General features: G+C 44.9%; 6 protein-coding genes and 1 pseudogene across 6 annotated transcripts; all 7 read right to left on the bottom strand.

The window, feature by feature from the left end:
* Positions 1–3484: 3484 nt before the first annotated feature.
* Positions 3485–11594, bottom strand: KRT84 (keratin 84). Its single transcript, XM_006870009.1, has 9 exons — positions 11079–11594; positions 9231–9439; positions 8551–8611; positions 8013–8108; positions 6821–6985; positions 6542–6667; positions 5821–6041; positions 5182–5213; positions 3485–3852 (listed from the first exon to the last, which is right to left on the bottom strand). Exons 1-9 carry the CDS (start codon positions 11592–11594, stop codon positions 3485–3487), a joined length of 1794 nt encoding a protein of 597 aa, XP_006870071.1.
* A 10260-nt stretch (positions 11595–21854) lies between these two features.
* KRT82 (keratin 82) lies at positions 21855–33930 on the bottom strand. The gene is made up of 9 exons (XM_006870007.1): positions 33416–33930; positions 31508–31716; positions 28342–28402; positions 27560–27655; positions 27046–27210; positions 24284–24409; positions 23411–23631; positions 22570–22601; positions 21855–22096 (listed from the first exon to the last, which is right to left on the bottom strand). Exons 1-9 carry the CDS (start codon positions 33818–33820, stop codon positions 21855–21857), a joined length of 1557 nt encoding a protein of 518 aa, XP_006870069.1. The 5' UTR covers positions 33821–33930.
* Positions 33931–37827: 3897 nt separating this feature from the next.
* On the bottom strand, positions 37828–53077 carry LOC102840247 (keratin, type II cytoskeletal 5-like). Its single transcript, XM_006870008.1, has 9 exons — positions 52601–53077; positions 50545–50753; positions 45025–45085; positions 43950–44045; positions 42619–42783; positions 41279–41404; positions 40584–40804; positions 39949–39983; positions 37828–38030 (listed from the first exon to the last, which is right to left on the bottom strand). Exons 1-9 carry the CDS (start codon positions 53075–53077, stop codon positions 37828–37830), a joined length of 1593 nt encoding a protein of 530 aa, XP_006870070.1.
* On the bottom strand, positions 45803–46977 carry LOC102812328 (annotated as a pseudogene).
* Positions 53078–55808: 2731 nt separating the features above from the next.
* KRT75 (keratin 75) lies at positions 55809–65567 on the bottom strand. Its single transcript, XM_006870006.1, has 9 exons — positions 65058–65567; positions 64245–64459; positions 62837–62897; positions 62410–62505; positions 61451–61615; positions 59506–59631; positions 59133–59353; positions 57575–57609; positions 55809–56047 (listed from the first exon to the last, which is right to left on the bottom strand). Exons 1-9 carry the CDS (start codon positions 65565–65567, stop codon positions 55809–55811), a joined length of 1668 nt encoding a protein of 555 aa, XP_006870068.1.
* Positions 65568–77118: 11551 nt separating this feature from the next.
* Positions 77119–82320, bottom strand: KRT6A (keratin 6A). The gene is made up of 9 exons (XM_006870005.1): positions 81595–82320; positions 80287–80501; positions 79881–79941; positions 79667–79762; positions 79378–79542; positions 78765–78890; positions 77699–77919; positions 77453–77487; positions 77119–77342 (listed from the first exon to the last, which is right to left on the bottom strand). The coding sequence occupies exons 1-9, from the start codon at positions 82117–82119 to the stop codon at positions 77119–77121; spliced, it is 1668 nt and encodes a 555-aa protein (XP_006870067.1). The 5' UTR covers positions 82120–82320.
* Positions 82321–93265: 10945 nt separating this feature from the next.
* Positions 93266–98347, bottom strand: LOC102838754 (keratin, type II cytoskeletal 6A-like). The gene is made up of 9 exons (XM_006870004.1): positions 97778–98347; positions 96470–96684; positions 96064–96124; positions 95850–95945; positions 95561–95725; positions 94948–95073; positions 93882–94102; positions 93636–93670; positions 93266–93525 (listed from the first exon to the last, which is right to left on the bottom strand). The coding sequence occupies exons 1-9, from the start codon at positions 98300–98302 to the stop codon at positions 93302–93304; spliced, it is 1668 nt and encodes a 555-aa protein (XP_006870066.1). The 5' UTR covers positions 98303–98347; the 3' UTR covers positions 93266–93301.
* Between the last annotated feature and the right edge of the window lie 5032 nt (positions 98348–103379).

The raw sequence follows: 103379 nt of genomic DNA, 5'->3' as shown, positions 1-103379 counted from the left end.
CCTTCTAAGTATTCCTTTATATGTGGTTCAGAGTTCTGGGACCATCCCCTGAACCTGCTTGGTTGGGTATTCTGTGTTGTTGTTGGTGGAGCTCTCTGTTATACGTCTACCCGATCCGCCATCTTGTTTGTTCTCCTATCAATGGTTTTGAGTTATGGTATTGGAGGAGAATATTGAAAGTGCCATGGGCTGCCAAAAAACCCAATAGATCTGTTTTGGAAGAAGTGCAGCCAGAGTGCACCTTGGAGGCCAATATGGCCAAACTTTGTCTCTCATACTTTGGACATATTGTCAGAAGGGACCAGTCGCTGGAGAAGGATATCATGTTTGCCAAGGTGGAGGGTCAGAGAAAGAGAGGAGGACCTCCAACAAGATAGATTGGCCAAGTGGCAGCATTGATGGACTCAAATGTGGCAATAGTAGTGAGGTTGACCCAGGATCGGGCAGTGTTTTGTTCTGCTGTGCATAAGGTCACTATGAGTCGGTACCAACTTGATGGCACCTAACAACAACAACCACCTTTCTTTTGATTATTGTTTTCATGGCATATCTGTTTTCTATCCTTTTAGTTTTGACCTATCGGTGTCTTTCATATTTAAAGTGGTTATCTGCTCTGGTAGCGTAGTGGTTATGAGTTGGGCTGCTAACCTCAAGGTCAGCAGTTTAAAACTACCAGCTTTTATGTGGGAGAAAGGTAAGGCTTTCTGCTCCTGTAAAGATTTAAAGTCTTGGAAACCCTATACAAGGTCACTATGAGTCAGAACCAACTCCATGGTACGTAACTAACCAATCTTGTGGGCAGCATTTATTTGAATCTTTTTGTGAAAATCCAGTATGTCTATCTCTGTCCTTTAATTGCTGACAACTAATTATACAATTAAGAATTTACATGTTATTATTAATATGTGTTATTTAAGTCTATCATTTTATTATTAATTTTGTGTTTAATCTCTTTGATTTATGTTTCTCTGTAATGTCTCTCCAAGGTACATTCTAATATCTACTGATATAGCTTAACAGTATTCTGGCTGGCAAAGGAAACATGCTTAAAGGGAGCATATTCATTTCCATAGAGCCAGCAATGAATTTGAGTCGAGATAAGGGACACAGGGTGAATGAGGAATGGCATCAAGACCAAGTTGTTCCTGCTGTCCAAGGTGTATGTGTGACTTGAGAAATGAGGTGGGAGGTCAGGAGCCCCTGGAAACAGGAAATCAGGTAGGCTGATGACCCCAGGGTCTTGCAAGCATGCCTCAGGCAACCTGAATGTTCTTAGGGTGCTGGCTGAGGTCTGGCAAGGCAGAGTATCAAAGATGAAAGATGTGCTTCCTGCTCTCTAAGAAAGAGGGCTCTATTGAGGTGAGGCCAACCAGCAGACAATTCCTATTATAAAATATATGCCCAGGGTTCTAGTCATGACTATGCCGTGGCTGGCTCCTGTGCCCAGCTTGTGCAAATACTTGTACTGTGGCACTGTAGGATAAGCACTGGACTGCTAACCACAAGGTCAGTGGTTCAAATCTACCAGCCATGAGTAACTTTACACAGGGTCACTATGAGTCAGAACCAACTCAATGGCACTTAACAAGAACAACACAATGCTTTAGTCATACTCAGCTCCAGGCAAGTCCTAAAACTTGCCATGTTCTCTCTAACCTCTTGGTTTTGTACATGTTGTTATCTCTGCTTATGCGGAAGGCTGACTTCTCATTCACATCACATCCTCTGGAAGTGCTCAATGATGGCCGAGTCTGGGTTAGGCTTCTCCTCTTTGCATTGTAGCCATGGCTCTATTCTAACATAGCACTTAGCACACTGATTCATAATGGATGGTTTTCCAGCCATCATGACTGCATCATAAGCTCTTCAAGAGCAAGAACCGACCTTTGTTCACTAGTGTTTTCCCATTATCAATGTAGTAGGCACTTATCACATGTGTTGTTGAATGAATAATAAAAGTGGGATAAATGAAGAAGATGACAGAAGTGAAAATGCAAATGCAGATCACAAAGTGCTTGATGCCATCTTAAGGATTTTGAGTTATTTCTGGAAAGTAATAGAGAGTCACTGAGGGCCATGAGCAGGGGAGACCCATTATCAGGTTTCAATGTGAGAGAGATCTGTCGAGCAGCATGGTGACCCCAATGTTGCAGAGTAGAACTCAGCTCCATTTTTATGGAAGCAGATCACTAGACCTGTCTTCCATGGCACTGCTGGGTGGTTTTGAACGGTCAGCCTTTCAGTTAGCAGTGAAGCATAAGCTATCCAGGGATCTTCAGCATCATGGTAAATGGATTAAAAGGAGATGAGAATGGAAGCAGAAAGCGGAGGACATCCCTGCAAGAATCCCAGAGGAACTGGGTGGGTTGGGACTTGGGGAACACATGGTAGGGCTTGTCTTGGTCGGGAGGAAAAACTTGTGGTGTGAAGCATTCCTGGAGAGAAGCAGGATGCATGGCCCTTGGTTTCAAAGCCTTTGCTACATGTCTCAACCTTCCCTTGCCGGATTGTGAGCCACCTTAGGGAAGGTCCTGACTCTTCTTTCCACAGTGTCTCTCCTGTGCCCAGAACCCCAGACTCCGCCCTTGGCTGGACCTCAGTAGGGTGGGTTGTTTGCTGGCTGGAGTCTTAGAAGCAACAGTCCCCAGCCCCAGTGTGATCCACAAGGAGAGGCCAGACAGAGTCTTGGTGAAGTTAGCTTGGCGAGTTTATTGAAAATGCAGGAACACAAAAGAGCAGTACATACAGGCACCCCACCCTCACTCCCAGACCTCTCTGGAGCTTGCAGGCACAAACCTTCCTGCAGTGGACAGTGCTGGGCCTCACACTAAACTGGGGCAGGGGCACCTGGATTGTTTCAGAGCCCACCTCTCCACTTGTACCCCACCCACAGACCTGAGTTACAGCAACAACCTAGGAAGAGAAACAGCTAGGACATGTACCACTGAGAGAAGAACTGTCTCAGGAGATTTGGGGCTCCCACCAAGGGCTTTGAATCCTTGTGGGTGGTGAGGAGAAGGAAAAAACCTTCTCCTTCTAAGGAAAGGAAGAGGAAGGACACAAAGAATGGTGGACTGAAGATACTTGCATATGGACCATAACTCTCCATTCCCCAATTGAGTCCAAAGCCATGACAGCAGGGACAATGATGAAGATGCCTAAATGCTTTCTTTTTGGCTTTGAACTGTTCCTTTTCTCCCCTGCAGACTGATTTTGATAATACTATTGTCTATTCAATTTACATTTCTGGAGGCTGTTCAGTTGGATGATCCAAAGGAAGGAAATGGGAAATCAAGAGCTGTGGATGGAGTATCCATATGGAGACAAATCTTGGCCAGACAGAACAGCCACTGGGGAGAGTCAAGCGGCAGCTGCCTGGCAGGAGGGGTTTCTGGAAATCCTCAGGCACCGAATCTGTGCGCCTCAGGGGACAGAAGCAGGGGATGGTGAGCTGGTTCTTCTCTCAGCAGTGACTGTCTGGCTCTCAGTACTTGGTCCGACGAGAGGTGGTGGTGGAGACGAAGCGGACGCTGGAGCCACGGCTTGCACGGCCACCGCTGCAGCTGCTGAAGCCCCCCTCGGTGGGCAGGGGACAGGGAACACTGGGGGCACAGGCCTCACCCAGGTACATAGAACCCACTCTGCTGCCGGCACACATCAGATCCCCTCCAGTCGTGAAGACCCGGGACCCGCCAAAGCTGGAGCCGCAGGTGCCGCTCGAAGTCAGGACCCCGCCCATGGTGCGGAGGCTGCTGCTGCCACTGGAGAAGCCGACCCCGCCGCGGGAGACCACGGAGCTGGTGACGAAGGGCTCAGGGCCACACACCACACCACCTCGGGAGCTGCTCACAGCTACGGAAGAAAGGAGCAGTCAGAAAGGTAGTTCATTCCAGAATGTTCCCAATTGGTTCAAGGGCCCAGGTCTCCACGTTCCCTCGTTGGGCTGCACCAGTGGAGGAGTAGGGGAGGTCTGGTGGCTGGGAAAGGTGGTCTGAAGGTGTCATCTGGGGAAGTGGTCTTAATAGAAGTGGCCCTTACTATCCACACAGTCAGTACCCACTTTTCCCTTCTCTTGTCTGTCTAGGAGCAGAATTATTCTGGTAGATGTGTCGTTGGCCTTCATAAAGCCATGAGTTAGCCCTTTTAATTAGAGTATTTTAATGCCCATCGTGGCCCTTACATGCCCACCTAGATAGCACACAAGAACCGTCTTCAACACAAACCCCTATCCACACTCTTTGGACCTAGCAACAGCAGCTCTGCTCTGTAGCCTTCTGGTCTCCTTGACTAAACCTTGTTTAGACCAGCCCGTATCTTCTGCCTTCCTGCCATCTGTGATGTCCAGGCAAGCCTAACTTTCTGAAGAAAGCCATTCCCACTGGCTCCCCTCTATGTGGGTGCTCTTTTCTGAGCACAAGGAGCTCTGGCACTCCGTCCTCCTCACTTTAGCCCTTGGTTCCACCACATCCTAATGTACATTTGTGATTTTGGTGTTGGAAAGCTGAGTTGGAATTCTTACTGCCACTGACCAGCTTAGGGACTTGGGCAAATTGTGTATTGTCTTTGGGTGGGCAGGGATGCCAATGTCTACTCCTTCCTCCAAGGATCCTGTAAAGATTCAGTTTGATGGTGGCTAGGCCTCAACTGTATACACGAGGACTATATAGCTGTAGAGATCAGGGGCTGGCTCTTGCACTTCTTTGTGCTCCCACCCCAGTGCCCAGCATAGGACCCTGCATGTGTGGGAACATCCAGTGCTTTGATTGGCATAAGCAGCAGGTGGAACTTCTGTTGAGCTTTAGTCCCTTCCTGCCATCAGCGGTAAGATAATTCCCTGACACGGGCTTTTCCATTCTTTCCTTGGCCTTTGTCATTGAAGGACAGGGCCACTCAAAGCAAGAAAGACTGACTTCCTCCTGGAACCTTCTTCCTCCTTTGTAGCTCCTGCAAACCTTTATAAATGCTTCACTTTGGAAAAGTCTGGCTTTTGGCAGATCTCAGGCCTTGCCTAGGAGTGTGCTCCCAGGCCAAGGGTCACATGATTCCTCCTCCCCTTATTCTCAGGGCTAGGATGACTCTGTGTCATCCTTTTAGCAGGCTCCTGACTCCATGGAGGGCCTGAGTTTAAAGGCAATTGGAGAGCTAGATTTCTCTATCAGAGAAAAGACATAAGTTTCTTACATATATTCACTGGTCCAACACCTTCACAGATCCTGAAGAGAGAAAGAAACAAGTCAATTCATAAGCACTGCTGCTCCCCCCAAACCTCATTGCTATGAAAAGGGCAGTCTTGGCTGAGGGATCAAGTGGAGCAGCACCTGTCACCCCTGGCTATGCAAGCATCCAGGCTTTGAAAAACTATGTGATTCCAGACTCCAAAACTATCGAATCAAAATATTTGAGAAAATTATTATTATTATTTAAAATAAATTGACTAACCAGGCACAATACCTTGTGGTTCTGGGGCCACCTGTCTACGAACTTGTGTCTGTTCGTTTTGTTTGTTAAGTGACATTGAGTCAGTTCCTATCCATTGTGATCCTGTATAGGGTTTCCAAGGAGCAGCTGGTGAGCTTGAACCACTGACTTTGAGGTTCAAACTGACTTTGCAGTCCAACGCATTAACCCACAGCGCCACACGTAGGGGACACTTATCTGGAACCTGCCTCTAATTCCTTGTCAAGGGCACCCTCAGACTAATGTTTGCAGAAAAGTCATCATGACCTCTAGAGACTGCTCATTTCATCAGTTCCCCACCTCCTCCTTAGCCAATCCTTCTAGATGTCTAAATCACACAGCATGTTAAGTGAGAGCACTCACCGGCTCTCCTCGCCCTCCAGCAGCTGTTTGTAGGTGGCAATCTCGATGTCCAGGGCTAGCTTGACGTTCATCAGCTCCTGGTACTCTCGCAGCTGCCGTGCCATGTCCTGCTTGGCCTGCTGTAGAGCAGCCTCCAGATCGGCCAGCTTGCACTTGGCATCGTTGAGGGCAGCCTCACCCTGCTGCTCTGCCTCAGCCACTGCAGCCTCCAGCTTGGCACGCTGCAGGGAGGGCAGAATGTAGCTGGGTTTTGGTAGGGGTCCAGGGATCCCCAGGTGGGATTAGAAACCCTGCTCCCTGATGGTAGGAACATAGCCTAGTACCAAGCTGTGGATGAAGCCTGCTATGGCTACCTTCCCCGAGATTGATGATTATGATTTGATGTCATCGGGGACAAGGATTCTTTTTCTTTTTTCAGTTTTGCCTTTTCTGATTGTATACTTCCTAGTTTCTGCTGCCTCAAGACCATGGGGTCCAGAGAGCAAACTTAGTTTGTCTACCTTGCTTTTCTCACTGAGTCTGCTCCCAGTCTTTCCTTTCATGTGACAGGGTCCCCCTTCCTTCTACATTGTCCTCCTCCAGAAAGTCTTCTCAGACTAATCCCTCCATCCCTCTGGTTTTAAGTCTTGCTAGTCTCCTCTATGTCATCAGACTTGGTGCTCCCCAAGCTTAGAGCCTGTCCCTCCTCCCTCCGGAACTTCCTCTCAGCTGCTATTCCCACCTGAGCCTTGGCGTGTTCAATCTCTGCCTTCAGCCTCTGGATCAGGCGGGTCAGCTCGTTGATCTCATTCCGTGTGTTACGCAGGTTATCAGAGTGCTGCCCAGCGGTCATCCGCATCTCTTCATACTGTGGATGGCAGTGTGCCAAGAGTTCAAATGTAAGGTCAAGCACCACTGAGTTGGAGACCTTAAACCTTCTCTGGGTCCCCTCTGTTGTATATGAATCTTGCTCCCCTACTCCCGGGCCTCCTCCAACCCTTGGCAAATCTCCCCTGCCCACCTTGGTCTGGTACCAGGCCTCAGCATCTGCCCGACTGCGTCTGGCGATCTCCTCATACTGGGTCTTGATATCAGCAATGATCCCATTGAGGTCCAGATCCCGGCTGTTGTCCATCTTCACGATGACTGATGTCTCTGAGATGTGTGATTGTAGCAACTGGATCTCCTGTGTTGGAGGACCAGAGAGACAGGTGGGCTCAGAGCCCCTTTTAGTGTCCTAGACTGAGTGCTAGGGGCTCCAAAGGGTCAAGCGAGCATTCAGCTCACTCTTACTCTTTGGTTCGGAGCACAGCAAAGCAGCAGATATTCCAGATAGGACCTTGGAAAAATAGATCTGAGAACCAATTCAGTTTGACATTTGGAACCTTGTTACACATTTTGGAAATATCTCTATATCATCCTCACCTAACACTCACCTAGCATTGCTTTTTTTTTTTTTTTTTAATTGTTGCTGTTGTTAAGTGCCATTGAGTCAGTTCTGATTTTGAACCACTAATCTTGCAGTTTGCAGTGTGGTACTTATCCTACAATGCCACACTAGGACCTTAGGTGAACATCAAACTCATGAACCCTAGGAACTTGGTGAAGGGGAGAGGGAGCCATGCTAGGATTTAAACTTTTTTTTTTTATCCACAAAGTAACTGTGCTAGCCATCAAATGTTGATATCTGACAATATTATAGGACTTCATGGTCTAGGAATTCCTATATCTCAACTCCTTAATAAAACCAGGGACCTTGGAACTGGCCTGCAAAATAAGGACATTTTCTTGAGCCTTTCTACTCGGTGCTAGAAATTCAGCTTTGTGTCTACAGCAGACCATATGGACCATTTATAAAGCAAAAGATAGCACATTGGTCTGGCTAACTGGATCAAACTTCTAGTGCTTCATTTATACCTGGCAATTCTGTTTTCTAGAGCTTTTAATCGGTAAATGGATGAGGCTCCTAGACTGTAGCCTTTAGATTGCCACTAAGGATTTAGATCCTATTGATCCAAAGAGTTTATTAAAAGTCCTGACTCAGGCATCTGAGATGTCTGCTTACCTTATCTTTCAACACATAGAGTATAAGGAATTGAGTGGGAGAAATGATGTGGATGCTAGATGTTTGAAAAACATACCACCCCAGACTAAGTCCTTCAAGAGTCCAAGAGCTGGTCTCCATGAACAGCCCAGAAAGCACAGGTTCTCACCTCCATGTACAGGGTTCTCAGGAATTCAATCTCGTTACGAAGAATATCCACATTGGTTTCTAGGTCAGACTTATTCAAGAAAGCTGAATCCACATCCTGTATAAAGGAGAGAAGGATGCCATTCTCATTACCCCTGTGCTTGTTTCACATTCCCTCTGGGGCAGGTCCAGAGGGAAGGTCAGACCAATTCCAGCAGGGCTTTCAGGATCAGTGGTAACATCACCGGGTGGAAATGAAGCTCAATGACTATTGCTCTTCCACCCAATAGAGTGTGAAAACTCCCCCAGAGACTGCTGGATGCTTGCCCTAAATCCAGTCTCAGTTCTGATGCTAATTTAGAGGCAAGGAGAAATCTGGATACTCCAAAGATCTTTAAAAGGTCGTCTCTTCAGACCTCTGCTCTTGTGAAGACTTTAGCCAAATAATCTTGGCCAAATCCAACCATTGGAGGGAAATCATTTTGATCTCAGGGGTTCTAGTCCCAGATACCATAAGGCTGCATGACAGTTTACATCTCAAGAACATGTGCTCCCCTTACCTTCTTCAGAGCCACAAATTCATTCTCAGCATTGGCCCGGAAGCTCACCTCCTCTTCATACCTGGAGTGACAAGTGTTAAGGGGGTGAGTTATCACTCTGAACTGAAAGTCAATCACTTTCTGCTCCACCCAGAACTGTGGCTCTCTTGCCATCCACATGCTATCATCCTTTCTTTTCTATCTTTATTGCCTTTTATGGGCCAGTAACTCTCAGTTTTCCAAATCCCCCTTTCTTTAATCAAATTGGGATTTGGTACCTGGAAATCTGGACCACTGTTACACTCCTCAGTTAGAATAGATTTATGGTCACTGCACTTGACCATGAGGATGGAGCACCAAACTCAGTGTTGAACCTGATTACTATTTTCAACACCAGAGGTCACCTATTTCTGGAGTCAACTTACCTGTTTCCATAGATATAATTATGGACCAAAACAAAATAAAACAAAAACCTGTTGCTGTCAAGTCAATTCCAACTCATAGCAAGGGCCAACCACACCCAATTCTGAATCTTCTTATCTCTTATAAGAATTGGAGAAGGACCCTCCCCCTTTCACCTTACCTATCACTGTCCCCTATCCCTGCAATCAACATTTAACCCTTATCCTTCTAGTTACTCTCATTTGAGTGTGGCTGCAACCCACTACCATCCTCAAATGTGCTTTCCAGATGACACTTACTTCTTCTTGAAGCCTTCAAGGACATCCTGCATATGGTTCCTCTCTGCCTCTAACCGGGCCCGGTCACTGGCAGCTGTGTCCAACTGTCTCCGTAGGTTGCTGATGTAGTTCTCAAAGAGGGGCTCCAGGTTGCTCCTGGTGTGTTTCTGCTCTTGGAGGAAGCTCCACTTGGTCTCTAGCAACTTATTCTGTTGCTCCAGGAACCGAACCTAAATCCACAGGGGTAGAGAAATGGCAATTGAAGTGTTCATTAGGACAACTCCTATGTCAATCAGTTCTTCAGGTGGTTAGAGAGGAGTCCAAACCACATGTTGACATTGTTCTCTCCTCTATTGACTGTCACTTGTCCTCTGTCTTAATAGAAGCTGCAAGTGCTGGTCTGCCATCCCTTCTTCATACTCAGTCAAGCTCAACTACAGGTAGAGGCTTTTGAATGCAAACAACTGAGTATACTTCTCCTTCTACCGTCTTAGAAAGTCATAGGCCAATCTATGAAGAAGTTAAAAAGATTGAAGCTTTGCCTATGTCTAAACAAATTATGCCATTCATTACAGCAGAGAATGAGAAGCAGGGTGAAATATATTCAGGATGGGATGGGGTTTCATTACATGGCAATAGAGGTTGGAATTGCCAGGTTATAAACCATAACCTCTATCCCAGATATTCCATTGACTGAGACTCATAGAGCTGTAGGAAAACTTAAAGACCGTTTACTCCAACACTTTCATTTTAAAGATGAGAAAAATGAAGCTCACAGGTTAATTTCCCTTCTCAGACACAAGCTAAGCATTCTAGCTCCTTACAGACCTCATTTGTGAGATGTCAGTTCTTAAAATAGTGATTCTCCACATCACTGTTCCTCATCAACTTGAAGATCAGTGATCACCAGTGGTGGTTACGAGTCAGGCTGCTAATCTCACGGTCAGCAGTTTGAAACTACTAGTTATTATGCTAGAGAAAAGATGAGGCCTTCTGCTCCAGTAAAGATATACAGCTTTGGAAACTCTATACAGGGTTGCTATGAGTCAGAACTGACTCCACAGTATATAAACACCACCACCACCATTCTCTACTGCTTCTCCTAATCTAGGTAACTTGGCTTGAATGTTGATACTCCACATGGGTGGGTTATGAGTTCTTTTCTTTATGGACTCTTGAGTGAGTTTAATTTAATCTTAAAATAAAAGCTTTTTCCCATGGTTCCATATGATACGGTTTACCTGACTACATACTTTGAGTGAGCAAGCACGTTGCCTGTTGGAAGAGTCTAAACTCAGGTCATATCTACAAAACTGTGCATGGACTATCAGAAGTAATAATCTAACAACAACAACAGCAACAGATGTTTCATTATAAAACAATCCAGATTATTGGATAAATTACTTTTTAAATGCAAAATCTCTCAGTTTCATATGTCACCTTCCTAGATCTGTGAAGATGTTGTTCCCCAGCCTCCAAAGTTATGAAAGTATTAAAAAGAACATATTCCCGCCAGCATCTGACTGGAGTCCTAAGTTTTCAGCCTGTCTGGGAGCTATTTTTAAGTGATCAGATGGTAGATCTTCATTTTCTCAAATGCTCCCATCTTTGGTTGGTTGGTCCACCTTCCTCTTGAAGACACAACCACTGTCAGAGTCTACCCCATTCTGCAGCATTTCCTCAAGATTCTCCTGATTCTGAAGCTGAGTGACCCAGAAATCCCACCTCTATGCTTTTTCTTGACATCTGAAAGATCTGGAGTGCAAGTCGATGCTCTAGACCTGGGGAAACTATTCTTAAGGTAAAAAGGACCACAATACATTTCAGCACTCTTCATCCCAGACCCAGATATTCAGCTATCATAGGTACCTTGTCAATGAAGGAAGCAAACTTGTTATTGAGGGTCTTGATTTGCTCCTTCTCATCCTTCTTCACCCTCTGGGCATTGGGGTCGATCTCCAGGTTGAGAGGGGTCAGCAGACTCTGGTTAACAGTCACAGCAGTGATAGAGGGAGCTGTCGGGAGTCCAACTCCTCCAGCTCGGTAGCCAAAACCAGGACCACCGAAGCCATAGCCAAGGCCACTCCCAGCTCCACACCCCAGACCAACACCACTGCCGGCACCAAAACCAAAACCACTGCCAACACCGAAACCAATTCCACAGCGGATGGGACGAGGGCCTACAGCTGCTATTCGGGGTGAGTATGATCCAAAGGTGGTTACGCTCCGACTACCAAAGCCCCCCTGGCTGCAGAATCCAGGCCCACTCCTGCAGGACACAGAGCTGGCTCGGAAGCGGTTGAGATTCTGGGATGTCATTGCTGAGCAGGAGCTGAAGTTGCCCACCCGGCGACCAGAGCTGACTCTATAGGAACGGCAAGACATGATGGTTTCTTGGGTTGGAGCAAAGAAACAAGTGTAGAATGGAGCAAGCTGGAGCTAAGAGGCCCTCTGAGACTAGTGGATCCCTCTTACCCTTTTTATGTGTATGGGGATCTAAGGACTGGCCCCATAAAACTGAAAAAAGCCATTTGGAGGCATTTATGAGCTTGGGTAGTTAGCAGAAACTCTTCATGCCTATAACCTCCTTAACAATGAGCTAATCTCAGACACACCTCTTCTCCTCAGGATCAGGACTATAACATAAAACCTATAAACATTAAAAACATATAAACACATAGACATTATAGCCCCATTTCCCCCCATCAGTCCACCACAATTGCCATTATGAGGACATTAATTTGCTTTGATCATAAATCCAGTAGACTTTTTCACTGTGAATGTGGCTAACCACCAGAAAGTTAGGATGGTAACAGCTCCAGCAAGAGGCTGCCAAAGGAGGCAGCTATACAGATCCAACCCCCTACCAAGATGCAGGAAGGGACAGAAGAGAGGCAGGGTCTACCTAACTCCAAGGAAGAAATTACATGGCAAGATTAAGTTTATTGCATGTCTGTGGATGGAAAAACAGTCAGAAAACCTTTTACTGTGTTTTATCTATTCTCTATGATCTGATTTGTCTGTTTACACAAGAGTTGAATCTTCATTACAACTCAGCTGGCCTAGAGTCGACACATCTCTAATTTGAGACACTCAGAGAATATTCATCAGTCATTCAATGATTTTTATGGGTTAAGCATTGGGCTACTAGCTGTGAGGTTGGCAATTCAAATCTACCAGTCACTGCATAGGAGAAAGATGAGGCTTTCTGTTCCCATAAAAGATTTATAGTCTTGGAAATCCTACATAGGGTCACTATGAGCCAGAATCAATAACCTCATATGCATGTGAAAGTTGGACAGTGAATAAGGAAGACCATAGAAGAATTGATGCTTTTGAGTTAAGGTGTTGGATGAAAATATTGAAAGTGCCGTGGGCTGCCAAAAGAACCAACAGATCTGTGTTGGAAGAAGTCCAGCAAGAGTGCTCCTTGGAGGTCATGATGGCCAAACTTCGTCTCTCATACTTCAGACATATTGTCAGGACGGACCAGTCACTGGAGAAGGATATCGTGTTTGGTAAGGTGGAGGGTCAGAGAAAAAGAGGAAGACCCCCAGCGAGATGGACTGGCAAAGTGGCAGCATTAATGGGCTCAAGTGTGGCAACAATTGTGAGGTGGGCCCAGGACCGGGCAGTGTCTTGGTCTGTTGTATATAGGGTCGCTATAAGTCAGTACTGACTTGATGGCACCTAACAGCAAAAACAAATGAGCCAGAATTTATTTGGTACCAGTGGATTTGTTTGTTTAGACTTGATACCATGTCGTGTGCTTGGTTCTGGAGATGCAAAAATGAAAAAGGCAGTTTCTGTCCTCATGGTGGCAAAGGGGGATTTACCTTGAGGACTTCCACCAGTCAACAGTTTTGTAGCCTAAGTTAAAGGCAAAGTTTGCCAATGATTTGGCCATGGATCTGTGTGGAAAGTGAACTACACCATGTACCCCAAATATACCATGGACTGAATGAATAATTCCTTGAATTGTTGATGAATCCTTGATTTGTATGTAGAGACATAAAGCATTATGCATCTGGATAGAAAGGAGAAGTTCTAAAGTGACAGGATATTGTTATCATGTAGGAGCCAGAAACAGGCTGGGTTTTCCTTTTCTGTTTGCATGTGCGACATGGCTCCTCCTATCTATCCTGTATTTGGGGTAACTGCTATCGAACTGAAGGCTGGGATTCTACTTGGAAGAGAATGTGTGCTTTTGACCTGAGCTGTTCAGCTTGGCTTTACATTAGTTTCCCTGGGCCCAGCTATTGGGTGTATGTCTAAGAGGGAGAAGAAGCAGAGCAATTAGAACAAGAGAATACCTAGACCTCTAGTCAAGGTCACCAGTGTGACCTTCACATCACCAAATCCAGAGCTCTATTCTCTGCCCTTATTTGACTTGACTTACCAGTTGTATTTGACACACTTCATCAGACTCTTTTCCTTGAAACATTCTTCTTTTAATTTCCAGAACACCACAATACACATTGGAGTGCATTTTGTTCTGGTGTGGTGCAGTAGGATAAGCACTGGACCACAGGGTCGGTTTGAACCAGAAGATTGGTGGTTCAAATTCATCAGCCACTCCTCAGAAACCCTATACAGGATCACTATGGGTCTCTACCAACTGAAAGATACTTAACAACAACAACAACACTCACCTCTTTTGATGCTCTCTTTCCATCTTACTAACTGCTTCTTTCCATTCCGCCCTCATCTCTTCATCCTCTAAACACTGAAATGTCTCTGGGCTCAGTCCTTGTACCTTTTCTTACCTTTATTTACACTCACTCTATCGGTGATGTCATACTGGTTCATGACTTTAAATCGTATCTACCCTCTGATGTCTGTCAAAGCATATCTCTATCTAGACTGCCCTCTTCATTCCATACATATATTCTGCTCAGCAGCTCTATTTGAATATTAAATGGACATCTCAAACTCACAATATCCAAAACTGTATTCCTGATTGTTCTTCCTAAAGACTAGCAAGAACTAGTCTCCCTATTCATGATGTAACTCTGGGGAAAACAATCTTGGAATCATTCTTTACTTCATTCTTTCACTCTATTTTTCCATATCCCACATTCAGTCCATTGACAAACTGTACCTTCAAAATACATCTAGACTCCTACTTCTTCTCACCACTCCCACAGGTGGCCCCTTCTTACACTACCATTCAGTCCCTCAGATCCCTCCTTTGCCAATTCATTCTTAACATCACAGTTGAAGTGATCCTTTAAAACCATGTTGGGCCATGTTAGGTCATTTCTATGTTCAAACTCCAGCAAAGGCTTCTCCTCACACTCAGAGTTAATACTATACAAGACCCTATACAGTCTGCCTCCTCCCCTCTACCTAGCCTCCTGCTCACCCTGCTCCAGCCTTTCTGGTCTCCTGGTTGTTCATTAAACTTCTGCCTCAGGGACTTTCTCATTTGCTCTTTCCTCTGCTGGGAATGTCTTTCCTCAAAAAGCTGCATGGTTGGCCTTGTAACTTTTTCAGGTCTTTGTATGTTATCTTCCTACTCCCTAATTGAAATTTCTTTCCTCCTGTTTTCCTAATCCCCCTTCTCTGACACCCTTCTCGCCATATAATTCATCATCATCTCATGTTCTCTCTGCATGGATCTGCCTGTTTACCATGTGTGTTTCCTGACTGGAGGCAGGCCTTGTAGTGTGTTTTGTTCTATTCGGTACCACTAATGCTTGGTGAGGTGGGGCACATGTTAGACATACTGTATCATTTTGTTGAATGATGAATATATAATAGATTAAAGGCAGGAGGAGAAAAGGAGAAAGGAACAGAGTATAAAAGCAAGAGGAGAGGAATTTAGGCATTTGGTTTTCAAATATTTCAGAAGAGGGGACCCCAGGCTCCAACATGGACAGGAACGTCCCTTGAGATGACGATGTAGAAGCTAAAGAGCTCCCAGGGCAACATACACACTTAGCCATCTCCAGTTTTTTGAGGTTTAAGTCATCCCATTCCTCCTAGGTCATGTGAGGGGCATACAGGAGACTGAGAAGAGAGCCCAAGGTGAAAGGGCTAAAGGAAGAGGCTATGGGAGAAGGAGGGATGGCGTAGAGAAAGACTAGTAAGTGTGTCAAGCTTCTATAGGCTGAGGAGCCAGATGGTCCTGAGTTCAGCTGCAGCTTTGCCACTTATCAGCAGTGTGACCTGGGACCTTGGTCTTGCATGGAAGGCAGGGTGGTAGGAGGGTTCTGCCCTGATTTCAGGCAATAAGGGGGTGCTTACTTGTACAGAGGAGCCTGGTTGGGCTGTGGGTTTCACATCGGGCTGATAACTGCAAGCAGTTCAAACCCACCAGCTATTCCATGACAGAAAGATGACGCTTTCTGCTCCTTCCAAGATTTACAGCCTTGGAAACCCTATGTAGGGTTAAGTCTGAATTGACTCAATGGCAGTGGATTTTGGGATTTGGGTTTGTCTGTGCAGAATTTAAAATCAATGGTAACCTAAAAGTTGGTATGCTTTTTATCATCACTGTGCACAATGTAAGCAATCAAAGAGCACCCTACTCCCTACCACAGTATGCTAATGACACTGAGAAAATGGTGTAACCTCTCTGAGCCTCAGTTTCCTCATCTGTAACAATAGACCACTGCCCATTTGACAGTACTATTGTGAGGATTAGCTATGAAGTGTTTGGGATATGCACTGCATAGTGTGTGGCAGTTCTTACGGCTGTTTTTATCCATTTATTTCCTTTACTCTCTTTCTTTCCCTCTCCCCCCTCCTCACTCTTACAGAATCTTCTCTTCATTTCTAAGTAGGCATCTCTGTTCCAGTCCAGCACCCACCTCCTTCCTGCCTCAGTGGAAATAGCTTTCATTCATTACCCCATTATCGTTTCGTGGGGCTTTCCTTTCTCAGCTTCCTCAGCTCTGACTGGGTGGGTGGAGTGGGGGTAATTGGGCCGTCAAGCATAACCCCTGTTCTGGGATGAGCTTTTCCCATCAGCATTTTATAGTTCTGAGACATCATTTCTTCAGACCATGCATAATGCCACCCTCAGCTAATTTTTTTTTTTTTTTTTTAATGTAGAGAGAAGGGTGGGGAGTTGCCCTGGCAACTCTGGCTGGAGGTTTTGCTGCTGTGACAGTTTCTTCTGACTGTTGTCAGTCAGCCTGATTGTAATCCAGAGATCTGTTGGCTGAATCCAGCTCAGCGCCTCAAGTTGTGTGTGATGACTGCTGAGTCATCATGATGCTATCTGGGGATCAGGGAGGAGGGAAAATGCTGAGTGAGTAGGTAGGAGAGAGAGACCCTTCCTTGACTGGTTTAGAAGGTCTGGGAACCCTGACTCCCTCTCCCTCCCTCTCTTTCTGCCTCTGGTATGAGAGAAAGGGAGAGAGAAGTGGCAGAGAGACAGAAACACACAGAAAAGAGGGACGGGGAGTCCAGAAGAAGAAGGCTAAACACAGCCTTCAGAGTACTTCTGTTTTGCCTTGGGATGAGTTTGTGCTGTAGAGAGGCACTGGTGGGTGAGGTTTTCATGCTAAGACATGCCCCTACTGGGAAAGGAAGCTCGGGGAGTCCCCTAGTAGGAGGAGACACCAGGGGTGGTAAGTCCACTCTTGTCCACTACACCCATCTCTCTGCCCTCTTAGACTAATGAATGCTCTGTGGCATTTAAACACCTTCCCATGAGAGACAAGGCATTCATTCTTCTTTTGTTTGGTCCCACACTCCTCCCAGGCAGGCAGGATGACTTTTCTAGGTTTAATCCAAGTTTCTCACATCACCAGCACAGGTATCACCTGTCCATAGTGAAAATGCTGCTCCTTGTAAGATTAAAGTCCATGTTGCTTCACCAAGCATTAACTGGGGCTCAGCTGCTAAATGGAAGGTTGTAGATTCAAACACACCCAGAGAGACCTGGGGAGAAAGCCCTGACAATTGACTTCTGAAAGGTCAAAGCCATTAAATACTTTGATGCATGAGGGTTCACCATGAGTCAAAATCAACCCAAGGGTGGTTGCTATGTGCCCAGCACTGCATCTAGGTGCTGAGTGGCTGGGATGCAGTCCTCTTTCTTCTGTGGACTCAGTGGTCCTACGTTTTCCTTCCTCTGCTCACAGGGCTTTTTCTGAAGTCATATCCCCCGACTCCTTGCCCTCTCCAGAATTCTTCCTGAGCACTTGGTAACCCCTGGGTGAAGAGTGGAAGTAGTGGGTAGACTTCCTGTGTTCACTCATGTGGTGGAACAAGGACCATTGAAGCCAGAGGCAGAGGGCATTGCGGGAGGACAATGGCCCAATGCAGAGCTGTATGGGGTGAGCCCTTGGGAACGGTGGGAGGAAATAGCAGAAAGGGACAAGGTTCTGAGGAGACCAGCGCATTGACAAGGAGCCTCTTTCCTCATCATCTATCCTTCTCATGAATTTTGGGGCATCCACATCTTGTCCTTACTGGGGTGCTCTTGAAAAACCCAGAATATGGATACCCAAGTCAAGTCAAATACAATGAGGCTCTAGCTTCAAGTACGCAGCTCTCCTTCCCTGGCCCAACTCTTTCTTCCACAAGGGCAGGGGGCCTGGCCATCCCTGTATCTTTAGCAGCCAGTGAGGGGTGGACCCTGAGGAGAAGCTGAGACAAGTGGAATGTGAACTGGCCAGGCCACCACCAGGAGGAGGCACTTTTGTCATGCCTGTCCTGAGTCTGGAAGGCGGGGAAGGTGGAAAGGAATGGGAGAATGGGAAAAGCCCTGAAGAGCCCTGAGGAGAATTTTCTGGAGGATGTTCTGTAGGACTGTAATCTGAGTCCAGAATTGGGATGGGGTGCCTCCCACAGCTGACTTAGTGGATGCTTCCAAACAGCCTCTCCTCCCAGCCTGTACTCATTACAGACTCAGGTGCTCTGGAACATGAAGTCTACAAGGAATGGCTGTCAGACCTGGAGCCCACCTCAGAGGGAAATGGCAAGAATCTCCCTTCCCTGTCCAGTTTGACTCCTAAGTCCATCCAAAACCCCAGTGGGGCATAGAGGTGGGCATCTCCTTGAAATCTCCTTGTCTGCAAACCTTGAAGTTTTTAACTGGCAGGGAGCTTAGCTGGCTTTAAGGCCAGGTCTAGAGTGGTGTGGCTTCCAGGAGCACAGAGTGTCTGCAATCCTATGCTTCCTTCTCCCTGCCCCCAGTGGAGACCTGTGCTCCCTTCAGTTATAGACACCCGCCACGTTGCACACAGCTCTGGGCTCTGGCTCATAGTGGCTGCCCCTCACCCAGGACAAGTATCCTGATTCCCATGACTAAAGTGGTCCCTGAACTATGCCAACATGGCATTTCACCCTGCTTTTTCACAAGCACCCTCACGCCTGTGGCCTCAGGTTCCACATCTGTATTCCCTGCTGGGTTGGGGGCCTCATGAGGCATGGGTTGGGACCAGGGCTCTAGTTTGTCTTCCGTGGCCCCCCTCCTTCATAACAAACATTAAAAACGATATTTACAACTGCTTTGACATAAAGACAAATATAATCCAGGCTGGATTTGTTATTCTATAGAATTTATCATTTATATTCGTTATTCTATATCATTTTTCTTCTGATTTTGAAAGAAATTTAAAATTAGAATGTTTTGTGGGCCTTGAAAGGTATAGATTGGCCCAGAGGAGAAGCCCAAGTGTTTGCTGAGAAGAGTGAACTGGTCAGACCACCACCAGGAGGCACTTTAGTCAAGCCTGCCCTGAATCAGGAAGGCGAGGAAGGTGGGAAGAAAGGGGAGAATGGGAAAAGCCCTGAATAACCCTGAGACAAACTCTCTGGGGGATGGTCTGTTTTAGGCCCTAAGTATTGTGTTTGCTGTACCTTCTGGATTCCCCTATCTGGAACTGTCTTGTCCAATGTGTGGCCAGCCTCTGAGTGACCTGATCAATATAGTAGGTGCTCAATTAAATATATATCGAATGAATGAAGAACTAGATGTGTGGTTCTTCTGAATGCTGCCCTGAGTCTGTAACTCTAGGTTTCCTTTCAGATTTGTTCTTACAATCTTCTCTGTGAACTCTCTGACCCCCTCCCCCAAGCTTAATCATCAGTGGTGTTTCCTGGTTGCTCCAGGCTCTGCAGCACTCATGTATATGAGAGTAGGTTAACAGTGCCTTAGTCACCCCAGGCTGTCTCACCAGCCTCTAATGCTGGGGTGGCACAGAGTAGAGGCTCAGCATGAGGTTCTGAGGGATGAGAGGCACCCACAAAGGGAAGAAAGACCCCAAGAAAGAGTTGTGATGGGGGCAAGAGGGGAGAGGGTATCAGGGCATCACAGAAAGTGGTTGCTGCTGACCAGGTCTGGTCTCCAGTTCTTGGGGCTTCCTAAGAGGAGATTAAGAGAAGATTGGAGTGTTCTGGTCCTTATCCCTTACCAGCTGCTGCCCACCTGACTACTTCCTCAAGGCAAGGCACTGATAATGGACTAGGGATGGGGAGGCAGAGCCCAGGGTTTGGGACACTCTAAGAGGAGAGAGAGTTCCTGAGGGAGTAAATGGTTACGTGTTCAATTACTAACTCAAAGGTTGGTGGTTGAAACCCACCCACTGTCGCCTCGAGAGACAGGCCTAGTGGTCAGCTTCTGGACAGTCACAGCCTTGTAAACCCTATGCAGCAGTGTACTCTGCAAACATGGGTCTCCAGGAGTCAGAACTGGCCAATTGGCAACAAGAGTCCTCCTCTCTCACCAGCTGCTTCCCATCCTGTTGCTTTTCCCAGCCAGGGCTTTAAGACACTGAGATGTACAGGGATTGGGAGGCAGAGTCTAGGATTTGAGCCTTGTACACCCTATGCAGCAGTGTACTCTGCAAACATGGGTCTCCAGGAGTCAGAACTGGCCAATTGGCAACAAGGTGGACCTCCTCTCTCACCAGCTGCTTCCCATCCTGTTGCTTTTCCCAGCCAGGGCTTTAAGACACTGAGATGTACAGGGATTGGGAGGCAGAGTCTAGGATTTGAGGGCTGCTGAGGATCAACCTGGTATGGCGCTGTGGGTTAATGCACCAGACTGCAAAGCCATTTGAACTGCAAGGTCGATGGTTCAAGCTCACCAGCTGCTCCTCGGAAACCCTATACAGGGTTACTGTGGGTCATAACTGACTTGACAGCACTTAACAACAACAAGGATCAACCTGAGCCCCTAGGTTGTGCAAAACACCTGCTAACTGAAAGGTTGTGCAAAACACGTGCTTCCAAAAAACCAGCTGTGAAAACTCAATGGACATGTGCTCCTCTGCACATGTGGGGCCTCTAGGAGTTGGAGCCAATCCCATGACAACTGGTGTTTTAAGCACATACAAGAGAGGGATGCCCCCAGGATTTTCTCTAGGATACACAAGGAGGCCTCTGTGCAATAGGTGTGTGATTTTTATGTGACAAATGACTTGGGTGTTCAGTGCAGGTTTTAAGTGTGATTTTGATGGATCCATATTTACTCCACAGGCCACTTGCAAATCATTCATATGCAGTTTTCCCATTTCTATGATGATCTTTATTTCTACTCCCAAGTCCCCTCATCCACCCTCAGCCTTGCCGCACTCACAAAGTAGGCTGAATAATTTTGATGCCTGTATCCTGTGACCAAGAGTCAGTTTATTGAAACAGAAAAACCCAGAAGCTTATCAGGGCAAAGACCTTGGATCCCTGGAGGGAGGGGCCTAGTAGGAGGGGTTTCTGCATGATGCAAATTAAGGGTGGGGCCTCTGGGAAGGTGGAGTCAACTCAGCACAGTCAGGTGAAGTCCCCCAGCCCAGGAGCCAGAACCTCCAAAATGGCTGGTGCAGCCTCACATCACTGAAGTGAGGAAAACACATTTATATCAGACCCAAAGCAAGAGAAACTGGGGGTGGGGGGAAGGGAGAAGGGAGGGGCAGGAACCAGGTGACTATTTACAAAAGGAAGGGAAAAGGCTTGCTTCTGTTAAACAAATTGTTTCACCTCTCGATCATCAGTCTCTCCAGTACATATTCCCCTTGACCTTTGTTTTATGCATTTTCCTGAGAGCCTCCCTCCAGCAAATGCTGTGGGCTCAAAAAAAGGACTCCTCCTTATTTTAGTGAATGTAACTGACCAGAGAAGTTCCCTCTACTGAGAGGGCCATTGGCAGACCAAGTGATCCCGAATCCTGGCAGTTAGCTGTGGGATTCGACATGGGATTTGGAGTGTATCTTTTTGAAGTTTGCAGTAATGTATGTTTCAGGTGGTCGTTAAAAGAAATTCACTTTTCTTAAGCTGCAAGATATCTGGAGGGAAAGTGGGGTGGGGACCCTCCTGGGTCAGGGAAGGCTGGCCTCTTGGGGAAAATCAGATAGTGGTAAAGCACGTCTTCTCATCCTGCACAGAAGTGATTGGGAGGTAGCCATTGTCTTGGTCACATTAGCTGGACTATTACCATCCAGGAAACATGGGCTATGCTTTGTCTTTCTCAGCATCTGCCCCCACCCCACCCCCACCTCCAGAGCCTAATTAAGGGTCTGCACATAGCTAAGACATGGGTGGACTTGAAGAGCCGTTCCCAGTGGAAACCAAGGGAAATCTTGAGTTAATACAGGGTGATGGGGATTTTGAAACATTCTTGTCTTCAGCTTCAAGGGGGCCAGGGTGGTGGGACCCTGCTCCCTGGGCTGCCAGCCTCTGGGGAGGGGCTAACTAACACTTGTGGCTGGAGGAGCCACCCCCAGCCCCTAGCTTCATGCTGGAGCCCCGCCCACTTGCACAGCTCAGTACCCCCTGGGGCTCGCAGGGGATATAGAGTTCTCCAGTGCCCACTACACTGCAGCTCCCACTGCTGCGCAATACGCTGGTGCTCCCTGAGCAGTACTCGGTCCTCAGCACGGGTGTGCTGACCATGCAGGGTTCATACAGGACAGCACCTTTCGAGCTGCTCACGGCTGTGGGAACAGAAAGGGGTGCTCAGTTAGGACCCAGGAATGCTTTAACCTGGGACTGTCCCAACTCTAGTTACCAACATGTTTCTCCTCACTGCAGACTACACAAAGTGTTCAGAAGTTCCCCATATGTCTTTCCCCAGAACTTGGCAAAGCCAGTCCTGATATCTGGATCACCCTCTTGGTTTACTCTTGACTTGTCCCTTTTTCCTGAGCCTGTTTAAAATCTCCTTCTCCAGAGAAGTGACCCTTTGCTAGTATGATTCCTTGCAGTTGGCCTGGAAACACTAAAACCATGCTGTGTATCTATTCCTAGTTCTGATCTTCAGAAAGGTAGCTCTCTGTCAGACCAGAAGCTCCTGGAATATAGGGTTAGGGGGAATGCAGAGGCCCTGGCACGAATGGTGTGGGCTGTCTGTGTTGGACTAACCAACTCTTACGACCCAAGTTCTTTGGAGCATGACTCATATACTCACAAATATTCACAGGCCCAATACCTTCACACAGCCTGTGATAAGAGAAAAAAGGAGACATAAAGTAACTACATCAAAGAAAACAAGGCAGATTTGTGTTTGCAACTACCCTTTTCCTGCCATCATCATATCCATTGCCATCAATTCAATCCCAACTCTTAGCAACACTACAGAACAGTGTAGAGCTGCCCATTTGTTGTTGTTGTTGTTGTTAGGTGCTATCGAGTCAATACTGACTCATAGCGACCTTATGCACAGCAGAATGAAACACTGCCTGATCCTGGGCCAACCTCACAATTGTTGCCACATTTGAGCCCATTGATGCTGCCACTTTGCCAATCCATTTGCCAATCTGGGGGTCTTCCTCTTTTTCTCTGACCCTCCACCTTACCAAACAATATGTCTGAAGTATGAAAGACAAAGTTTGGCCATCTTGGCCTTCAAGGAGCACTCTGGCTGCACTTCTTCCAACACAGATCTGTTGGTTCTTTTGGCAGCCTATGGCGCTTTCAATATTCTCCTCCAACACCATAATTCAAAGGCATCAGTTCTTCTATGATCTTTCTTATTCACTTTACAACATTTGCATGCCCATAGGGTTTTCAAAACCGTCATCGTTACAGAAGTGGACTGCCTCATCTTTCTTCCACAGAGTGGCTGGTGGGTTTGAACTGTCAGCCTTTGAGTTAGCAGCTGAGTGCTTGTCCACCAGGGCTGTGCCACCAGGGCTCCTTGGGTGTCCTCACATAGACCATGACAATTATGAGGACTGTGGACTCTAAGCAGGTTAGGGTAGCAGCCAGGCAGTACCCATCCTTACCTAATCTGCTCTCACTGAACCCACCTGTGCTCCTCGCCTTCCAGCAGGCGCCGGTAGGTGGCAATCTCGATGTCCAGGCCCAGCTTGGAGTTCATCACCTCCTGGTACTCCTTGAGCAGGCAGGCCATGTCCTGCTTGGCCTTCTGCAGGGCCTCCTCCAGCCCGGCCAGCTTGCACTTGGCATCACTGAGGGCTGCCTCACCCTGCTGCTCTGCCTCAGTTATGGCACTCTCAAGTTTGCAACGCTAGGGGAAAGGGCACAGAAAAGCATTATGGGAGTTCCTGGAGTCCTGAGCAGGCTCTCAGAAGAGCAGAGAGGACATGGTTACATGCCAGACTCAAATCTACTGTGTGTTTCATCCTAGGATTGTGACACATAGTTCTTCCAGGGAACTGAGACTAGCTCTCTTGTCTATAAAACGTCAAGGGGACTTGAGCTTTCCTTCCTGGATATGCTGAGAATTTTACGGGGGGTTAGTAGGTTTTAAGCATCTGGTTGGTATTCACTAGCCTTGGAGAGTAGAGTGGGTCTGGTTTTCTTAACTTCTCTGAGTCATCTTGCATTTCCGGATCAGACAATTACTGAGCCTTTGGGTTGGAAAGGACTAGGGAAGCCATCTTTCCTATACTCACATCACAAGAAGCGTCCTTGCTATTTCAGCTTTGACAGCGAGTCACCTAACCTCTGCTGGGGACCTCATTCCTTCCTGAAGCTGCTCATCCTGATGCAGTGCAGCTCTTCTGCAGAAAGGGGCCCCTTCCTCTTAAGCTAGGCATACCAAGTCTGTTCCCTCTTCCACCGCACTCCCAAGGGGTATTGGACCTGCTCTTCATGGTCTAGATGGGTGGTCAGTCTCTGATGGGTTCTCAATGCAACACTGTCTCCCCCAGCCTCACCTGGGCTTTGACGTTCTCAATTTCTTGCTGCAATCTTTGGACCAACTTGTTCATTTCCAGGATTTCATTTTTGCGGTTGCGGAGGTTGTCACAATGATTCCCGGCTGTCGTCCTCAGCTCCTCGTACTGCCAGGACAGAGGAGATCAGAACCATAGGACTATACGTGTTAGACAATCCTGGCTCCCTCTCTCACTGCCCTTAGTCCCTTCTCCAGTGATCCTAGCTCAGGTACTCCTGTGTCCTCTAGATATCTGTCCAATTCTTACATGAGCTGCTCTGTGTTCTCCCTTCTCACCTTGTATTCCTGCATCTTCAGGTTTGTTAAGATCTCCTCCAACCCTTAAGATCTCTCTTCTCTACTTAGTTTTTCTGTGTCTCATGCTTTTCACAATGTCTCACAATTTCACAATGACCCAGAGTACAACAATCTCCCTTTTATATGTTCCTCTCAAACTTGAAAGAAGTTTTTGAGCTTAGCTTGGGATATCTAACTAATCAAGGATTGAGGTCAAACCATATATTTATTGAGGTGAGTACATTTTTTGTTCTCTTTCAAAATAATTGGAAAAAAAATGGAACGTATGTCTTATCTTGGCTTAACCCTTTTTTTTTTTTTTTTAACCTTTGCACCCCGAAAACAATTTTGGTATAGCCTGTGTTACAGCTTACATTTATAGATTTTGCAAAGTTGGTCAAATCTAGATTTTATGCATACAATGGATGGGAGCATATTTCACAGAAAATCCCAAACAAGAGATAGACACAAAGTCACTCACTTTGACTCTTATTTTCTTTGGTTACTCTGGGAGACACTGTAAATGCTTAACCCATATCTGCTCTCAATTTCTTCTTTAAGAAGAATACTGCTTTTGCGTGGGGTGGCATTAAGCTCAGATAAGAGAATAAATTTTCAGCCTTCCTTGCACCAGTGAGAACTATAGACCTTGATGGGTCAGGCTTCCAGGAAAGCTCTTTAAAATGGAAGGTGATTTAGCTAGTATGTTTCTTCTGCCCTCTCTTCTCCTCCTTCCTGCCTGGAATGAGAATGTGAGATTGGAGGTGTTACAGTCATTGGAGATACCAGGCAGCCACGAAGATGAACACATATGTTAAGGGTGATGGGAATCTAGAAAGAGCTTAGATCCCTAACAGCGTCAGAGAACCACATTCTATTTCTGTGAAAACCTAATTTGTTTTAACTATTGTTTCATTTCTGACCTTCACAGTTAAATGCAATCCTTAATTAATAGAGTTGTCTTTCTGATTCTGTTTGACTTAGTAAGATGAGAAGATGAGATTGTATTTCCTAAGACTACCTGACTCATGGTGGCCCAGGAAAGCAACCTAGGAAGGGCCTGCTAAGGAGAAGCCTGGCTGTGGATGGGCTATGAGCTTACTACTTCTGATCACCATGCTTCTCTAGAAAATGATTAGAACATCACTTAGGGTTCTCCTTGGACAGTGAGACCCAATGCCTTTAGCAAAAAGTCCACAGCACAAGTACTTGGCATAGATCTACAGACCTTCTGTGCCCCAATCCCCAGATGTTTTAGCCTGATCTTCTTCATAGAATATCACTCTCTGAGCTCCTGAGCCATGCACTTCCATAAACCCTCACCCTGGCTGGTGTTGCTTCTCAGCCTGACCACCTAACCTCTGTTTTCTGCTTACTGAAATCTGACTTGTCCTTCAACATCCAGATCGAATAGCAATGCCTCTCTGTCTCTCCAGATACAACTTGTTGTCTTCAGCCTGCTGCTTGCTGCTCACTTTAGCAATCATTTTGTGCTACTTTGTATTTTGGTCTGGTGGTTTACTCATCTCTTTTCTTCTCTACCTACTCTGCCACTCCTTGGGGACAGGGATGATCTGACTCTTCATATCCTCTTAGAGACACATTCCTCAGCTAGGTGGTTTCCCAGACCTCCTTATTTAAAATCACATTCCACACCACTCCAACCCTTTGTCCACTTAGTATTTGCCAGTGTCTAACACACATCCATTGCATTTGCTGATTTGGTGTTTGTCTGTTCTGCTTCAAGAATACAAGAGACACTAGGCGTGGACTGTGTCTTGCTGAGGAAGCTGACTCTTCAGCTTCTGGAACTGCACTTGACACTTGATGGATGCTCTATAAACAGTTGCTGAATGAATGATCGAATGAATGAATGAGCATATGAGGGACCTTCAAAAAGTTCATGGAAAAATGGAATGAAAAGGTAAGGGAATTTTTCCAGGAACTTTTTGAAGTCCTCCCACATACATTTTACCTTTCATAGGCAGGGCAGGGGAGACTGGGATGATAATATTGTTAAGTTGAATTGCCTTTAGGGCACCCCTGTCCTCCCAGAAAGCCTCTAATTACCTAAGTCTGGGTCACCTTAATCACAGTTTCTGCTCCACCATTAGTAACCACACGATGCCACCAGCTACCTCCTACGCCTTGAAGCCCAACAACGCCTTCTTTCCCCTCATCACCAATTAGTATTATTGACTGTTGCTTAGAGGCCAGACCTGAAGCCCATACTTCCGGTGAGTCTGCAGTAAATAAATCTGGGTGTCCGTGGCAACCTGGTGACAGGCCTGGGTTATCTGTGGTGTCCCCTCCTACACTCAGCAGGAACCTGGCCTGGAGCCCAGCAGCAATGACAGGCCCAGGGTTTATGGAGTGCTCTGTCACTGTGGCTTGGCACGGCCTTCATTAGCTCCTCATTCGCTTTCTGGGGGGAAGCGGATCTGGGGTCACCTTCCCAAGCCTCACCCGGCACTGGTACCAGGCCTCTGCTTCAGCTTTGCTGCGGCTGGCGATGTCATCATACTGGGTCTTGATCTCCGCAATGATTCCATCCACATCCAGGTCTCGGCTATTGTCCATCTTCACAATGACGGAGGTCTCCGAAATCTGAGACTGGAGCAGGCAGATCTCCTGGTAGAGGGCCCAGGGGGAGAATGAGTGAGATCTTCGAGGATAAAGGGGGAGGGAATTGTGGGAAATGAGGGGAGAACATGCTCTGTTGTTCCTTGGGGTCAGGAATTTGTATGGGACTTTACCATAGAGCTTCTGGGCCCTCAGTCATAGACCTGCTTCTCCTCCCACCCTCTAGTTACATCTGAGAGTGCAGCTTTGAAAGATCCACCTTCTTAGGGTGAGAACCTCTGATGGCTCATTTTTATGTCTGTTAGTCTGAAAACATGCCCATGGACAGAAGCCTTCCTGCCCCATTGCTCCCTTGGGACTGACTTGTACCACTGGTAGGCATGCTGACTGCAGGTACCTCTTCATACAGGCCTTTCAGGAAGTCGATCTCCTGGAGCAAAGCCTCCACATTCGTCTCCAGGTCAGCCTTCATCAAGAATGCCGTGTCCACATCCTGAGGAAAAGCAGTGAAGACCGTTATGGGACTGGGACACTGGCTTTGGTCAGGAACTTCTCTCTTCAGACAGCCACCTTCCACTGTCCAGGGTCCTCCTCCCAGGGCAGCTGGAGGCAGGTGGCAGGTTCAAGTCCCTCTTTTCCTTATTTAGATCTATGTACAAATGAAAGTTTGGTGGAGCCAAGGCAAGAGGGGTGTCCCCAAGCTGAGGACCCCAGGCTGTGGCTTAGAGCCCTTGTAAAGAAGGCTCTGAAGGGAGCAGGGATTTATAGAAGCTTTGATGGTAGCTCCTCAGAGCTCACTTTGTGTAGTTGAGGCTAAAAAACATCTAGCTATCTGTCTGAGGAATCATCACAATCATTTTCATCTTGGGGTGCTCCTGATAGAGTTTTTGTTTTGATTTGGAATTAGCCACCTCTTTAACATCTCAGAAGGTGTAGACACCACCCAAGTAAGCGGAAGGTTAAGGCCGGGTCAGTCACTGCCCCTTTGCAAGGGGTTGCAGGAGATTGACCTCCCCTTCCAGGGGCAGTGGGGCTAGTACTGGAATCTGAGCAGGGAAAGACTGCTTTTCAGGGTAGGCAGGCAGCAAACACTTTTGGACACAGTCCAGGGGCTGGGTGTCCTAGGTAAGTTGTATCAGTTCAGAGAGTCTTCTCCCATTTGGCCCACCCATCCCTCACCTTCTTCAAGGCGACAAACTCATTCTCAGCACAGGGTCTTAGGGAGAGCTCCTCTTCATACCTGGATAGGTGAGCAGAAAGAAATGTTTTTGTCATGTTCATGGAGTTTAGAAAAGGCCTTGGGTTCAGGCCTGAAGGAAAAGGCCTTTAGGTTCCACATGTACCTCTCTCTGAGTGAGTGCCCTGATGAGTCACCAGGTCTAGTAACCTGTCTCTGGGTACCTCAAGCCCCTCCCACCATTCAAGACAAATGATTATTACCATAACCTCTCATTAGCCTGTCTTCAGTTTACCCTCATCCCCCAGTAGCCTGTACAACCCCTTGGTAAATCTTTCTTAAAGCTACCTCCATTCATCATCCTGCTAAGGAAGTCTACTTCACCTAGCTCTGTCCTCTGAGCAGGTGGAGGGAGGTTGGCTGGCTGTTCAGAGTTGTTCTCATAGTTGGCTGTCATCGCCAAATTTCCAGCAGATCCTATGGCTCCTCCTCACAAGGAGATTCTGAGCCTGGCTTCAACCAGTATTTCAATTGCAAAGGTAGCAATTACCCTGCTTTGCCATGCCTGTAGAGGCAGCCCAAGTATTTCCTTGGTTCCTAGAGCACTCCCCCAGGTGAAGAAATCAGGCTCACGGGTTTCAGAATAACTCAGGTTGATGAGTGAGTTCGATCCATTAAAAGCTTCACTGCGCTTCCTGACGCCCATCTTTCATTTTCCCCACAGATACCTGCTGAGTCTTTGGCAGTGGACACTGGATGGCCTGGGTTTGAATCTCAGTTCTGCCACTTACTAGATTTGCAATGTAGGCAGGTCACCTCAACTCTCTGTCCCATTTCATCAGTGTACCTGGTGATAGAGTACCTACCTCTTAGGTCAGCTGCGAGGTAATTTATCATAGGAGTTAATATTTGCCAAGCACCAGAATAGTGCCTGGCAGGGAGTAAGTACGGTATGCTTGCTACTACTTGTTCAAGTACCATTTTGAGTTCACTCTTGTCCTATTGAACTGCTTTAAAATCTAAAGCTTTCAACTGGAGCAGCAAATGATGTCTCCTAACCGTCTTTTGTCTGGTCTTGCTACTTATTCTTTAGAAAGATACTTCTCAAGAGAGAGGCCAGTCTCCCACCCACTTCCTCCAATGGCCTTGCTGTATCTTGTCTCTGTCACAGCCTTTGCCTCAGCTGTCCTCTCTTACTTGGTATTCTCTTGTCATCTACTTCTGCCCCTCTCCCTTCCTAGGATCTCCTCTGAGCTCCCCTCTTATTAAGAAGTCCATCCCAAGCAAATGGAACCCTATCCATTTCAATCTTCTTGGGCCCCTTCTGCTCTCTCCCTCCCTGGGGCTTCCTCTCTCCTCCTGTTCTTTACCACACTGTAGCTATCCCTATGCATGCATAAGTGGTCTGCGCCTACTGGACCAGAGCATCTTGTAGGAAGGAGCCAACATTTTCCCTCTCTGAAACATCCGTGCCTCCCATCACAGGGTCTGGCACCTGGAAGGCACACAGTTGACATCTGCTACACTGAAGTACCCCACTTGTCTCCCTCCATGGACCCACATTCTTATCAACCATCACTCTCAATATATATGCATTTGTTTCTCTTCACTGGAAGTGTGTTTGACTCATCCCATCCCTAACAGAATAAGATAGTGATTTATTTGGGTTCCAATCTCTAAGACAGACATTGAACTCAGCTTGCCTGAACACCCTTAATTAATATAATGCTTATCAACTACCACTCTGGGCTGTGAATCAGACCCAAGAGCTTGCCCTCAGGGAGGGCTGGTCTAAAAGGATGCATAACATGTCACTATGAAAAGCTGAGAGGGGAGATCAAGGGAGATCAAGACCTGATCGTGTTGTGGGAACTGAAAGCAAAAGATGGTTCTTTCCAGCTGTGATAGCGAGGGATTTGGGAAGCAGGAAGTCAAGGGTTGGGAGAAAATGGGAGTTACACCAGCCTGCAGAAGTCTCTGGGTGTGCAGATGGTTGAGCACTTGACTACTAGTAGAAAAGCTGGTGGTTCAAACTCACCCAGAAGTCCCTGGCAATCTACTTCTGAAAGATCACAGCCTTGACAACCCACAGTTCTGCACACATGAGTCAGAATCAACTCAAGGACCACTAGCAACAACAGCATATTAGCCTGCAAGTGGTATGAAGAAATGCTTACTAGAGAGACGGATTATCAGGCAGGTGGAAGGGACAGCAAGAACACAAGTTTGGAGGAAGGGCCAACTGCAAGGAATCATACTAGCAAGGGGTCACTTCTCTGGAGAAGGAGATTTTAAACAGGTTCAGGAAAAAGGGACAAGACAACACTAAACCAAGAGGGTGACCCAGATAGCAGGACTGGTTTTGCCAAGTTCTGGGGAAAAACACATGGGGAACTTCTGAACACTTTATGTAGTCTGCAGTGAGGAGAAACATGTTGGTAACTAGAGTTGGGACAGTCCCAGGTTGAAGCATTCCAGGGCCCTAAATAGTTTTGAATCTGTGAAAGGAGTGATGTAAGGTAGGACAGAGAAGGTGTTCTGCAGCAGAAGTCTGCAGTGGCAAAATGTTATGTCAAAGAATCTGACTTAACAATCTGAGAAAGAGAATGGGGGCCTTATTTAGAGAGAGAATGCGGTAGGGTTGTGAGAAGAGAGATAAAGATAGAACTATATCATTTTAGAGTTCAAGGCATCTCAAGTACAGCTACCATTCCTCTGTTAGTAGAGACCTGCATGTTGCTATGTTGGTGAACATATTTCAGCATAATTTCCATACTGAGACGTTCTAAGAAGAAAAGCCTGGTGATGTACTTCTGAAAACCAATCAGTGAGAACCTGTGGATGGCAACCGTCTGACCTGCAACCTACCATGGGATAGCATAGGACAAGGCAGTGTTTCGTTTCGCTGTGCACGGGGTTACCATGAGTTGAAAACCAACTTCTAGGCAGCCAACAATAACACCGCCATAGAGCAAATGGCCAGTCCTGTGTTATCCCACGTAGTTGTTCTACCACTTAATGTGCTAAGTTATAGGCTTCCCACTTTATAGTTGGGGAAACTAAGGCCCAGATAGTTAAACAGCCCCCGCTGGCCTCTCATGGTATCTGTCAGGTTCCAAACTCCATGTTCATGTCACTCCTAGTGAGGTGAACATGAGGCAGACTCACTTTTTCTTGTAGCTCTCCAGCACGTCCTGGAGGCTACAGAGCTCCGACTCCAGCTTCGCTCGGTCCCCAGCCACACAGTCTAGCTGCCTCCGGAGGGCACAGATGTAGCTCTCGAAGATGGGCTCGATGTTGCTCTGGCAGCACCTCTGCTGCTGCAGGAAGTTCCATTTGGTCTCCAGTAGCTTGTTCTGCTGCTCCAAGAACCGCACCTGCAACCAAGAATGTGACGTCACTGGACAGCAGGGAGAACTGAGGCTTGGAGAGAGCCAATAAATGGTGGTGGGGCCAGTGGAATGGGGTTGTGCCCTTTCTTCTAACACACCACTGCCAATGTGCTAGAATTTGCAGAGATTAAGGTATCCTGGCCCCTGAGACTATTTACCTCTGTGTCTCCCCTGCCTGAGACGATAGGATCCCCACTTTCCATTCAAGGGGTGCATGTTGTAATAGAAAGAATATAGTTCTAATACACTCAAGGCAGGTCCATATTCCAGTCTTTCCTCCCTATCTGTCATGAGCCTTGTGACTCTGACCAAGCCATTCCATCCCTTCAAGTCTTACTTTTCTACCTACAACTCCTATTAGAGAGCACATGTGATAAGGTACCTTGTCCATCTCCATGCTTACCGTAAGATGGTGACATTACACTTGGGAGCAGGGGTTTGCATTTATTCCAGAGCAGAGATGCTCAAGGGTCGAAGGCCAGATCAAGGATTGGGCCTAGTCTGCCACACCCTACATGGTTGTGTCCAAAAAGATGCCAAAGTCACAGTAACATGGAAGTTGCTTGCCCATTCCCTCCATTTTTTGTGGACTGGACACAGATTAGCCAAAGTTGAGTAGTTGGCCATGGCCATTGGTAAAGGGAACACAGTTTCCAGTCCTTCTCCTGGGATTTTCCATATTGTGCATTGTCTCACAAGAAAACTGCAGAAGAACTAATGTTGTCCTGCTTCTCGCCAACAGTCACCTCTCCTGGAGACTTCCACGCTTACAGAAGGTGTTTGTGACATTGTTGACCATCAGGGCCCATGTTGTGGAATAAGTTTGCAACAATAATGAACTTTAAAAAATAAAACTGCAAGTGGAACAGTTCCCAGGTGATTAAAATGAGTTCTTTTTAGAAACACTTTTGCATATATTACCTCCTATGGTCCACCTCTCCCCATCCACAGTAGGGTCACTAAGACTGAGAGAAGGTAGGCTTGCTTGCATCATGAGGACTTCAGGGTGACAGGAGAGAGCCAGCACCAGGGCTCAGGTCTTTGCTTTAAACCTTGGAGAAACTTGGCTCAACCCTTGGCATGTATCCTGATCACAAGCTTCCCTGGGGACATGGAGATAGGCCCAGGGACAGTCCAAGAGTGATATGCCAGTCTGGTGCCTTCTAATGGTAGTATCCTGCCCTGCCCGGGGTTGACAGGCCTGCCTGGTGGTCACGTTGTATCTCAAGCTCAGGAGACCTCGCTTCTGTTCATCCAAGGCCTAACCTGATGGAAAATTCTAGCATCACAGTACCCATCCCTAACCTCCAAGCCCAAAGGTCTCAACTCAGCTCAGGCACACAGAATGTAGCTCTACTTTCAGACCTCTTCAGGAAAAACAACTCTCTTCCTCTTGGGTAATTCCCTTTCCTTGTTTTGGAAATTCTTTTTGTAGTCTAACCTCACACAACTCTGGTGATTTTATCCTGAAAGAGATGACATACTTACTAAAAGGACAAGGTCACAAAAATGTTTTATATTGAGCCTGGTCTAACCAGCTTTCAACAATTAATGGACTATAGAAGCAGCCAATGAATAAACCATGGCTTCTCAGTTGTCAATGTCTTCCTGCTCCCCCTAGACGAGACACCATGTTCCCTGTAATGGTTCTCATCTTATGGTCCTGAACCACTTGGTCTCTTACCTTGTTGATGAAGGATGCAAAGCGGTTGTTGAGACACTTGATCTGTTCCTTCTCATCCCTCTTCACTTTCTGCACACTTGGGTCAATCTCCAGCTCGAGTGGTACCAGCAGGCTCTCATTGACGGTGACAGGGGCAATGCAGGGAGGAGTTCCACAGGGAATCCCCACTCGGTACCCGAAACCAGGCAGGCTGCACCTAGAAGCAACCCGGGGCCTTCCAAAGCTCACATTACACAGGCTCCGTGAGCTCAGGCAGCCCAGGGCTCGGAGGCCCCCACCGCCCCCAGGCCGGCAGGGCCCCTTGCTCACTGCATAGTGGGTCACCATCCGGGGGATGACAGCTGTGAACGAACTAAAGCTCCGACTGCCACATCTAGAGCCTGGCTGGAAGGAACGGCAAGACATAGCAGAAGAGAGAGGAGGAGGTGGGAGCCCTGCAGGGGAGAATGGGAGGCACGAATTATCAAGCCACAGCTCAGCTTTTCCCCTTTTATCTCCCTGGAGGATGGAGGGCTGAGCTGGGTCAAACCCCAAATCACCATTAAATCAGGTTTATAAGCTTGGGATATTGGCAGTTGCTAAGTACCAACGTGGATAATTAGGGTAGCAAAGAGTAAAGAGGAGGAGCCAATGGCCAGAGCTGACTGGTCCTGTAAGAATCCTATTTGTCCCCCTTCCTTGTTTATAGGGGTGCTGAAAGGGGTCAGTGGCTCAGCCTCAAGGAACGGGAAAGTTGGGGCTTTGTGTTGTTTCATGGGAGGGGAGGAGGCAGGAGTATGAATTATATACCTTGACCATCCTGGGATTAGAGGGCGAATTAGTTTGGCGTGAGGATGCTCTATTTTCCCAAGCTGTTTTTATGTTTTTTTCTGAGCATGCTCCAGTTCCAACTGCCCTCCATGGGATCCGAGGTGATCCTAGAGGTTCCTAGGGGGGAGAGCTTTGTGGGTGGAAAAAGCCTTCCTTGGATCCTTCCTGAGGAGGGGCAGGGGAGTCCTGGCTCTTACTGAACTCTCCTATTTCCCTTCAAGACTCTGAGGGCAGCCAGACTCCAGGCATTGACTCTTCTCTCTGGGGACCATTGAGTAAAAAAGAGATGAAGGAACTCATGAGAAGATGCCTTGTACTTGAGGGGAGAAAAGAAAGGGGCGCTCTTCCTTTCCAAAGCTCTTTGGGACCATCCAAAGTATGCATTAACTTCAGCCTTAGCTCTGGAGTTCCATGCCCCAGCCCTTTCCCTTTCTCCTCAGCCTGAGGACATCTCTGGGGATCGCCAATGCTCTCAGGAATTTTTCAGGTGGATGTGAGATAGAGGCCTTCTCCCCAGTTCCCAGGTCACAGACACAGCTCTGTGGAGGTGTCTGAAGTCCCTTCCCACTTCTCTTTACATCTCCTCTTGTTCAGTCCAGTCAGTGGCCTCTCTGCTGTGGCAGGCTGGTTTTTTTCTTCCACAGTGATTTTTTTTTTTTTTTTTTTCAGGTCAAAATCAAACTAATAAAATAACAAGACCAAGACAACACTTATTGGATGCTTTCTATGTGCTGGGAACACACTCAGCCCTTTATATCCATCATCTTATTTAATTCTTATGGCAACACCATGCTATTGTTACTATTACTGAGGAGCAAAGTGGTAACAGAACTTCCTAAAGACACACAGCTTGTATGGGATAAGGCTGGGAGTCAGTTCTATCCTTTCAGACTTCACTGTACTTTGCTGTTCTGGGGAGGTGTGTGTGTCGGGGGAGCTTGGGTTAAGAATTGGAATGGACCATCAGTATATATTTTGACACCTCTGTCCCTCAGCTTTCTCTCCGATAAATTAAGAGGCCCTTCTTGTACCTCTGGAATTCTCAGTTGTGTGCTGCTATGTTGCTGCTCAGGTTTCAGTGAGCTTTCTATTAAGACAGACTAGAAAGAAAGACCTGGTGATATCCTTCTGAATATCAGCCCATGAATACCTTATGGATCATGCCATTCTGACTCACCACTGATCATGGAAACTGGCAGTATTGTGTTCTGTGGTGCACAGGGTCACCATGGGCTGGGGAATGATTCAATGGCACCTCACAGCAATAGCCTGTTTACTAGTCTTGACTTTGGGTGCTAGAGTAGTGGGAGGGTTTTAGGAAAGTGTTTTAGGAAAGTGAGGGGTATAACAAGAGACCAAGGGGGTTTATGTGTGTGTGTTGGTGAGAGGTGTCCTGTTGCCCAATGCCAGGAAAGGGAATTCTCATTCTGCCTTGGAGTTAGTGTCACAGAGGTGGGCCCAGTAAACAGTGTTCAATGTGCTGGATGCTAATGTTGCAAGACCAGACCAGGCACCAGAGGGAATGAACGTAATAGTGGGAAGAACTAGGAGGGCAGGTTTTTTGGAGAGCTCTGGACACGTGAGAGCATCTCCTGCCCCATCTAGGCCAACAGATGGTCTCAGTGGTCATGTTGGGCTTCCTGGAGCCCAGGACCCAAGCTCAAGAGCACAGGGTAGCACAGTTCATAGGATTGCCCATGAGAGGAAGCCACCACTTCCCAGAGCCCATCAGCGTCAAGGCTTTCCTCTGAGTGTGAGACAAGATACAGACTCAGTCAACACCTTGAGAGCTCAGTGACATTTATTGAAGCGATTTCAGGAAGTAGGCATGCATAAGGGAGCAGGCTGCCTCGTCAGCAGGGAGGGGCTGAGACGATCAAGCATGTGCGACTTTTCCTCTGAAATCGCTGACGCTCTTGTCTTCACATCTGTGGTATGGCAGATGTCTTCTAGTTATTATCAGAATGCATTTGGTCTTGACTAAATGGCAGGTGTTTTGAGGGTTTCGAACTGGCCAGACTATATAGAGAAACCATGAAGGCCAACCTGGGCTTATCTCACTCCTTCCCTATCCCACCCCATCCTATCTCTGCCTTCTCAAGGAAGAAAGAACTGCCTCTCTCCTCCAAGTTTCTGTCTTGGGTCTTCCCTATAGCACAGGGAGTTAGAAGTTCTAACATAGAGAGCTTCTGTTCTAGCGAGGTCTAGGTACAGGCAATTTGGCACAGAAAAGTGCCATTTTAGAGACAGAAACTAGAAAAAGAGAGGTCAGAGGAGGAAAACAGCAAGAACTATATATGCAAATATATTGGGAGAAGAATTAAAAAAGAGAAACAAAGTTAGGAGAAGAAAGAAGGGAGGCTGAGAAAAAGTTGACATAAGAGTGTATTGGGGTGAAGGTGGCCAGGGCAAGGAAAGTCCACTTTCAGGAGGAGAGAAATGGCACAAAGCAAAGGTGAATTGCTCTGAGACTAGAGGATTCTTTTGTAGGAGGAGTCTCACAAAGCAATTCTTAATATGGGCTAATTGGAGTCCTTTTTCCAAAGCACGGATTGCAAGCGTTTAACGTTGACCTACCATCCCCACACCTTAGGAGGAGCTTGTCTCCTTCTCCCTCCTCATCAGAACATTTCTGTTTAGGGGCAGCAATTTTAATATTTCCTAAAATAAGGCAGATTTGGAAGAAAGTTGGCTATGAGATATTGTTGAATGCAGTCACAAGTCATAGAGAACTTTGGGATTCTTGATAAAATTATTTCATCCTCATGTGAATAATTAAGAGTTGGCAATACTTTAGAGGCTATTGATTTCACATTCCAGTACTCTGCTGTGGGCGTTCTCAGGGGAGGTGGCTGGGGACCTGGGCTGGGACAGGAAAGCAGGAGGAGAGGAGGCAATCCAGGTGGCACTATTTACAAAGACATTTTGTCCCTGCCGTTAGAAATGGCACACAGGAAAAGTCTGGCCTAGGCTGCATTGAATTACTTTGGGGTACCAAAGTAATTAATAAACCCTCCCATGAAGTACTGGGACTTCTGATGTGGTGCTGTAGATCAGCAAAGGACTGTGAACCACAAGGTTGACAGTTTAAACCCACCATCTGCTCCTTGGAAACTTTATACAGGGTCACTATGAGTCAGAATCGACTCGATGACATGTAACAACAACAACAACATGAAGTGCTGAGCAAGATAAATCATCTCCTTGTCATAGTGGATTTGGGTTAGACAGGAGGAAAAGGGCCAACTGCACCTCTACTCTGGAAGCTTCTTAAGGGCAAAGTCTGCTCTTATCTCTGAATCCCTACAGATCCTAGCCTAACATGAAGCATTTGAGTTAGTGCTGGTTGGAACAAATACCTTTAGACACTGGGGGGCTATGAGATCGGGAGCAAATAGCATAACTCTGTGAGGGCCTGTCTGGCTGAAGGCAGAGGGATGGGCGTGGTGATCTTCAAACTCCTAGGTCTTGTCCCTGCTCCCTGTACCTAGTGCTGTTGGTTTTGTGAATGTATTTTATCTGCAGAGCATCAAGTCAGGATTGGAAAGCATTGGGGCATTAGCAGAAGGCAGCTGAGGCAGGTGGGGTGTGGGTGGGGTGCTTTAACTCCTGTAACTCTTCTTGGTGGATGAGGTCTTGGAGATGATGCGCATGCTGGAGCTGCTGCCACCAATGCTGCGGCTGCTGGTGGAGCTGAACCCACTGTTCCCACCGCTGTAGCAGGGGCCACTGCTGTATCCACTGCTGATCCCACAGAGACCTCCGCCCCCACTGTAGCTTGTGCCCCCGGAGGAGGAGACCACCGCTGCGGAGAGAAGTCACAGGGCACATTGGCAGGTTCTTCCAGATTTCCCAAGATGCACCTCCCCTGCTGAATGCCCTTCATTGCCATGTCTGTTCGCTTCTCAAGGGGCCTTGCTTCAGGCCAGCCCTCTCTTCTCTCAGGACCACAGAGACCAGGAATCTCCATTGAGAGCCACAGGGTCAAGGAAGGAGACCTGGACTCACTGCTTTCATATGTGCCTCTATACAGGGCATCACAACTTTCAAAACCTGTTCACAGCTGTGACCATGCTGATTTCTACAACAGCCCTCCAAGTATCCCCCCAGACAATGGAGGCACAAAAAGACCAAGTAGCATGTTCAAGATCACACAAGCCAGAAACCCAGTCTTTAAGCTCCAATGCTGATACAGAATCCTAGACTCCCATCTTGAAAGAAGCCCCATAACCACCCAGATCTTCTCCTATATCACCTAGGTGGAATTCCTCTTCTGCTATCACCAAGAGGCAGTCACTCACTTCCTGCTCTAATACTTGCAGCAACATAGAGTTCCTCACCTCAAGGTGCCACTCTTCACAGCCTGTCAAACATTGGAAGATGTTTCCCTGACTCCCCCCTCAGGGCCCTTCTCTCCAGGTGATTATTCCTGTCTCTTTTATTAGCTGGTTTCAAGTTCTTCCACCACCCTGGCATGTTGGCTTCCCTAATGTTGTCTGATCCATTTGGAGCCCACAGGGATTCTACTTCTCTTGTCCATGACTTCATGCTCCTGTTAATGCTGCCTGAGTGCTGAGCTATTTCACAGGCCCCTGAGTCCTGTGGTGTCATTCTGTGAGATGATTCCTCCCAGAGTCCTCCTTGGGAGTTGAGGCCAAGCAAGGCCATTCACTGCTCTACCTGCTCAATTAATGTGTTTAAAATCTAAATGTAGGCCTTTCCATTTAACCACTCTAGTAGATTCTTGTGACTTGTGTTCGTTTGAATTCCTGCTAGATCTCAGCTGAGAAAGGCATTTAGATCGGAGATGTACTGCTCCCTGAGTGGTCCTGGTCCAAAGCTGTGATACTTTGGTGACAGGTTCTAGACCTGAGACCCCACTGGGACCACCCCTGGGCATGAGGGAACGTCTGCACTCTCTAGACAGATTGTCCTATACAGAGGGGAAAAGTCATTGAGCTGCATTCTGACTTCTCTTTTAGTGACATGGAATGTCCCACTTCTGAGAAATTCTCTTGGCCTCACTGGGAGGAGGGGCAAAAATAGAGGAGGGGGATCTCCACAGAGGCCTTTGTTGTTGACTGCCATTGCATTGGCCCCTGACTCGTGGTGATCCTACACACAAGGGAACAAAATGTTGCCTGTTTTGCACCATCCCCATGATCGCTTGTGGACTGGACTGTGGTGATCCATAAGGTTTACACTGGCTAATTTTCAGAAGAAGCTCACCAGGTCTTCCTAGTCGGCCTCAGTCTGGGTTCCCCTCTGAAACCTACTCAGCATCAAGACAATATGCATGTCCCCCTTGACAGATGGATGGGGAGTATACCTGAACTGCATTGACCGAAATTTGAACCTGGGCCTCCCTCATGGGAGGCAAAAAGTCACCACTGTATGCTCAGCTCACCAAAAGGCTGATAATTTGATCCACCCACAGGTGCCTCAGAAGAAAGACTAGTGATTTACTTCCAAAACTGTGTCACTGAAAGTCTCTGGAGCATAGTTCTACTCTGACATATATGTGATCACTCTGGATCACATGGTTCAGCTCCAAGAGCGCCATCTTGGTGGTGAGTAGGAATTGAGTCGACAGCAACTGGTTACAGAGGGTCTTAACGACATCGGTGTTGCAACTTAGTGTTTCTCTAGCCAGTGAATCCTAATTAGCTATATTATTATGCCATTGTACCCTCCTTTTCTATCACCCCAAGACATTTACTCACAGATATTCACAGGTCCAACACCTTCTCCGGTGAGTCTGTTGTAACGGGGGAGAGAAAGAGACATTTCAGTGCAGAGAAGTTATAGAGCCCTGAGTTCTTCCTGTCAAAACCCTATCAGCCCAGAGTGCTTACTGCAACTAAGTGCTTAGTACACTTTTCAGTCACCTCACTAGCTTAGAAAACTCATGGGAATATGTGGCAGAAAATCTAGAAGAAATCAAGTTAAAATAATAGAAATAAATGGGTTGAAGGTTGCTAGAAAAGTAGAGTGAACCTGTCAGTTTACAGAGCATCTGTACTAATCATGAGGCCCTGGGACTCATCCCTATGATGGTGCCTTTTGTTATAGGGTGGGACAGAAATGGCCTTGTTTATGGTCTTCCAGGCTGCCATGGGTACCACTCCCCAATCCTTGGCCCCAACCCCTTACCCTGGGTCCAACATGATGGAAAGTAGCTGGGAGAGGGGCTGCAACTGAAAGTCACTGCTGTAGGAGCAGCTGCATTGGAACCCAGTCTTTGGAATTCCTATCCAGTGGCCTGACATCATGGGGCCCACGAGGCCTCTAGGCACTGCTATAGTGGTGCTCCTGTGGCCTCTGTGGAAGCCAGGGGAGGGAGGACCAAGTAGCGCACCTGCACTCTTCCCCTTCCAACAGCTTGCGGTAGGTGGCGATCTCGATGTCCAGGGCCAGCTTGACGTTCATGAGCTCCTGGTACTCGCGTACCATCCGCGCCATGTCCTGCTTGGCCTTTTGCAGTGCGTCCTCCAGCTCGGCCAGCTTGTGCTTGGCATCCTTGAGGGCCAGTTCTCCACGTTGTTCAGCATCAGCAATGGCCGCCTGGAGTGCAGCACACTGCCAGGAAGAGAGGAATGTGTGAACTCATTTAAAGGATGCAATGCACTGTGGGCTTTAGGGACACCCCTGAGGAATCTCTTTAAATGGATTTAATCCAGAGGAGGTTGGGGGATCATCATCTTTAAAAGTAAGCTTGATTACTATCTACCTTGGACAGTTTGAGACGTAACTAGGATGGAGAAATTAAAAAAAAAAAAAAATTTAAGGCCTTTATCATTGCTGAACTTCTGTGGATTCTGGGTAAATAAACAAGTCAAGGTTTTGCCACCTATGCCTCCAGCACCTCTCCTAAAGGCGCTGAGGTTAGACAGACCTCAGAAAGAACATCCTATTACCCCTGACAATACAGTTACAATCCTGAGAGGTCCCTGTTTGGGGACGGCTTCTTTCTGCATGGATGGACTTAGGGTCAGGCACAGATTTTGCGGCAGCAGGTGCATGGTTAGGATGACCCTATGAGCTCAGCTCTACCTGCTTCTTGAGGTTCTCAATCTCAGCGCGCAGCCTCTGGATCACACGGTTCAGCTCCGAGATCTCCATCTTGGTGGTGCGCAGGTCATCACCATGCTGGCCGGCTGAGCGCTGCAGCTCCTCATACTGCGGGGAGAAGCAGGCCTGGTGTGAGGGACCCATGCAGAAGTGGGGTTGCCCAGGATAGAAGGCGGGGCCTTCCGGGGCCCAATAGACTTCTTTGTTTGGGATGTGAAGCTAACTTTCCTTGAAGGTTTGAGAGAAATGATGGAAACTTTCTATCAAAGAAAGTCTGTTTGACCTTCTTTGGTCGCGAAATCCATGGTTCAAACTCACCCGCACTCTTCAGAAACCCTATACAGCCTCGCTCTGGGTTGGAACCGACTGTACAGCACTTAACAACAACAACAATCTACCTTATTCCTTAAATTTGCTGGCCCTTTCCATTTTGTTGTTTATGCATCTTACTTCTTTTCTTTCTCTTCTGCTCCCTCTATTCCAGGAGATTAAAAACATCCCTATCATATTTTGGAGAACAGTTATGCTATCTCCATCACCTACCCCAAAACTCAGCTGCAACCACATTCCAACAGGCTTTTAAAGTGGGATTGAAGACTACTTCTTCGCCCTGACTCCCCCACCCCCACCCCCCAAAAATAATAATGCCGAGGTCAGAGATGCCATTCTCTGCATTGTCTCTTGGCTCTGACCCTGGTTCTCCATGTTCAAGATCATGAAGTATGCAGCTTTCTTCCTGTGTCCAGTCTGTCCTCCCTGTCCAGTCTGTCCTCAGCATCATTCAGGGTGCTCACTGCCCATCACTGTCTTCCTTGGTACCACCTCTCACCATTTCCAGTGACTCCTCAGAGCGAAGTGTTTGCTCTGTCTTGGAAAATCTCATTCTGTAATCTATGCTACACTTTGCCCCTGTTTTCTGGTCAAATAGGAAGTCCCCTTGCTCCTCACCTGGCAGCCAGATCCACCTCTCTTCTCTGACCACTCTAGCTCTTCCCATTTCCTCTCTGTCTCTCCCTGCGGGTTAGGATGGCCACTGCTGTCTAGCTGCCCCTGGTCATTCTCCTATAGGTGTTGGAGGTTTGTCTTCGTCCTGGAAGAGGGTCTGACCACTTCCCATTTTCCTTTGGATATTTCTTCAGGTGCTGATGGTGCTGCCTCAAGGAGGTGCTCAGACAGAGGGTAAACTCCAATCTCAACTCACATCTCTTTAACCCCACCAGACCAAGGGGTTGGAGAGGACAAGAACTGTGTCTTGTTAATCTTTGTAACTCTGTTCTTGCTCAGACTTAGTGCTCTGGGCCTGTTGAGTTGACTTGACTCACCTTGGTCTGGTACCACGACTCAGCCTCAGCCCGGCTGCGGTTGGCAATGTCCTCATACTGAGCTTTGACCTCAGAGATGATACTGTCCAGGTCCAGGCAGCGGTTGTTGTCCATAGACAGAACCACAGAGGTCTCAGAGATCTGAGCCTGAAGCTGAGCCAGCTCCTGTAATTGGGCACAATGGGAGAGTGAGCAGAGGGTGTGGGGGTGTGGATGCTGGGAGACTGTGCCCTGACCTCCGGGCAGATCCTGACATGGAGGGCTTACTTGCACTGCCTTGGTCAAAAAAGACATTAGGGAGATCACTGAGTTTATGCCTGTTCTGTTTCATTCATTCATTTCCTCACAGGGAGTTGCAGCACAGGTAATGCCAGAATTATCCAGAATTATCCAGAATTCTCCTGTTGTCAAGGGAAGGCACTTTGTTGTGACCTGTCAGTACTGCGATGTTTCATGTTCTGGGAATCTACAGCTTTTCCCACCAAATAAAGAAATCATCTTGTGAAAGACAACTGAGTCAGAAGGAGCTCAAAAGATCCGCCTCTTCCCACTACTGCTTCCCAATGTGATGTCTCCCTGCTTCTTGGGCATGGGAAATGAAAATCAGCTCAAAACTGTAAAGCAGAAAGGGCGCCAGCCTGAAAAATTCAAGTCATGAATCTGCCAGGCAAGTTGCATAACACCTCTGAGTCTTAGAGGGGGTAATCACAATACTGGTCTGTTAGGCTCTTTGTGAGGATTAATTAAATCAATGCTGTATAAGATTATTTTTGAAACAGTAACCCATAATTAATTTGTTAATGATTACTTTTCAGAATCATCTAAAATAAAGGTTCTCAAAATGTGATCCTTGGACCAGTTACATCAGCACCTCTTAGGAACTTGCTAGAAATGCAAAATTTGTGTACAACCCAGACCCACGCAATTGAGTTGTATATTTCTAGAGCTACCCGAGGGCTCACTAATTACTATTGAATTTATGTATTTGCATCCTGCTACAGCTGTAGAAAGAGCCACAAGTAAATTGGGCTGAGTCAGAGGAGTCAAGTTCCAGATAGTCCTCTGGAGAACAGCATATTTCAGTGAAAACAAGCTCTTCTTTTGTCTGACAACAGAACAATCGTGGTCCAAGTAGTCAAGGGCTGAATATCACCCCTGCCCCAGGGAACCTCATTTTCTCCTTTGGCAAGGGAGCAACATCTCCCCCTTGAGTTCCAATGCAGGTCTGGGTTAAGGAGCAGAGAGATCAGGGAAGGATCCACTGGTCTCTGTGCCCATCTGAGGCACACCAGCCACCAGACTTCCTGGGAGTAAGTCCAAGCATTTCTCACCGCTTCATAGAAGGCCCGCAGGAAGTTGATCTCATCAGTCAGGGCATCCACCTTGGCCTCCAGCTCCACCTTGTTCATGTAGGCAGCATCCACATCCTGGGGTACAGAACACACTGTCACCCTGAGCTTCACCCTTCCTTATCAGTCCCCTTAGATAGTGAGTTACATGGAAGAACCTTTAATCGTGGCGACAAGGGGTTATCTTTATTCTAGGCTATGGAATGAGCCTTAAGGAGCCCTGATACTAGAGTGGATTACAAGCTGAACTGCTAATCACAAAGTCAGTAGTTTGATTCTACCAGTCGGAATCGATTCTGTGGCACACAACCACCAACACCAACACCAACACCAAAGAGTGGAGCTTGGTGGGAGGTCTAAATTGTGTGAGGCCCCGGGCTCCAAGGGAATGCCCATTTTGCTCATCAGTTGGTCCCAGGGATGAAAGTCTCCTATGCCACCTCTGGAAGATGAGGCCAATTTCTGTCTTAGACCTTGATTCTCCACTGTCTCTGGGCTCTTCAACCTCTCCCTAAAGCTTGCTCTGGCTTCCTCTTTTCCTCCTACTCCCTACCACTCCCTCTCCTTCATACCCTGTTCCTCCATTCTCCTCCTTCAACTTAGCTTTTTCTGCTTTTCCCCACTAAGCTGGGAGATCCAGAACTCTGTGAAATGGATCCTGTCCTCCTAAAACCTCTGCTCAAAACAAGGCCTGTTTCTCTCCCCATTTCTCTGCCTAGGGCTTCAGAGGGGTCAGGAGTTGGTATAATGATTTCTTGGGCAACTTACTTAACCATCCTGAGCCTCAGTTTTCTCACTTTTAAACCAAAACTTGCTTTCAAGGTCAACTATATAAATAAATAAGGCCATTGGCGTTGTTGTTGTTAAGTGCTGTCAAATTGGTTCCGAATCGTAGTGACCCTATGAAGGGTGGGCTTGAACTGTTGCTCAGGTGGTTCATAGTCCAGTGCTGACCCTAGGCCACTGGCATAGTGGCAGTTATTACTACTTAAGGAACAGCTTAGGCCTGGGAGTCAGGGGAGTGCCTTCTTGAGCACCACAAACTCAAACACCTCACCTTCTTGAGCACCACAAACTCATTCTCCGCTGCTGTGCGTCTGTTGATTTCTTCTTCGTATCTGTTGGCAGAACCAAGAGTCAGTTGGTGTTCTGGGAGTGAGGCAGGACAGTGAGGGTTGTAGATGGGCAGGCAATGGGCTTCTCCAGAGCAGATCTGGAAAATGCTTTACTATAGCATAGCTTTTGGGTTACAAATATGCTCCCCCTCAGCCCCCAATTCCAAATATAACCACCCTTCTCAAAACAAAGTAAGCAGCAATCAAATAGAACCAACTTTCTCCTTCTGCAACTTCTTTTCTCACAGCTTTGGTCCTAGAGGACTTGGGCTCCATGAAGGCACCTGTATGCATGCTTCCCCTCTGAGGTGTAAAAGATATTTTATTCTTTTAATTGTTTTCATGGTTTTGTCCTAGCGCAAACAGGCAGTGAGGAGGGTGGCTTCTAGGCTCTGGCCTGACTCCTGCTCCCCAAGAATCTCTCATGTTCTATTCATCTCAGCCATGCTTGACTGTGGTCTAAAAAGTTGTCTTCAGGTTGATTGGACATGGATTTCTCATTCTTCAGTTATCCCCTGGGCAGCATTCTCCTCTCCTTCTGCTTCCCAGGGGCTCGTGCAAGTGTTGCCCTCTTAATTCAACTCTGGGAAAGAAGTTTCACTTCTATTCTTTTTTTTTTTTTTTTCCATCGTTGTCTGTTTTATTCAGATAACAGTCTTATCATATATGGTCCAAGAACAAATAGCAAACCAAATATAATCAGAGGATAAAGATTGGTCTTCAAACATCATAGCCAATGATGCCCATGCTTGCCTATGATCTCGCCTATATAAAACCACATCCACACCTCAGTGACTACCAAACCACTCAGCAGAGCTTCCTTAACTGTGAGCTGTTTGAAGCGACCAGTTTTAGCACTATCGACTAATTTTTTTTTCAGGCTCTGAATAACTGTAGGGATCTCTGCAGGGGTTGGAGGAACCAGCTCTACCTTGGCATAATGCCAAAACGTGGTCAATTAAGGCTCTTAGTAAGTCACAGCAGTGTTTACCATCGCCGAAGCCTTCTCCACCTGGTTACGGATAAACTGGGATTTGATCCTAGGATGAAAAGCCCATTTCCCACAACCTCACTTCTGTTCTTGCATCCATTGTCCACACAGTCCTTCTAAGCATCAGCAATACCCACCCTTTCAGCATTACTGTTTCTAGGTGGTACAAACAGTTACCACAGTTGGACGTTAACCCCAAAATTGGAGGCTCAAGTCTACCAGAGGTGCTTCAAAAGAAAGGCTCAACAACCTACTTTTACAAAATCAGCCACTGAAAGTCCTATGGAACACAGTTCTACTCTGACACACATGGGGTTGTCATGAGTCAGAGTTGACCTGGGAGCAACTGGTTTGGCATTGCTAGTTAGGGCCTTAGTTCTTTTGCCTAGCAGCTGAGTAAACTTGGGAAGGTTACTTAATCTCCCTGAGGCTATGTTGCAGCTACGAGATGGTGTGTACATCTTTTAAAACCACAAAATACTGTCACAGCTCACATACGTGACCAGAATCTCCCCTGCTTTCATTTTGCCATTGTTGTCTAGTGGCATCTGAGAAAAGTTTTTCCTGTCATCGATTTTCCAGCACTGTGCCTTCTTCCACCTTCTAGGGGAGAATTGAGTTAGGTTTCTTTATTGTTTCCATGAGTTACCTTTTTATGAAATCTGGACATTTGTTTCTTCACCTAGCTTTACACACCTGTCCTCATGTATATTTCCAAGCTCATAGTCCTTCTATGGCAACTCCTTGACACCTGTCACTGGAACATCACGTGTCCATTAATCAGGGAACAGTCTTCAACTGAGTTCCCTCCTTATCATTCTTCTGCCCCTCCCTTCTTTTCAACCTTGAGATTTAGTCTCCTCCAACAGAAAGTCTTCTTTGGTCAAAAACACTCTTACTCCATGTTTGGATATATATTATAAATTGTCCATCTGAATTTACTTCTGTTTTCTGTTTCATTACATATGGGAGTGCAATGGCTCCATACAATAAGCACTGGACTGTGAATCACAAGGTCTGTAATTCGAGTCCACCAGCTGCTCCACAGGAGAAAGATGAGGCTTTCTGCTCCTGTGAAGATGTAAAGCCTCAGAAATACTATATATACAGGGCCATTATGAGTTGCAACTGCCTCAACAACACAACACAGGCATACAGAGTGCTGATGTGGTGCTGGAGAATAAGCACTGTAATGCTAACCGAAAAGTTGTCAGTTCAAACCTACCAGCTCGCTCCTAGGAAGCCCTATACCAAGTTGCTATGAGTTGGAATCAACTCACTGGCACTTAACTACAATAACAACAACACATATGCCTAATCATGAATACAATAAAAGTTGTTGTTGTTAAGTGCCATCTAGTCTGTTCCAACTCATAGCGACCCTGTATAAGGTTTCCAAGGAGTGGCTGGTGAGTTTGAATCCATGACCTTGTGGTTCAAACCAAGCTGTGGTTCAAACAAAACTTGAGGTCCAGTACTTTATCCTACTCTGCCACACCAGGGCTCCTTACCTAACACTTACTAAGAACTTTATGTGCAAGTTTTGATTTAATGCTTACAACCCCTCTATGAGGTAAGTACTATTGTTGTTATTGTTAAGTTCCATCGAGAGAGTTCTGATTCATAATGACCCAGTATAGGGTTTCTGAGGAGTGACTGGTGGGTTTTAACTGCAACCTTTCAGTTTAACCCAACCTTGTGGTCCAGTGCTTGTGCCACACCAGAACTCCAAGTACTATTAACAACCCATTTTACTGGAAGGAGATTAGAGAAGTTGAATAGTTTTCTTGAAGTCACTGGTTAGTTGAACCAAGAGTCTGAAGCAACTGCTTTGGACTCCACAGCACTGCCCACATTTCCTATGATAATGAAAATTCTCTGTACCTGTGATGTCCGATACAAAACCTACTGGCCACATGCGGTGACTGAGCATTTGAAATATGGCTAGTGTGACGGATGAGCTTGAGTTTTCCTTTAATTTTATCAGTATTACCACTCCTGCTCATTTTTTATTGCAATTAGATTGGTATATTTTTTCCATCCTTAAACTTAATCTGTTTTTGTCTTTGTGTGTAAGGTGTGTCTCTTGCAGACAACACATAGTAAGATCTTGTTTCCTTATCCACTCTCTGTCTCTTAACTTGTGCATTTAGTCCATTGACATTCAGTGTAATTATCGGTAAGTATGAATTAATTGCTGTCATTATGTTTGTTTTCTGTGGTGCTGTTGTTTTCTTTGTTCTGCATGCCTTCCTGTGCTGAGTTTATGGGTTTTGTGCTCTTTCTTGTCAGTTTCTTCATAGTTTTAATGTTTCCATGTTCTTCTTGGGTTTTCATTTTCTTGATATGTTGTGAAATAGTAATTTTCTTTGAGGTTACCCTCTATTCTATTAATTTTTCCTCCATTTAAAATAGTCTATTTTATCCTGCAATCTACCTGACCTCCTCACCACCTGGATCTCTGTTCCTGTATTTTTCCCTTCTTTCACATTATAATTGTTTTGATCATAGACTGACCTCCCAGGTCCTCTGAATTCGTTCTTGTAGTTTTATTCTGTTCTGGACTTTTCTATCTGTCGACTGAGTTCCAGGTGGTGTTGTTACGTATGTCAATATTTGGTTGTTGTCTGTTCTTGTTGATTCTCAGTCCAAAGAACTTCTTTTAGGATGTTTCCAAGAACTGAGTTGGATTTGACAAAGTCCCTTAGCTTCTGTTTATCCTGGAATGTTTTTATTATACCGACATATTTGATTGATAGCTTTGTTGGGTAAACGATTCTTGGTTGGCAGTTTTTTCTTTCAGGGTTTTATATATATCTCCTCATTGCCTTCTTGCTTGCATGATTCCTGCTGAAAGATCAGAGCTCAATCTTATTTGCTTGCCTTGGTAACAAACAATCCTCTTTTCCCTAGCTGCTTTCAGGTTTCTCTCCTTGTCTTTGATTTTGGAGAGCTAGATTATTGTATGTCTTGGTAATTTTCTTTTGGCATCTATTCTTCGGTTCATTCAGCTTCTCGAATGCTTATCTTCCATCTTTCCAGATGTTAGGGACGTTTTCTTCCAGCAGCTCTTCAACTATCTCCTCTGTGGTATTCTGAGATCCCTCCTGTTCTGGGACTCCAATAACTGTCAGATTATTCCTCTTCATATTGTCCCACATGAATCTTAGTCTTGCTTCAGATTTTTATACTTTTTTTTCTGCTTGCTTTTCTCTCTTAGCAGTGTTGATTTATTTGTCTTCAAGCTTGCTAGTTCTGGCTTCTATCTCTTCAGTTCTACTTCTTTTCCCTTTCAGTGTATTGTCCATTTCTGATGTTTTATTATTAATCATTTGGACCTCTTTTTGCAGATTTTGGATTGTTATGAGTTTTCATTTCATTTTAATTAACTTAAATTTTAGTAGCTACATGTGTACGTGTTAGATAATGTAACTCTAAAATCTGATCGTTTACTATTATCTATAAACAATTGTTGTTGTTAAGTGTCTTCGAGTCAGTTCCAAGTCACAGTGACCCTGTATAGGATTTCTGAAGCATGACTGATGGTTTTGTACTGCCAACCTTTCTGTTAACAGTATAGTGCTTATCCTACAGAGTTACACCATGATAATAGCTAAAGCTTATTAATGAGTTGGAGTCCTGATGTGGTACTGTGGGATAATGTGTTGGACTGCATAGTTGGTTTGAATTGCAAAGTCAGTGGTACAAGCTCACCAGCCACTCCTCAGAAACCCTACACAAGGTCGCTATGGGTCGGAACAGACTCAACAACACTTAACAACAAATAACATTATTGAGTTACTTATTTTTTTTTTTTTAGATCAAGAAAATTGAAGATAAAAATAAATTACTCGTATCTATATGTGTGGGTTAGTATGAGACTGCAAAGTCAATTTGAACTGCAAGGTCGGCGGTTCAAGCTCACCAGTTACCCCTCAGAAACCTTATGCAGGGTCACTATGAGTAGGAACCTACTTGAAGGCATTTAACAGTAGCAACAACAATATGCCGGAGCATACCATTATGTTTAATGGTATGTGTTCCTGGGAGAAGGCAGCAAATGTTTCTTTCCTCTTTAGTCTCCCTGCCCCTTGGTCAAGGTTGGAGTGGATGCATAATGATCAGCTAGCAATGGTTGAACAAATATGAAAATAATATTCTGTGGGTTTAATTCTTAACTTATGAGTTGTTATTTGTGTCATGTCAATTCCTTTACTAATCTGTATCTTGAAGGATTCTTGTGTATTAAGCTCTTGGTATCAATGTGATTATCATCTATGGCCTCAACTCCTCCCAAAGACTCCACATTCTTGAGCCCGGGGTCACAGTTCTCTTTTCACTTTGACTATTTCAGATTCTAAGTACATGTGGGTATTTCAGGAGAGCAGAGCCTGCTTCTCCTGCTCCCCTGGCCTCCCAAGGGGCTCTGGGGCCTGGCTCTGGCTCAGGAGCTGGATGAGCATCCACTTACTTGTTCTTGAAGTCCTCCACCACGTCCTGCATGCTCTTTAGCTCTGTCTCCAGCCTTCCCCGTTCCCCACCCAGGCCTTCCAGCTGACGTCTCAGATTGTTGATGTAGGCTTCAAACATGGGCTCTATATTGATCTTGGTGGTTTTCTGATCTTGCAGGAGGCTCCATTTGGTTTCCAGGACTTTGTTCTGCTGCTCAAGGAACCGTACCTGTACCAGTCAGAGATAAGAAAATGTGAGGGCTTCTGTGTAGCAACCTGTGGAAGACTCTGGGGTATGGGACCTCCATCAATGCAGGGAGCTCCTGCAAGCTCAAAGCCAAATGGCAGACTCCTCTTCTTCCTCAACCTGGAAGAAGCCTGGACTGTAGAAAGCAAGCAAATGTTGGTGCAATGGTCTTGGGAGACAAGAAGTGGCTAGGTTTAGAAGGGGAAGAGGCACCAAGGATACAAGGGTCTGGAAATCATCTGAAAACACTAAACCATGCTGAATACCATAGCTTAAGAAAAGAAGACAATTATATTGCTGGGCAAGGTTTATAATCTTATTAAACGGTCAGGAAGTTCATGGGAGAAGATCCAATATGCTCATTTCTTTCTTACATGGTTTTTCAGCCATGCTGTATGCGTTCAGTCCAATTCTAGAATCTGGACTCAGTTGCTCACACTTTGAGGAATGCTAGAATGGGTCACTGCGGAGTTTCATTCAGAGAATCTAGGCACAATCCCAGCCATGTCCCTTACTAGCTGTGTGGCCTTGGACAATTCTCTCCCTTTCTCTACTTTTTCAAGTCCCTTCTAATCATATGCTACTAATTTGAGTTATACTAATCTGCTCCTCAGCCTGGAAGATTGTCTTAAGGAATATGTATAAACTTTCCCTTAAACAAAGTCTTTGCACTGGGTGGAGGTGGAATGATATCCAGTCTGTAGGAACCTTCATGTCTTTGGAGGTGGTAGCATGATGATAGAGGATCTTTAACAAATGAACCTCCTGGCCCAGGTCTCTGCTTATCAGCATAGAATTGGAAACTCTTGACACCAAGTTCCCCCTAGTCATACATATCCCCTCAATCTCCACATCCCATCCAGATGAACCAAAGAAAATCAGGGCCATAGTATTTCCTTCATCCTCTGTTGGAATCTCAACTCTGTTGGTGCAGGTGTTGAGTAGGGTTAACGCACTGGACTGCCAAGTCGGTTTGAACCGCAAAGTCAGCAATTCAAGCTCACCAATCACTCCTCAGAAACCCTATACAGGGTCACTATGGGTCGGAACCAACTCTACAGCATTTAACAACAACAAGAGTGACATATATAATCAAATTTAGGAACCACTACCTCAGCAGTCTCTTTGGTTAGGTCTAAATAGTCAGTGACTTGGGTCCACATATCATAGCCTGATAAACTTGCCAAAGGATCTTAGAATTCATCTGTCCAACCTAAATGAGGCTTGAGAAGTTGGTTGACTCTCCCAGCAATCAAACTGGTTGCCTCTTAGTTTACCATTCTTTCTCTAATGCTAGGCATGGAGCCTGAATTAGCCAGATCCTTACATTGCTTCTTCCCAGATAAAAACAGCCAGTTCAGGTATGTGGCAGTGGTAATGCAAAATAGAGTGTTTCATGGAGGTTGTCTCTTCCAGAGCTGAGGAAATCTCTAAGGTTCCAGGCCACAAGGCAGTGGGGTGGGGTAAAGGGCTGAAGTCATAACTTTCCTCTTATAGCAAGAAAGGTGAAAAATGGTTTAAATACACCCCTCACTGATTACTCAGCTCCCAAGCATACCCAAATCACTTGGAAAATACCTATGCCTTAGGAAGAAACCTGCTTCAATTATACAGGGCAATAAAAAGTGACCCCAGATCACATCCATGAATTTAGCTTTTAACATTTCCTTCCTTCACCCCCCTTTCTCCAAACTCATCCCCTTCCTCTGTTTAATTTTTAGCCACTCCTCACTCTTCATTAAAAGAGTGGTGTCCTTGTGGTGGGTCAGATCTTTTCCTACTCAAACCCTCCACTCCATTGGCAAGCTTTCCAGTTCCCAGGATCTCACCTTGTCGATGAAGGAGGCGAATTTATTGTTGAGAGTCTTAATCTGCTCTTTCTCTTCCTTCCGTACTCTCTGAAGAGAGGGATCAAACTCCAGGTGGAGGGGGGTCAGGAGACTCTGGTTGACTGTAACCTCATGGATGCCCCCAGCTCCAGATGACATCCCACCTCCAAATCCATATCCACTGCAGGCTCCCCCCATTCTGTACCCAACGCTTCCAAGACCCATCCCATAGCCAATACCACAGCTGGCCCGGCTGGAACGGTAACCCCCACCAATGGAGATTCTCTTGCCACCTGCAAGACTGTGGAGGCTCCTGGTCCCAAAACCACCTCCAAGGCCACCCCCGAAGCTCTTCCCGCCTTGAGACACGGAGACAGAGCTGAAGCTGGTCCGGCAGCCAGGGAGGAGGCTGGCTGAGGAAGCACTGAAGTTTCGGGTGCCCCCTGACTTGATGGTGACAGAGGACCGTTGGGTCATGGTGGGAGCTGGTGCAAGAGGATCAGAGGAATGAGAATGTCAAAGGAATGAGGATTGTTCAAAGTGGAGCTCTTTCAAATACTCCTTTTATCCCTTTCAAGAACTGGGTTTGGCTGGAGAAGATCAAAGACCACTCTGTTGAGTTCATCTCTATGGCATGTCTGGCCACAGCCCATCTTCCTGCCCCAATAATCATGGTGGGGAACACCCTATCCAGGGCAGGACCAGGCCTGGAGAAGACCTGGGTTCCCGAACCCCCGACCTACCCAGATTCTTGGCCACATACCACTGACACCACCACCACCCCCATCTGCCCCTCCCCTCACCATGCACAGGTCTTGGAAACAAAGCACTTAACTTGTTGTTAAGTGCCATCAAGTCAGTTCTTACTCATAGCGACCCTGCATAGGGTTCTTGAGGAGCGACTGGTGGGTTTGAACTGCTGACCTAGCAGTTCAAACCGACTTGAGGTGCAGTATTTTATCCTGCAGCACCACACCAGGACTCCAAGCACTTAACCTAGTCACTTGGAATACTAGTAATAGTGATAGTAAAAATTTCATTTGTTGAGGATTAAATTTGTGCCAGAGCACATACCAGATAAATCACAAAGCATTGTTTTATTTAATTCTTATAATAACTTTGTGAGGGTAGATGGTAGGAATAGTTAATAATTGTCAACATTTATTCAGCATCTGTCTTGAGTAGCAAGAAACATTGATGGTGCAGTGGATTAAACATTGGACTGTTAACCACAAGGTTGGTGGTTCAAACCCACCAGTTATTCTGAGGGAGAAAGATGAGGCTGTCTACTCCCATAAAGAATTACAGTTTCAGAAATCCTATGGAACAATTCTTCTCTGTGTATAGGGTCGCTATGAGTAAGAATTTATTTGATGGCAGTGGGTATGGGCAGTGGGTATGATGGCAGCTGCTTTCAAGGTCACCAGGCAGCACAAACAGTTTATGCTTCACTGATAACCTAAAGGTTGGTGGTTCAAATCCACCCTGTGGTATTGCAGGAGGAAAACCCTATCAATCCACTTTCATTGAGATTACAGTCAAGAAATACCCATGGAGGAATTTTACTCTGGGAAATTTGGAGTCGCCATGAGTCAGAACCCACTAGACAGTAACTAACAATAGCATTATATGTAGCTGCTTTACCCCTGTCTTCTTATTTAATCTGTACCCAATACCATGGGGCAGCTGCTAGTATTACTCTTGTTTTGTGGTTTTTGTTTTTTTGTCATAAAGGAATTGTGGCACACTGTAGTAGAGACTTGTCTAAGTCCACAGGGTTAGTAAATGTTGAAGTGGACATTAGAACACAGGTGGTCAAACTCTTGTCCCCTCCACAAGTCTTGTATGTCTCTTCCCCCACTTTTTCCTCCCCACATCTTAACTTGCCCACCATGATGGGGCTGGGGGCATTTAACAGTTGTCTTCACTGTCATTTCTCTTTTCTTCCTACTGCATTCCCCCTCGCAACCATTCCAGATTCTACCCCCTTGGCTTTACACTCATGCCTCTCTTCCTGATTCATGGTTTCTCCCTTCCTTGTCATTTAATGCTCTGCTGTTTTCTCTGGGAAGTTGTTTTTCAGATTCCTGTCTTATAGCTCCCTTCAGTGTTGAGCCTTTCTGAGTACTGAACTCAGCCTCTCCAACCCCCACAACAACAGCTTCTTCATTCTGGGGGTCCCCTCTGTGCTGCTCTGGGCTCAGGCCTGATGAGAGGGGTCCAGGAGGCTTGTAAATTCAGGGATGTGGTAGCTTCCTGGATGTCTCACTGCTATCCACAATTATGGGCCTAAATGGCTCCTTGCACTGTGAAAGCATTGCCCCTAGGGCTGACTTTTAACTCTGCTCAGTGGCCTGTTATTTCTCTGCTCTTGTCTGCAAGTTTGAAACTGTCAGGGAACAATCAGCCTCTTTGCTGGCGGAGGGCAGGGCCGCCCACCCTGCGTCAGTGTCCCTGGAGCAGTCTGGTTTTGGGAGGGGACAGCATCGCCCTTCATGACATATAGAGTGAGGAGGATAGGCAGGGTTTCTGCCCAAGGGCTTCCCAAACAAGGCATCCCAAAACGAGGTAGCAAGAAGTGGGCAGAGATGAGGGCAGGCTGTCTGGCGTCACCCACCCAAAACTTCTGCACCAGTCCCTCCCCTCTTCCCAATCTTGACTCTGATGAAGGTGAAGGAAGGAAAATGGTCTGATGTGTTCTGAGTTCTCCTTGTGTGACTCCATGTGCTGGGAGGAGGCCAGGAGGAGGAAAATCACTCCGTGTTCCTCACCATTGCAAACAAAGAACCGGAGCCAAAATACATTACACATGCATTTTAATAGACACATTCCAGGGAGGGGATGAAGGGAGCACCCCTTCCAGTAGGTAGCTTATAAGCACTGTGAGCCAGGCTGGCTGACAACATGGCATTGAGATGGCCTTGGAGACAGAGTCTCCCCCATTTCCACATCTGGAGGAGGAAGGAGGGAGACATTGCAAGAATGCCTGGTTGCAAGATTAGCTGATGTGCAAGTGGGATTTGACTTTGTGTGTCTAGAACACAGAAGGGGACCCTGAGTGGTCTGTAGACTCTTAGAGGGGCAGAGGCCAGGGAATGGGAGATAGTAGGGCCTCTAGGTCTCCTGGCCACACAGATGGGCCTATGGAGGAAACAAGGAGAAGGACCTAGCTGTCCAGGGCACAGTGAGACAGGGGGAGTAGCTGCACTTAGTGTTTGTAGCTTTTCCTGCTGGAGGATGTGGTAGAGACAAACTTGACACTTGAGCCACTGCCCCCTAGACCCCGGCTGCTACTGGCACTAAAGCCAGATCCCCTGAGCCCTGTACCCAGGCTGTGCCCACCGCTAGTGGTAAAGGAATAGCTGCTGCTCCCACCGAGGCCCAGGTTTCCTCCTCCAATGCCGCTGCCACTGCCATAGCCACTGGAAACAGTGTTGGTGACCACAGCTACAGGAAGAGAGTGGACATGTCAGAACCAAGAGCAGGAGAGGAGACACCAGGGGCTGTCAGGGCCTGTACCCTGTGGTACTTGGAATGGAGGGTGGTTTCAGGTAGCTGTATGTTTCCTTTTAGCCTTCCCCTCCCGCTTAGTGAGATCACTGCCTTCTGCCTCAGCTCATTTCCCCAGCTGGACATTTTCTAAACTGGAATGACTTCTGCTGCTCAGTGACTCTTCTTCTTCAGACCTCCCTGATCATCTCTCTCCTCCTGGAAGCTGTCCCAGTCCACTTGCCTTCCTCTTGAGCCTGTCTCACTCTTCCCTGCTGCTATTTCTGTCCCTACCTCCCTCTCTGGGCTTTGCTCTGGTGTCTTCCTTAATTCTGGGGGCTTCTAGCGGGGGCACTCATGTTCTTTCCTTGGTATCTCCCAGCCTGCATACTCTGACGCTCTGAGCCTCTGGATATTTTTGATAGACTGATTTTCAGATGAGTCCATTGGCTAGTCAACTCTTTTTGTCCCTCTCTGCCTGTTCTTAACTTATAAGTACTCATTACCTTAAACATTCTAGTACCTTACTTTGCACTCAGTGAAAGGAACATTGAAATTAAAAGATGGACTCTTAGGTGCTTTCAATAGAAAGGAAGCCTCAGAGGTTCTTCCATGCAGTATCAAAATTAGCTTTAAGTGTCTTTGAAACCACTAAACAAGGATTTCAAGAAAGGAGAATACTTAGTGGTTCAGAGGACTTTGTCTTCTAGAAATATTAACTAATCTTGAATTCTCCATAAAGGAAATGCAACTCACGTGGAGAGTGTAGGTTGTGAAAGTCATTTCTGTTGGCTTCATGACCATTACTAACCTCTGTGATGGCTTTGCTCTTATTGGCCCCGACCTGCATCAGCTTGTTAATGTTCCGAAATTCCTCTCCTGTTTCAGAGTAACTGACCAGCTGCCTTGGGAACCCACAGGGGACTTTCTGTACTTGTACTCTACAGTGGGAAGCCAGGCAGTGGGGTTCCATGCTCTGTGTCTAGAGAAAGGCTCCTTCCAAAGGCTGAAGGCAGATCAGGATAGCTCATAAATTCTCTCTACATTGAAAGCTCCTCTCTTAGTTAGACAGGCAATCCCAGCAAGAAAGGCGTGGAATCCTGGGAGATTGGAAGCATGTCCCATGAGTCTTGTAAGTCCATGCCAAGTAATTAGTGCAATCCTCCCATTGCCTACTTCTGTGATGTCTCACTTACAAAGAGGTAAGAATTGTGCCATGACTCTCCCTTACTATGTTGTTGTTGTTAAGTGCAGTCATCTTGGTTCCGACTCATAGTGACCTGTATAAGGTTCCCAAGGAACCAACTGGTGGTTATCCTACAGAGCTCTCTTTAATGAATTCAAAATCTAAGACCGTCTCAAAATGAACCCTTTTTGTAGGATCCCCTCTAAGAGCTCATGTTCCCACCTTCCTGTGTGCCCATCTTCTCACCGTCCCCCCAACCACATGCACGCCAAATGACCCATGAATGATTTCATACTCACAGATGTTCACTGGAGAAACACCCTCTCCACTGAGCCTGGTTGGGAGGAGGGGGGAAAAGGAAAGTTACTATCATGTCCATCTGCTTACAGGAATTTGAAATGGCATTTTTGTGACTGAGAACAATTTAAAAGCATTTAAAATGCTTTATTATTTTTATTGCAGAAGTAGTGCAGGTTGATGTTATTTAAATACTAGTAGTATTGAAAATAATAATCTAATTAATAAAATAATATGGCATTTGAGATACATAGAAGTAAAACCTGTCATCTCAGATCACATTTTAAGGAAATTAAAACCAATCATACATTGACGTCAATTGGAAATGTGGGGCTTGTCACATAGCAAGTAGATTTCTCTCTCAACAATGGACCATTGTCATGCACTGGACCAGCACGAGGGATTTTATATATTATAGAGGTGTGGAGAGGTGTCTGAGTCATAAAAATAATAATAGCAATAATCAGTCTTTTATTATTTTAGCAGCTTGAGTAATTTTGCACAACTATCTTGAGGTCTCAACTAGTATTCATTCATAAATGCATATTTAGAACACTAAAAAGAGCTAGCATTTATGGACTACCTATTACTTACACTCTGTCACTTAAGTCTTTCAACAACCCCATTAGATAGGTACCATTATCTCAGTTTTACAAATGGAGAAATTGAGGCTTAGAGAGGTTAACTAACTTGCTCACAGTGACAAAGCTGGATTAGAAGTCAGGTTCATTTGATTGCAAGTCTATGTCTTTGATTACTAAACTGAATGACAGGTAACATTTATCGAGCACTTGTTTGATGCCAGGGATTATTCTAAGAACTTCAGTGTACTTTACTTAGTTAAACTTTTATTATCCTCTTTTTGTAGGTGAGAACACAGGTAGTTAGTAATCTAGTAAACAGAGAAATTTAGTAATTGGTAACTGGCAGAGCACAAAGTTCATACTGAGCTTCGGAGGCCCTGTGATAAGCCCCCCTCATTCTGTCAGCGAAGAAGCTGAAATCCAGAGAGGGGTACTGCCTTCCCCAAGGTCAGGTAGCTATTAGAAGTAAACCATTCAGTTCCAAATTAGGGCAGTTTATTTTCAGTTTGGAGCCTTTAGACCCCAGGCCCCAGACCGGTCATGTAACAATTTGATTTGATTACTTAGACATGATCAGATCCTGATTTTCTATTTGTTGTTAAGTGCCACTGAGTCAATCCTGACTCATAGTGACCTTATGCACAACCGAACAAAACACCTCCCAGTCCTGTGCCATCCTCACAATTGTTGTTAAGCCCACTGCTGCTGCCACAGTGCCAATCCATCTCGCTGGGGGTCTTCCTCTTTTTTCTCTATCGGTGCTAAAAGTAGTTGCATCTCCAATACAGGAATCCATAATGATTTACTGGCCTGAAAGCAATCTTTGTCATATTATTTGCTATAGTCCAGTTCTACCTGTATTGACTTTCTTTTCCAAGTGAGCAGAGAGCTGCATCAATCTGAGCTCCTAAGAATGTCCAGATAGCTGGGTGAGCTCAACTTGCTTTGAGGCTGGCATTAGTACATCTGCCCTCACCTGCACTCCTCGCCCTCCAGCAGCTTCCTGTAGGTGGCGATCTCCACATCCAGGGCCAACTTGACATTCATCAGCTCCTGGTACTCGCGCAGTAGCCGGGCCATGTCCTGCTTGGCCTTCTGCAGGGCATCCTCAAGGTCCACCAGCTTGGCTCGTGCATCCTTGAGGGCCAATTCTCCACGCTGTTCTGCATCGGCAATGGCTGTTTGTAAGCTGGCACACTGCAAGGGCATGAGGAAGCCATGAACCCTACCTGGGTTTTCCTTTGACAGCTCCTGCATATTTGATGCTTTGGGATAGGAGTTCTGTATGCATGGAAGAATGACCTAAGGAATAAGTGTGTGGGGAACCCTTGACTCAGCCAAACCTTTACCTGCTTCTTGATGCTGTCGATCTCAGCTCTCAGCCTCTGGATCATCCTGTTCATCTCGGAGATCTCATGCTTGGTGTTGCGGAGGTCATCACCATGTCTTCCAGCTGTGACCTGTAGCTCCTCATACTGATGGAATCAAAGCAGACTCAGTCATTGAGTCAAACACCTACCCCGGTGCTCCTAATGTACACACTGTGGCCCTACGTGCCACAAGCAGGACATTCACCCTCTGAGCATTCACTTCCTCACTTATTTCCTTAGGTGACGCTCTTTGAGCACATCTTGCCAGACATGTACTGGCTCTGGGGACACCACAATGAGCAAACCAGGCCTCTGCTCCCCTGAAGTTTACAGTTAATGGGGAGATAGACAGTAACCAAATTGGCATATGATTAAATTTGTAATTCCAAACTGAGATAAGTGACCCTTTGGAAATGAACAAGGTCCTAGAAGAGTGTAGAGTAAATCTTCTGATCTAGATTTGGGAAGTCTTTCTGGAGCTGGAGTTGCCTGAGCTGTGATCTGGAGCTTGGGAAAGAATGCCATAAGCAACAGCTATTGTAGGAGAGTGGGTGCTGGTAGGGGTGGGAGCTTGCCAGACAGAGGACATAGCCTGTAAAGACCCTGGGGAGGAAGAAACATGGCAAGTTCCAGGAGTGAGAAGATGACTTGGTCACTGTCTCTGGGAAGGCTCTGGTTGTGGGGTATGTGTCCAGATCAATAGTAACCATGAATTTTGATGGACCTTCCTTCAAACATCAATTCTGGAGAACTGGGGAGGAGATGGGGTAAGTAGTGTTGAATGTTGCAGAGGATGTAAAAGGCACATGTGTGGCTTTCAGGTATCTCTGGTTCCTTTTTACTGGTGTATATCTGGGACACAATACTTTAGGACCCATTTCCTCTAGTAGACTGAAGTGGTACACATACTTTTTCAGCTGAAGATGAAGCCTTGCCTGAGCTAAGATCTGTCCATTTTTGAAATGCTGAATAGCATAGATTCCTCTGTACCCAGACAAACACAATTAAAAGGCACAATCGCCACAACCATGCAGAAATTGTTCACTATCAATTCAAACCACTTTACCTTGTGGTTAAAGTCTTTCACACCCTTACTGTCAAGGGGCTGCCTCTGTGGTGTGGAGAACTGACACCAGACCCCCTGGTTCCTGTCCACTATACTTTTGACCAGAAGGGACAGAAAGAGTACACAGGGCAAGGCATCCGACAAGAGCCACTTGTAAGGGCTGAGTGAGCAACTGCCCTATAAGGGTCTGGATTGGATTGTTCAATCTATACCCCTCCAAAGCCAAACCTCCTTCTGGCCATCTGAGCCTTGGGTTAGTAGCTCTGTATGGCTATTCCAACCTCCCTCTTCCTCTTCTCTATACTGGCTCTCTTAGATGGCCAAGTGCTCAATCCTGTCTTCCAGCCCCACAGGAAGTCTTAAGTACCTTCATCATCTTGGCAATCTTTTGTTCCCACTGCTTCCAAATGAATTGAAAATCCCACCTTTTCCTGGAAGGTTTTTATTAATGTCATATTTTTTTCTTTCCATGATTGTCCAATCACTTCATGGCCTCCTAGAGCTTGGGTTCTCTGCAGTATATTCAGTCATAACTCTATACCTCTGACTGGCATGTAGTCATGGCCCAGTAAATATATAGTGAGTATATAGACTATTGGGTAATTGTCTTATGACTGTTGCTTGGTTATTCTGAAGTCTCATTCAGAGCCTAAGTAATATGGGGTTGGTGGAGATGCATATTAGTATGAGTGATGAGGTATCCACATGTATTTCATAGAACCTAAGAAGTTTTCACCATGTTGAAATAAATGGAAGTGTTCACGTGCTCCCTGAGGCTTGTGGCCAAGAGGTTAATAAAGATATGAGGCAACAGAGAACACCAGACCTGAAACTTATCACGGAGATGCCCACACTCACCTTGGTCTGGTACCAGGACTCAGCCTCAGCCCGACTGCGGTTGGCGATGTCCTCATACTGCGCTTTGACCTCAGCAATGATGCTGTCCAGGTCCAGGCTGCGGTTGTTGTCCATGGACAGGACCACGGAGGTATCACTGACCTGATTCTGCATCTGAGACAGCTCCTAGAGATGCAGTAAACTCAGCATCACTGAGACTTACAACTTCTGAACTGAAGGGCTCTTGAGATCACACAGCCACAGCTGACTGCCCACTAGGTCAGGAATTCTTTGTTTAGTATTCCTAGCAGGTTCTCTCCAGCTCTTCCTCATACACTCACTGATATTCAGAGTGTCCCAGGAAGGTTCTGTCCCATAGCAATGTGATGGGAGTGATCGCTCAAGATTGTTTTTTACAGTACCCATCTATGGGCTTCCCTGGTGTGAAGGCTGGTAAGTGTCCTATGTATTCAAGTTAAATATAGCATATGCTGTTCTATGCTATACAGCATAGTAGGATTTAGTGGTTTTAGGACCCTGTGGCCCCTGCAGATTGTGATTTCACCACTCTCTCTTTCTCTCCCTTCCCACAGACCGCGTTCTCTGCCTTCAGAGAGGCAGTGTCAGAGCAGGGCATCTTCAGAGGACAAGAAGCACCTGGCCAATGGATTAAGGGGCAGCTGACCTTTCTGAGATTTTCTGGGAAAGGAAGAGAAAAGGCAGGAAATCTTTTATAATGCTTCACCTGGGACCTGCAATTTGAGAATCAGCGTGCCCCTCCTTGCTAAGGGTTGTTCTGCCATGGGGTGAGGTTTCATGTGGTTTCAAGCAATATCTCCAATCCCCACTACCCTCAAAGCCTCAGACTGGAATATTTGGGCCATAGCACCAGGTAGAGGTACTGAGTGACACTTTCTGAAGCATCCATTTCTTTCTAAGCTCCAAACCTAGGAGAAACACAAATATTTGCAGACTCTTACTGCCTCATATAGCATCCTGAAGAAGTTGATCTCATCAGTCAGAGAGTTGACCTTGGCCTCCAGCTCCACCTTGTTCATGTAGGCACCATCCACATCCTGGAACGACAGCACAGGATTCTCCTCTGAGACCCTCCCACCAAGCAGAGTGCTCAAAGGAAGCTGAGAAAACTTCTTTCTGGGCTCCTGGGTTGCTTTTTTAACCAACTCTATTTGGAGGGGTTGGAGGGGTGGGTGATACACTGACTCCTGGGAACTCGAATTCCTTGGGCCAGTGGAGCCATGAATACAAAGGGAGCATTTCAGTAGGGGTGAGTTCTCCAGATATTCTCAAGGTTGACCTGACTTTTCTTGAATGGTCTAAGAGTTATGCCACCCCACTTCAATGTCCCATTTAGAATCTTTTCCATGGAGAGGCATCTCCACTTACCTTCTTCAGAGCTACAAACTCATTCTCAGCAGCTGTACGCTTATTGATTTCATCTTCATATCTGTAAGAGGAAGGTGGTATGCTATTGAGCAAGTGTTCAATTTAACTCTTCCTTAGGGTGAGGAGGACTATTATGGTGTAGCAAAAGCAAAGTGACCACGAATCAAAGAGACTACAAATTCTCTCCAGTTCTTCCACTGACCTACGTGTGACTTTCCATGATTCATTGAACCTCTATTTATCCCTCTATAAAATAGGATTAAATTCTTCTGTTAGAAGTTTTTTTTCTCTCTCTCTCTACCAAGACTAAAAGATGAGCATGGAACTTGTGGGAATAGAAATATGTACTTACGCAACTCCACTTTTTATAGTCCTGGAAGTGTAGTGGTTCCATGCTGGACTGCTAACTGCAAGGTCAGTAGTTCAAATTTACCAGTCATTCCATGGGAGAAAGATGAGGCTTTCTGCTTCCATTAAGATTTACAGCCTTGGAAACCCTATGCAGGGTCTCTAAGAGTCGGGACCAACTTGATGGCATCCAACCACCAACAACTAGTCCCAGTCTTTAAAAACATTTCCTGTCTAAGGCTGAAACTATGGAGTGAATATTATCTGTTCAGGAAACTGTTCTAGGTAGATTCTGATATATTTTCACTGAACATCAAGGGGGCAGTTGAGCATAGCTCGAACTCAAGGACCCAGGGTAAGTCTGCTAAGTGGTTAAATAGGCGCATCCTTTCCTGGGGATGCCACACCTCTGCAGCCTGAATGATGTGCAGTTAAAATTTGCCTCATGAAGAGGGCTGCTTTGTTTATTATACATCTACTTCTCTGTCCAGGAGCTCTAATAGCCTAGTGGTTATGAGTCGGACTGCTAATCTCAGGGTCAGCAGTTCAAAATTACCAGCCATTACATGGGAGAAAGATGAGACTTCCTGATCCTGCAAAGATGTATAGCCTCGGAAACCCTATGCAGGGTCACTATGAGTCGGAACCGACTCCACCGCACATCACCACTTCTCTGTCACTTCTCTTCACTCCCCAGATAATGTGCACCCTGGAAATGCCAACTATCGTAATAACAGCTCACATCCAGAGATGCTAAATAACATGCTGACTGTCAAATAATCTCGTGCTTTCCAATGGGAGCAACGATGCTTTTCTAGGTTGATGCCAGTGTCTTTTCGCAGTCAGGTAGATGGGTAAGAATAGACCGTTTTACAAGCAATGCCTGAGATGCAGGTCCCTTGACGACTCCACACCATGCTGTCTTTTCCTTATGGGACAATGACTGCAAATTCCAGAGCTCTCAGCTTACACTGGCATCTGCTCCTTTGCATCTCTCTGCTCCTCTTAAAAAGGAATCCCGGGATAGCTGTGTGTGGCCAGAAGCTGATCCCCTGCTTACCGGACTTTGAAATCGTCTAAAACATCCTGCATGTTCCGTAGTTCAGCATCGAGCCTGCCCCTCTCGGAAGTAACAGTGTCCAGCTGTCGCCGGAGCTCATTGATGTAGGTATCAAAGAGGGGCTCCAGGTTCTGTCTCACGGTCCTGGAGCCCTGCTCCTGCAGGAGGTTCCACTTGGTCTCCAGGACCTTGTTCTGCTGCTCTAGGAACCGTACCTGGAGCAGAGAAGAAAAGAATGAAATCTGGAGATGCTGGGGGGTAGATTCAGATGTTCCTATTGGTTAGGGGGAGAAGAGAGGCACATTTTTCACTTGACACACATATGGCAGCTATGCAATTGACAACTCCAACCAAAAATGAAGAAGTTTATGCAGTCATCCCAATCAACATCTCCTATGGCTTCCAGTAGAATTAATGTAGTGAAGCTTAGAGACCTCTGTGGGAGAAGCTTAGAGACCTATATGGGGAAACCTATATTCTTGAGTGAAATTCCTTGGCACTGCTTTCTTGTGACTAAGTTTGTCTGTTCAGTGGAATTTCTCCTCCCTGTGGAGGATCACCTTAATTCTCCACTAGGTATTGACTCTGACCCATATCAACCATGGCTTTAAGAGAGGTCAATGAGAAATTTCATCAAGGTTCAGTGTGGCAAGCTGCCTGCCTTCAAAATGCTCAGCCCCATAGGATTGCATGAACTGAGGTACTCCCCTCCAAGGAGCCCATTGCATTATTGTGATCCTCTCTCTGAGCCTCGGCCTCTTTGAAAGTTTATTCAACTCCAACCCAGTAGAACAGATGAAGTTCTTGTCTCACCTTGTCGATGAAGGACGCGAACTTGTTGTTGAGTGTCTTGATCTGCTCCCGCTCTTCTTTCCGAACCCGCTGGATGGCGGGGTCGATTTGCAGGTTGAGGGGAGTCAGGAGACTCTGGTTGACTGTGACCTCTTGGATGCCTCCAGAGGGGCAGACAGGGAAGCCAGAACCCCCAAATCCACCTCCAACGCCCCCTCCATGACCAAATCCACTGCTGATCCCACTTCCGAAGCCAAACCCACTGCCAGCCCTGATGCCAAAGCCATTCCGGAAGCTGCTGCTGCACCCACTGGCCAAGACTCTCTTGGTCCCTCCCAGGTTGTATAGGCTGCGGCTTCCAAAGCCAGCCCCTGTGCCACTGATCCTTCCCAGACCCCCATTGCCTCCCAAGGAACGTGCCACAGAGACGGATTTGAAGCGGGATCCTCCGGCTGCAGGGGTGGTGGCTGAGGCAGTGCTGAAGCCCCTACGGCTGCTGGTCTGGAAAGTGACAGATGACTGCCTGGACATGGTGCACAAGGACAGAAGTGAGAAGAAGCCCTGGATGGAGGTGTGTGAAGGCGGATAGAGGAGACAGAGTCTCTGGGGACTCCCAGGCCCCCTTGGCTTTTATAGTGCTCCAGGGGGGCGGAACACTGCTAATGGAGGAGGGCTTGCTGATGGCATCCCCTAGGCATCCGCCAGCCCTGAGCTCACATTCAGCATCCCATTTAAGATGGTGTCAAAGCCACTGGTTGGCTCCCTGGCATCCCTCCCCCACTTGGAAACTCCTTTCTAGTCGCAACTTGATCAGCAGATGAGTGAGAAGCATGTTAATTGCTTTCAGTCATGCCCTCATCATGCATCCTATGATGAATTTGAACAAACACTGCCTCATTTCCAAACCGCTTTCTTAGGCCTGGGACCGACTCCTTCCTGTCCAAACATCTTATGTCAATACAAACGACTGCGATGCATTACTTCCTGTTCTTTAGGGTGCTTCCTATTCCTGAGCATTTTCTCAGCTAAAACTGCGCAGCCCACTCCACCCCACCCCCACCAAGCTGTCCCTTCTGATCTTGAAAATCCTGTTCTACATGCATCTTCCTTAGGAATTAATTCAATTTTGATTGCGCTTTTATTTTATTCTTAAACTCTTAATCATAAACAATTTTTTGGAGCATAAGAGTGTATGTGCATACATGCCTATTTCAGTATAGTGTGGCTTTCAAGGTCAGCCCTCTGTCTTCTGTTGAGAGGAGTAGTGAGACTCAAAAAGATTTGGGCTTGAATCCTTGTCATATTGTTTATTAGTTGCAGGGTCTTGGGCAAGTCATGAAACTCCTCTGAGCCTCAGTTGATGCATCTGTAAAATGGAATTTGTGATGACTATTTAGTGAGCTAACATATGAAAATATATTTTGCAATGGTTGGTACTTGTAAAATGGTTACTAAATGTTTGTTTGGCCTTCTCTCCGTCCAATACAATCAAGTGGCTATCACTGAAGGGCCAGTTGTGCGTCAAGTCCTGTGTGGATTCAGCAGAAGAACAATACACATTTTTTTTTTCTTTAATAATAAGCTCATGGTTCTGTTGGGAAGACAAAACTAAAGCACATTAACTAATGCACAAGGCAGCATACAATAAATCTCTCTCTACCTCCAAGCTCTCTTTAAGGCTCCATCATCACAGAAGCTGCCCAAATTGGTACGCCTCCTGAGGATTGGGAATCCCAGACTCTTTTTCCTTTCATTGAAAGAGCTTTAATTGTTGCATACTGAGAAGATTTTGTTTTCTCTACCCTACTAGTCTTCTTGACTGTGCCTGGTATTGCCTATCATCTATAAACTTTTAGCGAATCTACAAAGTTTCTCATCCAGCTTTTTTTTTTTCTGCATCTCATCTCCCCATCTCTACTATGACTTGGGTTTGAGTCCTAGCCCTGCTGCTTACTAGTTATGGGATCTTGGGAAAGTTATGAAACTCCTCTGAGCCTCAATTCATATGTCTGTAAAATGGAAACATTGTTAGATCTTCCCTTAGCTACTGACTTCTTGCTTATTATGGTGATTTTGAAGGATGGGAGAATTAGAAAAAATATGAAATCTACTCAGTCTCCATTTTGTAGATGAGGAAACTGGTCCTAGAATGATTGTTTAAGCAGATCAACAATGCCTTGATAGTGAGAAACAGAGCCAAACCCCATGGTCTCTGTCCTTTCAAGACACAAGGATATCGAATAGGTTGGCAGACACTCTCACTTGCCTGGCATGGCAGGTTGGCATCTGGAGTGGCAGTGCTCTGTTCTCTGAATTGCTTCCTCCTTGAGGCTGAAGCCAGAGGGTGAGCCTCTCCGCCATCTAGAGATTGTTTGAGAGTCTCAGTTTCCACAGAGATCGGTGAATCATAGCTTTTGTTGATGCAGGCCAAAAGGCGCACAGGGCCTCTCTTAGGTAGCCGAGCCAGGGTGGCGCATACTCCTGGAGTGGAAATAATCGTTGTCTTTGTTTTCTGTACTCATGATTACATGATAAACTCTCTCCCAGAAGAAGAGACACTTGTTTCCTGAGTAGCGCTGAGTCCTGAACTGTGCAGAGCTTTCCACCAAACAGAGACGAAAGGAAAGAGCATCTTATCTGGCATGCTCATCAGAATGGAAGCAGCGGAGGCATCCTCCCACCAATCTCCTCGCGTGGGAAACTCCCTACCAGCTTTCTTTCCTCCTGGGCCATTCCTCTTTCCCATACCCTGTCCTGGACCCCCATTCTGAGGCACTGCCACCTCATTTTGTTTCCATCCCTCTTTCCCTCAGTCATTGCTTCTTGGGTCCACGTACTTCTATCTCGCCCTCCTGCACTTGAAGTTTTCCATCAGGATTGTTGTTTATGAAGTTAGAGGTATCTTAGTTACCAACTTTAGTGAAATAGACTTTAAAAAAAAAGATGTCTTTCACTTCTCTTCCTCCTTCACTCCCTCTTCTCTGACCTTTTACCTTCACTGTGATTTTTACCCTGGTGGACAATGTCTCCCTGACAGCTTGTTTCATCACATACGTCAACATCACAAAATGTCACAGACTTTCAACACCTGCTAATGTCTTGTTTTCTTTCTGCCAAGGACAGGTTTTGTTTAGTTTGGTTTTAACCCCCTTTATTGCTCTGCTTAAGGAGCCCTGGTATACCAGTGGGTTATGAGTTGGCTTGCTAATTGCAAGGTCAGCAGTTCGAATCTGCTGGCTGCTCTGCAAGAGAAAAATCAGGCTTTCTGCTCCTATAAAGATTGGAAACCCGAGACAGGGTTGTTATGAATCGTAACTGATTCAATGGCACACACCCACTAATACCACAAATGCTCTACTTAAAAGTCACTCCCAAGATGATTTCAGTGGTTCCCTTGTTGTTGTTGCTGAGTGCCATTGGATTGGTTCCCTAGGAACTCCTGTATTTGACTTGGCCTTCAGAGTCTTTTTCCACTTGCACTGGTTTACTGGTGTTCTGGGGTGTTCATATAACACTGAGGGTTAGGGGCATTTCTGCTGTCCTCAACTTGTCTCCTATCACCCTAAATAGAACTCTGACAGAAGCTTCCTCAGTAGAGGCTTTAAAGATACAAGTTGTCTCATTTATTCCATTCTCTCTGACTCTACTAATAAATCTGTCTGGGAGGTGTTTTCTTGAGGTTTTAGGGAGTGGTGGGTTTAAGGGCTATGGTATGAGCTATGGAGGCCAAGCTAGGAGAGCCAAATGTTCTCCTGTTACCTGTCCCTTCTGCTCCCTCTCTACTATCTTCAGAGGGTCACTGAGGCCCTTGGTGGGTGATGGATTCCAGAGACTAAATCGGGAAGGTGTTCATGGTTGTGAGGTTGGTGGAGAAAGAGAACAAGGCAGAGAGATGTGAGACGTGTCTATAGGCTAAGGGAGTGGGAGTGCTGGGAGGTACCCCCACAAAATGTGACCAAAGGAATTTAGACAAGAAAGAATTTTAGGTGTGTCTCAATCATGTACCTCTGTCTACTTTCATCTTCTCATTTGCACCCAGGATTGGGATACCTTACCAAGTCTCTCTGGTCTATGCTGAGATGGGCTGCCAAACAGGAAGTTTCTGGGAGAGGATGGTGGGAACAAAACTGGATGTCGCTCTGACTCTTCCTTGTGTGTGGAGACCAAGAGGCTCTGTGTAAACCTAGAAGCACAGGACCTAGAAATCCCAGCAAGGTAACTGTTGGCATGTAACACTAGCCTGTGGGCACAGGATGGGTGATACTGGCCTACCTTGGGAAGCTGTTGACAATATCTCATCGGCTTCCCCGGGGCCTGGAGTTTGCAGTTGGGGGTTGAAGTGTGTGTCACCAACAGGAAGTAACAGTCAGAAGGGATAGCTTTAATCCTATGCTTGACTTGGGACTGCCTCACTATCTCATGAACTTGGACATCCCAGAAACTCTTTACTCCTTGGTTTATAGACTTACCCTTATACTTCCAGTCGCACCTGAGAAAGGCTGCTGACCTGAGCCTTCAAACTAGATGCATTTGTTCATTCATTAATTTATGATTTCAAGAACTGTATTTTGGGCACCAGCAATAAGGAGTCTAGGTGATGAAAATGGTGGTTCCACATAAGAAAAGGCTGATGACTGGCTTCCACAAAGCTTGTGCTTAGTTGAGTCCGTTCCAACTCATAGTGACTGTATACACAACTGAACAAAACACCGCCTAGTCCTACACCATCCTCACAATTGTTGTTAAGCTTGAGCCCATTTCTGCTGCCACTGGGCCAATCCATCTCATTGGGGATCTTCTTCTTTTTTTCTGACCCTCCACTTTACCAAACATGATGTCCTTCTCAAGGGACTTGTTCCTCCTGATAGTAGACAAGAAAACCCTATGGAGAAGTTCTGCTATGTGACACATGGAATTTCAGGGAGTCCAAATCAACTTGATGGCAAGGAATTTGATTTTTTTTTTTTTAAGCAATATACTAGGCACTGGAATGCAACAGTGAATGATGCTCAATCACCAACATTGTAGCAGGGAAATGGACCATTATGGTCAGGTGTCACCTTGTGAGTAGGCACAAATGGGCATGGGGAGCTCTGAGATGTCTGGAAGGGATGCTGCCTCCTTGGCATCCAGGCTACTGATCTGTGGTCCAAGAACCAGGCTGTTTCTGTGGTCTTCAGCTCCAGAAAAATTCACAAAGGGCAAGTTTCCATATTTTATGGATGACGAGAGTGAGACCCAGAGTCCTAGAGAAAGTATCAGTAGAGCTGGAACCAGAGCCTTGTCTTCTGGCCCCTTGCACAGTGTTTTGTTCCCATGCCTCACTGATAGTATGAAAAGATATAGTAATCTATGGGCCTCTTACTTCCTTATCGTTGGCTTGCTGGGGCTGAAAGAGAGATATCTGCCAGATATAAAAGAATAAAATGCCATCACATCTTTTGTGAAGTTTAAGTTCATTCCCCAGTAGAGATGACAGAGGCCAAGAAAGAGAACGAGGAATAGAAAAGTTATTTTTACAGCTATATAAAATACCTTGCAATATGAACTTGAGGCAATGACATAGTAGGGTCTTGAGGGCAGCAAGTGAGTTTTGCTCTCCCCATTGGCTCCAGATACCACATTTCAGGCCCACATTAGAGGCTGACAGGAATAAACTCCTCAACATAGGTGGGCAGGCTGAGGTAGCTGGCTGGAGTTAAGCATTTCCTTCAGATAAGTCACAGATGAATTCACCCACAGATACTTAAGATAGGATTGTATTTCTTTGTTGAATGTATACCCACCTTGTCTGTGTAAACCTCATACCTATGTGAGACATCTAGGCGAGGCATCGTTTACCTGGGTGTTTCCAAGGATAAGAGCAGCTAGAGGTGGAGTTATGTTTTCCACAATCCCATGGGGCACCTTGGTCTGGAGACCCTGCCCCACTGCAGGTGGCAGAGTGCCTGACTTAACCTGCAGGCACCAAAACAGCACACAGCTATGATAAGGATGGTGACAGTGACAATGTTGATGGTGTTGGGAAAGCTGGGAGTGATTGACTCAAGGTAACTGGAGAACAGGAACCTCACCTTGCTCTGCTTTAAGTCCAGACACACAGCAATGAAAAAAACAGGGCTCATGACTCAGTATTGCAAAAGAACTCTTCTCTTTGAAGAAGGACTCAGCAGAGGGCTCTTTCAATTAGCCAGCTCCCCTTGCGTGTGTTCAAAGTGCAATTAACTGGCATGCAGCTTTGCAGAAGGGCATCTAAGGGGTAAAACAAGACATAGTTCTGAAGTCAGATGGGGTGAAAGAGTCTCCAGGGAACAGACCAGGGCCATGCTGATGCAGGTAACATCTGAGCACTCTTTTTTAGGAAGTCCCTTTCTTCCCAGAAAAGAGTAACTACCATGCATGGCCCCACAGGCAGACACCCTGTATTTCTGCATGACTCTTGTCTTGTAGAGTTCAGATAGCCTGGGTATTCTCCCATCAGGCCAATGAGAGAGAAGACTTCCTTTTAAAGGAACTGCCTGAAAGTGCTTTCCATTCACACATTTATTAAGCAAGAGCTGGCAAACTTGGAGGGAGCCCGGAGGAGAGTAATGAAAATGACAAACGAATTGGGAAATAGGTGTGAGGCAAGGAGATAGGAATTGCATAGGAGATCAAGTTGTTTCCCTTCTTCTCTTCTTCCTTGTTCACCTCTGTCATCTCTGCCAGAGAATTAACTAAAACTTCAGCAGAAAGTATTAAATTCAGTATCAAAAGGGCTTCTAGGCAGTGACGCCAGAGATGGAGGCAGAGACAATGATGTGGAGAGATGGAGTGGCTGGGGACTTTAGACCCAATGAGGAAGAGGGGCTGTGTGCTGACTACGGGGGGAGGGGGGGCACACGCTTGCAACCACTTTGGTTGGTTGATGATGCATGGAGGGGTTTGTAACCATGACAATGAAAGTCAATGAAACGATATACGATAGGATGAATAAAAAGCTAATGTTCTCCCACGTAAACTATCACATAAGTCACAATAAAACATTTTTAAAGGGGGGTGGGAAGGGGCTTCTAGGTTCTAATGGCAAATAGGGAAATGCTTTCTACAGAGAAGTTGTAGAGATTTCTGTAGATTCTTTATAGAATGATTTTGAGGTGTACTTTGCAATAAAGGGAGACTTTTTTTCCCCTTAAGGCATTCATTTAATGTCTATGAGATAAAGTACCTATAATTTCTACCCTGATAATACTGTTTGGGCATCATGGTATTCTACTGATTGGATGCTAAAGTAACATTTCCCTACATCCTTCATAATTTACAATTGAAGGAGCTCGCATCCACTTCTCTTCTTTGAAGTTGGCCTGCCATTGCTTCTGTACCTTCATACTTTGCCTCCATTTCCATTGTCTCTTGGTTTATTCAGATGGTGTGTATATTTTAATGTATATATTTCTGACTCTACCAGGTGAGAGGTATTTCTCAAGTGCAGGCATACAATTCAGTTGTATCCAACATGCATATATAATGCACTACCTTCTTCTAGAAACCAGCTAGGTCACAGGTCATCTTAACCTGTATTTCTGAGTGACATAAGGCACATCGTATGAGAAAATAATGAGTTTTTGAAGACATTTTTTGAGACAAAGGTCACACAGGCTGAAGAGAGTCACATACTCCTGTTTATCATGGAGTAAGTGAGAAGTGAGAATAAGGAAATGGAGGCTTGAGAGACTAGAAAGGGTTCTCAGGATGAAGAAAGGCAAAACAGAACTTGGATGCAGTCCCAAGCTGGGGAGGGGGGGGCCGGGAGAGGGGTAAGCAGTGCCAACTTGGATAAAAGTGGTAATTAATCTCCCTCTTGGTGTGGGCTGGAATTCTCAGGCTAAAGGGCAAATATCATCTGGTGTTTGCTCTTGGTGTGTGATTGTGTCACTGACTGATGTCATTACCCAGAAGATGCCCATTTAAGTGAGAGACTGACTCCTGCATCGACTTTTGGCTCCCAGGGCAGTGGCACCTCCAGCAGAGGGCAAGCAAACCAAGGGAAGGATGGACTCAAGAGAATACTCCGATCAGTCCCTGGGTGTTGGCATTGACAGCTCTCCCCACAGCTAGAAGCAGAGGTGATAGGAGTGATGAAGCTGGGATCCAACAGTAAGAACACACCCCCTGCCGACTGTCACCTACCATTGGAAAAGGCTCTGAAACCCAGTGCATCCATCCTTGAATCTTGCCTTTATCCCTGACTGGCCGTGTTACTTAATTTCTGAGACTTGAGTTCCTCATCATGAAAGCAGGAGTGAAGGCTAGCAAGGTGGTTAGTTGTAAGATCAAGTTACAGAAGTCATGCACTCTCTTGAACTAATTGGAATCCTGGTGTGGTGTTGTAGGATAATCTGTGGACTGTTAACCACAAGGTTGGTTGTTCAAATCCATCAGTAGTTCCTCAGAAACCCTATACAGGGCCATTATGATTTGGAACTGCATTGATGGCACTCTACAACAGCCCAAAACTTTAAATAATTAGAAACTATTATCGATAGAAGAGTTCTAAATAGGGGATAAAAAGAATAATACTAAACCAGTTGCCACTGAGTTGATTCTGACTCAAGGTGACCCCATATGTGTAATAGAATTGAGCTTCAGAGGGTTTCAGTGGCAGATTCTTCAGAAGTATATCACCATGCTTTTCATCTGAAATGCCACTGGGTAGACTTGAACTGCCAACTTCTGAGTTAGAAGTCAAGAGCATTAATCATTTGCATCACCTAGGGACTCTAAATAGGTGAAGTACTGGGCATTTTAAGGGCAGCGAAACTATTCTGCATGATACTGTTGTTGTTGTTAAGTGCTGTGGAATTGATTCCAACTCATAGCGACCCTGTATAGGGTTTCCAAGGAGCGACTGATAAGTTTGAACCATCCACCTTGCAGTTCAAACCGACCTTGCAGTCATAGCCCCACATCAGGAATTCTCATGATGCTGTAAATGGTGAGTATATAGTATGCATTTGTCAAAACCATACAACATGACTTTTGTTGTGGTTGTTGTATGTCGTTCAGTTGTTTCTGACTCGTAGTGACCCTGTGTAAGGTTTCCAAGGAAGTTCATCTTTATGGGATGAACAGAAAGCCTAATCTTGAGGTTAGCAGCCCAAATCTTAGCCCACTATGATACGAGGGCTCCTTAGAATGTGACCTTTAAATAACCTAATTTAATTGGACAATTGATTTCAATTTCTAGGAGCAGCTGAGGAAGAAGGAGCATCAGGAATCGGAGGTGGAATTGGAATGCCAGTCAAATTACCTCCATGAAAAATTACCTCTTTTGACCATAAGACCAGAAAAACAGTATGTGTACTGCTATCATTGCTGAACATTTTGATCAATGATTCTATACAAGAATTCTGATCAAAAAGAATAAAATGAGGAATTGTTGTTGTTGTTGTTAGATACCATCAAGTCGGTACCGACTCATAGCAACCCTATGCCCAACAGAACGAAAACGCTGCCCGGTCCTGGGCCAACCTCACAATTGTTGCCACACTTGAGCACATTTTGCCAATCTATCTCACTGGGGGTCTTCCTCTTTTTCTCTGACCTTACCCAACATGATATCCTTCTCAAGTGATTGGTCCCTCCTGACAATATGTCCAAAGTGAGAAACGAACTTTGCCCAGCCTGGCCTACAAGGAGCATAGACTATGGCTGTACTTTTTCCAACACAGATCTGTTGGTTCTTTTGGCAGCCCACAGTATTTTCAATATTCTCATCCAACACCATAATTCAAATGCATCAATTCTTCTATGGTCTTCCTTATTCACTGTCCAGCTTTCGCATGCGTATAAAGTTATTGAAAATGAGAAATAGAATCTCAAATTCTCATGGAATCCAGAGTTTCTGGAGACATTGATGCTGGATAGCCCCCTGAAACTATTACCTTAAGGAAATCTTTAAACCTTAAATCTTTAACCAGATCAATAATCCTCAAAAGTCTCACTCATCTCCAAAGCTTGTTCCTAGTGACCTATTCCCAATTTATAGACAGCCATGGGAAGAAGGTTGGACCTCAATTTGGTTCATGACCAAGGCCAAAGGTCTCTGATATGACTTTAAGTTAGCAAAATATTATTATAACCAAGTTTGTTAGTGTTGTCTTGCAATTTTTGTCCTTGTTGTTCCTTCTTTTGCATAGAGAAAAGTCCTGGAATATAGAATGCCTGATTAGCCAGATTCTAGAATAAGTTTGTGTTTCTGTCTAGGAATCAAAATGGTCATTCTATCAGGATAGATTTAAATGAACCTCCAACATCTCTCTGTCAAAATGTGCATGAAAGTTTACACTTGAAATAATTCCTTTAATCTCCTATCACAAAATGACACCACACCTGACCAGACCCACCTCCATGCTAGTCAAAGATCCATCTGTTTCCAGGGACCATCAATCTCACCTCTGACAAAAGCGCCTCAAAACAAAGTCTTTAAACCACATTTTCTTGAAGTTATACTTATTTGATTTTTTATGATTTCATTTTTTATTCAGGGTTGTTGATATATATTTATAGAGCATGAAATCCACAATTTTTAAGTGTACAATTCTATGAACTTTTACTAGCGTTTTTCATGAGCAGTTCTTCAGTCCAACCCAAATATCTTTGGGTACAAAGAAAGCCCATCCCTACTAATGTAATACTTTTTAAACCAAAACCAAAATCACTGACATCAAGTCGATTTTGACTCATACAAACCCTATCTAGGGTTTCTAAGATGCTACATCTTTAGGGGAGCAAACAGCCTTGTCTTTCTTCCACAATGCATTCTGAGACAATGGCCTTGCCATTAGCAGTCCAATCCTTAACTCATAGTGTCAACAGGTCTCTTTAATGTAGAGGCCGATGCAGCTCTGTAGAATAAGTGCTGGACTATACCCACAAGGTTGGGGGTTAAATCCACCAGCAGTTCCTTGGAAACTGGGTTTCTGTAATGGGATTGGGCTCAATGGCATTTAACAACAAAAGCAAGTGGCTTTAAATCCATATACCAAGATCTGGGATGCTATTTTTTTATAACATTTGGTTTGATTGTTGTATTGAGACATCTTGGCACATGTCTTAATTATCAGAGATGAATCAAGTATTTAAACCTTGTTAGCTCTGTGCAATATCTCCCCAGTGGGAGGGGGGAAGTGTAGGGGTGTCTCTGAGGGACATTCAGAAATTGGGGTGAGGACAAAACCACCAAATGTTAGGGTGTGGAAAAGGAAAAGCCCTACAGTTGTAAGATTATGCTGCTCTGGCATCTTAAACTCTGGTTTCCTTTTCTTTCTTAATACTTTTAAACAGTCTTTTGTTGTCGTTTTTTGAGAAAGAATCCTAAGTACTAGAAGTTGATAGTTGTAAGCAGTTGTCTGATCACAGAAACATGATGAATTGTCAGTAGACAAGGTACCACTTCTCCAAAGATGAGGAATAGTTGATAAGATGAGAAAGTTTTCGAACCATTACATGACCAGCAATGCAATCTAACACAGAATTTTTATATTATAAATCTGCTTTATTCAACAGGAAACAAGAAAGCCATGAGAACACAGGAAAACATTTCAGGAATACAATCTCTGCATATCAGAGGGGAACATAACATATTGTCCAGGGACACAGCAAAGGAAGACCGTGACAATTCATTTATAAGATGTGAACACTTCAGGATAGAGCTATGGTTGACAGGACAACTGTAAATTAAAGAAAAGTTCCCTTGCTCTATAGCAAGATGTAGTCTCTGTTCTTAATAGGCAAGAGATCATTTTCTGCTCAAAATTATGTCAGACTGATAAATCTAGTAATAACATGGGGACATCAAACGATGCCTGTTGACATTGTGCTGAGGAGCAAAGGAAGCTTGGCTGAAGCAGGTATAGGCAAAGAGATGAAAGGAGGAGCATCTCTCATTTCAAGGCAGCACCTCCTGATCAAGGCAACATCAGCTGGAAGTGAAACAGCAGAGAAGATGAGAGGTCAGGGGAGGAGCAGCCATGTGAGGAGGGAGCCTTGCAGCTGGAGAGGGGCCTGAGGCATTGTGGAACCCAGCAATGGTGGTAGGACCTCAGTGCTTGTAGCTCTTCCTGCTGGAGGATGAGGAGGTAGTGTATTTGATGGTGGAACTGCTGCCACCAGAGGAACCGAAGCCACCTCCAATGCCTCTGCCACTGCCGGAACTGAAGCCACCGCCATAGGAGTATCCACTGCCTCCACCTAGGCATAAGCCACCGCCGACACCGACACCACTGGCGCTTCCGTAGCCACTGGAGACGTTGGACTGCACCACAGCTGTGAGGGGAGAGAAACGGAAACAATGGTCCATGGAGAGACTCTTTCCACCAGCCTGAATCCAGGCAAAAGAGCAAAGGCAGGGAAGGAAATCACACAGAGGTACTTACAGATGCTGACTTGGCCAACGCCTTCCCCGGTCAGCCTAGGGGGGAAAGCAAACAAAGGGAAGATGAGACCTCAGAGAACCATGAGCTGAATGAGTGTGGACAGCCTCAATCTGAGGAACAGTTCAGGCAGACATGGCCCTTCTTGTTGTTTTCCAAGAATAGTAAGGGTGGTCATGATTACAGTGGTTCACAGGTGTGCTCCCGGTCTACATACATATCTTGGAGATACTTGTCTGATTTACCCACCTGCACTCCTCGCCTTCCAGAAGTTTCCTGTAGGTGGCGATCTCCACGTCCAGGGCCAGCTTGGTGTTCATCAGTTCCTGGTATTCCCTCAGCAGCCGAGCCATGTCCTGCTTGGCCTTCTGCAGGGCATCTTCCAGCTCAGCCAGCTTGTTCTTGGCATCCTTGAGGGCCATCTCCCCACGTTGTTCAGCATCAGCAATGGCGGCCTGAAGGTTGGCACACTAAGGGGGAAAAAGAGGAAGTAAAAACTTGTAATCTGTTTCTTCAGGGAAACTACTCATATTCCTCTTTCTCAATGAGAAAAAAAATCTTAAAGCCTGGAACTGATGGAGAAGGAGCTCTGACTTTTTCTATCAATTCAAAATTCTTGAAAACTTTTCAAGTCTGGAAGTCACTTGACAAAAACCCATGACACTTTTTATGTTAACAACCCTGAATGAGGATATGGGTGGTGATTGATGAAAGACAAATACAGTGGACCTAAGACCATGGAACATTAGAGTAAGGGTCTCATTTACTATTCATTTTGTAGTGTTGTGTCCAAAGCCAAACCAGGACCATCACTGATGATCTAATGTGGACGCCACACTAACTTAGACAAAATTACATACATCCTCAGTTGAAGTGAACTTTCACATCAGACTCAACATCTTGCCTTTCTCTCACCTCAATCTCACACCTTTGTGCATCTCTTGTTTTCACTTTGGACTTGAACAGATTCAGCATGATTCCTCAAACTCTCTACCTTTTCGTTCCCAACATATTTCTTTGCAATTTCCGAGTCAGCCATTTTTTCTTATGTAAATCTTTATGATGCCTCTAGCCTGAATTTTTACAAATCTGAACACATGGGAATGGTTCCATCCATGTGTTAGTAGTATCAAGTACTTAACTTTGGCCCATCCTTCCTAACCAGCTACAGTAGCTGCCTAAGCCTACTCTCCCCTGATAGTCCTTCAATACCCAGCAATATGCCCAGATGGTAGCTGATGACTACCTGGCAGACTAACAAGGAAATGTAGTTTGCTTCACCATTGTCTCTTCCTCCTAGACCCCACTAACGCACCTGCTTCTTGACGTGGTCGATCTCGGATCTCAGCCTCTGGATCATGCGGTTGATCTCAGAAATCTCTTGCTTGGTGTTGCGCAGGTCATCTCCATGTCTGCCAGCTGAGATCTGCAACTCCTCATACTGTGGTCCAGAGGGAGAGAGACAGGGTGTGTGGGGCTTAATATGCCAAATGTCTTTCAGTTCTTGATCAAGCATTGGAAAAACTTGAACTTAATGGTTTCTCATCTGGGAATGTAGGAAAAGTTGATGTTGCAAAATTGTTAGATGTTGCTCAACTGAATTCACAGATCATTCTTATTATTGGGCCACTGTTAGTCTAGATCTCCTCTGGGCAGGTACAGTGTTTCTAAGAGGCAGTATTCAGAATGAAGACGAAAGTAAAGATCATTAGTTTGTTATCTAGGAAAATTTTCCTCTTGCATTTACATTCTTTTAATAGTTTGGGGCATAAGTTTTGTGATTGTCTACTTTAACAGTACAAGGATGTATATACACTGTCAGATGACTCCAGCATCCCTGACATACATTTCCAAAAAAGAAACCAGAACCTTGCTTGTTATCCTAAGAAGAGTATCTGAAAGATGATAGCTGCTAACTCACTGCTCACCTTGGTCTGGTACCAGGACTCAGCCTCAGCCCGGCTCCTCTGGGCAATATCCTCATACTGGGCCTTGACTTCAGCAATGATGCTGTCCAGGTCCAGACTGCGGTTGTTGTCCATGGACAGGACCACAGATGTGTCTGAGATGTGGGTTTGCATCTGAGACAGTTCCTGCAGAACAAAAGATTGTAAGGCCATCTTTTCCAGAGACATTCACAGGCGATCCCAGCCCAAGATTCTCCCACCCATTGCTGAACGCCATTCAATCAAATAAAAGGAGAAGATAGATACTTACTGCATCAAAGAGGACTTTCAGGAAGTTGATTTCATCTGTAAGGCTGTCTGCCTTGGCTTGCAGTTCAACTTTATTCATGTAAGCAGCATCCACATCCTAGGGAAAGACCCACATTTTCAATCAACTGAGCGCGTATCCCCAGTCTATTCATTTTTAGACTACTTCTTCCCTATTCTGCTCCTATAAAGAATTTTCATCCAAGATCTTAGCTCACCTTCTTCAGTGTCACGAACTCATTCTCTGCTGTTGTGCGCTTGTTGATTTCGTCTTCATATCTAGAATAAGAAAAGTAAATGATACAATTGAACCATGGGGTAAAGTAATATAGAAAAGGGAGTTTAAGATCCAATGATTTCCATAAAATTGAGTATTTACAATTTGAGCTTTCTTGCCACAGAGAGCCTAAAAGATGATTTCATGATTTGGCCATTTCTTTTCTTGCTTACCCTTCCTCTTCTGAAACTCATAGTTCTTTTTGCTTTTCAGATTTGCTCATAGACATGAATTTGTGATTTTTATTCCCATTGGTCATGTTTTGTTAAGGACCTGTAAGGCCACTTTTATATTTGGTGATACCTATTTCTTAAAGACCTTCGAGGACTAAATTCTCTTTTGCTCACTTGTTCTTGAAGTCCTCAACTGTGTCCTGCATGCTTCTGAGCTCAGAGTCCAGGCGGCCTCTCTCCCCAAGGATGGTGTCCAGCTGCCTCCGGAGGTTGCTGATGTACTGCTCGAACATGGGCTCTAGGTTCTGCCTGACGGTCTTGGTGCCCTGCTCCTGAAGCAGGGCCCACTTGGTGTCCAGGACTCTGTTCTGCTGCTCCAGGAACCGCACCTGGAGAGGAAGGAAACAAGGTGGCCATTTGTAGACAAAGCAAAAAGGGACGTGTCTTTTTTCTCAGATGTCCATGCAGGCGTGGGAGGTCTCCATGGTCTAGCTGGCCTAGGAGGAGCAGCTCAGAGGTTCAGATTGAGAATCTTGCTCCTCAGATCCCACAGATCTCCCCAGAATAACTCCCCTGTGGACCTTTGAGTTTTTCCTACACTGAAAATTCTGGAGATTATCAGTGATTTTTGACATTCCACTATGAGTCTGTACCAACTCGATGGCACCTAACAACAGCAACAACTTCCTTCTTGATAAGCAGAAACACGAACCTTATTTAAAACCATTTGCAAGATATATTGTGTAAAACCTTTGTATTACATATGAGCCATTGAAGGAGTGTTATCTGTTGTATAATCATTTGACTGGAATCTAATTTTCCACTTAGAGCGTGAGTCTTGTCTGAAGCATCTTAGATTGATGGTTACTCACTGTTTCTAGAGTTTTTTTGTTTCTCTATAGATAATATAAATGCTTTTGCATCTGGACAGAATATTCTTTTTCTTTTTTAATCATTTATTTTATGTGTGTGTGTAAAACTAAACACAGAAAAACATGTACCAATTCAATAATTTCTACATATTGAATTCAGTGACACTGATTACAGTCTTCAAATTGTGTACCCACTTTAGCTATGCTTTTACAAATTATTCCTTCAGTATTCACATAAACTCATAGATTTCTCCTCCTAACTAGAGTCCAGAAATCATTGTGACTGGCCAGTTCTTTGTAATTGTTATAAACTTCAAAGATAAAAGTTAGCCAATTACACTCCATAGTTCCCTTTCCATGGGTCCTGGGTATCACCGGTTGATAATCTTTTCTACATAGGAATGAGGGTAATTTAGGGCATTTATCATTTCAGAATTGTTTGCACCACCTCTACCTATTGTCAACATGGAGCCAATGTGGCATTCTTGTGGAATGATCATCTGTGTCCCCTTATCCTTTGTCCCTAAATCCACCCCTGTCAGAAAGCTCATTGTTTCTCTAGTTAGGAGACTCTGAAATACCCGGTGAAGAGAATGTTCTCAGGTCTCACCTTGTCGATGAAGGAAGCAAACTTGTTGTTGAGGGTCTTGATCTGCTCCCGCTCCTCAGTCTTCACCCGCTGGATGGTGGGGTCGATTTGCAGGTTCAGAGGAGTGAGGAGATTCTGGTTGACAGTGACCTCTTGGATGCCTCCAGGGGGGCAGACGGGGAAGCCAGAGCCCCCATAGCCACCACCAAAGCCAGCTCCACCACCAAGCCCAAAGCCACTACCAGCTCCACCGCCAAAACCAAATCCACTCCGGGAGCCTCCTCCAAAGCCAAAGCCACCTCCGACTCTGCTGCCATATCCACTCCTCATGGTACAGCTGCCACCTCCACTGGAGATCCTCATGGAGCCCCCCATGCCATAGAGGCTCCTGCTGCCAAAGCCAGCTCCTCCACAGGCCCCACCGAAGCCATCGCTTCCCCTGGAGCGAGACACGGAGACACTGCTGAAGCCTGAGCGGCAAGCCCCAGGGACTCTGGCTGAGCTGGCACTGAAGCCACGGCGGCTGATGGTGGATTTGCTAGACATGGTTCTCAACAGATGAGAAGGTGAGAAGTGGGAGTATAGAGCTTAGAGCAGGAGGAAGTAGAGAAGGCCCTCCCAGCAGTCCTTTATATATGGTGAGTCTGGGATGGGCTCAGTGCTGGAAGGTGAGCTTGCAGGTTGGGAAGTGCTAAGTTTTACAAACAGTGAGATCACACCCAGATTATTAGAAAAGTTATGAAATATTAAGATTGCTTTTTTAGTTTCCTTGAGTCAGGGAAAAATTCTCCTGCCTTCCAGCTTTGACTTGATCTCAGTACAATAAGTCTATTCTCAATTCACTCCAGTCAGGAGTTAGTCACTGGCTCCAACAAACGATCAACGTTATGCTTATGTATCAGAATGTACTGAGTGATCTCTTCTCCCCAATCTGGTCTTTCCTACCAAAGAGAAATTGGAGATCAGATGAAATCTATTGCATATGCTCTAACAGAGCATATGTTTTGTTTTTTTCAATAAATGCAGGCATTAAATCTAATTTTTTTTCTTTTAAAAATCTAAGCATCAAGAAAAATAGAATATAAAATGATTCCTATATGCCCATAACGTGCTTCTGTGCTCGTATTTTTCTGTAAACTGGTGGTTAAATCTAAACCCTAAATAAGTCTTTCTTATGTATTTGTATTTTTTCCAGGTGTAGATGTAGCTGAATGTCTATTTTTTATTTACACATTTATTCACACATTTAAAACTTAAGTAAGTAATACACATTTATGTAACAAAATGCATGCTTAAAGACTCTTCTCTGGCCACTTAGTTGTCCTGAGATACATACGCTATCTCTATTTGTATCAACATATCCAAGTAACAAGTCTATGGAAAAATTGAGTTGAAAGAGAATGGAACTTTTACACAAACTCTTTGAAGCCCCTTCATGTGTCTATCTGTAATGTGGGTTCTCTGTGTGTGCATACAATCACTCATATATACTATATTTTTCTTAAGGTTTCCAATTATACTTCTGTTGGGGCCACTTTATCTTACGTATTTATATTTTCTCTGGCTGCTCTGTCACACTCTCTGATCCCCATGTCCTATCACTCAGTTTTCTCAGTCTTCTCCTGTAGCTCCATTGTCGTGCAGTCAGCAAGGTTCCTTTTTGCTCCTTTCAGTTTGGCTTTCATTTCTGAAAAAACTTATTCTTGCATTTTTTACTTTTTTTGCTGAACTCTACGATCTAATGTTCTATCTTTCATTGTTTTATTAGATTGGCTCTTTGTTCTCTTTTTTCAGAGGTAATTATTTCTTTGAACGGTTTGTTCATATTTTGTAGTGAATGTTTTTTGGTGGGGGTGGGCACAGTAAGTATTCTTTATAGGCATTTTTTTAAATATATTTTTTTCTGGACAATGAATAAGCAAGATCAGAGGAAAAGTGATGCATTTGAATAATGGTGTTGATGAAGAATGTTTAAAGTACCACGGACTGTCAGAAGAATAAACAAATTTGTCTTGGAAAAAGTACAGACAGAATGACCCTTAGAAGCATAGATGGTGAGACTTAGTTTCACGTACATTAGACATATTATCAGGAGAGACCAGTCCCTGACACTCTACTGCCAGTTTTACTGACACTCTACTGACTTGGTAGAGTGTCAGTAAAAAAGAGGGTTCTTTTGGAGAACCTTGATTAATACAATCTATTAACCCTCAATGAGGTGGATTGACACAGTTGCTGTAAAAATGGGCAATTGTGAGGATGGTGTCTTACTGATTAGTGTTTTGTTTTGTTGTGAATAGGGTCACTATGAGTAGAAATTGACTCAATGGCACCTAACCATAGCAACAAGTATCTTTTGTGGTCCTGAGATTATTCCTTTTTGGTTAATACTCATCTTTGAATGGGGTAAACTCCTTCTGGACCAACCATTTGTAGAAGCTATTCTGGGAAGGAGAAAACCTAGTGCTATTAAGCTGAATTCCAACTCGTAGCAACCCTATAGGACAGAGTAGAATTGCCCCATAGGGTTTACAAGGCTGTAAGTCTTTATGGAAACCTACTGCCATGTCTTTCTCCTACAGAGTGGTTAGTGGGTTTAAACTGCTAACGTTTTGGTTGCCTAGCAGCCAAGCACTTATTGTCCACTGCACCACCTGAGTTCCTGAGGGGAAGAAATTGGGGCGATATTCCAGGACTGTGTGGATAATTCTTTTAATCTTTAATCCTCACCAGCCAACAAAGACGGTTGCAGGGTAGCTTACAACTCAGTCTCTCTGCTTTCTTTCTCTGACCAACAAATTGTGATACAAATAAGGCGTAACTCTGAATCATTATTCACCCTGCCTTCTTAGTTTCATGAGACTTCATGACAAATGGGGTCTTGCCTCCAGTCTACACACCCAGTTCCCGTTGTTGCAAACAAGGGATTCCTGCTTTTAGACCTGAGGAAGTGCCTTTGACATAGATTTTGGATGAGTCAAATGAGTCAATGATGCCTGGCATGTAGTAAAACCTCAGAGTTAAGCTTCGTTTTGTGCTTACAATGTTGTTTGGTTTTATGAGTGTTCTTCACTAGATTTTTCTTAGATCTGCCATATTTCTCAGTTTCCCTAACATCTTTGATTATAGTTCTCTATTTCTCTGAGACATTCCGCTAGTTTTTTGGTTTAGAGATTTTTAAGGTCTTTTCGTTTTGGTGATTGAAGATTTACTTCGTTTCTTGCTCTTCTTGTTGTGTTTTGGTGATTCCTAAGTAGGGGGAAATACTTCACTTTCCTCTACTTGATTAAATTGATGTTTCCCATATTCATGTTTAAAATATGTACTATTAGTTAACTTAGAAATAGAGATTTTTCCTCTCCCACTTCATGGCAAGAATGTGCATTGCCCGCTGAGTCCGTCTTCCCTAGAGCCATGTAGTGAGTCACCCAAAAGTTTTCTAGAGCACATCATATTTACAGTCACTGGAAATTGAATCTCAGTATACATTTGAGCTCTCCTTAGTATAATAATCTATTTTACCACTTAAATTTTTGAAAAATTTAAACACATATAACTAAAGAGAATGGAGTCCAGATATGGTGCTGTAGGATCAGCATTGAACTGCTAACCACAAAGTAAGTGGTTCAAACCCACCAGCTGCTCCTCAGAAACCCTATACAAGGTTGCTATGAGTTAGAACTGACTCTGGCACTAAACAACAGCAACAGAACTAAAGAGAATCACATATGGACATATACCAATTGCTTCATTTAAACAATTTCAACCAATTTATCAAATATATTGCATCTACTTCCCCTGCTCTTTTTCTTTTGTTGGAGTATTGGAAAGAAATCCAAACATCAAGTTATTTCACTTGTATTCAGTATGCTTACTTACTTAGCATTGAATTGACTGACTAATGGTGACTTCATGTGTGTAAGAGGAAAACTGTGCTCCATAGGGTTGTCAATGACTGACAGTTTTAGAAGTAGGTTTCCAGGCCTTTCTTTTGTAGAATCTCTGGGTGAACTTGAACCTCCAAACTTTAGGTTAGCAGCCGAGTGTGTTAGCCTTTTGTACCACCTAGGAACTCATTCAATATATTTGTCCAAGCAATATTATTCACTAATTGCACAACAATATTACATCTAGGTGATGATTAATCTTATGTGCCAACTTGGCTAGGCTATGGCATCCAGTTATTGGGTTAAAAACTAGTTTAGATGTTTCTGTGAAGATACTTTATGTATGTGGTTAACATTTGCTATCAACTGACTTCTTTTTTTTCAGACACAATTCACTTTTAATTATTACTTGTCAGACAATGATGTTTAATACGATTTACAATTATACCAACATTAACGGAGGCCTAAGGGTGCAATGTGAACCGACTTGACGGCACTTAACAACAAAGGGTGCAATATGACCTCAAGAAATTTTCATGCTTCCCAAGTAGTTTTATATTTTTAGCTATGATAGACAGTAACCAGAGCAAACTTACTCTTCAACAAGTAGAATTTTTAGGTCAATTCAATCAGTTTCATATCTTTCTGGGACTTCTCATTTGCAGATTGGAGGAGAAACGGGAGCCACGTTCTTCATATTGTACATTCACATGTGACGCCAACTCTTCATATGCTATCCAGTTTCTTTAAGATAAACAGAGTGGCTTGTAGCAGAGCCACATAGATAAGGATGTTCCATATGGAGGAGATCACATCCTCACGCATCTTCCGTTTCATTTCCTCTGGGTTCAGCTTTGGCACTAGGCCCTTGATGCACAACATTGTGGCTTTGCCTCAACTTCCAGACGTGGCCTTCTACTTATCTCAATAGCTCCTAGGCCTCAAGTGACTTTTTTTTTTTTTTTTTAATGTTTTTAGTGTGAATTGAGTGAAAGTTTGCAGGGCAGATCATCAGTTTTACATTCAACACATCATACACCTTGTTTCAATACAGTAATTATAATCCCCTCCATGTACCATCAGTTAACAGTATTTGTCTCTATTCATTTTAGCTTTTTTTTTTTTTTTTAATGCTCAGGTATATATAATAATTCACACCACCAAAGGGCACATTCTGCAAGTCTGCCTCCTGGCCACCAGCTCTCAGCCCCTCTCTTCCCATGAATCTCGAGTCCTCAGCTGATCCTTCTCTCCATGTCCCCATCTCTGCCTCCATCTCTGGTGTCGCTATTTCTCTGGATAAGGTCCTGCATTCCTGTTGTGCTCTTCTCCTTGATGGTCCTAGGGTCCTGTTTCTGGACTGCAAGATTAATTACACCCTCATTTTTGTTACAAAACTTCTACCTTTACAATTGTGACCATTGCTATTAGTCATGATAACAATTACTCACTATTGAATCATAAGACTCTTATACCCGTCTCTTTTTACCAGACCCATCTAGATGAAAACTATTCAGTGAAAACTCTATCTTTCCTCATAGTCTCTTAAACTAAACTCCCTCTTGAAACCTTGTAAGCTAGTCACTTCATGCCTTTATTGCCCCCTCATTTTAGGTAGCCAATGTCAACTGACAGTTATAAAGGAGATCATTGTTGTTTGCTGCCATCAAGGAATCTCCAAATTATGGCGAGTTTATGTACAACAGAACCAAACGTTGCCTGGTCTTGCACCATCCTTGTGACCGATGGTATATTTGTGTCAGACTATCTCATTAAAATTACCTGTAGTAATGCGTGGATCACAGCCAATCACAAAAAAAAAAAAAAGTTTCTGAGAGGCAAATGAATTCTGCTTCAAAATTGCAGTAGAGATACCAACAGCTTCTAGTCCATTACTTGGCCTATGGATTTAGAATTTGTCAGCTCCTCACAATCCCATGAGCCAATTCCTTAAAATAAATCTCTCTCTCCTTTCCTTTCTTGATTGATATCTGTGTGGTGTTGTGGGTTAATGCACTGACTGCAAAGTCACTTTAAACCAAAAGGTCAGTGGCTTGAGCTCACTAACTGTTCCTTAGAAACCCTATTCAGGGTTGTTATGGGTGGGAACTGACTTGACAGCACTCAACAACAACATCCTTATTTATATCTAGAAGAAAGATGAGATTTTCTGCTCTCATGAAGATTTAAAGCCTCAAAAACCCTATACAGGGTTGCTATGAGTTGAAACTGACTTGATGGTACTTAACAACAACAATAGCTCTTTCTCCTTTACTTTCTTTATTTATATCTATCCGTATTTATGTTCAGGAGAAAGATAAGGCTTTCTGCTCCCCTGAAGATTTAGTCTCGGAAACCCTATATAGGGTTGCTATAGGACGGAACCGATTTGATGGCACTCAAAAACAACAACAATATATTTGTATCCTATTGGTTCTGCTTCTTTGGAGAACCCTGATTAATACAATCTATTTAAAGCATCATTATTCAATGAAATCTAATATCTACTTCACATTCAAATGTCTCTGGTTATCTCAAAGGTATCTTTTTGCAGCTGTTTTGCTAGAAGCTTCACCCACACCCGGTTCACATATTGGAATTGTCTGCTCTCTTAAGTTTCATTTATTCTATAACAGACCTTGTCCTTTTCTTTCTTACGTCATTAAATGGTATACACATTTTTTTTTTTATGTTAGAAAATCATGATCATTTTATTTGCCACATCTCAAAGTAACAAAACTCTTCGCTGCCAACAACAGAATATTGCTATATCTGTGACCTTGGACTTTCCACAAGCATTCATGTGCTATCACCTCGTGGGGTGAGGGCTTTCTAAGCTGTAAACTCATGTGTTGTTGTTGTTTTTAAACAATATTGTATTTTAAGTTTAGGTTCCCATTCAATAATTTCTACAAAGTTTCTTCAGTATGAGTGATTATATTCTTAACATGTGTGAACAGTCTCATTATTTCTGTTTTAGTTTTTCCATTTCTATTAATCTAGTTTCCATGCTCCTTACATTCTCATCTTTGTTTAAAGTAATTGTTTACCATTTATTCTCATATAGGTAATTTTTTAAAAAGGAACACAGTTCTTGCAGATAATATTAATTGTTTTTGAGCCAATTTGTTATTTAGCTACAAGGTGATCTCAGGGGTTAGTTCAAGGTCTGAAGTGTACCTCAGGACAATAGTTTTGGGACCTCCTGTAGTCTCAATCCATCCAGTAAGTATGTTTGTTTGTTTTAAAAAGAAATATGAGGTTTTCTCCCATTCTATCAGGGTCCATCTATTGTGGCTCTGATTAGTACAGTCTGTAGTAGTAGCCAGGCACCATCTAGTCCTTCTGGTTTCAAAGTAGAAGAGGCCATTGTTCGTATAGACAATCTGTTCTGTAGACTAGTTTCTTTTATGAGCCTTTAGTTTCCTTCTTCCTCTTTTGTTCCATATGAGTAGAGAACCACAGTTGTACCTTAGATGGTCACTCATAAGGCATGCTTTTAAGGCCTCAGACACAACTCACCAAACTTCATGTTCTTCTTCCTCAGTCAATAATATGTCAGTCAACTGCTTGTCAGAAAGGCTTAGCTGCTGGCAGTTCTCCATTACTTGACAAAGATAAATTGCCAAGAGTGATAGTCACATCTTCCACTGGGAGATGAGATTAAGGTGGTGGGCTGTGGGTCACCTAAGTCCAAGACCTGAATGGCTGATGAGCCAAAGAAAAACTTGAGTGATAACAGGTGCTCGTCAGGAATTCACGCTCTCTCTCGCACCTCTGCCGCCATCTCACTCAGGAGCTCCTCCACCACTGCGGGTAATGTGGTAGCCATGGTACCACAGGCTGCTCATACATTGTTTTTTAACAGGATGTTGGTTTCCTGTTGCTGGCACTTAACTTCTTCTACCCCTAATCCAAGAAAAGTTTCTATATTCTGGTACTTGTTTTAGAGGCTTGATTAGGTTAATTCGATTGTTTCTGGCACAGTTATGTCATAGTTTCTGCCATGTCTTCTCTATTGTATCATGCTATGAAGCACATAATGCTAATGATGTTAGGATCGATCAGGGGATCTGTGCAGTTTCAGGCAGATCTCTCAACAACAATGTACACCATAAAATTGTTACCTAAGATTTTAGCATCTATTAATGATTATCTCTCAGATTCATTATTGATTCTGTTTCTCTAGAGCAGGGATAGGACATTTTTTCCCTGCCAAAATATTTAACATCATTCACAAGCCATACAAAATGATCAACTTAAAAAGTAGCCTGTTCTACCTAAAATGAGGGGGTAATAAAGGCATGAAGTAACTGGCTTACAAGGTTTCAAGGAGGAGTTTAGTTTAATAGTGTGTGGGAGAAGAAAAAGTCCCCACTGAATAGTTTTCATCTTGTCTAGATGGGTCTGGTGAAAAGAGACGGGCATAAGATTCTTATGATTCTGTAGTGAGTAATTGTTATCATGACTAATTCTGACTGTCATAATTGCAAAGGTAGAAGTTTTGTAACAAAAACAGGGGAGTAGTTAATCTTACAGTCCAGAAACAAAGGACCCTAGGACCTTCAAGGGAGAAGAGCACAAGCGGAATGTGAGACCTTATCCAGAGAAGCAGCAACACAAGAGATGGAGGAAGAGATGGGGACATGGAGAGAGGGAGCAGCCGGGGACTCTAGATTCATGGGAAGAGAGGGACTAAGAGACGGTGGCCAGGTGGCAGACTTGCAGAATGTATGCTTTGGTGGTATAAATTATTATATATGTCTGAATGTTTAAAAAAAAAGAGCTAAAGTGAATAGAGAGAAATACTGATGATACATGGAGGGGATTGTAATTATTGTATTGAAACAAGGTGTATGATTTGTTGGATGTAAAACTGATGATCTGCCCTGTAAACTTTTGCTCAGTCCACAATAAAAACCTTTTTTTTTTTTTTTTTAAATTGAACCCATAATAAAGTAGTCTTGAAGATTAAATAAAAATAAAAAAAATAGCCTGTTATATTGGGTCAAACATTTATTTAATTTACCCCTACTATAATGGCTGGAACTCTGGTTGCCTTTGTAGGAAGAAACCAAATGATTTCGAGGCACCCTGGTAGCATAGTGGATTACACACTGGACTGCTAACCACAAGGTCAACAGTTTGAATTTACCAGTGGCTCCATGGGAGAAAGACAAGGCTTTCTGCTCCCGTAAAGATTTACAGCCTCGGAAACCCTATACAGGGTCACTATGAGTCGGAACCGACTAGATGGCACATGATCACAACTACATATAGCCCTCGGGGGGGATGTCCCCACCCCTGCTCTAGGGAATCCTGCCTGATACATTATTTTGTCATTATTGGTAGGTACCATCAAGTCAGTACCGACTCATAGCGACCCTGTGCACAGCAGAGCAAAATACTGCCTTGTCCTGAGATAACCTCACTATTGTTGCCACACTTGAGACCATTGATGCTGCCATATTGCCAGTCCATCTCGCTGGGGGTCTTCCTCTTTTTCTCTGACCCTCCACCTTACCAAACATGATATCCTTCTCCAGTGACTGGTCCCTCCTGACAATATGTCCGAAGTATGAGAGATGAAGTTTGGCCAACCTGGCCTCCATGGAGCACTCTGGCTGCACTTCTGCCAACACAGATCTGTTGGTTCTTTTGGCATTCTGTGGCACTGTCAATATTCTCCTCCAACACCATAACTCAGAAGCATTAATTCTTCTATGGTCTTCCTTATTCACTGTCCAGCTTTCACATGCATATGAGGTTATTGAAAATACCATGGCTTGAGTCAGGTGCACCTTAGTCCTCAAGTTGACATCTTTGTTCTTCAACACTTTAAAAAGATCTTGTGCAGCAGATTTGCCTAATGCAATACATCATTTGATTTCTTGACTATTGCTTCCATGAATGTTGATAGTTGATCCAAGAAGAATAAAGTTCTTGACAACTTCAATCTTTTCTCCATTGATCAGAATGCTGTTTATTGGTCCAGTGGTAAGGATTTTTTGTTTTCTTTACATTGAGATGCAATTCATACCGAAGGTTGTGGTCTTCATTGTTACAACCTAGATAATTTTCCTTGTCAGTTATTTTCCTTTCCAGTTTTCCTGATTGGTACATAAAAATGTATTTTAGAAGACAGTCATCACTTTTCTGCTGTTGGAGAAGTTCTGTGTGGAAAGCTAATGTAAAAGGTGGCCCATATTGCTGGGGAAATGATTATGGAGGGGAGACCACAGCAGGATCTAGAAATACCCTCTGTAAACTAGTCAATCCAAGAAAATTTCTCATGTGAATTGAACACCAGGAGGCTACAGGTATTATTGTTTCTCTTGAAAGAAATAAGGACTCATGTGGCTGCAGAGCAGCAGAAGTTGACAGACTAAAAACACAATGCATCTTGAGTTTCCTTTGTGGCACTTTAGGATAAGCACTCAATCACAAGGCCAGTTTTAACCTCACAGTCGGCAGTTGAAACTCACCAGTCACTCCTCAGAAACCCTATATAGGGTTGCTATGACTCAGGACAGACTCGGTGGCACTACAACCAGGCAAGATCACATGGGAGAGAGGACATGGACTTATCCTTCTGAGCAACACAGATGTGGCTGTTATCAAGCCTCCATGAGAAGTCCAGACTGCTTCACCATCTTAGCATGCGAAGATGAGAGCATTTCCATTGCTGGGTTGCCACCACATTTTAAGAAATGAGCATTTGAATTTTGTGTCTGAGTAGTTGGATGCTTAATTTGACTCACTCTGGTGCTTTCAGTTTCTTCCTGTGGAGAAGATTGTTCTGATATGTTTCTATGTATGCACAGTTCTCTGCATTTTTATAATTTCCTCAGGATATATATTTTAGACGTATAATTCAAAAGCATGTTTATTTTAAATGTTCTGGATACATGCTGTCAGGTAAGACTCTTGGTCAGGAATGCAATTCTAAGTACAAATCAAGACATTTGTGTTCTTGTGAAATCTTCTTTCACTTTGATTGACCAGGAATATGCTTCTCCAATTGGAAATTAAGAGTGAGCTGTGAGACAGGGAATGGAATAGCCTCAGAGACCAAACAGAGGGACCAAGGTGGTGGTACATTATGTGGGTAGTCAACTGAGAGTGTACAATGATGGTGAGTACATCCCTCCCATTCCACTAGGCTGCAATCTGATCTGAGATGGAACCCTGAGTATCATGATTCCAACTGAATGTCTGTTAAACTTTTGTAAGGAGGGAGAGAGGCATCTTTCAAAATCAAACATATTTTGTGATGTGAATAAGCTTAAGAACCATTGGTACTAAGACAAACAGATTTTAACCAATGCACTATATTATAAATCTGCTTTATTTAGCAATTACAAGAGAGCAAAGGACAGAGAAAACATCATAGGGATAACCACTCTGTACATCACAGGACTTCTCACTTGTGCCTTCAGAGCCTCTGCAAGGACCTCTTGGGCCACTGGCGATCAAGGGAAAGTTGTCCTTCTCTGGAGTATAATCCAGACTGAGTCTTTGTAACTAACAGTGGCAGACAGAGTTATCTTGAAATGTTCAGCCTCAGATGCAGGACATTAGAGGCAAGTGAGTGATAAGTTAGTAACAGCATGAAACATCACATGTGATTAAATTATGATGTAAAATCAAAGACTGACTTCCTGATGGTGAAAAAAGGAAGCTCGGGTGAAGCAGGTATAGGCAGAGAGATGAAAGGAGGAGACAAGGCAGCATCAGCTGGAAGTGAAACAGGTCAGGGGAGGAGCAGCCATGTGAGGAGGGAGCCATGCAGCTGGAGAGGGGCCTGAGGCATTGTGGAACCCAGCAATGGTGGTAGGACCTCAGTGCTTGTAGCTCTTCCTGCTGGAGGATGAGGAGGTAGTGTATTTGATGGTGGAACTGCTGCCACCGGAGGAACCGAAGCCACCTCCAATGCCTCTGCCACTGCCGGAACTGAAGCCACCGCCATAGGAGTATCCACTGCCTCCACCTAGGCATAAGCCACCGCCGACACCGACACCACTGGCGCTTCCGTAGCCACTGGAGACGTTGGACTGCACCACAGCTGTGAGGGGAGAGAAACGGAAACAATGGTCCATGGGGAGACTCTTTCCACCAGCCTGAATCCAGGCAAAAGAGCAAAGGCAGGGAAGGAAATCACACAGAGGTACTTACAGATGCTGACTTGGCCAACGCCTTCCCCGGTCAGCCTAGGGGGGAAAACAAACAAAGGGAAGATGAGACCTCAGAGAACCATGAGCTGAATGAGTGTGGACAGCCTCAATCTGAGGAACAGTTCAGGCAGACATGGCCCTTCTTGTTGTTTTCCAAGAATAGTAAGGGTGGTCATGATTACAGTGGTTCACAGGTGTGCTCCCGGTCTACATACATATCTTGGAGATACTTGTCTGATTTACCCACCTGCACTCCTCGCCTTCCAGAAGTTTCCTGTAGGTGGCGATCTCCACGTCCAGGGCCAGCTTGGTGTTCATCAGTTCCTGGTATTCCCTCAGCAGCCGAGCCATGTCCTGCTTGGCCTTCTGCAGGGCATCTTCCAGCTCAGCCAGCTTGTTCTTGGCATCCTTGAGGGCCATCTCCCCACGTTGTTCAGCATCAGCAATGGCGGCCTGAAGGTTGGCACACTAAGGGGGAAAAAGAGGAAGTAAAAACTTGTAATCTGTTTCTTCAGGGAAACTACTCATATTCCTCTTTCTCAATGAGAAAAAAAATCTTAAAGCCTGGAACTGATGGAGAAGGAGCTCTGACTTTTTCTATCAATTCAAAATTCTTGAAAACTTTTCAAGTCTGGAAGTCACTTGACAAAAACCCATGACACTTTTTATGTTAACAACCCTGAATGAGGATATGGGTGGTGATTGATGAAAGACAAATACAGTGGACCTAAGACCATGGAACATTAGAGTAAGGGTCTCATTTACTATTCATTTTGTAGTGTTGTGTCCAAAGCCAAACCAGGACCATCACTGATGATCTAATGTGGACGCCACACTAACTTAGACAAAATTACATACATCCTCAGTTGAAGTGAACTTTCACATCAGACTCAACATCTTGCCTTTCTCTCACCTCAATCTCACACCTTTGTGCATCTCTTGTTTTCACTTTGGACTTGAACAGATTCAGCATGATTCCTCAAACTCTCTACCTTTTCGTTCCCAACATATTTCTTTGCAATTTCCGAGTCAGCCATTTTTTCTTATGTAAATCTTTATGATGCCTCTAGCCTGAATTTTTACAAATCTGAACACATGGGAATGGTTCCATCCATGTGTTAGTAGTATCAAGTACTTAACTTTGGCCCATCCTTCCTAACCAGCTACAGTAGCTGCCTAAGCCTACTCTCCCCTGATAGTCCTTCAATACCCAGCAATATGCCCAGATGGTAGCTGATGACTACCTGGCAGACTAACAAGGAAATGTAGTTTGCTTCACCATTGTCTCTTCCTCCTAGACCCCACTAACGCACCTGCTTCTTGACGTGGTCGATCTCGGATCTCAGCCTCTGGATCATGCGGTTGATCTCAGAAATCTCTTGCTTGGTGTTGCGCAGGTCATCTCCATGTCTGCCTGCAGTGATCTGCATCTCTTCATACTGTGGTCCAGAGGGAGAGAGACAGGGTGTGTGGGGCTTAATATGCCAAATGTCTTTCAGTTCTTGATCAAGCATTGGAAAAACTTGAACTTAATGGTTTCTCATCTGGGAATGTAGGAAAAGTTGATGTTGCAAAATTGTTAGATGTTGCTCAACTGAATTCACAGATCATTCTTATTATTGGGCCACTGTTAGTCTAGATCTCCTCTGGGCAGGTACAGTGTTTCTAAGAGGCAGTATTCAGAATGAAGACGAAAGTAAAGATCATTAGTTTGTTATCTAGGAAAATTTTCCTCTTGCATTTACATTCTTTTAATAGTTTGGGGCATAAGTTTTGTGATTGTCTACTTTAACAGTACAAGGATGTATATACACTGTCAGATGACTCCAGCATCCCTGACATACATTTCCAAAAAAGAAACCAGAACCTTGCTTGTTATCCTAAGAAGAGTATCTGAAAGATGATAGCTGCTAACTCACTGCTCACCTTGGTCTGGTACCAGGACTCAGCCTCAGCCCGGCTCCTCTGGGCAATATCCTCATACTGGGCCTTGACTTCAGCAATGATGCTGTCCAAGTCCAGACTGCGGTTGTTGTCCATGGACAGGACCACAGATGTGTCTGAGATGTGGGTTTGCATCTGAGACAGTTCCTGCAGAACAAAAGATTGTAAGGCCATCTTTTCCAGAGACATTCACAGGCGATCTCAACCCAAGAATCTCCCACTCATTGCTGAATGCCATTCAATCAAATAAAAGGAGAAGATAGATACTTACTGCATCAAAGAGGACTTTCAGGAAGTTGATTTCATCTGTAAGGCTGTCTGCCTTGGTTTGCAGTTCAACTTTATTCATGTAAGCAGCATCCACATCCTAGGGAAAGACCCACATTTTCAATCAACTGAGCGCATATCCCCAGTCTATTCATTTTTAGACTACTTCTTCCCTATTCTGCTCCTATAAAGAATTTTCATCCAAGATCTTAGCTCACCTTCTTCAGTGTCACGAACTCATTCTCTGCTGTTGTGCGCTTGTTGATTTCGTCTTCATATCTAGAATAAGAAAAGTAAATGATACAATTGAACCATGGGGTAAAGTAATATAGAAAAGGGAGTTTAAGATCCAATGATTTCCATAAAATTGAGTATTTACAATTTGAGCTTTCTTGCCACAGAGAGCCTAAAAGATGATTTCATGATTTGGCCATTTCTTTTCTTGCTTACCCTTCCTCTTCTGAAACTCATAGTTCTTTTTGCTTTTCAGATTTGCTCATAGACATGAATTTGTGATTTTTATTCCCATTGGTCATGTTTTGTTAAGGACCTGTAAGGCCACTTTTATATTTGGTGATACCTATTTCTTAAAGACCTTCGAGGACTAAATTCTCTTTTGCTCACTTGTTCTTGAAGTCCTCAACTGTGTCCTGCATGCTTCTGAGCTCAGAGTCCAGGCGGCCTCTCTCCCCAAGGATGGTGTCCAGCTGCCTCCGGAGGTTGCTGATGTACTGCTCGAACATGGGCTCTAGGTTCTGCCTGACGGTCTTGGTGCCCTGCTCCTGAAGCAGGGCCCACTTGGTGTCCAGGACTCTGTTCTGCTGCTCCAGGAACCGCACCTGGAGAGGAAGGAAACAAGGTGGCCATTTGTAGACAAAGCAAAAAGGGACGTGTCTTTTTTCTCAGATGTCCATGCAGGCGTGGGAGGTCTCCATGGTCTAGCTGGCCTAGGAGGAGCAGCTCAGAGGTTCAGATTGAGAATCTTGCTCCTCAGATCCCACAGATCTCCCCAGAATAACTCCCCTGTGGACCTTTGAGTTTTTCCTACACTGAAAATTCTGGAGATTATCAGTGATTTTTGACATTCCACTATGAGTCTGTACCAACTCGATGGCACCTAACAACAGCAACAACTTCCTTCTTGATAAGCAGAAACACGAACCTTATTTAAAACCATTTGCAAGATATATTGTGTAAAACCTTTGTATTACATATGAGCCATTGAAGGAGTGTTATCTGTTGTATAATCATTTGACTGGAATCTAATTTTCCACTTAGAGCGTGAGTCTTGTCTGAAGCATCTTAGATTGATGGTTACTCACTGTTTCTAGAGTTTTTTTGTTTCTCTATAGATAATATAAATGCTTTTGCATCTGGACAGAATATTCTTTTTCTTTTTTAATCATTTATTTTATGTGTGTGTGTAAAACTAAACACAGAAAAACATGTACCAATTCAATAATTTCTACATATTGAATTCAGTGACACTGATTACAGTCTTCAAATTGTGTACCCACTTTAGCTATGCTTTTACAAATTATTCCTTCAGTATTCACATAAACTCATAGATTTCTCCTCCTAACTAGAGTCCAGAAATCATTGTGACTGGCCAGTTCTTTGTAATTGTTATAAACTTCAAAGATAAAAGTTAGCCAATTACACTCCATAGTTCCCTTTCCATGGGTCCTGGGTATCACCGGTTGATAATCTTTTCTACATAGGAATGAGGGTAATTTAGGGCATTTATCATTTCAGAATTGTTTGCACCACCTCTACCTATTGTCAACATGGAGCCAATGTGGCATTCTTGTGGAATGATCATCTGTGTCCCCTTATCCTTTGTCCCTAAATCCACCCCTGTCAGAAAGCTCATTGTTTCTCTAGTTAGGAGACTCTGAAATACCCGGTGAAGAGAATGTTCTCAGGTCTCACCTTGTCGATGAAGGAAGCAAACTTGTTGTTGAGGGTCTTGATCTGCTCCCTCTCCTCAGTCTTCACCCGCTGGATGGTGGGGTCGATTTGCAGGTTCAGAGGAGTGAGGAGATTCTGGTTGACAGTGACCTCTTGGATGCCTCCAGGGGGGCAGACGGGGAAGCCAGAGCCCCCATAGCCACCACCAAAGCCAGCTCCACCACCAAGCCCAAAGCCACTACCAGCTCCACCGCCAAAACCAAATCCACTCCGGGAGCCTCCTCCAAAGCCAAAGCCACCTCCGACTCTGCTGCCATATCCACTCCTCATGGTACAGCTGCCACCTCCACTGGAGATCCTCATGGAGCCCCCCATGCCATAGAGGCTCCTGCTGCCAAAGCCAGCTCCTCCACAGGCCCCACCGAAGCCATCGCTTCCCCTGGAGCGAGACACGGAGACACTGCTGAAGCCTGAGCGGCAAGCCCCAGGGACTCTGGCTGAGCTGGCACTGAAGCCACGGCGGCTGATGGTGGATTTGCTAGACATGGTTCTCTACAGATGAGAAGGTGAGACGAGTGTGAGAAGCTGGAGTGTAGAGCTGATAGAAAGCTGCTTCTCCGAGCTGGACTTTCCAGCACACTTTATATATAGTGAGAATGAATGGGCTGGTCCTGGAAGGTGAGCTTGAAGGTTGGGATGGGCTGAGCTTTACAAATAGTGAGCTCACCCCCAGTTTCTAGAAAGGTATGAAATATGAAGATTGCTTTTTTGGCTTCCTTTAGTCATGGAGAAATTCTCTTGCCTTCCAGCCTTGACTTGATCACAAGACAATAAGGTTGGATGCAAATTCACTTAAGTAATGAGTTAGTCATGTTTCAAACAAAGGAGACAAGGAGCTCATCTGTGATAATTGTCCCTTCCTTCTGCTTACTCAGACACTCCCTTGTGTGCCCCCTTCCCACACAGGTTTTCTCCTTCACCAGCAGCACCCTCCCCACCAGGGTGGGACTCTTCTTCAGGGCTTAAAGGCATTTGCCCACAGATTTGACAAGAAGTATCCTGTTGTGTTTTTCTACCAATGTTGAAACATTCCTGTTAGCCTGAAAATGGGATTGGGGGCTTCTTTGGAGACAGAACCCTCCTTTGAAAGGTAAGAGGAACACAGAAGTTGAGTTTTTACTTTATAAGAACATTGGTTTTGACCTTGTGTCATAGACTGCTCACTTGTCACTTTTCTCAAAGAACAGAAGCAAGCATGTCCCAAGATCGCTCTGTCTGTCTAGAAGCCTGACTTCTATTGTCTGTTCATAAACCCCTCCCCGACATTTGCTTTTCACAGTGAGTTGGTTTTCATGTAATTTTCCTTCCAGTTACAATTCATAAGCCATTTCTCTCTGCTGTTTTCAAAAATTCACTTAGAGCTTCAACTTAAAGAATCCAAAAGTTTAGTACAAAAATCATTAGGGACTTTTTCATTCCTACAATCTTTGACATTTTTAAGAACTAAGGATCAGGCATTTTAATAGGGTGTGTATGGAAAGTTGAGGGACATAAATAATCAGTGAATCATAAAAATATGCCCTTACAAGTGAACTGATGTCACAGGTAAATTCCAAATTTTTATTTTTAATCTCAACGCTAGCAATCCCATCGTCCTACACACCTTCATAGGGAGGACAGTTGCCAAATGAAAGTGTTACTTGGTTTAGAAGGGAGTGAAGTTCATTTTTTCCCATCCAGGCACAAAGTACGATGTATGAGGGGAATTGACAGCAATTCTAGACTTGTTGTTCTATGAGAATACATTGGTTCAGCAGGTATCCGTGGGAGGTAAGTCAAACACCCACATTGAGATGAGCCTAAGGAACGCTCTTGTTACTGTTTTATGAGCAGCCCCATATCTCAAATATTTTGAGGGAACATGAAATTTAGGAAGGCTGGGTGTTTCCTACCCATAGAAGTCACTAACTCAGCATCTGACAGGAAAGAAACACTTTCCCAAGACAACGGAAGCAGCTCCCCTCCCATCACCATGGTTGCACAATGGTAAACCAAAAATATGTTTCCACCCAGTTCTGGGAAAGAAGTGCTCCTTCTTGTGGCACAATGTTTTGATCCACTGAACTCTCTAGGATAGAGGTTTGGCATAAATGATGCCAGGTTGGGTAGGAAGGATTGGCATGCCTTTTGGAAGGAAGCAGCATTTGCCTAATGTCATTGGAGTTTGCACTCCAGGCATTTTCTCTTGATGACAGATTGAGATCTTATCACCCCAGTTCCAGAACTCCAGTCCCCAAAGCACTGTCTAATGACTAGGCATAGAAGCAGAGGGAAGGATAGTGAAGAGAGTTTGTTTGCTAACATCCTGAAGGTCCCATCAGGCATAGAACATCTCTGTGTCTGTCTAGATTGCTTACTTGCCATACTGACATTTTTGTTTTGACCAGCCTTGCTCATAGTATTCCTATAAATTTTGGCTATATCCCTTCTGTTTTGCCTTAGGTAGCTTAGTTACGGGCTTATGGGGCTGGAGTGAGAGAGAAAGACAGTTTTTAGTGCTCTAAAATGCAGGAGGAAGATGGTAGATTCTAGACAAGCAGTAGTTCCTTCTGATTCTCTGTGGCCTTGGTTCAAATTTATCACTTTAGACAAGATCATGAGGTTCCACAGTGTGATTATACAGTGGTATCTAGCTCAGAGGGGCTGAGATTATGAGCCCTCCACAGTGAAACCCTATGGAAATGCTGTTGTTGTTAAGTGTCGTTGAGTCAGTTCTGACCCATAATGACACTGTATAGGGTTTCCAAGGAGCAGCTGGTGAGCTTGAACCACCAATCTTGTGGTTCAAATGACTTTGCAGTCCAGCGCATTAGCTGACAAAATCCCAGTACACTAACTTCTCTCATAAGAGTCTTGGATAGCTTGTGTTTACTTCCTTCTCTAGTTTTATATATCATCATTACACCTTTCCACCAAAATCTTAACATATTGCTATCAGAAGTAACTGGAAACTCATGCTTTTTCTTTCTTCTCTGGGCTTTACATGTACGCTCTTCTTCATTCAAAACACAATTCTTTTCAATTTATCCTTTCCTTCTGGCTAATTTGCTCTTAACTCTCAGGTCTCAATTTACACAGCCCTCTCAGACCATCACACTGCCATTGTGATCGACAGCAATTCTCTTCACTAATTTGTAAACAGCTTGTTCCACCAACTGTGTCTCCTTATTTCCAACACATGGCATAATGCCTGGCTTACTGTAGGTGCTTAGGAAACAGGACCATGGTGTCTTGTAATAAGAGACATTGGTAAATGTTCAGCAATTTTGCAAACTACTTGGTAAACCATCTGTAGTTTGAAATAGTCCATGAGAAGAATATTTATAGCATTGAAATGAGCAGATGCTAATTTCAGGGTATCAAGTTTGTTTGTGTTTTCTCCCATCCAGAGAGCCAAACCTTTACAGAGTCAAACTGTTTGCCCTTCTCCAAAATGGGCAAACTGTCACTATGCTTAGTCATTAGGCAGTGCTTTGAGGACTGGAGTTCTGGAACTGATGATGACAGCTGAAGTAACCAAAGGATGAGGCTGAGGTCCAACAGGAGCACCTACTTCCCACTTCTTCTCTCTCTAGGCTTTTGATTACCCCAAGACTCCCAGTGTGCTGTCCAAGTGTTATACAATGTTCCACTTATTAAAGATATTCCAGAATGTCCTTTAAATTCACAGCTTGCTAAGCACAACTTGTTGACTTCAGAAAGTAACCATGAGCTCCTTTGCTATATTAGCTCTGTCACAACTAACCTTAACAGGGAATTGGGTGTGTGATCATCCAAATGAAGTCAGATAATTTCTTTCCCTAGCTCCTCTGGGGCTATATTCACCTCCACTGAATATAGTACATGGGAGGGGCAACCCAAGACACCCTTTCATAGGTCTCTGGGTCTTTTGGCATCAAGCTCCTGATCTTCCCAATATTGTCACCACCCTACCTTGGCCAATGGTGGCTGCACAGCTGCTTCTCATCCTGCAGCATATTCTATTTATAGTAGCACCTGCATGTATGGACTGCAAGTCCCTCTTCCTGAAGACCTCAGCATTCCCACCAGTCTCCTTGCTTTCACTCTTTCCTCCCTCTTCCTTTCTACACAGACTTGTTTCCTAAAATCCCCTTAGTGTTCTCCCATACTGCCTTCATTTCCCCAGAAGTCAGCCAAATTGTGCATCACATCAAACTCTAGTGCCTCTTCTCTTCAGCACAGCCTTTAAAGGAGGGTATGTGCTCCACATGCTCTGATGAACAGTTTCCAAGCTTTGCTCAGAGCACAGGGAAACTCCACTTGGTGTTACATAACCAGTGCTGCTGCTGCTACAGCTGTGTGCCACTGGGTTCCCAGTCACAGTGACCCTGTAGAGGGTTTCTGAAACTGTAAATCTTTACATAATCAATAGCACACATTTATTGAACACCTACAAAGGGTCATCAAAAATGACCCTCTCATCCGTGAGTTGGACTGACACAAAACCTTAAACAATGGACTTATTCATATACCAAAGATCAGGACCCTGAGACGTTTCCTTATATTACGCATAAGGTTGCTATGCATCACCACTTGCTCAATGGCACCTAACAACAACAAATATGAGAGTAAGTAAATATGTATTGCTACAAGGGTTCCAGTTCATACCTGCATGGGTTTATTCCAAGCAAAACATGTTTAAACATGTCTCTGTGATTGGTAGATGGCTGCAGACAGATTCTTTCAACGATCCACTTATCTTAGTCTCATTAGGGTATACTCAAAAGAGGATCCAAGGGAAACAGTGTCTTTCAAGGGGATCTGCAGGGCCAGTTAAATTCAAGGCAGTGAGGTCAGCTCAGAAGGTGATGGTGACCATACTTTGGGACTACCAAGGGATAATCTTGATAGATTTTCTTGACGGACTATCATTAGGGCTCATTATAAAGAAGTTATAAGAAAATAGAAAACTGAACTGCTGATAAAAATGCAAAGTAAGTTGTGCCAAGGGATTGTTTCCATCATGACAATGCACGTGTCCGTTCTTTGAGAGTAACAAGAACTGTCCTATGAGGATTTCATTGGGAAACCTTACCCCATCCACCGTATAGATCCAATCTTGCCCCTTCAGTCTTCTTTTTGATCCCCAAACTCAAAGAACATTTCAAAGGAATAGATTTAAGGCCTTCAAGGATGTCCAAGTTTTTGTTTTGACATGGTGTAAATCAGGGGAAAGGTTAGAGGGATGGAAACACCAGCTTCGAAAGTGTATAGACCCAGATGGAGGCTATGTCGAGAAGCAATAGCTTCGCATTTTGAGATTTTTGCCTAATAAAGGTTCCTATGATTTTGTAACAATTCTTTTGTATCTATTGCTTATGTCAAGCCTGTGCAATTGATACAGAGAATAGAACAACAACCAAAAACCAGACCTGTTGCTGTTGATTCTGACTCAGTGTGACCCTGTGTGTAACAGAGTGGAACAGAACTCCGTAGGATTTTTGTGGCTGTAATCTTTATGGGAGAAGATAGCTAGGCCTATTCTTCCCTGGTTGAATTTGAACTGCCTCCTGGCCCCTCCAGCACCCAAGCTATCCTGTGT

Source organism: Chrysochloris asiatica, unplaced genomic scaffold, assembly GCF_000296735.1.
Source record: "Chrysochloris asiatica unplaced genomic scaffold, ChrAsi1.0 scaffold00138, whole genome shotgun sequence".
In the NCBI taxonomy this organism is placed as follows: Eukaryota; Metazoa; Chordata; class Mammalia; order Afrosoricida; family Chrysochloridae; genus Chrysochloris; species Chrysochloris asiatica.
This window is presented reverse-complemented; position numbering and strand designations above follow the sequence as displayed.

Bases quoted from the DNA above. Each gene is read 5' to 3' on its own strand.
- KRT84 (XM_006870009.1), bottom strand. From the start codon at position 11,594: ATGTCTTGCCGTTCCTATAGAGTCAGCTCTGGTCGCCGGGTGGGCAAC. The intron at 9,440-11,078 runs GTACCTATGATA...CTGTGGATTTAG, and splicing joins TTGCTTCCTTCATTGACAAG to GTTCGGTTCCTGGAGCAACA. The intron at 8,109-8,550 runs GTAAGGGGAGCA...TCCTTTATACAG, and splicing joins AATTTGTGGCTCTGAAGAAG to GATGTGGATTCAGCTTTCTT.
- KRT82 (XM_006870007.1), bottom strand. From the start codon at position 33,820: ATGTCTTGCCGTTCCTTCCAGCCAGGCTCTAGATGTGGCAGTCGGAGC. The intron at 24,410-27,045 runs GTGAGGCTTGGG...CTGTCCTGGCAG, and splicing joins AGGCCTGGTACCAGTGCCGG to TACGAGGAGCTGAGGACGAC. The intron at 22,097-22,569 runs GTGAGTATATGA...CTGTTCCCACAG, and splicing joins TATTGGGCCTGTGAATATTT to CCGTGAGCAGCTCGAAAGGT.
- LOC102840247 (XM_006870008.1), bottom strand. From the start codon at position 53,077: ATGACCCAACGGTCCTCTGTCACCATCAAGTCAGGGGGCACCCGAAAC. The intron at 41,405-42,618 runs GTGAGTCAAGTC...TTCTCCCCGCAG, and splicing joins AGTCGTGGTACCAGACCAAG to TATGAGGAGCTGCAGCGCTC. The intron at 39,984-40,583 runs GTGCGCTACTTG...CCGTTACAACAG, and splicing joins TTGGAAGGGGAAGAGTGCAG to ACTCACCGGAGAAGGTGTTG.
- KRT75 (XM_006870006.1), bottom strand. From the start codon at position 65,567: ATGTCCAGGCAGTCATCTGTCACTTTCCAGACCAGCAGCCGTAGGGGC. The intron at 61,616-62,409 runs GTAAGAGTCTGC...CTGCATCTCTAG, and splicing joins TCAGGATGCTATATGAGGCA to GAGCTGTCTCAGATGCAGAA. The intron at 59,632-61,450 runs GTGAGTGTGGGC...TGATTCCATCAG, and splicing joins AGTCCTGGTACCAGACCAAG to TATGAGGAGCTACAGGTCAC.
- KRT6A (XM_006870005.1), bottom strand. From the start codon at position 82,119: ATGTCTAGCAAATCCACCATCAGCCGCCGTGGCTTCAGTGCCAGCTCA. The intron at 79,942-80,286 runs GTGAGCAAAAGA...TTCTTATTCTAG, and splicing joins GTTGAGGACTTCAAGAACAA to ATATGAAGACGAAATCAACA. The intron at 78,891-79,377 runs GTGAGCAGTGAG...TCTGGACCACAG, and splicing joins AGTCCTGGTACCAGACCAAG to TATGAGGAGTTGCAGATCTC.
- LOC102838754 (XM_006870004.1), bottom strand. From the start codon at position 98,302: ATGTCTAGCAAATCCACCATCAGCCGCCGTGGCTTCAGTGCCAGCTCA. The intron at 95,074-95,560 runs GTGAGCAGTGAG...TCTGGACCACAG, and splicing joins AGTCCTGGTACCAGACCAAG to TATGAAGAGATGCAGATCAC. The intron at 93,526-93,635 runs GTAAGTACCTCT...CTCCCCTCACAG, and splicing joins CGTTGGCCAAGTCAGCATCT to CTGTGGTGCAGTCCAACGTC.